The 137098-nt window shown below is 43.8% G+C and overlaps 1 protein-coding gene and 1 long non-coding RNA gene across 4 annotated transcripts; one reads left to right on the top strand and one right to left on the bottom strand.

Moving 5' to 3' along the window:
* The first annotated feature begins 9472 nt into the window (after positions 1 to 9472).
* LOC141139459 (uncharacterized) lies at positions 9473 to 26291 on the top strand. The gene is made up of 3 exons (XR_012243762.1): positions 9473 to 9713; positions 25341 to 25505; positions 25585 to 26291. It is a non-coding gene; the product is annotated as an uncharacterized lncRNA (long non-coding RNA).
* Positions 26292 to 30165: 3874 nt separating this feature from the next.
* LOC141139457 (apolipoprotein L3-like) lies at positions 30166 to 81568 on the bottom strand. Of its 3 annotated transcripts, XM_073625554.1 has the most exons (4): positions 61564 to 61629; positions 59625 to 59811; positions 35481 to 35574; positions 30166 to 32621 (listed from the first exon to the last, which is right to left on the bottom strand). In XM_073625554.1, the coding sequence occupies exons 3-4, from the start codon at positions 35562 to 35564 to the stop codon at positions 31836 to 31838; spliced, it is 870 nt and encodes a 289-aa protein (XP_073481655.1). In that variant the 5' UTR covers positions 35565 to 35574; positions 59625 to 59811; positions 61564 to 61629; the 3' UTR covers positions 30166 to 31835. The 3 variants fall into 3 exon arrangements, with proteins under 3 accessions (XP_073481655.1, XP_073481653.1, XP_073481654.1); XM_073625552.1 differs by lacking the exons at positions 59625 to 59811; positions 61564 to 61629 and adding an exon at positions 81486 to 81568; XM_073625553.1 differs by lacking the exon at positions 59625 to 59811 and having other exon boundaries at positions 61564 to 61677.
* Positions 81569 to 137098: the final 55530 nt, after the last annotated feature.

Genomic DNA, 137098 nt, shown 5'->3' with positions numbered 1-137098 from the left:
TCCAATTCAGGGACCAAAAAGGTCAAAAGAAACCAGTTGAGGGTGAAGTCATGGAGGAAAAAAGAAAAAGGCTCCACATGGCGTAGGTCAAAAAAAATTAAGGATTTTAATGAATAAAAAGCCTTTACAGAATAAGAAGTGATCACTAGTAAATAAAATGGTGGCAACGTGGGAAGCTGGAACGCCCAAAAAATAAAAATAACCATAAATTTCCTTTAATTTAATTTTATACTTTTTGTAATCATTAGAATCTCAAAATGAGTGTCATTATTATTAATGTTATTGAAGCTTTTCTAGTAGTGTTTTTTCCCAGCATCACTTGTCTTGAAGATTTATTTCTCTTGAATTCATACACAGAAATATTGTGAAAATGAATATTGTACTGAAAATTGTGTAATAATAGTTAGATATTAATACCTATTGGTTCGAAGCGTTCCACAGATCAACAATCAATAAATAAACATGTCCCTCTTTTAATTATTTCTGACTCTTTTGCAGTTTGTTTTCGGCATATTGTTAGCCAATCTACCCAAAAGAGATTTCGCATTTTTGAATGGAGTGAGGTTGTTTGGGATCCAGCAAAGATATGTTCACACACATGTTTCGAGAGTGATGCAATAGTTTCTTTCACTGACTACTTCTGAAAATGTTAGTTGCTTAGCTGTCTTGGTAATGTATTAGTTTCAATACTTCGCTGATCTGAACCAAGCATGCAGATCCAAAGTTCTGATTTCATGTAGTGCATACGTGTTCCTCGGTTAACTACTCACAAATCCTAAAGCCATACACAGCCAGACAACTAGCATTTTCTGAAGGAGGTCAGTAATGAGGGAATATTTCTCTCTTGACATGTTAGTAACAGAGTTCAGAAATACATGGGCTGTTTATATTTGTGATGGGCACACTGGGGTGATTTACTGATGGAGTTGGGAATGGTTATTTAGCTTAGTGGTAAAGCTAGTTTGATTTACATCATCCAATTATGTGCAAGCAAACAATCTTGTTTTTTTTGTATTCCCTTGCACTTGAATGGGCATAAAAAGTGAACACAGCTCTACCTTATTCACTATAATAAGCAAACAACTTTGGTATTCACTCATGTTTCCGGTCCATGAGTGATTAGGTCAGAAGCTCCAGCATGTTTTATTATTACAACTTCATCAGTAGTTTCATAGGGTCTGACAGTCTCTACTCATAAGTTGTCCCTCAAGCCATTGTCGGAACTAATGGCTCCTGTTTAGGAAAAAGATGAATCCAATCTAACTGTTTCTCCTTCTGAAACGATCAATAGTACCCAGCTCCAGTGTTGCAAATAAGCAGTAGGAGAACATTGGAAAACAGCGCCCAGTCTCTTGACTATAAAATTTGATACTCATTGGAGTTGAATTAATAAAGGAGTATAGGCTGTTTTCTTAGCAAACTGAATGTTTACTTTGCAAGAGGATTTTCAATTAGCTCAGTGAATGAAGCTCTGCAAATGTCAATCTTCAAATCATGTGCAAAGAAAAATTCACTTTTTTTTCTTGCACACAGTGACAATTCCCTTGCTAAGTAATGATTCAATTCGAAAAAGAAACATGCTACTTGTTTCTCCTTTAACAATTCAACCCCAGCGTGTCCATTTAGTATGCTCAGCTTTTAATTAAGGTGCATTGGGGTAATACTGGCATTTGGTCAGTGACATTACAAGGGATTCCTGGCAAATTTAAATTTAAATTGGGAATCTGTCATTCAGTAGCGGGAGTCCTGCTTCTACAAATTGGCGGCCGATAGGCCATTGTGACTTGGATTTCCTGGCTGGATGACTTGATTGATGGATACATTACTAGACACCATGACTCCCACTGGATTTATTCTTGGAACTTTAAAAACTTCATTTTAAAAGCTGGTAGGTATGTGTTTGTCCACAATGATACAAAAAGCCCCAGGTTGCACTCTGTTTATAACAGCCATGTCTCTAAGTAAAAGTACAGGCTTCAGCTACAGTACCAACAAATGGCCACTGTCCCCACCTATAACTGGCCTTCCCAGCAAGGAGCACATGGAAGGGTGATACATGTCAAATAAAACCAAATAAAAATCCCATCTCAACTCACCAACAAGCCTGCAACCAACCAAATTATCTTGTCCTGTGTTAGACAAATTTGGTTGGTTGCAGGCGGGTTGGTGAGTTGAGATGGGAGTTTTCTTTGGTTTGTGTGACAGGCTTCGGACACAGTCTCTCTTTTTTTTTTTTTTTTTTTGGTAGAGCACGTGGAGTTGTAGAAAACACCTTTGTCCCTCTATGTTGGGGCAAGGGTATTTTGCAAGTGGTTCAGATCTACCAGTACTTGTAGTATTCTATGGAGGTGGCTGGAAAGCCTAGATTTTATTTATACTCTAGAGATAGGGGATGAATGTGTGGTGCTGTATTGCAAACTAGTTACCATACAGCAAGGCACCTTGCTTTACACAAAAGGAAAACTTCAACAACTGTTCAGCAACAAGTATATGCTGTGCAACCTCAAAAGGCCCTTGCAACATAGAATAAAAACATATTTATTCATCTACAGTATATTTGTAATATTTTTTTAACCCTAGAAAAAAAAAGGACCCCAATAAATTACAAAAGAAACAAAAAATGGCTGCAAAAGGGGAGTGGGCAAATACACTTGTTGCTTATACGGAAAAAATTGCTGTCCTACAAAAGGTGTTTTGGGGGGAGGGAGTACCAAAAAATATGTAGCCCATCACTGCAATCTGCATATAATATGGTATCTCACCCTATGCAGAACTTTAGGCTCTCCCCTACAGCTCCTACACATTCTGGCAACTAGGGATAGGCGAACGGTTCCGAACGGTTCCGCCCGAATCAGGACACAGAGCACTGTCAGAGTCATGATTGGACATTGTCATCATGACTTTATCCAATCATGGCTCATTCCCACCCCACAGTATAAAAGTATTCTTTCAATGGAAGCCATTTTCAGTGTGATTTTGGTGTGGAGAGAGATAGAACAGGGCTCTGTTCAGTGCTATTAGTGTGCTATACTGTGCTATTTTGCTTCAATTGTCAGTGTAGAATATTAGTTTAGTGTCAGTCTAGGGATAGTGTGAGTGTAGTGAGGAGGACCATCATTCAGCTTTTCATAGTGTGCAGCTAGAGTAAGGACAGCTCAGATAGTTCCAGTGTAGTGTAGTGAGACCGTGTCAGTAATCTTAACATTAGTATATAGCTAGAGTAGGGACAGCTTCAGTGTAGTGACGGTTGAACACCATCTATTTGATTGCCTTACTGCCAGTTTAACGCCATATTGTATTGCGTGCGTTACTGCCAGTTTAACACCATATCATTTTGCGTGCGTTAATGCCGGTTTAACGCCTTATCAATTTGCGTGCGTTACTGCCAGTACAGTTTTGTGTGTGTTACTGCCTGTTTAACGCCATATAGTTTTACGTGCGTTACTGCCTGTTTAAGGCCATATAGTTTTGCGTGCGTTACTGCCGGTTTAACGCCATATAGTTTTGCATTCGTTACTGCCAGTTTAACGCCATATAGTTCTGTGTGCATTACAAGTTTAACGCCATATAGTTTTGTACGTTACTGCCAGTTAAACGCCATATCGTTTTGCGTGCGTTACTGCCAGTTTAATGCCATATAGTTTTGCGTGTGTTACTGCCAGTTTAACGCCATATAGTTCTGTGTGCGTTACTACAAGTTTAATGCCATATAGTTTTGTGCATTACTGCCAGTTTAACGCCATATCGTTTTTCGTGCGTTACTGCCAGTTTAACGCCATATAGTTTTGCGTGCGCTAATGCCTGTTTAACGCCATATCATTTTGCGTGGGTTACTGCCAGTTTAACGCCATATCGTTTTGCGTGCGTTACTGCCAGTTTAACGCCATATTGTTTTGCGTGCGTTACTGCCAGTTTAATGCCATATGGTTCTGTGTGCATTACTACAAGTTTAACGCCATATAGTTTTGTGCGTGACTGCCAGTTTAACGCCATTTACTTCTGTGTGCGTTACTGCCAGGTTAACGCCATATATTTCTGTGCATCACTGTATGTTTTGCGCATTATATTGAATTATAATGAATTATAAAATGCACACTACACAATACACATTCATGGATTGTGTATTGTGTAGTGTGCATTTTATAATTCAGATGATGTATGTGTATTTTCTGGTTTTCAGCAATCTATCATGTATATTGCCTTTTATGGATGTATAGATTAAGTCTAATGAATTGCAGTTGTTTTTTACTCATGCTTTAAACTAGGCCACTATGCCGGGTAACGCACATTTATTGCTGTTCCCATTTGTTTATATAGCATTCTGTGATCAATAAAACAATTTTATTGCATTTATTGTGGAAGTGTGCCAAATCTCTCCCACCTCATTTAAAGTCCCAGGGCTACCTTCCCTCTTTTTTGCAAAGCTTGCGAAAGGATCCAAGAATACATGGCATAAAGGAGAAGGATGATTACTGGTTGGCAACCCTCCTTGACAACCATTATAAGGGGAAGGTCTGTGAACTCATCCCGTCCACACAGAGAGTGCAGAGGATAAAATCTCCTATGGACACATTAAAGGGGATTTTATTAAACGTTTTTCCTGACTCTAGTAGGTTACAGTGTGGTGGAAAACGTCGTTTTAAATCTTCTGTTGGTCAAGAAAGGAGCGTTGGAGAAGGCATCCGCCTAAGTGAGGCATTTCCGATTTTTTTTAGTCCTCGCCGCCCAGGGCTGTCAGCTTCCACATCCCATCGGCAGCGTCTGCATCACATTGTGGACGATTACCTCAGGGCCAAAACAGAGACCGAGGGCTTTCTAGCTGACGATCCACTGGCTTACTGGGTCATGAGAATAGACCACGGGCCAGAACTTGCCCAGTATGCTATTGAGTTGTTGGGCTGCCCTGCATCCAGTGTGCTTTCAGAATGGGCATTCAGTCCTGCAGGAGGTTTCGTTACTGATCATAGAACGTGTCTGTCCACAGACTCTGTGGACCATTTGGCTTTTATAAAAATGAATCAGTCCTGGATTACCAGCTATGATGCCCCTGATGCAGATGTCACTGATTAAGTCTTTTTGGAATGTGGAATCTCTTCAGGACTTCGAGGCTGCCTAGCTTTGAGGGTCTTCAATCATTTCATCTGGAAGAATGTTTTTGGTATAGGTTTCATGGGCACAATTAACACCCAAAGACCAATTTTTCTGCACTTTTCTGACAGGTACATATCACTGGAATTTTTTACAGCAAGGCAAATTCTTACTTACATCAAGAGTACCTCTATAGGGTTACAGTGGGAAGGCACCACCGACACCCAAAGACCAATTTTTCTGCACCTGTTTGACAGGTGCATATCATTGCAATTTTATACAGCAAGGCAAATTCTTGCTTTCGTCAAGATTATCTCTGTAGGGTTACGGTGGGAAGGCGCCAAAGACTAACTTTAACGCAGCCGTTACTTCTATCCAAAGTCAAAGTGACACCAGAATGTATCCAAAAAATCTCTAATCTTGTTCCCAGTGCACTACATTGTGGCCTCGTCATACACACTGGCTCCCCAGCTGTTGCTGAGCAAAATAAAGGCAGCTTGCAGGAAAAATGTAATTTTTTTTGGCTTTATAAATTCAATTATTGCTGCAGCAGATTCTAGACATGGTACAAATCTGCTACTTTACAGTAAGACTAATGCCTTGTACACATGATCGGACATTCCGACAACAAAATCCATGGACTTTTTCCGATGGATGTTAGCTCTAACTTGTCTTGCATACACACAGTCGCACAAAGTTGTCGGAAAATCCGATCGTTCTGAACGCGGTGACGTAAAACACGTACATCGGGACTATAAACGGGGCAGTAGGATTTGTGTACACACGGTCGGAATTTAATCGATCAGATTTTGTTGTCGGAAAATTTTATATCCTGCTCTGAAACTTTGTGTCGGAAATTCCGGCGGAAAAAGTCAGATGGAGCCCACACACGATCGGAATTTCCGACAACACAATCCGACCGTGTGTACAGGGCATAAGGGGAGCCCCCTGGCACTATATTGGAAGGAATTTTTAATTTTTAGGCTTTCACTTTAAAAATCAAAAAATCACTGCTCATTTAAAAATGACGTTTTTCACAAACTTTTTTTTTTTATTGATCCATGTCCCCCAGGGCAGGTCCCGGATCCCTAATTACTTGCATTTAAGCCTTCAAAATGGGCACTTTTGATATTTAACGTTCGGGTCCCATTGAATGGGATCCTTCAATGGGGTTCGGTGTTCGGGTCCGAACGTTTGCAGTGTTCGGAAGTTCTGGTCCGAACCGGTCAGGGGTCCGGTCGGCCCATCCTTACTGGCAACATGGCTGCTGTGGGGCTCAGTTATCTATTTCTACAGATTATTGGCTAGGGCAAGGGATATGCATTGCATGACGGAAAAGCAGCAAACATTGGCATCAATATGGAGTTTGCAATCCTGTTGAAACCCAGGTACTTGCCTTGAACCCAAGATTGCAGTGCTCAAGCCTCTTGGTATGCTAAGCAACTTCTGTCTGTGGTGAGATGAGATAATTTTTTACAGTATTTTGACATAATATCATTTGTGATGCTCTGGACATTCATCTAACTGACCCTTTTATCAGCTGACCTGCTGACATCAGTATGTACGCACAACAGCGCTAATCAATGTGTGCTGCTGCCATCCAACCTGCTGCAACATTCTATACATCCACAACAGCAATTAAAGCGGTAGTAAATCTCTGTTTTTTTTTTTTTCTGACCTGAAAGGTAATGTCATAATGTGCTAGTATGCATCACATACTAGCACAATGTATGAAACTTACCTTAAAACGAAGCCATCCAGTGCCACACTGTCACCGCTGGAGACCGTTTCCATCTTCACCCGGTCTTCCTTCCGGGTCCGCAGACTCCGGCTGTGTGACTGGCCGTATCCGCAATTACGTCACTCCCGCGCATGCAAGGGGGAGCCACTGTTTATGGCACAGGGCTCTGAAGGAATGGCCCTGATGGGCTGGTGACATCATCAGCTGCAGCTGTACCTATAAGGCTTACTTATAGGTACAAGTCAGAGATGGGAATTTACTTCCACTTTAAGCAAGGCACAGGGAACCAAGTGCCCGATTTGACAATAACAAATGAGCTTCCTCGCTCTCCCAAAGCTGCCGAAGACACAGACAAACTTTTGTGAATACAGAAAATACAATTTACAGACAAAAAGAAACAATTGTAAAGAGTATTTAATATTTTTTAAACAAAATATTTTTGGAACTATAAAACATGCCGGGGCATTAATCTGCATCTTGATTTTCACTGACACATTTTTTTCAAACCAATAAAAATTAGAGAGAGGACATTTTTACCCATTCTCTTAGGAACCTGGTGAAGAAGTAAATGTTATCCCCTTTGGCGGACTCACCCTCATCTCATCAACAGCTATCCCTCTATTTCTCAGCAGCTGGTTCTGCACTCAGCACATTTTCTGCACTTTCCGATAACTGATCTGCATTTTCAGTTTGTGTATCTACCATTCGACTACAGGACATTAAAGAAAAAAAATGGTAGTACTCCATACAATCATTATATACTTCTATGTGCAAGTAATGAGACATGCATAATCATTGCATAATGATTTATTATTACAACATCATTACACTGTATTATAATCACATGTATTCTGCTGTATGGTGTTCCCAGCGAGAGGGTTTGGAGGGCCACAGGGGACAAGGTCGGTGCACTCCTTACTAACTGTTACATCTGGGCAGAACAATAAACAGGAATGTTGCAAGTTCTTTCAGATGAAAATCAATAAAAAAGGGGGCACTTAGGGGGGCATAGTAGTAGTCAGTACTGTAAATAGAGGCCAGAACCACATGAGGACATTGTAGGTTGAAACGATCCTTGTGAAAGTGAGGAATATTTTATATCAACTGACTTTCCAAGAGGGAGTGGGGGTAGAGTGGGGGATAGTATTGCCAAACATAGGCCTTGATCAATGTAGGAAACAGAGGGAAGATGTACATTTGGTTACAGTGACTTCAGAAAAGTGAGGAGGGTGGACTAAACAAGTTTTCCAATTGTAGCGTCTAGCTAAAGGGTACAGTTTGAGCATCCACACTAAGAGGAGGTAGTTTGCAAACAAGGCAATAGGGGGAGCAAACAATAACCTACTGGTAAAAGGCAGGCTATGTCTTTAAGCAGAATGTTTCTGGCTTCAAAATATATGGCTTGAGTGGGAAGCAGACACTGGTCACCTATGAGGTACTACTGCTGTGGTAGATAAAGAATGGAATACTTCTGATCCATCTACAGATCTAGTAGGTATGTAATATGTCATTGTAAAAGGTGTGGCTGAAGAGATGGCTTTCCTCAAAGAGTAGTAAATAATGCATTCTTTAAACATCCTTCACTTCCCTTCCATGTAGCTAAAGTGCTCTATGCCTTAGAACAGACAAATTCCGTAAGTGAGAGACAAGAGTAGATCCTTGTAAAAGACCATCACAACCAAATCGTTGGGCTCCAGATATGTGTCTTAACTTTCCTGAAGGAAGCAAGGCTCACAAGAAAACACATAGACTTTCTGTATCTCTCCTGTATCTGAGTTGCATTATTCTATTATTTGTTATATGAAATAGATGGCTGTAATTTATGGTTGAAGGCTTATTAAATTAGCAAGTCTGTTTTTTATATGTTGGATATGTGTATCAATTGTATCCATTTACACTATATTTATTAATAAAGTGTAGATTTTTCTACATTTGTATCTGGCTTATAATTTATGGTTGCAGGTAGTGACACTAGAGAACCCCCTTTTTACCTTGTTATCTCTTATGAGAGAGATGGGGTTACACTGAAAGGTTGTTCCATAGTTCCTGAACTAGATCACACTCTGTGGGTCCTAGGACAGTACAAAAATGTCCAGAATCCAGAGTCTCATATCCAGGGCTTTTTTTCTCCGAACATAGGTACAGGAACTCCATCATGACCCCCCCCCCCCCCTTACACACACCCTCCAAACCACCTCAAATAGTGGGTGTGGTCAAATTTCACTAACAGTGGGGGGGTCTGAACAGGGCCGTCAAATACTAGAACTGCATTATATATTGAGTGCAGAGTTCGGGGAGGGGGTTACACACAGACAGCAGAGTTTGGGGTGTGCTACATAAATAGTGCAGAGTTCAGGGGTGTGCTGCATACAAAGTGCAGGTTTCAGCCTTCTTCCATAGCTGCTTACCTCTGCATCCCCCATCCACATCTCACTTTCACCCCTCTTCAGTTCGGCACTGTGGGGAGACGTGTGGGAATCCCTCACGGTCCCCCCTCTTTATATGCTCTCATACATGGTAGGACTTTCAACATCTCGTCCACCAGAGGGAGCATCACCGTGCCGGCGGCATTCTTTGATCTCCACTGGACGTTCAACGACGCGGCGCGCACCGGAGGCTGCGGTCCCATGTGCGTGCGGTGCCGTGACGTCAGGTGATTACAACAGTGGAGACGGCAATGGCCGGAGCCTCGGCTCACAAGAACGCCGAGGGAGCCACACGATGACCGCCAGCGGCGGTGGGAACAGGGAGGGGGTGGAGTGTTTGGAACGACACCCGTCATCAATTAGCTTAGATACTACTTAAGCACCCTACTTCCTGGGGATCTCGATGGGATCCCAGGCTACCTCCCCACACATATACATTGGAAGGACTCAGACTAAATGTAAGTACAATATCCAGTATACTAGACTAACCTACGTATCAGTGCACACAATTCAAGTGCACTCTCGATAATTGTTAATTGAGCATTGAAGTTCTTTTAACCACTTGCCGACCGCCTCACGCCTATATACGTGAGCAGAATGGCACGGGCAGGCAAAATCACGTACCTGGTACGCGATTGCCTTCCTTCGCGATCGCTCCCAGCCAATGAGAAACATCCTCTGCCTCTGTATTGTACACAGAGGCAGAGGATGTGATGTCATCTCTCCTCGGCTCGGCAGTTTCCGTTCCGGCGCCGAGGAGAGAAGACATCTGAGTAAGTGTAAAACACTAACAAACACAGTAGAACATGCCAGGCACACTAAACACCCCCACCCCCCCCGATCGCCCCCCGATCCCCCCCCCCCAATCACCCCCCCCCCTGTCACAAACTGACACCAAGCAGCTTTTTTTCTTGTTTTGTTTTTTTTTCCTGATTACTGCATGGTGTCAGTTTGTGACAGTTAGAGTGTTAGGACAGTTACTGTTAGCCCCCTGTAGGTCTAGGGTACCCCCCTAACCCCCCCTAATAAAGTTTTAACCCCTTGATCACCCCCCGTCACCAGTGTCGCTAAGCGATCATTTTTCTGATCGCTGTATTAGTGTCGCTGGTGACGCTAGTTAGGGACGTAAATATTTAGGTTCGCCGTCAGCATTTTATAGCGACAGGGACCCCCATATACTATCTAATAAATGTTTTAACCCCTTGATTGCCCCCTAGTTAACCCTTTCACCACTGATCACCGTATAACCATTACGGGTGACGCTGGTTAGTTCGTTTACTTTTTATAGTGTCAGGGCACCCGCCGTTTATTACCGAATAAAGGTTTAGCCCCCTGATCGCCCGGCGGTGATATGCGTCGCCCCAGGCAGCGTCAGATTAGCGCCAGTACCGCTAACACCCACGCACGCAGCATACGCCTCCCTTAGTGGTATAGTATCTGAACGCATCAATATCTGATCCGATCAGATCTATACTAGCGTCCCCAGCAGTTTAGGGTTCCCAAAAACGCAGTGTTAGCGGGATCAGCCAAGATACCTGCTAGCACCTGCGTTTTGCCCCTCCGCCCGGCCCAGCCCAGCCCACCCAAGTGCAGTATCGATCGATCACTGTCACTTACAAAACACTAAACGCATAACTGCAGCGTTCGCAGAGTCAGGCCTGATCCCTGTGATCGCTAACAGTTTTTTTGATAGCGTTTTGGTGAACTGGCAAGCACCAGCCCCAGGCAGCATCAGGTTAGTGCCAGTAGCGCTAACACCCATGCACGCACCGTACACCTCCCTTAGTGGTATAGTATCTGATCGGATCAATATCTGATCCGATCAGATCTATATTAGCGTCCCCAGCAGTTTAGGGGTCCCAAAAACGCAGTGTTAGCGGGATCAGCCCAGATACCTGCTAGCACCTGCGTTTTGCCCCTCCGCCCGGCCCAGCCCAGCCCACCCAAGTGCAGTATCGTTCGATCACTGTCACTTACAAAGCACTAAACGCATAACTGCAGTGTTCGCAGAGTCAGGCCTGATCCCTGCGATCGCTAACAGTTTTTTTTGTAGCGTTTTGGTGAACTGGCAAGCACCAGCGGCCTAGTACACCTCGGTCGTAGTCAAACCAGCACTGCAGTAACACTTGGTGACATGGCGAGTCCCATAAGTGCAGTTCAAGCTGGTGAGGTGGCAAGCACAAGTAGTGTCCCGCTGCTACCAAAAAGACAAACACAGGCCCGTCGTGCCCATAGTGCCCTTCCTGCTGCATTCGCCAATCCTAATTGGGAACCCACCACTTCTGCAGCACCCGTACTTCCCCCATTCACATCCCCAACCAAATGCAGTCGGCTGCATGAGAGGCATTTTTAAGTCCTCCCGAGTACCCCTACCCAACGAACCCCCCCAAAAAAGATGTTGTGTCTACAGCAAGCGCGGATAAAAGCGTGACACCCGCTGTTATTGTCCCTCCTGTCCTGACAATCCTGGTCTTTGCATTGGTGAATGTTTTGAACGCTGCCATTCACTAGTTGAGTATTAGCGTAGGGTACAGCATTGCACAGACTAGGCACACTTTCACAGGGTCTCCCAAGATGCCATCGCATTTTGAGAGACCCGAACCTGGAACCGGTTACCGTTATAAAAGTTACAGTTACAAAAAAAAGTGTAAAAAAAAAAAAAACACCAAAAAAATATAAAATAAAAAAAAATAGTTGTCGTTTTATTGTTCTCTCTCTCTCTATTCTCTCTCTATTGTTCTGCTCTTTTTTACTGTATTCTATTCTGCAATGTTTTATTGTTATTATGTTTTATCATGTTTGCTTTTCAGGTATGCAATTTTTTATACTTTACTGTTTACTGTGCTTTATTGTTAACCATTTTTTTGTCTTCAGGTACGACATTCACGACTTTGAGTGGTTATACCAGAATGATGCCTGCAGGTTTAGGTATCATCTTGGTATCATTCTTTTCAGCCAGCGGTCGGCTTTCATGTAAAAGCAATCCTAGCGGCTAATTAGCCTCTAGACTGCTTCTACAAGCAGTGGGAGGGAATGCCCCCCCCCCACCGTCTTCCGTGTTTTTCTCTGGCTCTCCTGTCTCAACAGGGAACCTGAGAATGCAGCCGGTGATTCAGCCAGCTGACCATAGAGCTGATCAGAGACCAGAGTGGCTCCAAACATCTCTATGGCCTAAGAAACCGGAAGCTACGAGCATTTTATGATTTAGATTTCGCCGGATGTAAATAGCGCCATTGGGAAATTGGGGAAGCATTTTATCACACCGATCTTAGTGTGGTCAGATGCTTTGAGGACAGAGGAGAGATCTAGGGTCTAATAGACCCCAATTTTTTCAAAAAAGAGTACCTGTCACTACCTATTGCTATCATAGGGGATATTTACATTCCCTGAGATAACAATAAAAATGATTTTAAAAAAAATGAAAGGAACAGTTTAAAAATAAGATGAAAAAGCAAAAAAATAATAAAGAAAAAAAAAAAAAAAAGCACTCCTGTCCCCCCTGCTCTCGCGCTAAGGCGAACGCAAGCATCAGTCTGGCGTCAAATGTAAACAGCAATTGCACCATGCATGTGAGGTATCACCACGAAGGTCAGATCAAGGGCAGTAATTTTAGCAGTAGACCTCCTCTGTAAAGCTAAAGTGGTAACCTGTAAAGGCTTTTAAAAATGTATCAATTTTGTTGCCACTGCACGTTTGTGCGCAATTTTAAAGCATGTCATGTTTGGTATCCATGTACTCGGCCTAAGATCATCTTTTTTATTTCATCAAACATTTGGGCAATATAGTGTGTTTTAGTGCATTAAAATTTTAAAAAGTGTGTTTTTTCCACAAAAAATGCGTTTGAAAAATCGCTGCGCAAATACTGTGTGAAAAAAAAAAATGAAACACCCACCATTTTAATCTGTAGGGCATTTGCTTTAAAAAAATATATAATGTTTGGGGGTTCAAAGTAATTTTCTTGCAAAAAAAAATAATTATTTAATGTAATCAAAAAGTGTCAGAAAGGGCTTTGTCTTCAAATGGTTAGAAGAGTGGGTGATGTGTGACATAAGCTTCTAAATGTTGTGCATAAAATGCCAAGACAGTTCAAAACCCCCCTAAATGACCCAATTTTGGAAAGTAGACACCCCAAGCTATTTGCTGAGAGGCATGTCGAGTCCATGGAATATTTTATATTGTGACACAAGTTGCGGGAAAGAGACAAATTTTTTTTTTTTTTTTTTGCACAAAGTTGTTACTAAATGATATATTGCTCAAACATGCCATGGGAATATGTGAAATTACACCCCAAAATAAATTCTGTTGCTTCTCCTGAGTATGGGGATACCACATGTGTGGGACTTTTTGGGAGCCTAGCCGCGCACGGGACCGTGAAAACCAAGCACCGCCTTCAGGCTTTCTAAGGGCGTAAATTTTTGATTTCACTCTTCACTGCCTATCACAGTTTCGGAGGCCATGGAATGCCCAGGTGGCACAAAACCCCCCCAAATGACCCCATTTTGGAAAGTAGACACCCCAAGCTATTTGCTGAGAGGTATAGTGAGTATTTTGCAGACCTCACTTTTTGTCACAAAGTTTTGAAAATTGAAAAAAGAAAAAAAAAATTTTTTTTACTGGTCCTTCTTCATTTTCAAAAACGAATGAGAGCTGCAAAATACTCACCATGCCTCTCAGCAAATAGCTTAGGGTGTCTACTTTCCAAAATGGGGTCATTTGGGGGGTTTTTGTGCCATCTTGGCATTTTATGGCCTTCAAAACTGTGATAGGTAGTGAGGAGTGAAATCAAAAATTTATGCCCTTAGAAATCCTGAAGGCGGTGCTTGGTTTTCAGGGCCCCGTACGCGGCTAGGCTCCCAAAAAGTCCCACACATGTGGTATCCCCGTACTCAGGAGAAGCGGCTGAATGTATTTTGTGGTGCAATTCCACATATGCCCATGGCCTGTGTGAGCAATATATCATTTAGTGACAACTTTTTGTAAATTTTTTTTTTTTGTCATTATTCAATCACTTGGGACAAAAAAATAAATATTCAATGGGCTCAACATGCCTCTCAGCAATTTCCTTGGGGTGTCTACTTTCCAAAATGGGGTCATTTGGGGGGGTTTTGTACTGCCCTGCCATTTTAGCACCTCAAGAAATGACATAGGCAGTCATAAACTAAAAGCTGTGTAAATTCCAGAAAATGTACCCTAGTTTGTAGACGCTATAACTTTTGCGCAAACCAATAAATATACGCTTATTGACATTTTTTTTTACCAAAGACATGTGGCCGAATACATTTTGGCCTAAATGTATGACTAAAATTGAGTTTATTGGATTTTTTTTATAACAAAAAGAAGAAAATATCATTTTTTTTCAAAATTTTCGGTCTTTTTCCGTTTATAGCGCAAAAAATAAAAATGGCAGAGGTGATCAAATACCATCAAAAGAAAGCTCTATTTGTGGGAAGAAAAGGACGCAAATTTTGTTTGGGTACAGCATTGCATGACCGCGCAATTAGCAGTTAAAGCGACGCAGTGCCGAATTGTAAAAAGTACTCTGGTCAGGAAGGGGGTAAAACCTTCCAGGGCTGAAGTGGTTAATCACTCCTTTACTTTATTATATACCCATTAAGAGGTTATCCTAGTTGGACCACACATTAGGCAACATCACACTGATTCAAAAATTATTTAAAAATGATTCATTAACTTTAATTCACTCACAGGACACATCATAATTTGCTCACATAGTCTTATTCATTTTTTCACAGTTCATGTTTTTTTGCCTTTCTTGTTTTTTTGTTTTTGTTTTTGTTTTGTCTTTTGGCCTGGTTTGTGTTGTTTATTTGTTTTTCACACACACATCCTCACACATTCACATATCACTTTTCCACACACAGGCTTTTCATACCCATACACACACATTCACTGTTTACTTCTATACAGATGCACCTACCCATCTCACTTTCATGGTTTATGATTTATGAACCATCACACCCTAACACGTTATTTGTTAAGACTACGCTATTTATTTCACTCATGATATTTTTGTTGGCATGAGATTGCCACAATAATTAGGATACATTAGCAACAACACATTGCATCTCAATAGAACTGTATTCTTTTAATATAATATATATTTAATTAAGAACCAACACATTTGGATATATAGGTGGAGATGAACCTATTGGGGATTATGATTACCGTATATACTCGAGTATAAGTTGTTCCAAGTATAAGTCGAGGCCCTAATTTACCACAAAAAAATGGGAAAAACTTAGTGACCCGAGTATAAGACGAGGTTGAGAAATGCACAGCTACTGTAAGTGGAAAAGAGGGTCAACAATGCCCATTTGCAGGCTCACTGTGCCCATTTGCATGCCTCACTGTGCCCATTTGCAGCCATAGGTCCCCCAAACTTCAAACTCGGTAGTTAAGGGTTCCTAGATGCCCCCTAGCTGCAGCCAAAATTTGGGGTCTCTGAACCCAAATGGTCCAGAAATGACATTGCTGCAGATGGACACAGTTGACCGACTTTGGGGCCCCATATATCGGGGCCACTTAGTGCTAGGAACCCCAAATTTGGTGTGCAAACTCCTAGCACCTAGTGGCCCTGAGATACGTGGCCCCAAAGTTGGTTCAGAAAATGTCAAGCACTTTTCTGCAGCAGAGAATTACATTTTCCGAACCGATTTTGGGGCCCCGTATCTCGGGGCCACTTAGTGCTAGGAACCCCAGTTCCACTGGGTTTGCACACCAAATTTGGGGTTCCTAGCACAAAGTGGCCCTGAGATATGGGGCCCAAAGTCGGTTCAGAAAATGAAATTTTTTGCTGCAGAAAAGTGCTTGACTGGAGTATAAGTCGAGGGGGGCACTTTCAGCACAAAAAAATGTGCTGAAAAACTCGACTTATACTCGAGTATATACGGTACTATTGAATAAATATAAATACTCAACCATTTATTGGAAAATATTCCAGGTGCCTTCCATCCCCTCCCCCTCCATTGTTTCAATTACGTGTGACTCCTTGCAAGCCTCCTGGTGTTGGCACCCGTCGGGAGGGGTGGGAATTGACCAATGAGGACCACTGAATTAGTGTTTCTACTTAGGAATCTCTGGATATGTGGCACTTTTTTGGAATCCAGTTTTTAAGTGGTAACTATACTAACAGACCATTTTTATACATAGATGCCAGTGCGCTATAAAGTGTTGGAATAATAAAATCTTTTCTTTGATGTGTTTCACTAGAATACAAATCCCTGAAGAAGATCGCATCATTGGTCGAAACGTGTCGGGGTATTCATGTGGATATCAATTCATTTGTAATATCTGAAATGTACTTGTAGGGCTGGTAGATTTGCAATCTACCGCACGTTAGGTAAATTTAGTAATTTGTTCGTTAGGAAGGTTAAGTTTGCCTCTGTTCCAGCTTGGCTGACATTGTGTGTGTTTCCATGCTGACCGGTGGGTGTCGCTGTTGTCACTGGTTAGTGTTGGAAAGGCAACGTGTTGAAGCGTATGGATGCTCTTCTGTCCCAGAGACAACTCGGTGAAGTTGCATTCTACAATATCTGAATTCTACCCGAACATTTGTTTAAAGAACCCTAAAGGAAGATGTTTGAGTTTCTTCTGCAGTTTCCCTTTCGTCTCTTTCCTGCTATTTCCTAAGTCAAGTGTTTAATAAAGCATTGAAAACGTACTCCAGTTTTGGTGCGTGTATCGTCCAGAGGTAAACCCAACGGAACCCTAGACCCGTTGCCGGTGAAACAGAGGGAAGCAGAGTGAAGGTAACAGACCCGCTTAAACCAGCAGCTCCACCCTGAGTTATTGCTACATGTGGAGGCGTCGTCCGGGATTTGTTGACCATCAATACTCGCAACCCAGTGGAGTGTTTTACCGGGAGTTTACGGAGATAGCTGGACTTAAAAAAAGAAAAGAAGATAATCTTTCAGGAAAAGGAAAGGTAAAACTGCAGGACTTTATTTCTGAGTGCGTAGAGGGCGGGCGCCAGTAAAGGCCCGAGAGCTATGTGACTAGAAGAACAAGTGGGAGGAGTTACCCTACTTGCTACCGCGCGGGACGCGGGTATGTGTTTGGCGCCAGAGGAAAAGAGAAGCCTCGTGATCGTGCTAAGAAGATTAGAGTGTGGCCATGTCTTTTCCGGCGATGCAGCCAGTTGTGGGACCGAGAGTGTTCCCTACAAGCACCGTGATGAATACTGTGCTATCTGGAACTCTGCTTACGGATACTGGAGTTCGGTTGAAACCACAGGGGAGGTTTGTCCTGTACACCTGTACTTGTTTGTGGTGGAGCAGCTTACCATGTCGCCCCGTGCTTATTGGATGAATTGGGCAAAGGTATCGCCACAGTAGAAGCTGCTATTGCTACAGAGAGAGAGCGACAGGCCGCTACTTTGCCTGTTTTCACTGACAATGTTCCAGAAGGAGACACTGCTGCTGTTGTCTCATCAGGGGACATTACTTTGGTTTCTGCGTCCACTACGCCTACTCCTGTTGTGCCTACTCAAAGGAAGGTGGGCTATGTAAAGGTTTCCCGCGGCCGTGGTCGAGGCCTACCCCAGAGGTTACCTGAACCGGAGCTACCAGAGTCCACGTCAGAAACGGGTAAGCCACTGTTGGGGAATGTGTCCGGGACTGTAAATAAATATTTGCCAGCGGAAGAGTTGGGAGATTCAGAAATAGAATCCGTGTCGGATCTTTCCGGTGATGATGACCTATTTGAGACTATGTCACAAGAGTTATTGTGGTCACAAAGTGAGGATGTTGCTTCCACTATGACTTTCCCTGAATGGACAGCCCTGAGTTCTGGGAAGACATCACCCTGTGTGGAGCCACACAGTACTATTGATGGGACTTTGCCAAAACTTGTTAGTTCACTACAGACACCGGCTGGGTCTATGGTGAGCAAATCATTGGATTCCTATATACCGCCTGGTATGGGGAGAGACAGATCTTTGCCAAAACTTTCCCGCTTACAGAAGAAATTGAACAAGCGTGTGGCGGCGGAGTATGGTTTGGAGTTCCCCTATGTGCCCCGGGATATCATGCAGGAGATTGAAGCTAATCGGGAACTTTGGTACAGTGAAGCTGTTTGGGACCATTTGTCTGTACCTAAGCCCTTCAGAAAGATTGGATGTTCTGTTAAGATGAATGAAAGTTTTAACGGATGCTTTGAACATTGGAATTTCGGTCGGCACATCTATGCTGACAAAGTGGTAATTTGCAGGACGGGAAAGGACAATGTTGTGTATTTTATTACCACAGTGGATAAAGAGGGAAAGACACTGACTTTGCCAGATCCCCGGTTTTACTGGTAACTATGGACAAAAGGACTTTGAAGTTATTTAGCTAGTTAGCGTCAGGGTAAAGAGATCTGCGTGGTCAAGATCTACATATTCTGTTCAGTGTTTAAATCCAAGGACTTCCGTTTGCTAGCTGGATTTTGTTTCATAAAAAAAAAAAAGGGAGAAGAAGAATTTTATATAGGGATTGACTCCTAAAGAATATTTTTTTTTTATATAGGTTATAGGAAGAGAGTTTCATTTTTAAATGAGGCTTTGCTCCTAATGTTGTGTAGGATGTATATATGTGTGTTTAACTATGTTTTCTTTTCAGGGATCATCGGATCATATATTAAGCTGGGAGGCTTTTCAGCTAGTTAGATAGTGAGGTTGTGTACAATCATACTGTGGTTTTGTTTGCGGATGTAAACATAATGTTTTATAGATATAAGTCTTATAGTGTCTTTCACTGTCCTTTTCTCTCTCTCTGTCTATCCAAAGTTATAAGAAACTCAAATGCTACTCTCAGGCTTGGGAGTTATTGTCACTGTTTTTTTGGACAGACGTTGGGGACAACGTCTATTGTAGTGGGGGGAGTATGTAGCTCTGGTAGATTTGCAATCTACCGCACGTTAGGAAAATTTAGTAACTTGTTCGTTAGGAAGGTTAGGTTTGCCTCTGTTCCAGCTTGGCTGACGTTGTGTGTGTTTCCATGCTGACCGGTGGGTGTCGCTGTTATCACTGCTTAGTGTTGGAAAGGCAACGTGTTGAAGCGTATGGATGCTCTTCTGTCCCGGAGACAACTTGGTGGAGGTGGTCCTCCAAGTTGCATTCTGGGCGAGGTTATTTATGGGACAGACGCCATATTTTGGGGTTTGTTTTTCAGCCACCTGCTGGCCCTCCTGGCCGACAGGTATGCGTTAAGGAGCTACCTCGTGGTCCTCCATTCTGGAGGCCCACGATACTACGGCGCAGACATGGGTCCAGAGGCTTGTCTGGGGCCTACCACCACGGCCGAGGAATGGTCCTGAGCTGTTGGTCCTGTGTGACGAAGCTGGACAACCGAGGAGATCCCAGGGGAGGACCTATCTTGGAGGGATCGCGCAGCGTGCTGGTCTATAGAGGGGCCTGGTGACTCGGTTGGAGGACGCATCCGAAATTAACTATACAGCATAGTGTTGCCGGGTTGGCTTAAAGGTTCAGGCACTGTGACTGACATTCATTACAGAAAATCTGATACATCCTGTGGCAGAGGATCGTACGGATTTTGTTCCCAAGCAAATCTGTGGCAGAGACTTTGATTCGTGCTGCGTGCTGGCTGCTAGGCTGGTGAGAGAGGCCTATCCAGACGAGCAAGGAGTGTGTCCCATGAGGGGAGCGCATTCCATACAATATCTGAATTCTACCCGAACATTTGTTTAAAGAACCCTAAAGGAAGATGTTTGAGTTTCTTCTGCAGTTTCCCTTTCGTCTCTTTCCTGCTATTTCCTAAGTCAAGTGTTTAATAAAGCATTGAAAACGTACTCCAGTTTTGGTGCGTGTATCGTCCAGAGGTAAACCCAACGGAACCCTAGACCCGGTGCCGGTGAAACAGAGGGAAGCAGAGTGAAGGTAACAGACCCGCTTAAACCAGCAGCTCCACCCTGAGTTATTGCTACATGTGGAGGCGTCGTCCGGGATTTGTTGACCATCAATACTCGCAACCCAGTGGAGTGTTTTACCGGGAGTTTACGGAGATAGCTGGACTTAAAAAAAGAAAAGAAGATAATCTTTCAGGAAAAGGAAAGGTAAAACTGCAGGACTTTATTTCTGAGTGCGTAGAGGGCGGGCGCCAGTAAAGGCCCGAGAGCTATGTGACTAGAAGAACAAGTGGGAGGAGTTACCCTACTTGCTACCGCGCGGGACGCGGGTATGTGTTTGGCGCCAGAGGAAAAGAGAAGCCTCGTGATCGTGCTAAGAAGATTAGAGTGTGGCCATGTCTTTTCCGGCGATGCAGCCAGTTGTGGGACCGAGAGTGTTCCCTACAAGCACCGTGATGAATACTGTGCTATGTGGAACTCTGCTTACGGATACTGGAGTTCGGTTGAAACCACAGGGGAGGTTTGTCCTGTATACCTCAGGGGATGCTGAGGGATTGGGCATGATCTGCCATCGATGCGAGGGATTGGCCGTGCATCTTCGTCCATTTGGCCAATGTCCGCAATGTGAAGAGTACTTGTTTGTGGTGGAGCAGCTTACCATGTCGCCCCGTGCTTATTGGATGAATTGGGCAACAGGTATCGCCACAGTAGAAGCTGCTATTGCTACAGAGAGAGAGCGACAGGCCGCTACTTTGCCTGTTTTCACTGACAATGTTCCAGAAGGAGACACTGCTGCTTTTGTCTCATCAGGGGACATTACTTTGGTTTCTGCGTCCACTACGCCTACTCCTGTTGTGCCTACTCAAAGGAAGGTGGGCTATGTAAAGGTTTTCCGCGGCCGTGGTCGAGGCCTACCCCAGAGGTTACCTGAACCGGAGCTACCAGAGTCCACGCCAGAAACGGGTAAGCCACTGTTGGGGAATGTGTCCGGGACTGTAAATAAATATTTGCCAGCGGAAGAGTTGGGAGATTCGGAAATAGAATCCGTGTCGGATCTTTCCGGTGATGATGACCTATTTGAGACTATGTCACAAGAGTTATTGTGGTCACAAAGTGAGGATGTTGCTTCCACTATGACTTTCCCTGAATGGACAGCCCTGAGTTCTGGGAAGACATCACCCTGTGTGGAGCCACACAGTACTATTGATGGGACTTTGCCAAAACTTGTTAGTTCACTACAGACACCGGCTGGGTCTATGGTGAGCAAATCATTGAATTCCTATATACCGCCTGGTATGGGGAGAGACAGATCTTTGCCAAAACTTTCGCGCTTACAGAGGAAATTGAACAAGCGTGTGGCGGCGGAGTATGGTTTGGAGTTCCCCTATGTGCCCCGGGATATCATGCAGGAGATTGAAGCTAATCGGGAACTTTGGTACAGTGAAGCTGTTTGGGACCATTTGTCTGTACCTAAGCCCTTCAGAAAGATTGGATGTTCTGTTAAGATGAATGAAAGTTTTAACGGATGCTTTGAACATTGGAATTTCGGTCGGCACATCTATGCTGACAAAGTGGTAATTTGCAGGACGGGAAAGGACAATGTTGTGTATTTTATTACCACAGTGGATAAAGAGGGAAAGACACTGACTTTGCCAGATCCCGGGTTTTACTGGTAACTATGGACAAAAGGACTTTGAAGTTATTTAGCTAGTTAGCGTCAGGGTAAAGAGATCTGCGTGGTCAAGATCTACATATTCTGTTCAGTGTTTAAATCCAAGGACTTCCGTTTGCTAGCTGGATTTTGTTTCATAAAAAAAAAAAGGGAGAAGAAGAATTTTATATAGGGATTGACTCCTAAAGAATATTTTTTTTTGATATAGGTTATAGGAAGAGAGTTTCATTTTTAAATGAGGCTTTGCTCCTAATGTTGTGTAGGATGTATATATGTGTGTTTAACTATGTTTTCTTTTCAGGGATCATCGGATCATATATTAAGCTGGGAGGCTTTTCAGCTAGTTAGATTATGAGGTTGTGTACAATCATACTGTGGTTTTGTTTGCGGATGTAAACATAATGTTTTTTAGATATAAGTCTTATAGTGTCTTTCACTGTCCTTTTCTCTCTCTCTGTCTATCCAAAGTTATAAGAAACTCAAATGCTACTCTCAGGCTTGGGAGTTATTGTCACTGTTTTTTTGGACAGACGTTGGGGACAACGTCTATTGTAGTGGGGGGAGTATGTAGCTCTGGTAGATTTGCAATCTACCGCACGTTAGGAAAATTTAGTAACTTGTTCGTTAGGAAGGTTAGGTTTGCCTCTGTTCCAGCTTGGCTGACGTTGTGTGTGTTTCCATGCTGACCGGTGGGTGTCGCTGTTATCACTGCTTAGTCTTGGAAAGGCAACGTGTTGAAGCGTATAGATGCTCTTCTGTCCCGGAGACAACTCGGTGGAGGTGGTCCTCCGAGTTGCATTCTGGGCGAGGGTATTTATGGGACAGACGCCATATTTTGGGGTTCGTTTTTCAGCCACCTGCTGGCCCTCCTGGCCGACAGGTATGCGTTAAGGAGCTACCTCGTGGTCCTCCATTCTGGAGGCCCACGATACTACGGCGCAGACATGGGTCCAGAGGCTTGTCTGGGGCCTACCACCACGGCCGAGGAATGGTCCTGAGCTGTTGGTCCTGTGTGACGAAGCTGGACAACCGAGGAGATCCCAGTGGAGGACCTATCTTGGAGGGATCACGCAGCGTGCTGGTCTATAGAGGGGCCTGGTGACTCGGTTGGAGGACGCATCCGAAATTAACTATACAGCATAGTGTTGCCGGGTTGGCTTAAAGGTTCAGGCACTGTGACTGACATTCATTACAGAAAATCTGATACATCCTGTGGCAGAGGATCGTACGGATTTTGTTCCCAAGCAAATCTGTGGCAGAGACTTTGATTCGTGCTGCGTGCTGGCTGCTAGGCTGGTGAGAGAGGCCTATCCAGACGAGCAAGGAGTGTGTCCCATGAGGGGAGCGCATTCCATACAATATCTGAATTCTACCCGAACATTTGTTAAAAGAACCCTAAAGGAAGATGTTTGAGTTTCTTCTGCAGTTTCCCTTTCGTCTCTTTCCTGCTATTTCCTAAGTCAAGTGTTTAATAAAGCATTGAAAACGTACTCCAGTGTTGGTGCGTGTATCGTCCAGAGGTAAACTCAACGGAACCCTAGACCCGGTGCCGGTGAAACAGAGGGAAGCAGAGTGAAGGTAACAGACCCGCTTAAACCAGCAGCTCCACCCTGAGTTATTGCTACATACTGTATTTTCTATACCTAGATATAACACTCTTTGAGACATGCCTGTAACCAGAGTACATATTCTTCTGCATAATTGATGATTAGTCTGTATGTTACTGTTTGTATTAATAAATGATTTTAATATACTCTTATTATATGATCCATACACTATTATGCCACTTAAAAGCCCCCCTGGGGAACTTTCCAATCCTCTCTTCAGTTCTTACCTCTGCATGCAACCCCCCTTGACTGCCCCCATCTTCTCCCCATCTCCACCATCTTCTACGTGTCTTATTTATGTTGCTGTATTAAGCTGAAGCACCCAGTCGGCTCTAGTACCTCCCCACATACTGTAGTTGGCTCCTCCTCTCTCACTTGTGGGGAGATCATCCAGTGGTGATATTAGTATTTGTACTGCACCCCAGGCACCTGCATCTCCCTTGTCCCCATCCCACTTAGTGGGAGGCACTCAGGAGATCTGATCTGTGGGAGCTGTTGGGGAACAAGCTATCACTTGTAAGCATAGAAGCTGGACTTTTGTGTTTTCAGGTAATAGTGGTGAGCAGAGGGCCTGAGTCAGAGGTGGTGGAACTGAGTTCCACCAAGTTCCAGCTGAAAAAAAGCCCTGCCAAAAAGCTTAAAAATAGATTTTTTGGCTGGAGCTACACTTAAAAAATGTACCTGTTCCAAATTACAAACAGATTCAACTTAAGAGCAAACCTACAGTCCCTATCTTGTTTGTAACCCGGGGACCACCTGTATACTTCTGTTTAGAGTATATAGGGCCTGGGGGCCCCACGCCTTTTCTTTTTTTTTATTTGGGTGCGGGGTTCCCCTTAATATCCATACAACACCCAAAGGGCCTGGTAATGGACTGGGGGGTTACCCATGCCATTTTTCTCAATTATTTTCATCCATATTGCCGGGACCCGACATTACATTACAGCCGCAAGCAGTTTTAAATTACTTTTATTCCTTTAGAAATGCCATTTTGTGCAGGGACTGTTCTAAACACGGGAAACACGCGCCACTTTACAGGCATACTATAGACACCCCCAGGTACGATATTTAAAGGAATATTTCACTTTTATTTTCTCACTTTAAGCATTATTAAAATCACTGCTCCCGGAAAAACGGCCATTTTTAAAACTTTCTTTTGAATTGATACATGTCCCCTGGGGCAGGACCCGGGTCCCCAAATGCTTTTTAGGACAATAACTTGCATATTAGCCTTTAAAATTCACACTTTTGATTTCTCATGTTCGAGTTCCATAGATTTTAACGGTCTTCGCATGTTCTGAATGCGAACCGAACTGGGGGGTGTTCGGCTCATCCCTATTGATTAGCACCTGGAACCCACCTGAAGCTGGCCCCACCAGTTATTAAAGAATGAGAAGCACTGAATTCATCTTACTTCATCTTTATCTAGAGAGTGAGCTTTTGTAAGGCTGGATGATTGTTTAAAGGTGTTGTCCTAAAGAAAGGAACGACACATACAGGAGAGGTACAGCAGCTGCACACCCCGAAAAATCTCACTTCGTACTCTGTAGGTTCCAGCACCCTTCACCTCTCACACCACCACTCACGCCTCACATATTTTTGTCCCCTTGTTTATTTCACTTTGCACTCACTCCATTCCTCTTCCCCATCTATCCTCACATAACACATCCACTCATCTCATACCCTTCACATCACATTTTTTTTCCCCTTTCACACAACACCATACTATTGTGAGAACAACACATCTACACTTTATCCAATTAATACAAACTAATTACTATAACAATATATGACCATCTTAATACCCAACAAACATATGGAATCTGTTTGGCATTTGGTGTTCCAGATATTAATGAACAATTGGAATCCATCTGACATTTTGTAATAAGTTAGGACTTTTTGGAATCCCCTCTTGATGCACTGATTTAATTGGGAATTTGCTGCAGGTGTTGGCCTCCCTTACCCTCTGAGGGTTTCCTCAGCGTGACTGCTTGCAAGTCGCATCGGTTGATCCTACCCGCCTTTGGGACACGAATGGGGTATGGACCCTCGGGACTCATCCAACGGTTTCAAATTTCTGGTCAGGAGTTCTCTCTTTTCACCTTTCAGTGGTAACTATACCTTGAAAATATATAAATGAATACATGTTGGATTATCTCCTTTTGAGATACTAAATATATTTCTTTATAGCAAACCTACCCCCTGTAGAAGACCACATGGGTCAAAAACGCTTCGGGGCATCGCCACAACAGACCAATGATATGTGATGCTGTAACTTTGTGTTTGCTTTCTGTAAATGTGAAATGTGTTTGTTATCCCCTAACCAGATAACATATACTGTATGTCACGGCAACTTACTATTGACCCTATGTGTTTCCAATAAAATACTTTTATATAATCCATTTCTGAATTGTCTGCATTGCTGTTTTAAAGCCCCCTGGGGAAACCTTCCTATGCTACACTAAAGGTGTTGTCCTATTCCTTTCCATTCCTGGTTGGGGACATGTCTCCGATCTCTACGTAAACCTACCTGTCTATAGGTTTGGGTGAAGACAGGGAAGAACACTAGGAAGGACACTGTCTTTTAAAAGGTAGGCTAGTAACTCCATGATGGGAATCTATTACTTCAGTGTTGGAGTGTCGCCAAAACAGCAATATAATGGTAAAAAAAAAATGAAAGTAACAAACAAAAATAAATACCATGGAAGAAAAAATAATAAAGGAAGGATTGGTAAGTAATCTCAGTTGGTTGGGGAACAGAAAAGGCATTAAGAAATGGTAACTGAAGAAAAAGCCAAGCTCATCCTCATGAATCCTCCAGCTTTCTTGTTCTATATGGAATTCCTAAGGTCCATAAAGGCTTCTCAGCGTTAAAATATCAGCCTATAGTATCCGGTTCACGCAGTTTAGTTTTTCTTCCCAAATCATATGATATGGAATTTCCGTATGACTTTGCCATAAACAGAATGGGCATTAGTTCCCTGTACTCTGTCCTAACCAGTATTGCTGCTGTTAAACATTTCTTAACTAAACAGTTCTCTTTGATTCTCATGGAAATCATCTTACAGGGTTTAGAGCTCATTGTTGAAAACAACTACGGTATTTTAGATTTGAAGATTCCATCTACAAGAAACTCTGCAGCACTGCGAAGGAAATCTCTGTGGCACCTTCTTTTGCCAATTTTTTTGTGAGATTCGTTGAGGAGAAGCAAACTTTTCTTTCACCTATGTACCAATGCCATGTATGGTACTTACCTGGCATCACTGCAAAGATAACATTTTTATTGTATGGAAAGGTACTTCCACTGATTGTGATATGTACAGTGTATAATGATTTTATGAAATCCATTCACTCTAGCATTGAATTTAATCCTAGTTAGCCCTAATTAACCACTTAAGGACCAGTTAAGGACCTCCCTATAGCAGATTTACTGCACAGAATCAGGTATATATACCTGATTCTGCACTTTACCGCCTAGGAGGTGCACGTGTGGGCCGCTTCTGCTGTGATTACTCACAACAAAAGCCGATCTGCGGGTGCCGGGCACTGGATGTCCCCCGGCACCCTCCAATCATCGGGCAGAGACACAGAATGGAGCTATGCCTATATAAACAAGGCAGATCTCCGTTCTGACAGGGGGGAAGGGATGGATTTTGTGTACCTGCACAGCAGGGAATAATATCCATCACTTCCCTGAGTAAAAGCAGCACACATAGTAGAGTAAAATTCTGGCTGGGCACACAGGTAACCCTTTGATTGCCCTAGATGTTTAACCCCTTCCCAGCCAGTGTCATTAGTACAGTGACAATTCATATTTTCAGCACTGATCACTGTATTAGTGTCACTGGTTCCCACAAGGTGCCAAAAGTGTCAATTGGTGTCCGACCTCCTGCCGCAATATCGCAGTCCTGCTATAAGTTGCTGATTGCCGCCATTACTAAATGGCAAAAAATGAAAAAACATAGTGGTGATATCAAATACACCAAAAGAAAGCTCTATTTGTGGTAAAAAGATTTCACAAATGTTACTTGGGTACAGTGTTTCATGACCCCGTAATTGTCAGTTAACATAAAGCAATACCGTAAAAAAAAAAAAATGGCCTGGTCATGAAGGGGGGTAAATCTTCAAGAGTTCAAGTGGTTAACACCCCTTCTCACCTTAGCTATTATTTTTCTATTTTTTTTTAAATCTCTTTTTTTCCAACATATTTTTCTTTATTTGTACTAATTTTGCTTGTTCTTTTTTTAAGGGCACTTTAACAAAATGTGCAAAATAAAAAAAAACTTTATTTAATTTGCAAATAACTTTGTGGTACTTTATACTGGAGGACTAATTTTAATATTATGAATGGGTTAAATTATAGACTAAAATGGCTACTTTTTACATATATATATATATATATATATATATATATATATATATATATATATATATATATATATATATTTTTTTTTTTTAAATAGATCCCCTCTTTGGTACTTCCAAAGAATAAGGAGGTTAAACAAGCTCACAGCTGCAGTAGTTTGTTTTTAATCAGTGGGCTTAGCTCCTTACTGTAAAAGTGATCCGGGGGGCTATTGAGCCACCAGATCACTTTTACGTGGATTGCAGCTGCCAGCACCCTCCCCAGTGGTCCTTAGGCTTGTCTGCTCCTCCCAGGAACCCTAAACCACAACAAATGACAATATAATGTACAATGGGAAGGGATCATGAAACATCTCTGATCTCCTCTGCAGAAGTTTGAAATGGAAGCACTTAGCTCTTAGCACTTCCAGTTCAGAAGTATCAGAATCCCTGGTAGAAATCTGGGTAAAGAGCAAACCAAGTACAGTGCTGTGCTTGGTCAGCTGTATCAGAGGGAAGGGAAGACATTAGGTGTTCTAAGAGACCCCAAATGTCTTCATAAAGTATAAAAGTAGTAAAGTGTTTGCATCCACTAAAATTTATTTTGGTATATTTTGTATTGAAAATATAGGTTTGATCAACGGTTGCCTAAATATTGTGCAACATAAAACTACCATCTTTTTATTCTACAGGGCCTCTGCTTTCAGGAAATATATACGTTTTCTGTTTTTTTTTTTTTAAACACTTTTCGAATTAAAAAAATACAGATTTAACACTTGTACAAAAAAAAAAAAAATAGCTTCAGAGAGGAAGTTGTTAAACTAACAATGTTCAACATAGAAAAACGCGTGTTTCCTACTTTGTTTTTATATTTCTGTCTAGAGATTGCATGGAAGTAATAACTTGCAAGACAATTTCACCAAAAGAAAGCATTGTTTTTCCGTATTAAAAAAAACAACTGTTTATATATTACTCTGTAACTTTAGAAAATGTTATCACCAAATAAACAGGTCCATAGCAAAAATGCGAAAAAGGCTCCCAACCATATGGAATGTAGAGGCGCAAGAACAGGTGTGGTTAACATAATTTGATTTTTTTTTCTATGTCTGAGGCAAAATTGGCCACTTGTTTCCCAGGGAGCTTCTTTTTTTCTTTTCTGAGCCAAAACTGCTTGAGTTGTAGAAAGCTGAACCCATGTCTTATGTATTGCCTAGTTGTAACTAAAATTAGACTTTAAAGGGTAACTCCACTTTTGTGGGAAAAAAAACATTAGCCAATAAAAAAAGTATATATAGCATATACAATTGCGACACAAGTCATATTGTGATTGAATGTAATTAAAAAAATTACCTTTCCTTTTCAATCTGCAGATCTGTCATTTTCTGTAAAATACAATGCAATATGGCTACCTGGAGGTGTTCTGTGCACAGATGGTGTACAGAATGCCCCCAGAAATGTAATTTACTGCTTGTGTGGCTCACTGATTTTCCAAGTCTGCACTAAGATACAAATCAGATTTTCAAAAATCTGCAAAAAATATGTCATTTTTGGTGAGATACTCTCAAAGGGAAATCATGTCTAAAGGGATGCAGACCCTGCAGCTTCCCTCATTAGAACCCTGCAGGTGCAGCAGCTGATTGATACTTATAAAACCACCCCCATACAAATTCACTAAGCACACTGACACAAACAAAAAAACAGCAATTTCTTCAGAATAACAAAAGGTAGAAATCTGTAAAAATATTTGTTAAAATCCTTGTAATGTACATAGATCACCCAGAGGGGGACATTTTTTTCTCAACAAAAGTGGAGTTACTCTTTAAAGTGGAGTTCCGCCCAAAAGTGGAACTTCCACTCATTAGATTCCTCCCCCCCTCCGGTGACACAGTTGGCACCTTTCAGGGGGGAGGGGGGTACAGATACCTGTATATTACAGGTATCTGTACCCACTTCCGGCATAGATAGCCGCAGAATCTGCGGTTATTTACGCCACTTCCTGCTCCCTCCCCGCTGCATGCTGGGAAACACACAGGTCCCAGAGGCAGCAGGGACCATCCGTATTGCGCTGCGCGACTCGCGCATGCGCAGTAGGGAACCGGGAAGTGAAGCCGCACGGCTTCACTTCCTGATTCCCTTACCGAAGATGGAGGCGGCAGCACCCGAGGACGGAGAGACGCTTCGGCCTCGGGTGCCGACATCGCGGGCGCCCTGGACAGGTAAGTGTCCATGTTTTAAAAGTCAGCAGCTGCAGTATTTGTAGCTGCTGACTTTTAAAAAAATTTTTTTCGGCGGCGCTCTGCTTTAAGAAGAATATAGCTGAAGTATAGCAGATTTTATATAAGGACTTAAAACTTCTATATGCTTTCATACATGTACTATGGCGCAGAGTATATCTGTTAAGCAAGATGTAAAGTGAATCTGAGGAAATTATTTGGAATAAATGTTTAATTCAATTATTGTCACATTACAGGAATACATATAATTGATATAATGCTTTAAAATATTTACTATGCCTTTTTAACAGAAATGAATCAATATTTAATAGTAAAATAAAAATGACAGTCTTTAGATAAACATGTGTATACCATCAATTGAAAATTGCAGCATTTACTATATGTAAATGAAAATCGTGTTCCGTTCAAGCAGCTGGGAAGTAACATGTCAAACACTTACAATTCATTACACCATTGTCTGAGACATTTATTCAATGTTTTCTGTGTCAAAAGCTTTATGTTAAGGCAAGGAGCATATCGGCAATATTTAATACCTAAACCATGGTAATAATAACACTAATGTCCCGTACACACGATCGGACTTTCCGACAACAAAACCGTGGATTTTTGTTCGAAGGATGTTGGCTCCAACTTGTCCTGTATACACACGATCACACAAATGTTGGCCAACAATTACGAACGTAGTGACGTACAAGACGTATGTGATATCTCCATTATGAACGCTAGTTATATCTCCGGCTTGTACTTGATTCCGAGCATGCGTGGACTTTTGTCCGGACTTGTGTGCGCATACGATCAGAAAGTCTGATAACAAACATTTGTTGGCGGAAAATTTGAGAACCTGCTAGCCAACATTTGTTGGCGGAAAGTCCGACAACAAATGTTCGATGGAGCATACACACGGTTGGACTTTCCGCCAACAAGCTCACATCCAACATTTATTGTCGGAAAATCCGATCGTGTGTACGGGGCATAAGGCTATGTACACACGATAGGATTTTCTGACAACAAAACCGTGGATTTTTTTCCTGAAGGATGTTGGCTCAATTTTGTCTTGCATACACACGGTCACACAAATGTGGTCGGAAATTCCGAACACCAAGAACGTGGTGACAGACAACACGTACGACGAGCCGAAAAAAATGAAGTTCAATAGCCAATGCGGCTCTTCTGCTTGATTCCGAGCATGCGTGGACTTTTGAGCGTCGGGATTGTGTGCACACGCTCGGAATTTCCGACAACAAGTCTTGTTGTGGGAAAATTTGAGAACCTGCTCTCTAACATTTGTTGGTGGAAATTCCGACAACAAATGTTCTATGGAGCATACACACGGTCGTCCTTTCCGACAACAAGCTCATATCCAACATTTGTTGTCGGAAAATCCTATTGTGTGTACAGGGCATAGTAGTAGTGATCAATCGCTACACATATGGAACGAATGGCTATGGCTTGGGGTACACGAGTAGCATGTAGATGTAATTGAATAGTTGCACAATGCTCCAAATGTGTGCGATTAACCACTACTATGATTTATTACACGCTGCTTGTGACCTGTACCTCACTCCATAGAAAGGTATTTGTAACTTTTGTGTCGTGACTGATTGCTATTACCAGCAATTAATCAGTAGTGATTTTGGTAGTGCTTCCGGACTAAATTTACTGAGTTGCCTAATACTTTATTACATTAAAGTCATTATTTATGCACCAAACATATGGCCTAATATCCCTCGGGCATTGGGGAGACAGACATGTAGTCCGGCTGCCATGATGTTCCCAGTCTGCATGTCCATTAGCATTGTGAGGGGGCTTTGAGAAGAAGATGCACCCCTAACAAAGCATGGGACCCAAGGCTGATGAGACTAATTATGTGATGATAATTTGTGTGAGCAGGCTTGAATTCTCTTCAAGTTCCTTTGTCATCTCCTCTTTATTAGATTGTAGCTTACTTTGGAGTTTTATAAGTTCTTCAGCCAGGTCCCTAATCTCTGCAGCTTCCTTGGTTTTACAACCATTTTTTAGATCCTGTGCTCCCTTTACAATAAAAAATGTATCCATAATTAAAAACAATCCAGCAAGAACCCCAGAAAGAGCCGTAATTAGACGGGCCCCTTGGGCTGCTGCTTCGGCCCCTCGAGCTGCAGTTGCAATTATTCTGCCCAGTCGAACCAACCTGCCTACCTGAACTGCTGCATTTGCGAGTATGCCCCCAACTGTGGCAGCATTATTGATGTCATTGATACCCAGTTTTTTAAAAACACTGTGCATTCTTTTAGAAATCTCTTGTATCTGCTCAATATGTTTCTGTATTTCTCCAACAATTTCTTCTACTCTTTTGAGTTTCTTTTTGATGTTCTCATTGTCAAATACAGAGGCAACAGCACCCGTGAGTCCTCCTGCTGTAGCCACACCCATGCCAACTGCACTAACGATCAAAGAGGCGCCAAATGTAAAAGGTGTCAGGGCCAGGCCTACTAGAGTAGTGATCCCTCCTGCTATGCCCACAGAACTTCCAGTTACACTAGCAATGGTGGCTTTTCTATGAAACTCATCCATGCAGTTTGCAATGTCACGCATTTCCTCGATACACTTGCTAAGATGCTCTTGCAGCATATTTTGGGTTTCTCTGAACTCTTTCATGTACTGTCCAATCTGCACAAAAGTATAAAAAAAGTATATAAAATACATGCCAAGAGAAAAAGATATAATCTTTGCAGCAATCAATTGAATAGGATATGTAGAGTATGAAAATATCTATGTATACTAGAGGAGGGGGGATACAACACCAAACAGACTAGTTATTTGTTATGGTGTGTATTCCATATCTTGCAGGAAAATGCTTTTAGTAACAATCCTCTCTTCATGCCGCCTTCATGGTCATTAGATATTGCCCTGATATCGCCTTCATGGCCATTAGATATTGCCCTGATATCGCCTTCATGGTCATTAGATATTGCCCTGATATCGCCTTCATGGTCATTAGACATTGCCCTGATATTGCCTTCATGGTCATTAGATATTGCCCTGATATCGCCTTCATGGTCATTAGATGCACTGTTTTAACCCTTCCAGTGCTGTATGGGTTAAAACAAGGGTGTTTTCTGAAATCAGGGGTTTGTGTGCAAGATGGGTCCCCTGGCCCGCAACAAGGGAGAGCCATGCTACTCTCTAGTCACCTACATAAACTTTTTTTAACATCCCTTACACAAACTATATGTGTAGCAATAAAGTGTTGCACATAGTGTGCCACAACGAATGATGGCAGTAGCCAGACTGCATTAACAGTGAAGGGTCCTAAAAGGTCATGATAAAATAAAGCCTGAGTCTAACAGACATGTACAACACATAGCACTTATTATTATTTAACTCTTTCGTTAAATTTGCTTTTCAACCTACCTTAAAGCGGAACTTTACCTATAACAATGATAAAATAATAATGTTCTTTTGCAAAGAACATACATTCCACATTAATAATTATGCTACCAAAATTAGTCCGTGCTGTAAATTACTTCCAGCATTGCTCCTATTTCTTCTTGGTGGAGGCTGCCATTTTGTTGAAGCTCGGAGCCCCTGAACAGCAGTAAATCAAAAAGCAGTACTAAACCCATTGATTTAACACTTTTAAAGCAGTTACATTCCTGGAATGCTGGGATTGCTAACTGTCACATTTGTTTGTTTTCTCAACCAAACTGTCAAACCGTCAAATGGCTGGTGTCATATTTGATCATATATGCAGCACCATGGCAGTTGCAGATCACACAGAAGCAGCTTCCTTGGCTGTAAAGGATAGGAGGGTTTAATTCCACTTTAAGGCTGTCAGGAGATCGGCCTCTACAAACTCGGCAGTGTCTAAAAATGCCTAAAAATGGAGAACAACTGAGCATGTGAGACATTCGCAGAACAGGATGCATTGTGGGAGAATAACAGTATGAGATCTCAAGGTCTCTGTATTACAGAGAAGACAGAGAGGGGTGGGGTGAACATCACAACTTTTTACATTAGCAGAGACATCTGTTAACACTTATGCCCCGTACACACGGTCGGACATTGATCGAACATTCCGACAACAAAATCCATGGATTTTTCCCGACGGATGTTGGCTCAAACTTATCTTGCATACACACGGTCACGCAAAGTTGTCGAAAAATCCGATCGTTCTGAACGCGGTGACGTAAAACACGTACGTCGGGACTATAAACGGGGCAGTAGCCAATAGCTTTCGTCTCTTAATTTATTCTGAGCATGCGTGGCACTTTGTGTACACATGATCGGAATTTCCAACAACGGATTTTGTTTAGGTACACTGAAGTGGGTGGGTGTACTATCAGGCATGAGCGAGCATTTTCTCAGTAGTAATATCATGGCAGAGCCCCCCTTTCACCTCCTCTAATTATATGCTTTTTCAAGAAATTCATCTTTAAAGTTCACATCAGAGACACTGGAATAACATCTCTTTTCCCTTTTACTTTCTATGGTAGCTTGGCAGCCTGACAGCCCTCTGATGTAACACATACTGCAAGTTTTTCTAGGCTGTTAAACTGAATAAAAATAACTTTAGAAATTTTGTTGTGATCTTTGAGGATTTTTGAGAATCAATTACTTCACAGTACATGCAGCTAGAGAGGTCAGTGACAGCTTGTTCTAAAGCTCTTTAACTGCTTGTTATGAATATGTAAATATTGTTCATTTTAGTACAGGAACAAATCTGGCTTTGCAGTATCTACTTTTTATTATTCATATAGTCTAAGAGCCCATTGGGTGCTTGGCAGTTGGTACCCGGTACCCGCTGAGATGACATGACAGGTGCTTGATTTGGTTCTAAAGGCAGAAGGTTTTTTACCTTAATGTGTTTTATGCATCAAGGTAAAAAACCTTCTCAGTGCAGCTACCCCATCCCCCCTTACACTTAAGGAACCCTGAGCCTCATCTCAATCCAGCTATGTGCATGAGAGCAGCGTCTCTTCCTGGTGTCTCTTTCCTCATTGGCTCGCACAGCAGCGGGAGCCATTGGCAATCACAGCCAGTGAGCCAATGAGGAGAGAGCGGGGGCAGGGCCGAGCCACACTGTGTGTGAATGAACAATGTCCATTCACAGGAGCGCAGTTCTTGAGGGAGCCTGCTTGAGAAGAGGATTGGGGCTGCTCTGTGCAAAACTATTGCACAGAGCAAGTAGGCACCCCCATGCATTTGAGAACTCAGTGCGTTTTTGGGTGCGATAAATCGCATGGCTCAAAAGCTCCATGCAATTTCTCTGCAGTTGTGTTTTTAAAAAAGGTGCAGGAACCTTTTACCTGCATTTCCCACAGTTACAGCAGACCAATAAAATGAATGATCTGCTGTGCCCACGCAAACATGAACTGCAGCAAATGTATAGTTGTGAACCTAGGGTTATAATGCTTAGATATCTTATTTGATATTATTGTTTTTACAGGAACATAAACACATTTCTATTATACTATAGTAAAAGCAAATACGTCTACCTGAGAATGTAACAAAATAGTGAGCTAATACCTTTTCCTCTAGTTCTGACATCTCGAAATCGTACTCTGTGATTTGAGAATTGTTCCACTCAGAACTTTTGTCCATGGTGTCCATTGCAGTTCTTCTGTTTTAAACCAATAAACAATTTTTTTTATCAATGTGTATTAATCAGTTTAAATCTTATAAGTAAATACATCAAAACAAAAAAGCATTGCTTCTTGTTCTACCACAAAAGCCCCCATCACACGAAGTGCAGTATTACTACATTTATGCATATCCTTACAGTAATTTATATCCTTACTGTTACTTTAGAATTTGTCCTTCCAGCTGTAACTGCAGTCTTTGAAGAATAAAATGGATGTAATGAAAAAAATAGTTTAGCGTTTTTTTGAGGAATATACAGTAGGGATGCACCAATATCATTTTTTTTACAGCAAGTATGAGTACTGATACTTTTTATTTAGTACTCATCGATACCAATTAGGAAAAATGGATGAGTGGCCGCACACACTCCGGAAGGATGCCAAAATCTTTATTGTAGTAATCAACAAATAAAAGCATAGACAGCACAACGAGCACCATGAGATGTAAATGTTAATGCGTTTCACGCAGATAACATCTCTTAAAGCGGTTGTATACCCGCAAATTTTTTAAATTTTTTTTTAACCCTGTAAAGCAAAAGGCATAATGAGCTAGTATGCACCGCATACTAGCTCATTATGAAATACTTACCTTAGAACGAGGCGTCAGTATCTTACCTGGTCCATGCCGAGGGAGCTGTCATGTTGCCTTGGCGTGTCTTCCGGGTATCGCGGTTCCAGCGCTGTGAGTGGCTGGAGCCGCGATGTCTGCTGGGCTTCAGCCGAGAATCCCCTGTGCGCATGAGCCGCTGCAGTCAGCGGCGCATAGCAAGGGGAATATCTCCTAAACCGTAAAGGTTTAGGAGATTTTTTTTTACCTACAGGTAAGCCTTATTATAGGCTTACCTGTAGGTAAAAGTAAAAAAAAGACTATACAACCGCTTTAATCATAAAAGCACTGTTAAGCGCATTAACATGTTTATTTCCCTTTTGATCTCAGAGGAGAGCACTTCTGATTTGGAAGTAACACTAGACTTGCAGCACTCACACCTTGAGCGGTGTTTCCTCATCATTGGTCTCGCTGAGACCAATTACCGATACCTACCGGCAACTGTTCTGTTTACACTTTAGCTGTCAGCAATAATTCAAAGCACTGAAAAGTTAGTTACAAATTAAATAAATATTTTTTTTTTTTAATTTTGAGTTATTTTTAACGTAAACCGTGTAAATATATGTTAAAGGTGTAAAAATATTAACGAACAAAGCAAACAAAACCCAAAAAAATGTTTTTATAATAGTTTGTAAAATAGAAGTGAGCAAGAAAAAAAAATAAGGATTAATAAGGGGTTAACCACTTAAGCCCCGGACCATTTGGCTGGCCAAAGACCAGAGCACTTTTTTTTGCGATTCGGCACTGCGTCACTTTAACTGACAATTGCGCGATTGTGCGTCGTGGCTCCCAAACAAAATTGATGTCCTTTTTTTCCCACAAATAGAGCTTTCTTTTGGTGGTATTTGATCACCTCTGCTGTTTTTATTTTTTTGCGCTATAAACAAAAAAAGAGCGACAATTTTGAAAAAAAAAGCAATATTTTTTTACTTTTTGCTATAATAAATATCCCCAAAAAATATATAAAAAAACTTTTTTTCCAAGTTTAGGTCAATACGTACTCTTCTACATATTTTTAGTAAAAAAAACCCAAAAAATCGCAATAAGCGTTTATTGATTGGTTTTCGCAATTATAGCGTCTACAAAATAGGGGATAGTTTTTTTTTTTTACTAGTAATGGCGGCGATCAGTGATTTTTACCGTGACTGCGACATTATGGCGGACAGATCGGACACTTTTGGCGCTATTTTGGGACCATTAACATATATACAGCGATCAGTGCGATTAAAAATGCACCGATTACTGTGTAAATGTGACTGGCAGTGAAGGGGTTAACCAGGAGGGGCGCTGCAGGGGTTAAGTGTGTCCTAGAGAGTGATTCTAACTGTAGGGGGGGGCTATGTGTGACACGACACTGATCACCGCTCCCGATTACAGGAAGCTGTGATCAGTGTCCTGTCACTAGGCAGAATGGGGAAATGCTTGTTTACATTAGCATTTACCCGTTCTTCAGCTCTGTGAGATGATCGCAGGTATCCCCATGGACATCGAGTCTGCGGGACCCGCGATCACACTAACGGAGCTTGCGGCAGGGTCGCACGCGACCACATGGCGGCAAATTCAAAGGGTCGTACAGATACGCCCATTTGTGCAGCCGTGCCATTCTGCCGACGTATTTGTACATGCAACAGTCGGCAAGTGGTTAAACAGAACAACATTTAATAAAAAAAAAAAAAAAAAAAGGACAAAACTTTTTTTTACTTGACAGGTTGCTTTAAACTGACTTCATCTGTAGATTGAAGTTCATCCCTTTGATCTGTATATGAATAAACAGAAAGATAAAAAATAAAACAATGTTTCTGTTTATCTTTCTGTTTTAGCCCTGAGCAATGTTGTTGATAAACATTGTCAGTTTGCTTTTTTTGACAGCTCCAATTGCTGGGACTTTGTTTACACTTCAGCTGTCAACAAGGGAACCCCAAGGATGTGGTGGACCCACTCCTTAACCACTTGTCGACTGGCTCACGCAGATACATGTCAGCAAAGTGGCACGGGTGCACAAAACAACGTACCCATACGTCGCTGTGTCAGCAGCGGCTAGCAGGCGCGCCCACGCACTCGCCATGCACCGCAGGAGCGTGCCCGCGGACTCCATGTTTGCTGATGGCCCGTGATCATGGCACGGAGAGGCAGAACGGGGAGATGCCTATGTAAACAAGGCATTTCCCTGTTCTGCCTAGCAACATGACACAGATCTACTGCACCCATTAATCGGGAGCAGTGATCTCTGTCATGTTCTAGAGAGCCCATCCCCCCTATAGTTAGAACACGCTGAGGGAACACAGTTAACCCCTTGATCGCCCCCTAGTGTTTAACCCCTTCCCTGCCAGTGACATTTACACAGTAATCAGTGCAATTATTTAGCACTGATCGCTGCATAAATGCCAATGGTCCCAAAATAGTGTCAAAAGTGTCAGATCTGTCTGCCGCAATGTCGCAGTCATGATAAAAATCGCAGATCGCCGCCATTGCTAATAAAAAACAAAATTATTAATAAAAATGCCATAAATCTATCCCCTATTTTGTAGACGCAATAACTTTTGCACAAACCAATCAATATACGCTTATTACGATTTTTTTACCAAAAAAATGTAGAAGAATACACATTGGCCTAAACTGTGAAAGAAATTAGTTATTTTATATTTTTTGAGGGGGATAATTATTATAGCAAAAAGTAAAATAATATTGCTTTTTTTCATAATTCCCGCTCCTTTTTTCTTTGTAGGGCAAAAAATAAAAAGCACAGAGGTGATCAAATACCACCAAAAGAAAGCTCTATTTCTGGGAAAAAAATGTACAAAGTCGCACGACTGCGCAATTGTCAGTTAAAGCGGCGTTGTGCCGTAACGCAAAAAAGGGCTTGGTCAGGAAGGCAGTAAATCCTTCCGGGGCTGAAGTGGTTAACAACCAATAATTGCCACATTTTTTATTTTACATTTCAGCTGTCAGTGAGGGAATCCTGCTGACAGCTGAAAGAACCAAGCCTGAACGTATTGGTTCCAGGTAATGGAGCATTTGCACGAGTACCTATACTTGTGCAAATGCTTAGTATCGACACAGATACCGGTATCAGTGCAACCCTAATATACAGAGTTATTATAAAGCATATGTATACAGTTAATGTATATATTTTATATGCTATAACAAATGTGTAAACTGTTTGTACAAAATCTTTAAAGCTGACCTTCACCCTTCTCAACCATTAATAAAATACAGACACCATTATAAGGCCTCTTGCACCCCTGCCTAAAAACTCAGCATTTTTAGGCATACAGGCATTTTTTTTTTCACTGATTTAAATGCAGCCTATTGGTTTCAATGTGCCTGTACACACAGGTGCGTAAACATGTGCTGTGTATAGATGAGTGAAAAAAACCCTTATAAACTATTTTACTTGCACCCCTGACGACATTCCTATTGGACAAAACGCTGCGTAGGGTGGAGCTCTGACGTCACGACAGTGTAACACGCCGACTGCGGCTATTTTTGTGGTTGGAAACATCTGCTATCCATGACGAATTGCAACTTTTGATATGCCTGTTTTTATTTCTAAAAATGTGAGTACCCTGGCTTTTTATAAGAAATAAATTTACCTTGGTTTTAAATACTACATCATGAGGAGTTGCTTTCTTGTATCCTATGCATGTACCTATGAATTACCATTGAGTGGGACTACAAGATCCAGCCTTCTATGATCCAATTGAAGTGCTTTCATGACGCTGTGGATATATCATGCTTGTTTGACCACCTGTAAATCAGTGGTCCATTTTATTTGTTAAGAGGCTCGGTGAGTTGATGTTCGGTGGAGGATAATCTCGTGTTCACCTTATTGTATCTCTGTCTGCACCGTAGGTGGTTCCAGTATTTCCCCTGAACAAAGACTCTGTTTTAACACTATGGATTTGTATTTTATAATTTGATGCTTCTAGCGCTGCATATACTTAACCTTTATGCTTTTTATTGTCACCATACAATTTATGTCAGCTGCTTTATTATTGTTAGCGCAGTGATTAATCTTGAATTTATTGTATGAACAATTAACAAAAACACAAACACACCCCATGGGCGTCAATACGCCCTCCCTGCCTTTCTCAAACGCCATCCAGAAATAACAAAAACAAGGAGGGGTAAAGAAGGCCTTATCCCAAAATATACCAAAAATAGGCAAATAGGCAAAAAAAAAAGAAAAACGCCCAAAAAAATAAATATAAAAATTCTGTTGGTTTGGTCCTCTCAGCCTTTTCAGGTAGACCCAGGATGCGAATATTGTTCTAAGACGATTTTCTGTATCAATAATCAATAGCAAAGTCTTCAGCTCCTTAGAATCTGATTGAGTTGAGTCTTCCAGCATAAAGACCCTGCTTTCCACCTCTGAGACCCTGGCTTTGAACCCATCCATCTGATGCTATAAGATCCATTTGCCCCTTAAGAATCTTTTTACAGTCCATAATGGCTGCTAAAATGGCTGCGGCTGAAGATGAATCCTCCACAGAGGTGGCCGGTGCATCATTGGACAGTTTTAAGATAGCAGTCATCCCTGTTTTTACTATTTTTGCTTTCCTCGTAGGGAAAATAACTGTCACAGAGATTGACTTACTTGATGTCACTGAACGAGTTTAAGGTTGAGACATTTATCCCCAGCCAAAAAAAGAAAAACTGCTATTTCTCCCAGGAGATAGAGACAGTGTTTAAAGTCCTATAAATGTAAAAGTGAGCTAAAATTATGCGTAGAGGAAAAATCTGGATCAAAACGCTCACAACTCACATAAAAAAAAATAAAAAAACCCCCCCAGAAAATTCCTATCAAATACATACCGTAATTTTCCTTTTCTGATGGACTCCATGGCAGCATACGTGTGGGTTTAGCCAAACACAAGCACCCCCTATCGGAGTGCAATACCTCTAACGGGACTTTATGGCGGGGTCACCTCTGGTAAAGTAGAAAATAGTAGGAAATTTTTAAATTTTGTATAAAAGTATTAAAGTTTATTCATTAAACATTTCTTAAAAAACATTACCATGACCTAACCGTATATACAGTAAAAATGGATGCGTATAATGGGAAGATACAATTGTAAAGGAAAATTGACCAATTGCAATGATACAGGTAAATAACCAATAATCATAGAAACCCAACGTTTCGAGGTATGTAAAAAAGTTGACCTCTTCTTCAGGGGTAACGATAATTGGTCAGAGTGGGTGTTTCATCTAAAAAGTTAACAAAAAAGCAGAACAGAAATAAGTGAAAGAAATTCTCAGATATTCATAACAGGAGGCAGTAGAAAGCATTTTGATTTGCATTACAAGGTTCAGTTCACATTTCAACAGTTGTTAACATCATTGGTAAATTCTAGGCATCTATAAGCAAGAAATTCATACTGACCCCTTGAAAATTATGTAAAACTTTTTTAAGAAATGTTTAATGAATAAACTTTAATACTTTTATACAAAATTTAAAAATTTCCTACTATTTTCTACTTTACCAGAGGTGACCCCGCCATAAAGTCCCGTTAGAGGTATTGCACTCCGATAGGGGGTGCTTGTGTTTGGCTAGAAATTGGGATGGGGGCCCACCTTTAGAAACTTACAGTGCCTACTGGGATGACACCTCCCTTTCTTTCTATATAATTAGGGTAGAAAATACCCATCTCCTCGCCTGGTAGTCTCCCTTAGACGCTGTTCCACTTCACTAACTATTTTATTCTTACCTGATAATTTTCACCATGACCAACTATGCTGGGAAAAATTGGGACAACACCATGTCTGGGCTATACAAAAATTTCTCTGAAAAGGAACAGAAAGAGTCGGAGCTATCTCAGATTTTCACAAATCTCAGAAGACTCCAGGAAAAAAAAAAAAAAGAAAAAAAAAAAAAAAATCGAAAAAAAAAAAAGAAAAAAAAAAAAAAAATCGACAAATCATTGGCACATACATTTTTTTCAACTGTACATAAGGAACAATATTAATCCGTTTGGTTTGCGGATCCAGATCTTCCCCACAATGGAACATGTGGACCCGTCCTTCAAACAAGCCTGGGAAAGCAAATTATCAGCTTGCTCACAGGAAATGATGGTACTCCTTATAGAGGAATATAGAGGGATTATTAAACAAACGGACAAGGAGCTGGAATCCCTCTATGCTCTTCTGACACCTTTCAAAACTCATACCTCCTTCATCCAACTTGACAATGACCTAAACGCACATCTAGAACAGTTTAACAGAAATATACTGATAAAAAAGGAAAACAAATTCCTACGAGACCGCACAGCTTTCTCCGAACACAAAGCTTACAATTGGAAAACTAATCAAACAAGACCCAAGTCTAACTTTAAAACCAAACCACGCTTTAACGAGTCTGATTTATCAGATGCCTCCTCAATATCCTCACACTCTGTGGGAGGACAAAATAGACCTTATAGATCACAAAAATCTAAACGCGGCTCAAATGGAAGTGGGTCCAACGGGAAATATCCTAAAAGACGCATTACGGAAACCCATGATACCCCCTCCCAACATCAGGGCACTGCGGGAACCCAAAAAAAAAAAAAAAAATTCAATAACGAGACACACAGTACCCTCAACCTCCCAACAAGAGATCACCTCCCTCTTCCCTAAATTGACGACCACAGGCACCACTGCAACACAGCCAAGCACAACATATGAGCGCGGTGGAGCAACGGGCGGTAACAATACCGGCCCACTATGACATGGGAATGGAGATGATAGGGCCTCAAAGATGTCTGACCAAGGTTTAAATGTCCTAAATGTGGTAAATTTATCCACATATGAACTTTCTTATGTTGAACTGCAAGTCCTCTCACGGGGACTGAGTTTTTGTCCCAATCATAACATCAACAAATTTGAAGCCATAAAAGATCTCCAATTGTTTGCACGCAAATTGATCCTTAAACAGATGTACTCTAAGTCAATCCCGGCTCAACCTAACTTTGAGTCACAGGAATTGAAGGCCCTAGACACTTTGGTCAGTCTACTGGAGGAGAACGAATCTCCTGATTTGATCGACCAGATCGACCTAGAACACCTGTTAGGTCGTTTCGACCATACGGAACCTCCCCCCATACCAAAATTTAAGAAGAAATCCGATAAATTTCCCTCCTTGAATACCAATTCCAACGTCCTAGCGTTTGTTAAATTGGTAGGAAAGGAAATTTGTAGGATTAGAACCAATACCAAGGAAAGCGACAATCTATCTAACGATGAAAGGGCTGCCCTCAAAAAACTACATGATCATCCACACATAACAATAAAGCCCTCCGACAAGGGGGGCAATATTGTAATCATGGATAATACACAATATGTGGAGATGTGCATGAAAATTCTTGAAAACAAAAAATGGTATTGTAAGATCGCAGCCAATAAGATTACCAAGTTCAAACAGGAATTTTATTCCCTAGTAGATCTAGCCTTTGAACAACAGGTGATTAGCAAATCAGAATGGGAATTTATTAGAACTAAACAACCCAAGATCCCTACCTTTTATGCCCTACCGAAACTGCATAAATGTGTTAAAAGACCTACAGGAAGACCCATAGTGTCGGGGAATGGCTCAATAACAGAGAACCTCAGTTCCTTCATCGATGGGCATCTCCGCCCTTTTGTGACCAACCTTCCCAGCTATCTTCGTGATACCCCCCACTTACTCCAGATCTTGGACGGAATGGCCATCCCCCCCACGTCGACCTTGGTGGCAATCGACGTGGAGGCCTTATACAGCTCAATTCCCCATACTAAGGGTCTAAGCTGTATCAGACAGGCTATCTTACAAGACAATAGATTCAATCCTAAAATGGGCGATTTTTTGTTGGACTCATTGGATTATATCCTACGGCACAATCACTTCACTTTCAATGGCTCCCACTTCCTCCAGGTGCAGGGGGTAGCGATGGGGACTTCCTGTGCCCCATCGTATGCCAACCTGTACCTGGGGGAGTGGGAGCGCATGATCAACCAATCCGATGATATGGCCCCCTTCATGAAGAATGTGAGCCTATGGCTCAGATTCATCGATGATGTCCTTCTTGTCTGGGATGGCCCACAGGATCTACTCAAACCTTTCCTAGAATGCCTAAACAAAAACAATTTTAACTTGAGCTTTACAATGACTTTTGACAACTCTTCCATAACCTTCTTAGATGTAATTATCTACAAAGACGACAGGGGGCGTATTAGCAGCAGTTTATATAGGAAGCCAACAGCGGGCAATACTATATTACATGCCAGCAGCTTTCATCCATCACCCTTAATCGCATCCATCCCTTTCAGTCAGTATTTGAGGACACGGAGAAATTGCACAGACGACACAATTTTCAAAAGAGAGGCAGATCTCCTGAGAGAGAGACTATTACTTCGGGGCTATTCCAAATCTTGCCTTAAAAAGGCCTACAATCGGGCAATTCTGAGACCTAGGAAAGAACTGCTTTACAACCCATCCTCTAAAAACACCAATAAAAAAAATCCAATCTCGATTATAACAAAATATTGTAACCAACATGAAATTTTTAAAAAAATTGCCAACAAATATTGGCATCTTCTCTCAATGGACCCCACTGTAGGCCCCTATGTGAGTAAACACCCTGTTTTCACATTCAAAAGAGCGAGATCTCTCAAGGATTACCTGGTGTCCAGTGAATATCATGATTCCGGACACCAGGATCCATGCAAATATCCTGGTACATTCACCTGTGGTGGGTGTAACTACTGCCGGTTTATGAACACCACGCGCAACATAACACTCCCAAATGGCGAACGCTACCGCCCTAAACACTATGCGAATTGCCAAACAGCTAATGTAGTGTACCTACTTCTATGTAACTGCTTCTGTTTTTACGTGGGCAAAACTATTCAGCCCTTCTGGCAACGTGCCTATCGACATATCTTATCCATGCAGGCTTGTAACCCAAGCCTCCCTTTGGGTAGACATGCGAGAGATCTACATGAAGGAATCACTCCAAAGATTTCCTTCCTGATCCTAGACAGAATACATCCTGGCATAAGAGGGGGTGACACTAATAAAACATTAATGCAGGCCGAACAAAGGTGGATTTTTCGCTTAAATGCGACCATGCCACCTGGCCTTAATGCTACTACTTCCTTCAGACCCTTCCTGGAGGGATTCTCCTCAGGAGGATCCGAATGGGAGTCCTTATAATAAAATCACCCCCTCAATCAAACTGATGCAGCCCTCTGTCCCACTTGGACCTTTGGTACCCCTCATTCAGAATATAGCAATCGGGTATCTATACGGGACTATCAATATACCCCAGGTTCTTGGGGATAGTCCTTAAAACCAACAGGACACATGAACCACTAGGACTGTATCTTTAATTTGAATATGCTTGTTCCTGTCTGGCCCTTGATGTAACATATTGTTCAATGTATGACACAATAACCTTGTTTTATGATTTTAGGACCTTTTTCCAATTCAGTGGGACTGCCCCTCTCGACTACACAGATAAACTCACCAAGTGTTGGTAATCCTCACAGCATGCACTCTCATTCTTTTCTCTCCTTTCCCCTCCCTCTTCGGTTCTTTTCTTCCTCTTTTTTCTTTTCCTCCTCTGCACACACCCTCCCTTTTCCCTTTTCTTTTCTCCTGCACTTACACCAGCTTTTCTCCCTTCTTTTCCTCTGAGTCCCAACTTGTTTCCTTCCTTTTTTTCCCCTTTTCCTTTCCTTTGTTCTTTTCACTTACTGTCATCTCCATCTCTCCCTTCATTCCTTCCTTCATGCCTGCACTCTCTAACTGTCGGTCGTTTGCTCCTCCCCCTTCCTACTTTACAATCCATCACCCTCACTCTCCCCTTCAATTCTCCCAGGCTTGGGCTGTGTGTCAGCTCACTCAGCGCACCCGGGGGAGACTGAGATGCGCTCTCTTCTGAGCGCACCCGGCCTCCCCTCTCTCTGGCAGTCTGTGGCATGGGTTTCCATGGCAGCGGGCACGCCAGCTTTGCGCTGCGGGACCTTTAGACGTATGGGGGATCTCTCCACGTCGCGCTGGCTCCGCCCCCCGCCGAGCGCTGCGCCTCGGCATTGGTCCATCTCCGCCCTGTTGTGGATGGTTCCACTCCAGGGAGTGCATCGTGGAGATGACGCTGTACGTCGCTCCGCCCGGGGGATGTCCTTTACAGACACGTCCTGGCCTCCCTTCTCTAGACCGCCCCCCACCCCTGGCTCAGCCAATCAGGCTACTGATTGGGCACCAACTCCCACTCCAGCACACACAGATTTAAACCTTGCTGACGCTGCACTCATCAGCTGTTTCCTATACCACACAGACGTGCCTGGAGGAAGCTAAGACAAGCAGGTAAACCTGAGGACTATTTTTGACTGGGATTCTTGCTAACCATGCAGAGGTCTGATTATTGATTTACTTACAACATTTCCCTGTTGTGCCTTTCAATCTGCAGACTTATGCGGGCCTATACCTAACCAGGGAACCTGCAGACCCCTCTGGACCTCGGCCCACTTTAATTTGAGGTTTATCAAAATATCTCCTTTTGGCTCAATACTGGAATCCGCGACCTGATTCCACTCACCTTTATATCGTTTTAGGTATGTGTCTGATATGTACAATTCTGGGTGGTCTGTATCTGCTTACCCCAATATTACCTCTACTTTGGAGATGAATATTGTACTTATACTAGTTTCTTCTCTGAGATCCTCATTGAAGTATTTTTATTACAGCGGGCTATTACCCCCCACCTTCCATACTCCATCAAGCAGGCTGTTTTTCCAGCCCTCATAGGGGAAAAGGGGAGGACTGTGTCTGTTCCGCCTTTTGGGGGACATCCTTTGTGAAGCAACCTCAGCCCACCCTGGCTTTCACTCCTGCGGTTTACTTGGTCTTTTCTCTATCTGCTTCAACCTTGGTCTTGCGATTCCTGTGTGGCCGTGACGGACGGCAATTTGTTTAAGTCGCACTGGATGCTGGAAATGTCCTTAGGAAGTTTTACATAATTTTCAAGGGGTCAGTATGAATTTCTTGCTTATAGATGCCTAGAATTTACCAATGATGTTAACAACTGTTGAAATGTGAACTGAACCTTGTAATGCAAATCAAAATGCTTTCTACTGCCTCCTGTTATGAATATCTGAGAATTTCTTTCACTTATTTCTGTTCTGCTTTTTTGTTAACTTTTTAGATGAAACACCCACTCTGACCAATTATCGTTACCCCTGAAGAAGAGGTCAACTTTTTTACATACCTCGAAACGTTGGGTTTCTATGATTATTGGTTATTTACCTGTATCATTGCAATTGGTCAATTTTCCTTTACAATTGTATCTTCCCATTATACGCATCCATTTTTACTGTATATACGGTTAGGTCATGGTAATGTTTTTTAAGAAATGTTTAATGAATAAACTTTAATACTTTTATACAAAATTTAAAAATTTCCTACTATTTTCTACTTTACCAGAGGTGACCCCGCCATAAAGTCCCGTTAGAGGTATTGCACTCCGATAGGGGGTGCTTGTGTTTGGCTAGAAATTGGGATGGGGGCCCACCTTTAGAAACTTACAGTGCCTACTGGGATGACACCTCCCTTTCTTACGTGTGGGTTTAGTCCTGCCTTTACTATTACCTTATAGGACTCCACTCCCATAAATCTTTGCCGAAGTTATGGCTACCAAAAAGGCAGTTTTGAGGGCAAGCTCTCTGATCAAAAGTGGTTTGTTGAGTTGTGAGAAAAACTCAAGGACTAGTGAGAGATCCCATTTGGGGAACCTGGGCTTCCTTCGAGGCCTGAGCCTAACTGCTCCTTTGAAAAATTGCTGAATAAGGGTGTGTCTGGCCCACAACGCACCAGTGAAGGCTGAGATCGCTGATACCTGTACACAGAGAGAACTGACAGATAAGGCCACATCAAGGCCCAACTGTAGGAAGCTTAAGATGTCTTGAACTGCCAGTGCACTACATGAATTGGCTCTAGAAGACATCTGGATTGTGAATTTAGCCCATATTCGTTCATGCACCCGATTGGTGCTTCTTCTTCTTCTTGCAATCAGGAGAGTGGAAAGGACCTCTTTGGGGCACCCTAGTGCCTCCAGCCTTCCCCTCCCAAGAACCAGGCCTTTAATTGCAGGTGAGCTGGGCACGGGTGAAGTATCATGCCCTGAGACAGCAGATCTGCTCTGAGTGGAAGAGGAACTGGTTCCTGAAAACTGAGAAGCATTAGGAGGGGAAACCAAGGCCTGTTGGGCCAGTAAGGAATTATGGCTATTACCTCTGCTTTTTTCATCCTGAGTCTCTGCAGGAACCGAAAGATAATGGGTTCGGAGGGAAGGCATGGGCTCTGGGGAACCACCATCGCTCCGTCAGTGCGCCTATCCCGTAGGCCTGAGGGTCCCGGAACCTTGAATAGTACCTCGCCAGCTTTCTGTTGCACGGGGAGGCAAAGAGATCAACTTCTGGGGAGATCCCCAAATTTAGGATCCGATCCTGAACACTTGCTCGTGGAGAGACCACTTGCTGTTGTCTAAGCGGACTTGAGAGAGGAAGTCTGCCTGGACATTCTGGATCCCAGGTACATATGTTGCCGTTATGTTGACCAGGTTCTTCTGTGCCCAGGTCATAATTGGTTCCACTTCTTGTAGCAGGGACAGGCTTCGGGTACCCCTTTGTTTCTTTATGTAGGCCACTGCCGTTATGTTGTCTAATCTGAGTAATACAGATGCCCCTGTTGTCAGATGGCAAAATGCCAGCAGAGCCTGGAACGCTGCCCGTAGCTCTAGGATGTTCGACACTGTTCTTTGAGAAGGAAAATCCCAGGAGCCCTGAGCCACCTCCACTAGACAATGAGCACCCCAACCTCTGTTGCTTGCATCTGTTGTTATTGTGACCCACGTGATGGGAAGGATGGAGTGACAGTTGCATAGGTTTTCCCCCTGAAGTTACCAGTGGAGGGAACCCCTCATGGCCGGAGTAATATGAATACGTTGGACTTTGTTGCCCAACCACTGATGAAGAAAACCCTTCTGGAAGGGCCGCATCCTCCACTGTGCCCACTTCACCTTGGAATGGGAAAGACAGGAACTCAGCGGGCGGAGTCAGCGGCGGAGTCAGCGGGCGGAGCAGAGAGCTGGTCGGAGAGCGAGTCCTCAAGCAGGTAGTGGTAGTGCAGAGTGCAGGGCTCGGCGACCGGAGCCGTCACATTCGGTAATGGAAGTGACGCTCCGTGTTGCCGTTACACCGTCGTCAGTCAGTGCTTAAAAATCCCAATGCTCATCTTGGTACACCCTGTCAGCAGCAGACATCCTGTTATACCCAGCCAATATAGTTCAGGCTGGGTGTAAGAAGATGTCCGCTGCTGCTTTATTGAGGCCGAGTGCAAGGTGTACCAAGATGGGCGTCGCAGAGGCAGCATAGAAAAGTAAATGCTCTCATGCCCATAGGTGCCAGCCATCAATCAGTGCTCATCAGTGCCCATCCAGCCAGTGCCACTGCCAGCCATCAGTCAGTACCAGCCATCAGTGTGTGCCACCTATCAGTGCCTGCCACATATCAGTGCCCATCAGTGCGTGTCACCTATCAGTGCTCATCAGTGCCACCTATTAGTGCTCATCAGTCAGCGCCATCTATCAGTGCCAGCCATCAGTGCGTGCCACCTATCAGTGCCCATTAGTGTGTGCCACATATTAGTGCCCATTAGTGCATGCCACCTATCAGTGCCCATTAGTGCATGCCACTTTTCAGTGCGTACCACCTATCAGTGCATGCCACCCATTAGTGTGTGCCACATATCAGTGCCCATCAGTCAGTGCCACCTTTCAGTGCCACTGCCCAGCCAACAGTGTGTGCCACCTATTAGTGCTCATCGGTGCTGCATAATCAGTGCCACCTATCAGTGCACTGCTCATCAGTGCCATCTATCAGTGCACCTCAGTCAGTGCCAGCCATCAGTGCATGCCACATATCAGTGACCATTAGTGCATGCCATCTATCAGCAGTGCCACCTATCAGTGCCCAGCCATCAGTGTGTGCCACCTATCAGTGCTGCATAATCAGTGCCACCTATTAGTGCTCATCACTCAGTGGTATCTATCAGTGCCAGACAGTCAGTGCCATCCATCAGTGCATGCCACCTATCAGTGCCCAGCCATCAGTGTGTGCCACCTATCAGTGCACTGCTCATCAGTGCTGTATAATCAGTGCCACCTATCAGTACTCACGGCTCATCACTCAGTGCCATCTATCAGTGCCACCCAGTTAGTGCCACCCATCAGTGCCTATTCATCAGTGCGTGCTACCTATCAGTGCCCATAAGTAAGTGCCACCTATTAGTGCTGCTTAATCAGTGCCAGCTATCAGTGCTCGTCAGTGCTGCATATCAGTGCCACCTAATCCTATCAGTGCCCAACAGTGCTGCATATTAGGGCCTCCTCATCAGTGCTGCCTCATCAGTGCCACCCAATCCTATCAGTGCTGCATATTAGTGCCTCTTCATCAGTGCAGCCTATCAGTGCCACCTCAGTGCCCCATCAGTGCAGCCTCATTAACAGTAGCACACATCAGTGAAGGAGAAAAAGTACTTATTTACAAAATTTTGTGACGGAAACTAAGAAAGGCTTCTTTTTTTTTTAAACAAAAAATAAAACCCAGCAGTGATTAACCACTTGACCACTGGGCACTTAAACCCCCTTAATAACCAGACCAATTTTCAGCTTTTGGTGCTCTCACATTTTGAATGACAATTACTCAGTCATGCAACACTGTATCTATATGAAATTTTTGTCCTTTTTTTTCACACAAATAGAGCTTTTTGGTGGTATTTAATCACCGCTGGGTTCTTTATTTTTTGCGCTATAAAAGAAAAAAGACTGAAAAATCTGTAAAAAAATGCATTTTTCTTCATTTCTGTTATAAAATTTTGCAAATTAGTAATTTTTCTTCATATATTTTGGCCAAAATTTATACTGCTACATATCTTTGGTAAAAACCCAAATTGGTGGATATTATTTGGTCTTTGTGAAAGTTATAGAGTCCAAAAGCTATGGTGCGAATATCTGAAAATTGATCACACCTGAAGTACTAACGGCCTATCTAATTTCTTGAGACCCTAACATGCCAGAAAATTACAAATACCCCCCAAATGACCCCTTTTTGGAAAGAATACATTCCAAGGTATTTAGAAAGATGCATGGTGAGTTTTTTGAAGTTGTCATTTTTTCCCCACAATTCTTTGCAAAATCAAGTTTTTTTTTTACTTTTTTTTTTTATTCACAAAATTGTCATATTAGCAGGTTATTTCTCACACACCGCATATGCATACCACAAATTACACCCCAAAACACATTCTGCTATTACTCCCGAGAATGGCGATACCACATTTGTGAGACTTTTACACAGCGTGGCCACATACAGAGGCCCAACATGCGCAGAGCACCTTCAGGCGTTCTGGAGTGCCCAGGCCAATTCTGACATTTCTCTCCTACATGTAAAAATTATCATTTATTATCTAGAAAATTACATAGAACCCCAAAACATTATATATGTTTTTTTAGCAAAGACCCTAGAGAATACAATGGTGGTCATTGCAACTTTTTATCTCGTACTGTATTTGCGCAGCAATTTTTTTAACGCGTTTTTAAAAAAAAACAAAACAGTTTTGTGCTTAAAAAAAAAACAGAACAGTTGAGTTAGCCCAATGTTTTTGCATAATGTGAAAGATGAAGTTACGCCGAGTAAATAGATACCCAACATGTCACCTTTCAAAATTGCACTCACTTGTGGAATGGCGCCAAACTTTGCTACTCAAAAATCCCCATAGGCGACGCTTTAAAATTTTTTACTAGTAACATGTTTTGAGTTACAGAGGAGGTCTAGGGCCAAAATTATTGCTCTTGCTCTACCGATCACAGCGATACCTCACATGTGTGGTTTGAACACCGTTTTCATATGTGGACGGGACTTACGTATGCGTTCGCTTCTGCATGCGAGCACACAGGGACAGGGGTGCTTTAAATTTTTTTTTTTTTATTTTTATTGTTCATTTTACTTTATTTATTTTAGTTTGATGCTTTTTTCCAAAAAAAAAAATTTTTGACCACTTTTATTCCTATTAATTCCTTGTAATAGGAATATGACATGACAGGTCCTCTTTACAGTGAGATATGGGGTCAGTAAGACCCCACATCTCACCTCTAGGCTGGGAAGCCTGAAATAAAAAGTTGGTAGAAGCACCAGAGGGCGGTGGGAGGGGGGGACATCCCCTCTCGCCTCCCGTAAGAATGATCAAGCAGTGGAACAGCCGCTATGATCATGCTTATGGTGTAGGGAATCACTGGCTGAAAAAGCTGATATCTGAATGATGCCTGTAGCTGCAGGCATCATTCAGATATCCCCGCACAAAGTCAAGGACGTCGTATGACGGCCAGCGTGCGGGAAGTGGTTAAAACGCATTTTTTTTTTAACACAAAGTTGTCCATTTATACAATATTTCTAACACATAGCATGTACATACCAAAAATGACACCCCAAAATAGATTCTCCTACTCCTCCTGAGTACGGCGATACCATATGTGTGAGACTTCCACAGCCTGGCCACCTACAGAGGCCGAGTACAGCCAAGTCTGGCTGAGCATGGCTGGGTATGGCTGAGTATGGCTCAGCATGGCAGGGTATGGCTGGGTATGGCTGGGTATTGCAGAGTATGGCGGGGTATTGCAGAGTATGGGGAGTATTGCAGAGTATGGCAGGGTATTGCAGGGTATCGCCGAGTATGATTGGGTATGGCTGGGTATCACCGAGTATTGCAGAGTATGGCTGGGTATGGCAGAGTATTGCAGAGTACTGCGGGGTATTGCAGAGTACTGCGGGGTATTGCAGGGTCCTGCGGGGTATTGCAGGGTATTGCGGGGTATTGCAGGGTATTGCGGGGTATTGCAGAGTATTGTGGGGTATTGCAGAGTACTGCGGGGTATTGCAGAGTACTGCAGGGTATTGCAGAGTATTGCGGGGTATTGCAGAGTATTGCAGGGTATTGCAGAGTACTGCAGGGTATTGCGGAGTATTGTGGGGTATTGCAGAGTATTGTGGGGTATTGCAGAGTATTGCGGGGTATTGCAGTGTACTGTGGGGGTATTGCAGAGTATTGTGGGGGTATTGCAGAGTATTGCAGGGCATTGCAGAGTAGTGCAGGGCATTGCAGAGCATTAGGGATGGCTGAGCATGGATGGATGGATGGCCGGATGTCACTGTGCAGCGCTGTGGGCACAACACATCCAGCCCACAGCGCTGCAGCAATCCATCCATCCCGATCTCCACTCACAGTGTACCGATCGGTACACAGGAGGGGAGGAGAGGAACCGACGCCGGTTTGTTTACATGTGATCGCTCCGTCATTTGACGGAGCGATGGTAAACGGCCGCGATCAGCACATATTTGAGTACAAATAACAAGTAGCATAACTGCGCATTGCGCAATTGTCATTTAAAGTGTGACAACGCTGATAGCTGAAAATTGGCCTGGGCAGGAAGGAGGTGAGAGTGCCTGATATAGAAGTAGTTAAACAATAGACACTTTGCGCTTAATTGTTTATTTCATTTTTTTTCACCCAGGGTCGAGCAAATTATCAGAGCCGTTTGATGCACACTGCACAGAGACACCAGCAGAATGTCAGCTGTGTGGAAGTATTTTAAAATTAACGAGGACAACCCACGGATTGCAGACTGCAAACTTTGTTCTGCAAAATTATCTAGAGGTGGTAGAAAATCAGTTCTTACAATACCAGTAATCTGATCTGAAAAGCATTTTAAATGAAAACATAAAAGTGAGCATGGAGAATTTACCGCTATCGCTAGCAGCAGTGGCACTCAGCAGCCAACTCTGCAGCAAACTTTTTTCAGAAGAGAAAAGCTGTCAAGAGACAACCCCAAAGCTGTAAAAATAACAGAGGCGCTCATCCAATTTATTATTCTGGATGATCAACCTCTTTCAATTGTTGAGAACATGGGTTTTCATCGATTTCTTAATGTGTTGGAGCTGAAGTATGACATTCCCAGTCGCCATTACATAACAGACATCATCTTACCAAAGATCCACGGCACGGTTAAAAAGCACATTACCATCATGTTGCAGAAGGACATAAAGGCAATTAGCTTCACCACTGACATCTGGAGCAGTAGTGTGAGTCCACTGTCTCTCATCAGCTTAACGGCGCAGTGGATAGATGGCGAATTCTCTTTGCATCAGGCCATGCTCCACTCTACGAAAATTGAAGGCTCCCACACCGGTCAAACAATAGCAAACATACTTGAGGAAATGCTTCAGACTTGGGCGATTCCCAAAAGTTCTGTTTATGTTGTGGTCCGGGACAATGCCAAAAACATGATAAAAGGTATGGAAGATGCTGGACTTCCCAGTATTTCATGTGTGGCACATACACTGCAGCTTGCTGTCTCAGAGGGACTGTTATCACAGCGCAGCATTGCAGATGCTGTGGGAGTTGGGCGCAGAATAATTGGCCACTTCAAACATTCTGACCCAGCATACTCTCGGCTGCAGGACATCCAGATACAGCTTGGTCAGCCAGTAAGAAGACTCCAGCAAGGAGACTCCAGCAAGACATGCAGACTCCTTTGAACAGCACATTTTACATGCTGAAGTCTCTGATTGAGCAGAAACGGGCCCTTGGAGTGTATGTGTCTGAATATGAGCTCTCTGCCACCAATACTGCAAACCAGTGGAATCTGATGGAGAAGATGGTCAATATCTTGGCTCCCTTTGAAGAGATGACTCGCCAAGTGAGTTGTTCAGATGCATTTGCCTCTGATGTAATTCCTGCAGTAACAGTGCTTTTTATCAAAAGTGGATGAGGACCAAGGTATCAAAACAATGAAGAGCACTTTGCTTGCTGCTTTGCAGAAGCGCTTCTCTGATACTGAGCGAAACCCACTTTACTGTATCGCAACTTTACTCGATCCAAGGTAATGTAAATTTTTCTGCTATTAAATGTAATTGTTTTCCTAATTCACAGAAAGAATATGCTGCATTCATTCATTGTTGTTTATTTTTTTCTTCTAGGTATAAAGATCGATTTTTCTGTAATTCAGACACTTCCAGGGAGGCAAAAGAAATGTTAATACTGGAACTGCAAAACATTTTTGAAGAGACAATTGTATCTGAGGTGCATGAAGAACAAGCTTCAAAAAGGCCTCACCGTGACCAGCCAGGTACCAGTCTGGACAGTGTATTGGTAGAAATTGCTGGTGAAGGTTCACCTACGTCTGAGAGCAGTGCTCCAAAAGCTGCTACTATACAGCTGGAAGCTTACCTGGGAGAGATCACTGTACCTCGTTCAGAGAAACCCCTAAAGTACTGGGCAGTTCATAAAGTGAGATTTCCAACTCTGGCTAAAATGGCCCAAAAATATCTTTCTGCTCCATGCAGTAGTGTGGAAAGTGAAAGACTGTTCAGCTTAGCGTCTAATGTCCTTACTGATAGCAGAAACAGGCTTATGGCTGAACATGAGATGCTTTTATTCCTTAAAAAGAATTTGCCACTAACATTTGAGAAATAATAATTCTATTAGCTATATTGCCTGTAACCTTTGGTTGGTTGTGTGATTTTTTTACATTTGTTATTGTTATTAATATATTTTGATGTTGTAAAATATATTTTTTGTATTTATCAACATGTTCTTTGATAATTCTTTGAGTTTACTGTGTGACACAAGCAAATAAAACAGTTTTATTCTTCTGTGTCTTGAGTTATAGTTCTTCATAATTCTAAAGAAGATATATCATTAGTCTCTATTGTGGTTTGAAAACTGTCACGTGACATTAAAAAAAAGTATCAGTAATCGGTATCAGCGAGTACTCGAAAAAAAGTATCGGTACTTGTACTCGGTCTTAAAAAAGTGGTATCGAGACAACCCTAGTGCCGATGATCCTCAGACATTGGAGGGCATGAAGATGAGAAGAGGAGAGAGCCAGACGAATCCTATCTCGAACTATTGTAATCTTCTCCTCGGGTAGGGAGATGGTGCCTCTCACCGCATCGAAGTGAGCTCGGAGGAACACAAGAGACTGCAAAGGTTCCAACTAACTCTTCTCTAGGTTCAGGAGCCACCTGAATTCCCAGAGAGTGGAGATGACTTGACCTCTGTGTTCTAGGAGACGATCTCTGTCTTAAACCAGCAGGAGGAGATCATCTAAGTAATGATGGACGGTTATTAAGGGTTTACCGTGTATCCTCACAGGGTGATGCTGTGGATACACCAGTAAAAATGCGCCAACGTCCCAATAGTATTGGAAAGAGATTTGGATTTTTACAAAAATGGACTTTGTAGGCACATAGGTTTGATATAAAAATACAAAAGTTTTTTATTTTAATCGAAAAAAAATAAAAACAGATTGTGTAACACATAAAAGGAAAACCCCTCATGACAATGACATAAAATAGTCTGACCCTAGGGACTCAAATACCGCTACAGTTATAGTTGTAAGAAAAGCAAATAATAGTTATAATAAATAACCAGTAGCACTGATCAAGGTAGGTGGAGTGCGTAGAGTGGTTGAGTCCAAATAGTGTCGCTTGACTAATCGCTCGACATGTTGCGCGCCTGGCAGCGCTTCTTCATGAGCTAAGAATCTAACAGATACATAAAAAACATACAATAAAGATACTGATAGATACATGTAGATTATGTGATTCAACATAAAAAACAAAAGTATATAATTGAAAAAACACGATTATACAAAGTGGTATCCATCTGGAGGAGTGAAGAACTGTGATCGGTGACCACCGGGGGCAGAGAGGCAAAAACCAATCAAGGGGGGCACAGCAATACACAGCAGTAGATAGAAATAAAATAAAAAGGAAAGTAAATATGAAAAATAAAATGGAAAATAATAATGAGTACTCACATAATATAAAGGTCTGTATCATATAATGGGCAGGCAAAGTATAGAATACTTCAAGAGAGTAATCCTTGCTGATAAGCTATTAGTGCAGATCTACAAGAAAATATGCAAGCGGTGGTAGTAAACCTCTGCACATTTGCAAAATATATATATATAGTCTTTATCTAATGGATATGGAAAAGTAACTATATATAGATAAAATTTTTGGGAATTTATTATGGGAGTGCTAAATTAATAGGCAAAAATGTACACTACATTAACATAATATATTGAAAGGCTTACCGGCAATACAGAGAAGCCTACATAGAAAAATATAGTAATGATCGGTAGCAAGCAAAAGGGGTTGAAGCAGGGAGTGGTCTACCAGCACGATCGACAGTGAAGATTTAGGCTGCAGCATTGGCCAGTGAGGCTCACTATCCAGAGTTAGAGAGGACCTCAGAGTAGTTGCTATCTAGTAGGTAAAACGATAGAATGTAATAGGAACAGAGAACGAACATGTAAGAATACCAACATTCCAGAAATGGGATAGATGGTAATCGGCAGCAATAAATCTGGTTTTACCTTGTATTAGCAGCTATCAGCTGGTGAGCCATGCAAACCCCCCCACAACAAAGTGAACAGGCCTAAATGACTGAGCCGGCAGCAGCTGTATATAGCTGTGTCCCAACCGGACATCTCCAGGGCGGAAACGGCGTATCCGGCTTGCCCACAGGCTTCCGGGCATGCGCAACGGCCCACCGCTTGAAGCAGTGAGGGGTAGCCATGGCCGCGGGAGCAAAGGCGGGGTGAAGCGGGGAGGGCAGCGCACACTCATGGTGACGTGGGAGCCACGCCATCACTTTCGAGGATGACACGCCCCGCCCGATAAACATGCATCGAACTGACGCAGTGGGCAGGCGAGGGGCAGAACGTAAAGAGGCTGGTGCCAAACCCAGAAGCCCCGCCAATCACCACCCACCCGGTCAGAGAAGCAAACGGGTGGGCAGTGCTAGGCGGGCACAGTGAAGGAAGAATTCCCCAGTGTAACCCCGGGGTCACCAAAACAGGTCCAGCCAGATGGATAACACATAACAATCGACCAAATTGTACAACCAATATAGCTAAATTAGAGGTGTTATAGAAACCAACCATCTAAAGCTAAATAATTACAAACATAAAGTATGGTTGGTGATCCATAACCTTAAGTAGTCATAGAAGACTAGTTGTATTTAGACTAAACAGACACAAATACTATATCAATTGAAAGGGACATAAGGCATGGTTACAGGACTAGAAATTGAATGAAAAATACAATAATAGAATCCTAAGCACTAGGATGGTAAACAGAATACAGGAATATAATATAATATAAATACTCTTTGCAATATTATATTCTATTCCTGTATTCTATAAGACCATCCTAGGATTCTATTATTGTGTTTTATTGGATACCACTTTGTATAATCCTGTTTTTTCAATTCTATATTTTTATTTTTTATGTTGAATGACATAATCTACATGTATCTATCAGTATCTTTATTGTATGTGTTTTATGTATCTGTTAGATTCTTAGCTCCTGAAGAAGCGCTGCCAGGCGTGCAACAAGTCGAGCAATTAGTCAAGCGACCCTATTTGGACTCAACCACTCTACGCACTCCACCTACCTTGATTAGTGCTACCGGTTATTTATTATAACTATTATTTGCTTTTCCTACAACTATAACTGTAGCGATATTTGAGTCCCTACTGTCAGACTATTTTATGTCATTGTCATGACGTGTTTTCTTTTTATGTGTTACACAATCTGTTTTTAACTTTATTCGATTAAAATAAAAAACTTTCGTATTTTTATATCAAACCTATGTGCCTACAAAGTCCATTTTTGTAAAAATCCAATTCGCTTTCTAAGTAATGATGGAGACGGATCCCTCTGGTTCTTAATATAGCCACAACAGCCAACAAGACCTTTGAGAAGACATGTGGAGATGTCGACAGCCCAAAGGGAAGGCAGGTGAATTGTAACTGAAGTTGACCTATGGAAAACTGGAGAAACTGTTGAAAATCTGCTGCCACTGGAACATGGAAATAAGTGTCCTTGAGGTCTATAGAGACCAGCCAGTCTCCTGGTTGGACTGACTGCTGGATTGTGGACAGCATCTCCATTTTGAATCGTTCTTTCCTGATGGAACGGTTCAGATGGGTCAGATCTATGACAGGCCTCCTTGCACCGTTTTTTTTGCACCAAAAAGAGTGGAGAGTACATCCCCATGCCTCACTGGTTGTCTGGGACAGGAATAGCAGCACCTTGTTCCAATAAAGATTTTACGTAGGCTGATAGGATCTGCCTTTTTTGTTCTGAGGCCAGAAGAGACGTAGGAACACACCTGAGCCTGGGAGTGCTGTTGAAGGTCCAGGCATGACCTGAAGAGACCATTCTGATCGTCCAGAAATCTTGGATCGAGGCCGCCCAGACATGCTGAAAGCAGAGAAGGCGAGCCCCCACCTGGCCTGTCTGAGCGGGCCCAATCTCAAAAGGACTTGGTCGGTTTCCTCTCACCTGTCGAACCGCTCTTGCCGGTTTTCTTGAAAGACGACTGTCTTGCCTTCCAAGATCTGGAAAACTCACGGCCTGGCCTGTAACTACGTGCTTCCCTGGCACGCTCCTGGTTCTGTTTCCTTGGAAATTATCTTCTCTGGCCTAGCAAACACCGGTCCTGAGGCAGGAACTCTGACTTACACAAATACTATATCAATTGAAAGGGACATAAGGCATGGTTACAGGACTAGAAATTGAATGAAAAACACAATAATAGAATCCTAAGCACATCACCAGATAGACACAGATCAGTAGGGTGTGCGGATCATGCGATGCCACTGCCCACAGGTGTCGCCCCTCTTGATTGGCCCCTAGTGTTAACCCCTTCCCTCAGTGGTGTCACTAGGGTTGGTGTCACCCAGTGCAGAAAAAATTGGTGTCACCCCCCCTCCACCAACTATAGTCCCCTTTCAGTACACACCCCCCTCCCTCAGTACTGACCCCCCTCCACTAACTACAGACCCCCCCTCCAATAAGTACAGACCCCCCCACTAAGTACAGACCCCCCTCCCGCAGTACTACCCCCTTACTCAGTACAGACCCCCTTTCCTTAGTATAACCCCCTCATTAAGTACAGATCCCCTCCCGCAGAATAGACCCCTCACCCTCAGTACAGACCCCCTCCATCAGTATAAACCTCCCCCTCAGTACAGACCCCCCTCTTCCTCAGTATAGACACCCCCCTCAATCAGTATAGACCCCCCAGTGCAGACCCCCCTCCCTTAGCATATACACCCTCCTCCATCAGCATAGACACCCCTCAGTGCAGACCCCCCTCCATCAGCATAGACCCCCCCAGTGCAGACCCCCCTCCATCAGCATAGACCCTCCTCAGTGCAGACCCCACCTCCATCAGCATAGGCCCCCCTCAATGCAGACCCCCTCCATCAGCATAGGCCCCCTCAGTGCAGACCCCTCCTCCATCAGCATAGACCCCCCCTCAGTGCAGCCCCCCCTCCATTAGCATAGACCTCCTCAGTGCAGACCCCCTCCTCCATCAGCATAGACCCCCCTCCATCAGCATAGACCCTCCTCAGTGCAGACCACCCTCTCCACCTGTGCTAGAAGTCCCCCCCTCCCATCGTGCGATGCCGCTGACCCCCTGCCTCCCCCTAGCAACACCACTACCTTCCCTACCAGTGACATTTACACAGTAATAAGTGCATTTTTATAGCACTGTCGCTGTATAAATGTCAATGGCCCCAAAAATGTGTCAAAAGTGTCCGATCTGTCCGCCGCAATGTCGCAGTCCTGCTAAAAATCACAGATAGCCGCCATTACTAGTAAAAAGATAATAATAATAAAAATGCCATAAATCTTTTCCCTATTTTGTAGAAGCTATAACTTTTGTGCAAACCAATCAATAAGTGCTTATTGTGATTTTTTGTTACCGAAAATATGTAGAAGAATATATATTGGCCTAAACTGATGAAGAAATTAATTTTTTTACATTTTTTTTGGATATTTATTATAGCAAAAAGTATAAAATATTTTTTTTTTTCAAAATTGCTGCTTTTTTTTGTTTATAGCACAAAAAATAAAAATCGCAGAGGTGATCAAATATCACCAAAAGAAAGCTCTATTTACGTGAAAAAAACAACATCAATTTTGTTTGGGCACAATGTCGTACGACTTCGTAATTGTCAGTTAAAGCGATGTAGTGCTGTATCGCAAAAGATGGCCTAAGGGGGAAATCTCCTGGGGCTGAAGTGGTTAATGCACAAGGTTTGGAGTTTATAAGGGGTATTGTTTCAATTTCAAACTTTCTACATGTGCTCAATTCACAAAACCAACACATCAGGATAAAATTATCTCTTTTCAAAAGAATGACTTTTATTTTCAGCCATTGAGTTAATTGAGATTTAAAAAACTACAGTCAAATAGATAAAATAGAACTTACCTATCCTTGTGTTAAAGTTTTGCAAATTCAGCTAAACTCTGTAGTTTTACATGGATACTAATGCAGCTGTATTATTTTTAGGGACTCAACTTCAGGAAGGAAAAGGTGTTTCCCATTTTCACATATTTCCTCCCTGGCTGCAATGTCATGCATGTGAAAAACATAGCATAGATTTCGGCAACAAGCACTGTAGACCCAATCATCCAAACCAGATTGCACGATTGTGCTATTAACTGCAAGGATATGCATGTACAGCGCTGAATTTACTAGCAAGCGTGGTTAATTACAGAATGTAGATACCAACAGTGGAATGTAAACTGGCTAAGTGCCCTAATGTACATGCACACTTTTGTGGTCAAGGCAGTACACATAAATGATTTCATAAACTGGTGTCTTTAATCTAGTTTTGGTGGTAATAATGTTTTGCTCTAACAGTGCCCCCCTTTGAAATTTGCATGTATGTTTCATTGCTTAGCAAAGTTTAAATAATTTTTTGTCAGGTAAAATGTTGACCTGTACATTCTTTAGTGCACCCTGTCAGAGAAGAAAGCATAAAAGCAGCATTGCTGAATGTGTATTGCACATAGCAATCTAGGAATGCACTGTAGACATTGACTATTCGCATATGATTTGTTAGTTATACAGATTATACAGAGATTGCATTCACAGGTGACTGCACTTTCTTCATCAGACAAGACACTTGTGGCACCACCAGCTCCTTCCTGCATTCTTCCCAGCCACCACACGAATGACCTAGCATAATAAAGAAATGTAACATCTCTGCCCATACTTACAAGACCAGGTGTCTGTGGTCATATGTGCCCTGCCACTAACAGCATGTACACAGGTAATAGTTAATGCTGCCCCAGTCAGGAAGTTGAGAGTTAATGGTATTCCCGGGTTTTTCTTTTGGTGGGCTTCACTGGGTCCAACCCACTGGTTCCGTGTGTTATAAAAGGAATGGGGGGGCTCAAGTTCAGGGGGGAAAACCTAGGAAATACCTGGGGGTTTTGGTGTTCTGTTCTGCCGGAGTCCAGTCTGGAAAGCTAGTGATGTGCAGAAGTCAGAGTTCCCACTACCCAGGAAGATCACTGAGAAGTGCAGTCCCTCTTAAATAGGGATGAGCCAAAAAAAAACCCGATTCGGTTTGCACAAGAACATGCGAACAGACAAAAAATTTGTGCGAACATCTGAACACCGTTAAAGTCTATGGGACATGAACGTGAAAAATCAAAAGTACTCATTTTAAAGGCTTATATGCAAGTTATAGCCATAAAAAGCATTTGGAGACCCGGGTCCTGTCCCAGGGGACATGTATCAATGCAAAAAAAAGTTTTTAAAATGGCAGTTTTTGTCAGGAGCAGTGATTTTAAGAATGCTTGAAATAATAAAAATGAAATATTCCATTAAATACCATGCTTGGGGTCCCCTTAGTCTGCCTGTAAAGTAGCGCATTTTCCCCATGTTTATAACAGTACCGCAGCAAAATGACATTTTTAAAGGAAAAAACATAATTTAAAATTGCTTGAGGCTGTAATGTATTGCCGGATCCCAGCAATATACATAAAAAAATAATTGAAAAAAATGGCGTGGGTTCCCCCCAGTCCATTACCAGGCTTTTGGGTCTGGTATGGATATTAAGGGGAACTCCATGCCAAAATGTTAAAAAAAATGGCGTGGGGGTCCCCCCAAAATCCATACCATGTACCCCATACCCATTCACATAGGTGGGGGCGGGATCTGGGGGCCCCCTTGTTAAAGGGGGTTTCCAGATTCCAATAAGCCCCCGCCTGCAGACCCCCCCAACCACCAGGCAAGGGTTGTGGGAATGAGGCCCTTGCTCCCATCAACATGGGGACAAGGTGCTTTGGGGGGGACCCCAAAGCACCCTCCCCATGTTGAGGGCATGTGGCCTGTTATCAGGATGGGGGGCACTTTCTTCCCCTCCCCTTTTTCTGTGGCCTGCCAGGTTGCATGCTCGGATAAGGGTCTGGTATGGATTTTGGGGGGATTTTTTTTTGGCGCAGAGTTCCCCTTAAATCCATACCAGACCAGAAGGGCCTGGTATGGATTTTGGGGAGGGCCCCACGCCATTTTGATTTACATTTTGGCATGGATTTCCTCTTAAAATCCATACCAGATCCAAAGGGCCTGGTATGGAGGGGGGACCCATGCTGTTTTTTTTCTTATTTCTGTCATAGGGCTCCCCTTAACCATTTCAATACACTATATTATATATTGTACACTGCACTATATACCCTGCACTGTATTATATATACTACACTGACTGCACTATATAATCTGAACTGCATTATATATACTATACAGACTGCACTATATACTCTGAACTGCAGTATATATATATACACTATACGGACTGCACTATATACTCTGCAGAAGAATTGGGCCTTAGGTGTTGGTGGTGCCAGAACACTGTAACCCTTCACAGTTGCTCTTGTTGGGCGCAGGAACGGGCCCTGCTGTTAAATATGATTTCAAAAATTTAATTACATGCCCCTGTTTTTCTGCCCTGTTAGGGGCAGAAAAATTGGACCTTGGGTGGTGGTGGAGCCCTAAACCAAAAGCATGCTGGATGCAGGACAGGCCAGTAGCTCGATTGTATATTAAGCAAGTTCTGGCCAGTGGTCTATCCTCAAGACCCAGTAACCCATTGGATGTTCTGTTGGAAAGGTCTCAAGTCTGCTCTTGCCCCTAGATATTCCTGCGCCATATCATGCAGATGCTGGCGATGGTTGCTGGAACCTATCAGACCCTGGCGCTGAGGACTGAAAAATAGTTTAAAGGCATCGGTCAGTCAGCCACCTTCTCCACCGCTCTTTCTCTGACCAAACAGAGCCTCAGAAACATGTTGTCCAGCACCGAAATGGTAACCTCCCAGGGTCTGGAAATGCGTTACACAAACTTTTCTTCAAGGCCTCCTGAAGATGTTTCATCCTCTGCGAAGGCAGGATGAGTTCTGCAACCTTACCCTTGTAACGTGGATCATGAAGGGTTGCCAGCCAGTAATGATCCCTCTCCTTGATACCATAAATCCTAGGGTCCTTTCGCAGGCTTTGCAGAATCAGGGAGGCCATGCAGCGTAAGTTTGCAGCGGCATTCGATTCTGAGCCCTCTGGGTCACTAGGGATCACATTATCCGTAACTACCTCCTCCCAACCATGTACAACTGCTTGGGTTTCTGGGGACTGAAAACAATCCCTTGAAGACTGCTGTGTGTTATCCTCCACATCCATGCTGACACAATCCTCCTCCTCTTCTTCCTGTGTGTTTAGTGGACCAGCAGGAATGCTATCTGCAAAAAGGGGGCCTTGAGAGGAAAGGAAGTCCTTCTCTTGCTTCTGCCTCAAGTGCCCTGTTCATGATACCATAAAGCCTGTGCACCAGCAGGAAGACTAGAGGGACAATGTAACTGATGCATGTATTGTCGCTGCTCACCATCCCTGTGGCCTCCTCAAATGGTGACAGGACAGTGCACGCATCCTTGATCTGTAGCCACTGGCATGGCGAAAAGAAGCCAAGCTCCCCTGACCCTGTCCTGGTGCCATACTTGCACAGGTATTCATTGATGGCCCTCTGCTGTGTGTGAAGCCACTGCAGTATTGCCAGTTTTGAGTTCCACGTGGTGGGCATGTCACAAATGAGGCGGTTGGTGGGCAGGTTGCATTCCCTTAGAATGTCGGCCAGCCGAGCACTGGCATTGTATGACCGGCGGAAATTACTACAGACTTTTCTGGCCTGCCTCAGGAGATCTTGTAAGCCTGGGTACCAGGTCAAGAAATGCTGCACCCCCAAATTCAGGACGTGTGCCAAACATGTAACATGGGTCAAGTGTCCCTGTCAGAGGGCGGAGAGAAGGTTGGTGCCATTGTCGCATACAACCATTCCTGGCTGAAGCTGGCGTGGCGTCAACCACCTCTGAGCCTGCCCCTGCAGAGCTGACAGAATCTCTGCCCCAGTATGGCTCCTGTCTCCTAGGCAGACCAACTCAAGCACTGCATGAAATCTTTTTGCCTGACTGCTTGTGTAGCCCCTTGAGCGCTTAGGGAGCACTGCTGGTTCAGAGGACAACCCTGCAGAAGAGACCATAGAGGAAGAAGAGGAGGGAGGGGAGCATACAGACGTTGTGGCAGAACCACCATTAGCTTTTTGGAGGCGTGTTGGCAGAACAAGCTCCAACACTGAACCCTGTCCTGCATCCTTTCCAGCTGACAGCAGAGTTACCCAGTGCACCATGAAGGAAAGGTAACATTCCTGCCTATGCCTGCTAGACCATGAGTCAGTGGTAATATGAACATTACTGCTGACCGCCCTGTCCAACGAGGCCAAAACATTGCCTTCCACATGGCGGTAGAGAGCCGGAATGTCCTTACGTGAAAAGAAATGGCATTTTGGAACCTGCCACTGTGGTACAGCACATTCCACAAATTCATGAAAGGGTGCTGAGTCTACCTGCTGAAAAGACAGCAGTTGCAGTGCTAGCAATTTGGCCAAGCTAGCATTTAGATGCTGAACATATGGATTACTGGGACCGAATTTCTTTTTACGTTTAAGCAACTGGGGTAGGGAAATTCAACTGATGGTGTACTGCTAGCAGATTGGCTGCAAATACTTGTGACACCTATTGCTATACCTTCATTCCACTCAGTGCAGGTTTTGGGGTATAGTAGGGTTTGGGATCCCAGATGAGGAGCAAGGAGAAGTCCACCTTTTTCTATCATGTGAGTCTTTCAGGTGCTGCTGCCAACGGACTGCATGGCAGGTCATCATATGTCTGGTCAAGCATGTGATGCCCAAGTGGCTGCTGTTCTGGCCACGCTTGATCCACTTCAGACATAGGTTTGCAAACAGCAATGAGGCGATCTGCTGCAGACGTGTCGAAAAAGTCCCACACCAAGGAACTTTTAAAAATCAACGGTGAGTCAGCAGCGCCCTACACCTGCGGAGCTCTGTGGTGTGATGCAATAGGGTGGCTGCCCTTAAGCTGCCCTCTGGAGGACATAGTGCCTTGTTGAAGCTGTGCCTCCTCCTCACTTTCCTCCTCTCTTCTCTCAGGCATCCAAGTATGGTGAGTGATCTCATCCTCCCCTTCCCTCCTCGTCACTGGAGCAAACTTGGCAGTATGCTGCAGCTTGAGGAACACAACTGCCAGTTTCTTCTCCTTCTGTGGCACCCCCTCTCTCTAGGCTCACGTTACTTCCTTCCTTAACCTGGGAACCAACATCGGAGCCTTCAAATTGCTGCGCATCCTCCAGCTGCATGTAATCGACACTGGTCGAATAATTCTGGGGACTCCTCCGTTCCAGATGGTGGGGCTATGGAAGGAGTAACTGTGGACAAGGAGCTGGTGGAATAGGCTGCTTTGGCAGCTGCGTTGGAAGGCAAACTACTATGAGCCTGGGTGACAGAGAGTGAGGAGGATGAGGACGGCTTTGTTATCCACTCCACCAACTCTTCTGCATGTTGTGGCTCAATAACACGGCCAGCTACAGAAAAAAAGGACAAGCATGCCCCCACAGCCACCTGCAGAGGATGCACCATGTCCAGGACCACCACTGTTGACTGTAGACACAGAGGCTGCTTGCCCTCTTTTAGTGGCCTGTGAGCGTCTGCCTCTCCTTGGTGGCCTTCCGGACATGATGGAGATTTTTTCTTTTCACAGCACACTACACTGTATTATATACTGTGTACACTGCCTGCACTGTATTAGAAACTGTTCACCGGCTGCACTGTATTATATACTGTGTACACAGCCTGAAGTGTATTGGAAACTGTACACCACTGAATGCACTGTATATATAGGCTACACTGAATGCAGAGTGCATATATATATCTATAGATAGATAGATATATCTATCTATCTATAGATATATATACATCTATATATATAGATATATATATATATATATATATATATATATATATATATATATATATATACATACATATATCTATATACAGTGGGGACGGAAAGTATTCAGACCCCCTTAAATTTTCCACTCTTTGTTATATTGCAGCCATTTGCTAAAATAATTATTTAAGTTCATTTTTTTTCCCTCATTAATGTACACACAGAACCCCATATTGACAGAAAAACACAGAATTGTTGACATTTTTGCAGATTTATTAAAAAAGAAAAACTGAAATATCACATGGTCCTAAGTATTCAGACCCTTTGCTCAGTATTTAGTAGAAGCACCCTTTTGATCTAATACAGCCATGAGTCTTTTTGGGAAAGATGCAACACGTTTTTTACACCTGGATTTGGGGATCCTCTGCCATTTCTCCTTGCAGATCCTCTCCAGTTCTGTCAGGTTGGATGGTAAACGTTGGTGGACAGCCATTTTTAGGTCTCTCCAGAGATGCTCAATTGAGTTTAAGTCAGGGCTCTGGCTGGGCCATTCAAGAACAGTCACGGAGTTGTGAAGCCACTCCTTTGTTATTTTAGCTGTGTGCTTAGGGTCATTGTCTTGTTGGAAGGTAAACCTTCGGTCCAGTCTGAGGTCCTGAGCACTCTGGAGAATGTTTTCGTCCAGGATAACCCTATACTTAGCTGCATTCATCTTTCCCTCGATTGCAACCAGTCGTCCTATCCCTGCAGCTTAAAAACACCCCCACAGCATGATGCTGCCACCACCATGCTTCACTGTTGGGACTGTATTAGACAGGTGATGAGCAGTGCCTGGTTTTCTCCACACATACCGCTTAGAATTAAGGCCAAAAAATTCTAACTTGGTCTCATCAGACCAGAGAATATTATTTCTCACCATCTTGGAGTCCTTCAGATGTTTTTTAGCAAAGTCCATGCGGGCTTTCATGTGTCTTGCACTGAGGAGAGGCTTCCGTCGGGCCACTCTGCCAAAAAGCCCCAACTGGTGGAGGGCTGCAGTGATGGTTGACTTTCTACAACTTTCTCCCATCTCCTGACTGCATTTCTGGAGCTCAGCCACAGTGATCTTTGGTTTCTTCTTTACCTCTCTCACCAAGGCTCTTCTCCCCCGACAGCTCAGTTTGGCCGTACGGCCAGCTCTAGGAAGGGTTCTGGTCGTCCCAAACGTCTTCCATTTAAGGATTATGGAGGTCACTGTGCTCTTAGAGACATTAAGTGCAGCAGACATTTTTTTGTAACCTTGGCCAGATCTGTGCCTTTCCACAATTCTGTCTCTGAGCTCTTCAGGCAGTTCCTTTGACCTCATGATTCTCATTTGCTCTGACATGCACTGTGAGCTGTAGGGTTTATATAGACAGGTGTGTGGCTTTCCTAATCAAGTCAATCAGTATAATCAAACACAGCTGGACTCAAATGAAGGTGTAGAACCATCTCAAGGATGATCAGAAGAAATAGACAGCACCTGAGTTGAATATATGAGTGACACAGAAAAGGGTCTGAATAATTAGGAACATGTGATATTTCAGTTTTTCTTTAACCACTTGAGGTCCGGGCCATAGCCGAATGACGGCTACAGCGCGGACCTCAATCTCCGGGAGGACGTCATATGACGTCCTCCCCTATGCACGCGCACCGCGCGCACCCTGCAGGGCGCGCGGTGTGCGCGCTGTGATCACCGAGTCACGGAGACTCGGATGATCACAGATCTGAGTAAGGGGCCGTTCCCGGCCCCTTACCATGTGATCAGCTGTCAGCCAATGACAGCTGGTCACATGATGTAAACAAAAGCTTGGTGATCGGTTTCGTTTTCTCCTCACGCTGACAGCATGAGGAGGAAAAAAAAGCCGATCACCGGCTTATGTCAAAGGGACATCGGTCCCGAAGAGGAAGGAGGCACAGATGCCTCATCTGTGCCTCCAAGTGCCATCTGCCAGTGCCCACAGTGCCCACAAGTGCCACCTATTAAAGCCCACAAGTGCCACCTACCAATGCCCACAAGTGCCACCTATCAATGCCCACAAGTGCCACCTATTAGTGCCACCTAGCAGTGCTGCCATCAATCAGTGCCCAATCAGTGCCCAACACTGCCACCCATCAGTGCCCATAACTGCCACCCATCAGTGCCCATAACCGCCACCCATCAGTGCCCATCACTGCCACCTATCCTAGCCCATCAGTGCTGCCTCATCAGCGTACATCAACGAAGGAGAAAAATTAACTGTTTGCAAAAATTGATAACAAAATATAAAAAAAATATAATTTTTTTTTTTAATTCTGTCGTTTTCAATTTTTTTAACAAAAAATAAAAACCGTAGAGGTGATCAAATACCATCAAAAGAAAGCTCTATTTGTGGGAAAAAAATGATACAAATTTCATTTGGGTACCGTATTGTATGACCGCGCAATTGTCATTCAAAGTGCGACAGCGCTGAAAGCTGAAAATTGGTCTGGACAGGAGGGGGGTTTAAGTGCCCAGTAAGCAAGTGGTTAATAAATCTGCAAAAATGTCAACAATTCTGTGTTTTTCTGTCAATATGGGGTGCTGTGTGTAAAAAAATTGAACTTAAATGATTTTAGCAAATGGCTGCAATATAACAAAGAGTGAAAAATGTAAGGGGGTTTGAATACTTTCCGCCCCAACTGTATATATATTTATATACACATACATACATATACACACCGCCTGAAGTGTACACCACCGAATGAACTGTAAATATAGGCTACACTGAAAGCAAAAATATATATATCTATATAGATATATCTATATATATATATCTATATAGATATATATATAGATATATCTATATAGATATATATACTGCCTGAAGTGTATTATATAATGTACACCACCGAATGAACTGTACATATATGCTATACCGAATGCAGAGTGTATATATATACACACACACACACACACACACACACATACATATATATATATATATATATATATGTGTGTGGGGCGTGGACTTAGTCCCCCTGAACCATGATATGGCTCTCTCAGCAGAGCGCGCTATGGTTGGCCAAAGCATGCAGGTCAGGTGCATGCTTTGGACAATCATCAGACGCTAATGCACTCGAATTTCCCGCGAATGCCCCATAATGTTCGCTGTTCTCGACTCGAACATCAAGCTCATCCCTACTCTTAAATATGACAACTATGGACTTTGTCAAGGATGGACTCTTTTCTCTACAGGTATGCTGGGGCAGCCACAAGCCTAAGTTAGGAAGTAGGGATCTTAGGAAAATTACTGCACTTTCTTTTGGACTGTTATCTGGAAATATTAAACTTTGCCTCTGCCTGGTCTAAAGTTACTAAAGGGGTGTCATGCAAGTAACCGGCACATATACTCTACAGCTCGGGTCACTAAACACATTGGGGTATGATGACATCAGTACAAGAGTTAACGCAGTGTGAGGATACAAGTGGTTACCAAGGGTAACTGAGGTTTCTCTAGCAACCTGTCATTAAGCGTGTACATGTGGCAGGTGATATAGCCTCTTGCAGCTGGGGAGATGTTGTCTGCACTCCTTCGGCTGCGATCCATAACAATGGGAGCAGATCTGCACCACCAGAGCCCTCATCCTGTACACAGGTACGGAAAGGAAAGAGTTAGGTGAAGTGCATGCATGGAGTCCGCGCTAGGTGCACAGTGGGACCCCATACCGTTACTGGGAGTGAGTTAATGGTGATACCAGGGCATTGGATCTGAATGCTCTTAAATGCACAAGTAGTCATAGCGATGAAGAGTACATCAAGAGAGTTTACTAGAGTTCGTTCATGTTTAGTCATCTGTCCAGGTCGCGAGCTTGGCTCAAGTAAAAGTTATCCCATGCACAGTAGTGACCTTGTACAAAATGCCTAGCGTAGCCCAGAAGAACCCAACCTGTGGTAGGCCTTTCATGTAACCCTTGCTTGGTGCCCAACTAGAAGGGAGGCATGTGACAGTCATCACATGACACCTACCCCTTACAAGCAAGGCCCACTGACACAGACACACCACATTCCACATGCTGGATACCTGCCACTGTGGGGTAGCACAGGACATGAACACAGAAAAGGGTTGATTCCATGTACTGGAGCAGCTGTAAAAGAAAGCAATTTGCCAAACTGACATTAACATTCTAGGCATGGGCATGGGTCTTCTCCTGACCCTCCTCAACATGGCCTCATGGCCTTTTTCCCTGCTTGAGCTGCCTTACCCTAAGCCTCTGCAACCCCTTGTGAGACTTCCCTCATTAAAAAGCTGTCATTAAAAGCTGCAAATTTGGCAGGAGAATTGTGAAGGGGACGCAAAAAGTGAGGCAGAAAAATGCCAGTAAGCAGCTCCTTACAAAATCCTCCCTCGCTTCTCATCTGCCTCTCCCTCAGAACTCCTTCTCCAACAGGGCGGCACCCACAAATGGTTTGGCACCTCATCCTCCACTCCCTCCTCATTGCTGGAGCCCACTTTGCAGTAAGTTCCAACTGCTGGAACATCACTGCTTCTAGCTGCTTCTGTCTGATTCCCCCTGCCTCTCTGGTCATGGGCCTATTACTCATCTTCAAATATCCGAAACAAGAAATACTTCTACTCAGAGTCTCTTGAAGATAATCAAGGAAATGTAATGGAGGAACGTGGGAAAGTGACCTGGGGTGTGCCGTGGTCACGTGGTCAGTATGCCTAAAAGGGGACATACCCAAGAAGTAATTGGAAATAAAGAAAAAGTTAAATAAAGGGAATGGGTGGGTGGGATAAAGGGAAGAGAAACGCAGACGGAAAGGGGAGGAATAGGGGCAGATATTTATAGGGCGAGCCTCCTCCTACTTGTCATACATCACCCTCCTGCAGCCCATCAGGGATCATGTGATCAAATACATCTGACTCCTTGCTGCCACTTGGCGGGCTATTACGAGGCTAATAGAAGAGGGGAAAGAAGAGGGTGCATCAACAGCAGTTGTAGACAACTGGCTGTTCTGTACCAGTGAGGAAGAATAGGAGGAACGCTTTGTTAGCCACACAAATACCTCTTGTGACTGAATAGAATGGCTGCTCTAAGATAGAAAATGCAGACATTCCCTGACTCTAAATGGTATCGCCCGAACACAAATTTGTCTTCAGAACCTGCTTGCCTTCTGCTACCTCTGTGCTCAGAACCCCTGCATTCTACTCTGCATCCCCCCTCCCCCCCAAAAAAAGGGCAGAGCAACATAAAATATATCACCAAAAAAAGTTAGGCTCAGTTCACACCTATGCAGCTTGCTTTTGATCCGTTTCTGCAGTGCTTTTTCTGGTGCATTTTGTGTCATTGCACATGCATTTTTGATGCATTGCATTTAACTGTTTTGCATTTAAAAAAGCCCCTGACCCTTTCCAAAAAAGAACCAGCTGAAAAAAGCATAGATTGGAAATTGGAAACCATGGTAAATGGACTGTAGTGCGTTTCTGTAAAAAGCACTAAAAAAATGCATACAGTGCCTTGAAAAAGTATTCAAACCCCTTGAAATTTTCCACATTTTGTCATGTTACAACCAAAAACTTAAATGAAATTTATTGGGATTTTATGTGATAGACCAACACAAAGTGGCACATAATTGTGAAATGAAAGGAAAATATTAAATGGTTTTCAATTTTTTTTACAAATAAATATGTGAAAAGTGTGGCGTGCATTTGTATTCAGCCCCCTTTACTCTAATACCACTAACTAAAATCTAGTAGAACCAAATGACTCCAGAAGTCACCTAATTAGTAAATAGAGTCCACTTGTGTGTAATTTAATCACAGTATAAATACAGCTGTTCTGTGAAGCCCCTCAGAGGTTTGTTAGAGAACCTTAGTGAACAAACAGCATCATGAAGGCCAAGGAACACACCAGACAGGTCAGGGATAATGTTGTGGAGAAGTTTAAAGCAGGGTTGGGTTATAAAGAAATATCCCAAGTTTTGAACATCTCACAGAGCACTGTTCAATCCATCATCCGAAAATGGAAAGGCACTGTAGGTGTGAACCAGGCCTTAAACCTATTTCACACTTACTAAAATCAGTTATGAATAACTTGCAAATTATAGAGGACCGACACTTCCATAGGGGCATAGGGCCACACAACATAAGCACAATATCATCAGTTGAAGTACAATGCATCAAATTAGGAAGCCCACTGAAAATGAACGTGCTGTGACACACTTCAGCATCCAAAACTTCAGTGCTATTTTGTTTTTTATGCCCACTAAAAAGAACAGGGGAGTAAAATAGGGCACTAATATTAACTCCCAGCTTTGGCGTCAGTGGCTGCAATAATATCCCCAACATTGATGTTGGTGACTATAATATGAGGAGTCTGGGAGTCTTTATTGATCTCTAAAACACAAGCAAACAAAAATAGCTTTCTTCAGCAAAAGTAAAAGGTAAATAGTCCAAAACTCTGTTATAATTAATCCAACATAACGGCTCACTGCCAGTATACCAGTCCCACACTTCTGTTCAGGTTTTGCGTCTGCTTCGGGGGTAGCAAAAAGACAGCAGGAGCTCAGCAAACAAGTATCTAAGTTGCCACAGTCCACACAACTACTCCACCCCACCAACAAGTGCTGCCTCCTTCCTGCTCCTTTTTAGGCCTCGTCTGTCGGTGGGCTAACCCTTTCAGGACCAAAATTCCTGTAATCAGGGTTTGGAGGCTCTTTTCCAACGGAGGTCTCACTGAGCCTCGAAACTTGAAACGGGTCTGAAATGAGGACTTACCAATCATGAGATCACTGTAAGCCAGTCCTCTCCTCTTTAACTGGACTACTCCAGAATCCTTCACCCTGCATGGGTGAGAACCCCTGAGCATGCAAAAATGTATTCACATCACCCCACCTTAAAAGGACCACAACCCAATAGTGGGGACAGTTATCCCCTGTCCAGAACCCACCCCTGGCCTCTTGTACATGACCACAACAATAACCCCCAGAGTGGTGTCTGCAGTAATATCTCCTACATTGATGGTCAGTGGCAGTGTTATTTCAAGCCCCCTTCATTGGTGGTTAGTGGCAATGTGATAACACCTTTAACCCTCTCCCTTTATTGATGGTCAGAGGAAGTGCTATTAATACCCTGTCAGGGCTGGGCTCTCAGCCCTTCCTTCTCTGTGCTCAGGTTCCTCAGCTGTCAGTTAATTGCCAGTACTCATCGTTCCACAGTGGCTCACCTGTTGATCATCTCCTGCTCATCAGTCAAGCCAGCAGCCAGCCCCTTCTGGCTATTTAAACTGCCTGGTTCATTTCATCAATTGCCTTCACCTTGGTCAACATATCTAGGGACTCTCTGCTGTGTTCCTGTTGAAGACTTGCCTGGCTGATGTCCCTTCTGGTTCCTGGTCCTGTCTGCTGCCTCTGACTGCGCTGATCTCTGGCTTCCTGATTTCCTGGCTTGTTCTGACTACCTGATTTGGCTACCGAACCCTGGCTATGTTTTGGCTATGTTTACCAGCTGTACCATTTTTACCATTGTATTAAAAGGTGTGCTTTTTACTGCATTTTCTATCTCTGTTTGTTTCATGGTTCCTGACACACCCTCACCACCACCACCACCTTCATTGGTGGGGAGTGGCAATGCTGTTAACCCCTCCTTAAAGCCTTGTTACATTGATTGTCAGTGGCAGTTCTTTTAATTCTAACCTCTTGCATTGATGGCCATAGTCAGTGCTGTTATCCCCCACCTCACCCCACCACACATTGGTCAGCGGCAGGGTTATCTAACAGTTTTCACTTCCCAGATCACCCACGCCTCTGCTTTTCTTTCCCTGATGATGTCAGGCCTGGAGTATTTTTCTAATGTCAAGCGGAGATATCTTTGCCCGACAGTACTGTGTTCATTTCAGTGTGCAGGAATGCAGAGTGCCTCCCCCTACATTTCCTGCCTTTACTTTGTTTTCATATATAAACTGGAAAGTTTTAAGAGACTGAAACCATTATTCGCTACTTGATTTGTCAAAAAAAACATTATGGTAACATAACATGTTATTTTAAGCTTATACTCTAGTTTCAAGAAATCAGATGATATACTGTACTGTGTTGTCCATTGTTTTGTGTTCATTTGAAGCTAACTTCCAGATAATACTTTATAATCAGTAACAGCAAACAGTTTCTTCCTTTTGGGATAAAGGTTTTACATAAATAAATAAAAACTTTTAAGCACCCCTGCCAGTGTTAAATGGTTTATCTCATCCTTGTAACTGCAAAAGAGCTTTTCTGTTGAAAAACAAAAGGCTTATTGGCCAGATCACCAGATAAATCATACTTGCCAATAGTCCCGAATTTCCCGGGACATGCACGAATTCGGTAGCCTTGTCCCGAATTTTTTATTTCACGGGATTTGTCCCGAATTTGCTTGCTTGTCCCGAGATCATAAAATTTTTTGGGCATTATTGAGTTAATTATTACCATTGCCACAGCCTCGGTATCCTCCCCCCTGGCTCATTTTGTCCTCCTTGTCCTCTATTGGACAAGGAGGACACCTGCTCCTTCTGCCTGTGTTGATTTGCCAAGTAGTATGGCAAGCGGGGGCGTGGCTACTGAAATTACCACGCCAGCCCGCCCAAAGACCCGCGCAGTTGGAGCACATGGACTGATGGGGGAGGACGTGCTGCGCTTTGCTGCTCTGGACTGACTGCGGCTGTGCTGGATGCCTGCCTGTGGCTGTGTCAGCAGCCTGCCAGGATTCACTCGGAGGAGGTTCGCCTCCTCCTGTTAGCTCCTGACGCTCAGACAGCCTAGGAGGAGGAATTAAAAGGTCCGGGGAGCCCAAGGCCGCAACCACCACTTCATTTGGCGCCACGTCGGGGGGAGCGAACTGACAGAACGGTAAGGTAAGTGTTCCCAGCTTCTGAGGGGGTTAAAAAAATTTTTTTTGGGGGGGGGGGTTGTTACAGTAATTGTGTGTTATTTTTTTTTTTTTTGTTTTGTTTTTTTTTGGGGGGGGGGGGTGGGGGTTTGTTACAGCAATTGTGTGACGGTTTTCCTTTTTTTTTGGGGGGGGGGGGGGTTGTTACAGCAATTGTGACGGTTTTTCTTTTTTTTTTCTTTTTTTTTTTTTTTTTTTTGGGGGGGGTTGTTAAAGCAATTGTGTGGGTTTTTTTTTTTTTGGTGGGGGGGGTTGTTACAGCAATTGTGTGACGGTTTTTATTTTTTTGGGGGGGTTAAAGCAATCGTGTGGTGTTTGTTTTTGGGGGGGGGTTACAGTAATTGTGTGTTTTTTTTTGGGGGGGTGTTACAGCAATTGTGTGGTGTTTTTTTTTTTTTTTGGGTGTGGGGTGGGGGGTTGTTACAGCAATTGTGTGATGGTTTTCCTTTTTTTGGGGGGGGGGGGGGTTGTTACAGCAATTGTGTGATGGTTTTCCTTTTTTTGGGGGGGGGGGTTGTTACAGCAATTGTGTGATGGTTTTCCTTTTTTTGGGGGGGGGGGGGTTGTTACAGCAATTGTGTGATGGTTTTCCTTTTTTTGGGGGGGGGGGTTGTTACAGCAATTGTGTGATGGTTTTCCTTTTTTTGGGGGGGGGGGTTGTTACAGCAATTGTGTGATGGTTTTCCTTTTTTTGGGGGGGGGGGGTTGTTACAGCAATTGTGTGATGGTTTTCCTTTTTTTGGGGGGGGGGTTGTTACAGCAATTGTGTGACGGTTTTCCTTTTTTTTGGGGGGTTGGGGGTTGTTGCAGCAATTGTTTGACGGTTTTCCTTTTTTTTTTGGGGGGGGGGGGGTTGTTACAGCAATTGTGATGGTTTTTCTTTTTTTTTTCTTTTTTTTTTTTTTTTTTTGGGGGGGGGTTGTTAAAGCAATTGTGGTGGGTTTTTTTTGGGGGGGGGGTTGTTGCAGCAATTGTGTGGGTTTTTTTTTTTGGTGGGGGGGGTTGTTACAGCAATTGTGTGACGGTTTTTATTTTTTTTGGGGGGGGGTTAAAGCAATCGTGTGGTGTTTGTTTTTTGGGGGGGGTTACAGTAATTGTGTGTTTTTTTTGGGGGGGGGTGTTACAGCAATTGTGTGGTGTTTTTTTTTTTGGGTGTGGGGTGGGGGGGTTGTTACAGCAATTGTGTGATGGTTTTCCTTTATTTTGGGGGGGGGGGGTTGTTACAGCAATTGTGTGATGGTTTTCCTTTTTTTTGGGGGGGGGGGTTGTTACAGCAATTGTGTGATGGTTTTCCTTTTTTTGGGGGGGGGGGGTTGTTACAGCAATTGTGTGATGGTTTTCCTTTTTTTGGGGGGGGGGGTTGTTACAGCAATTGTGTGATGGTTTTCCTTTTTTTGGGGGGGGGGGTTGTTACAGCAATTGTGTGATGGTTTTCCTTTTTTTGGGGGGGGGGGGGTTGTTACAGCAATTGTGTGATGGTTTTCCTTTTTTTGGGGGGGGGGTTGTTACAGCAATTGTGTGACGGTTTTCCTTTTTTTTGGGGGGTTGGGGGTTGTTGCAGCAATTGTGTGACGGTTTTCCTTTTTTTTTTGGGGGGGGGGGTTGTTACAGCAATTGTGATGGTTTTTCTTTTTTTTTTCTTTTTTTTTTTTTTTTTTGGGGGGGGTTGTTAAAGCAATTGTGGTGGGTTTTTTTTGGGGGGGGGTTGTTGCAGCAATTGTGTGGGTTTTTTTTTTTGGTGGGGGGGGGGTTGTTACAGCAATTGTGTGACGGTTTTTATTTTTTTGGGGGGGGGGTTAAAGCAATCGTGTGGTGTTTGTTTTTTGGGGGGGGTTACAGTAATTGTGTGTTTTTTTTTGGGGGGGGTGTTACAGCAATTGTGTGGTGTTTTTTTTTTTGGGTGTGGGGTGGGGGGGTTGTTACAGCAATTGTGTGATGGTTTTCCTTTATTTTGGGGGGGGGGGTTGTTACAGCAATTGTGTGATGGTTTTCCTTTTTTTTGGGGGGGGGTTGTTACAGCAATTGTGTGATGGTTTTCCTTTTTTGGGGGGGGTTGTTACAGCAATTGTGTGATGGTTTTCCTTTTTTTGGGGGGGGGGGTTGTTACAGCAATTGTGTGATGGTTTTCCTTTTTTTGGGGGGGGGTTGTTACAGCAATTGTGACGGTTTTTCTTTTTTTCTTTTTTTGTGGGGGGGTTGTTGCAGCAATTGTGTGACGGTTTTCCTTTTTTTGGGGGGGTTGGGGGTTGTTGCAGCAATTGTGTGACGGTTTTTCTTTCTTTTGGGGGGGGGGGATTGTTAAAGCAATTGTGGTGGTTTTTCGGGGGGGGGTGTTGTTGCAGCAATTGTGTGTTTTTTTTTTTTTTTTTTGGTGGGGGAGTTGTTTCATCAATTGTTTTTTTTTTTTTTTTTTTTTTTTTGGGGGGTGGGGGGGTTGTTGCAGCAATTGTGTGTTTTTTGGGTTTTTTTTGTTTTTTTTTTTTTTTTTGGGGGGGGGGGTTGTTAAAGCAATTGTGTGGTGTTTTTTTTTTTTTTTGGTGGGGGGGTTGTTTCATCAATTGTTTTTTTTTTTTTTTTTTTTTTTTGGGGGGTGGGGGGGTTGTTGCAGCAATTGTGTGTTTTTTGGGTTTTTTTTGTTTTTTTTTTTTTTTGGGGGGGGTTGTTAAAGCAATTGTGTGGTGTTTATTTTTTTTTTTGGTGGGGGGGGGGGGGTTGTTGCAGCAATTGTGTGACGGTTTTCCTTTTTTTGGGGGGTTGGGGGTTGTTGCAGCAATTGTGTGACGGTTTTTCTTTCTTTTGGTCTTTTGGGGGGGGGGGGATTGTTAAAGCAATTGTGGTGTTTTTTTTGGTGGGGGGGTTGTTTCATCAATTGTTTTTTTTTTTTTGGGGGGGGGTGGGGGGGTTGTTGCAGCAATTGTGTTTTTTTGGGGTTTTTTTTGTTTTTTGGGGGGGGGGGGGTTGTTAAAGCAATTGTGTGGTGTTTTTTTTTTTTTTTTGGTGGTGGGGGGGGGGGGTTGTTGCAGCTAGGGTTGTCCCGATACCACTTTTTTAGGACCGAGTACAAGTACCAATACTTTTTTTCAAGTACTCGCCGATACCGATTACCGATACTTTTTTTTAATGTCACGTGACAGTGTTTTTTTTTGTTTTGTTTTTTTTTTTTTTTTTTTTTTTAGGGGGGGGGGGGAGTGAACGGTGCCTGTGTGTGTGTGGTTTTTTTTTTATTTATTTTTTTTCATTTACATTTATTAAAATTTTTTTTTATTCTTTATTGCACTAGGTGTGTGTGTTTTTTTTTTTTTGGCTATTTAAACTGCCTGGTTCATTTCATCAATTGCCTTCACCTTGGTCAACATATCTAGGGACTCTCTGCTGTGTTCCTGTTGAAGACTTGCCTGGCTGATGTCCCTTCTGGTTCCTGGTCCTGTCTGCTGCCTCTGACTGCGCTGATCTCTGGCTTCCTGATTTCCTGGCTTGTTCTGACTACCTGATTTGGCTACCGAACCCTGGCTATGTTTTGGCTATGTTTACCAGCTGTACCATTTTTACCATTGTATTAAAAGGTGTGCTTTTTACTGCATTTTCTATCTCTGTTTGTTTCATGGTTCCTGACACACCCTCACCACCACCACCACCTTCATTGGTGGGGAGTGGCAATGCTGTTAACCCCTCCTTAAACCCTTGTTACATTGATTGTCAGTGGCAGTTCTTTTAATTCTAACCTCTTGCATTGATGGCCATAGTCAGTGCTGTTATCCCCCACCTCACCCCACCACACATTGGTCAGCGGCAGGGTTATCTAACAGTTTTCACTTCCCAGATCACCCACGCCTCTGCTTTTCTTTCCCTGATGATGTCAGGCCTGGAGTATTTTTCTAATGTCAAGCGGAGATATCTTTGCCCGACAGTACTGTGTTCATTTCAGTGTGCAGGAATGCAGAGTGCCTCCCCCTACATTTCCTGCCTTTACTTTGTTTTCATATATAAACTGGAAAGTTTTAAGAGACTGAAACCATTATTCGCTACTTGATTTGTCAAAAAAAACATTATGGTAACATAACATGTTATTTTAAGCTTATACTCTAGTTTCAAGAAATCAGATGATATACTGTACTGTGTTGTCCATTGTTTTGTGTTCATTTGAAGCTAACTTCCAGATAATACTTTATAATCAGTAACAGCAAACAGTTTCTTCCTTTTGGGATAAAGGTTTTACATAAATAAATAAAAACTTTTAAGCACCCCTGCCAGTGTTAAATGGTTTATCTCATCCTTGTAACTGCAAAAGAGCTTTTCTGTTGAAAAACAAAAGGCTTATTGGCCAGATCACCAGATAAATATAAAAGAAAAAAAGCCTAAAAAAGTAAATGAACACAGCCATCACATCTAAAAATTGGTAAGTTGCAGTATAATAAATGTTTTCTTTTTGGTTTAATACCGCTTTAATATCAACATTTTGTTGATGACTGTCATATTATCTAATATGATTTGAGGACTTTATAACAAAATCTTTTATTTCATTTACCATTACATACTTGTACCTAAAAAGTCCTATTCTTTGTCGTAGGGTAAAGAAATAGTATGAAAATAATTTTGGAATGCAAAGTATTTGAAAAGTTATTGTTGAATAAACTGATGCATACCAGGATTTGCATGCATATCTGCTTGAAAGCAAATTGGAAATGAAATATACAAGAACACTTTAAATATATCTCTGGGATCTTTAGAGCAAAGCAGAGTCCATCCAACAGAAGCGCCCGTGTGAAAGGGCCCTTACTGGTTGTTTTTTTCTTTTTTTATATTTAGTGCACAAAGTGGTACTTCATTCATATTTCCGCACAGCAGTGTGTTGCTGTGACATGTGGTGCTATCCAGTGTGCTAATGCATTTTTACGCACTGCATGCACAGCAGTGTTGTGGTGTAAATGGGGTACATAGAAAATGTTTGTTTTCTTTGTGCTCTTGTGGTGACTGGCATTTATCCAGTGCAGAAAGATTCCAGTCACTGCACATAGTTAAAGCATTTCAATTGTAATCAAACAAAAACAATTCCAAGCATGCCTTAATCAATATTGAACAGACTTCAAGTGCATTCTGCTATTGTATAAAATGTAAAAAAAAATGTGATTAGCAACTGGTGAAGAAATACATACAGTTCTCTGGATAGTGAGAGATGTTAGCTGCGTAGTGGTCTGTCTTCATCTGCAAAGTGAAAGCAAAACTATGATATCGATGTAAAAAAAACTCCACCTTCATCCTTAAATTAGGACTTTTTTTTAACCAAGATTAGACTTTGTATAACAGTTTTTTAAGGTTGCTAAAAAAAATTGATAAGGTATGGGTACCATGGGTGGCAATGCATCAAACCATTTTCCTAGAAAACAATACTACATGCACATACAATTTTATTTTCGTATTGTTTTGCTTTCTTTTTTGTAAATGCAGGAAAAAAGGACAGACACTCTAGGACGTTTGCATTGTTTATTGCGGTTCTTCATACAGATGTAAATCAAGCAGGTTTGGGAGAATGCAGCACATGCATAGACAATATTCTATCTACTGTGCAAAGGATGCTCCAACCATACCTCCCAACATTTTGAAACCGGAATGAGGGACACCTACTAGCAAATGTATGTAGGCATAGGACACGCCCCCTGCGACACCCCCTTAAAAGAGAATTAACCCCCCCAAAAAATAATAAATCCACAAGGGCTTTTTTTTTACCACTACTATTTCTTTATATTGGCTTTTAAAATTTACAAATGCAGCAATTTAGAATTTAGATGAAAGGTTTAGCACTGGGAAACACTTTTTGAAAGATAAAAAGTGCATTTTATATACAACTATATGGATCAGACCATAATGAGGGACAAATGAGGGGGAAAGAGGGACAGAGGGACTTTGCTCCAAATCAGGGACAGTCCCTCGAAATCAGGGAGAGTAGGGAGCTATGGCTACAACATTTGTTAAAGTGGTATTAAACCCAAAACCAAAATTGTCAAAAAAATTACATCACGAGCCAGCTGCCTTTAGTGCCTTCAGATTTTAGCCTTAAAGTGATAGTAAAATATCATGTTTTTTCTATTAAAATAGCAAACATATTATACTTACCTGCCCTGTGCAGTGATTTTGTACAGAGCATCCCCAAACCTCCTCTTCTCAGGTCCATGGCTGGAGCTCCTGCCCCCCCCCCTCCCCCACAGTAAGCAGCTTGCTTTAGGTGCACCCGTGCCAAGCTGCAGCTTCATGTATCCATCCGTGTATCCATTCAGACACGGAGCTGTGGTTTGGCCCCACTTTGTCTCAGCCAATCAGGTGGGAGAGTCCCGGATGGCTGAAGCACTTGTGGTCTTCGCTGAATAGAGATATGTGCTCTGGTAAGTATTAGTTGGGCTGCTGCACACAGAAGTTTTTTTTATTCTAGCCACTTAAGGACCGCCCACCACTTATACAGTATCTTACAAAAGTGAGTACACCCCTCACATTTTTGTAAATATTTTATTCTATCTTTTCATGTGACAACACTGAAGAAATTACACTTTGCTACAATGTAAAGTAGTGAGTGTACAGCTTGTATAACAGTGTAAATTTGCTGTCCCCTCAAAATAACTCAACACACAGCCATTAATGTCTAAACCACTGGCAACAAAAGTGAGTACACCCCTAAGTGAAAATGTCCAAATTGGGCCCAAAGTTTCAATATTTTGTGTGGCCACCATTATTTTCCAGCACTGCATGGGTTTCCTCCCACACTCCAAAGACATGCTGGTAGGTTAAATGGCTTCTGTCCAAAATTGGCCCTAGTATATGAATGTGAGTTGGGGACCTTGGATTGTGGGCTCCTTGAGGGTAGGGACCGATGTGAGTGTGCGATGTGTGTGTGAAGCACTGCATAAATTGACAGTGCTATATGGGTACCTTAAATAAATAATATATAATAGAAGCGTATCTTAATGAGACACAAGGGGTAGGGACAATTGTAGACACGCACCCACACTCACACAGGTTGAACTGGATGGACTGGTGTCTTTATTCAACCTTCCTAACTATGTAACTATATGCCTTAACCCTCTTGGGCATGGAGTTCACTAGAGCTTCACAGATTGCCACTGGAGTCCTCTTCCACTCCTCCATGACGACATCATGGAGCTGGTGGATGTTAGAGACCTTGCGCTCCTCCACCTTTCGTTTGAGGATACCCCACAGATGCTCAGTAGGGTTTAGGTCTGGAGACATGCTTGGCCAGTCCATCACCTTTACCCTCAGCTTCTTTAGCAAGGCAGTGGTTGTCTTGGAGGTATGTTTGGGGTCGTTATCATGTTCGAATACTGCCCTACGGCCCAGTCTCTGTGTGTACATCCCTTGTAATAGGAATGAAAGTGACACAATTTTTTTTTTTTAAACAGTGTAAAAATAAATAAAATCATGTAAAATAAATAAGAAAAAAAAAAAAAAAAAATTTTTTAAATGCCCTGTCCCGACGAGCTCACGCGCAGAAGCGAACGCATATGTAAGTAGCGCCCGCATATGAAACGGTGGTCAAACCACACATGTGAGGTATCGCTGCGATCATTAGAGCGAGAGCAATAATTCTAGCCCTTGACCTCCTCTGTAATACAAAACATACAACCTGTAGAATTTTTTTAACATCGCCTATGGAGATTTTTGAGGGTAAAAGTTTGATGCCATTCCACGAGCGGGCGCAATTTTGAAGTGTGACATGTTGGGTATCAATTTACTCAGGGTAACATTATCTTTCACAATATAAAAAAAATTGGGCTAACTTTACTGTTGTCTTATTTTTTTTATTCAAAAGTGAATTTTTTCCAAAAAAAGCGCGCTTGTAAGATCCCTGCGCAAATACTGTGTGAAAAAATTATTGCAATGACCGCCATTTTATTCTCTAGGGTGTTAGAAAAAAAACAAAATATAATGTTTGGGGGTTCCAAGTATCATATTTATCGGCGTATAACACGCACTTTTTTCCCCTTAAAATCATGGGAAAATCGCGGGTGCGTGTTATACGCCGATCCCCTGCGATCCTGAGATGACAGATCTAGAAAAATCGCCGACCGCGATTTGAAAATGGCGCCGCCGGCGCCGAAATACACAGAGCCGGTCCTCGGCTCTTCTCGGCCACTTTCGGCTTCACTCGACGCCGCCCGAACCTAGCCGAGTGTACTCGGCTAGGTTCGGATAGCTCCGCTCACAGTCACGCCCATCCCGGGCGGGACTACGAGTGGAGCCGAAAGTGAACGAGAGCCGCCGAGAAGAGCCGAGGACCGGCTCTGTGTATTTCGGCGCCGGCGGCGCCATTTTCAAATCGCGGTCGGCGATTTTGAAGCTCAGGATCGCAGGGGATCAAACTGCGAGCTGCAAGGCTGCACTGGGCCAAGGCTGCACTGGGATAAGGCTGCAATGGACACTGGGGAAGGCTGCACTGACAAGGCTGCACTGACAAGGCTGCACTGACATGTCTGCACTGACATGGCTGCACTGGGGCAAGGCTGCACTGACAAGGCTGCACTGACAAGGCTGCACTGACATGGCTGCACTGGGGTAAGGCTGCACTGAGAAGGCTGCAATGATGGGCATTTAAATGTAAGTTTTTTTCCCTTCAACTTCCCTCCTAAAAGTTTTTTTTTCCTTAAAATTCCCTCCTAAATTGGGGTGCGTGTTATACGCCGATAAATACGGTAATTTTCTAGCAAAAAAAAAACTGTTTTAAACATGTAAACACCTAAATTCCAAAACGAGGCTGGTCCTTAAGTGGTTATACCCAAAAATGTAATGTATTGAAACGTACCAATCTTTAGATGATGTTTTCTTTTTTTAGGCTTTTTTCCCTGTGTTTTTACCTGATTATCTGGTCAGTAACACATCTCCTATATTAGAGTGCCCCCACTCTAGATGAATGAGCACAGGGAGCACCTTTGGACAGCAGCATTGTTAATCTGGGGGTGTTAGATGTACTAGCAAATTTAAATACACTAACAAATTAAAACCAAATACCAACTAACACTTTACAGGCAGTTATAGCAACAGTTTTCTTTTCTTTTTTGAATAAAGGTTAGACAGGAATAAATTAATAAAAGCTGTAAGCACCTGTCAGTGGTAAATGGCTTGTCACTACCCTCTATTTGCTACATTTGCAAGATAGCCTGTGCCGTTAAAAAATAACAGACCTACTGGCGCGATCACCAGGTTAAAATATTGGAAAACAAATAAAATGAGTGCAGCCATCACATCTAAGAATTGGTAAACTGCATTATAATAATTGTTTGCTTTTAGGTTTAGTACCACTTTCATTGAATTATCATTTTATGCCTTCGTTATTTACCTTACAACTCTGGTTACAAAACATACTGTATATATTTACAATGGATCTTAAATAAGCATGGCTGTACCTTGCCCATTTTTATTTTCTTCTGTTAGGTGCAATGTAAAAAAATTACAATTTACCTTAAAAATGCTTTTTCTTAAAACCATTAGCAGAGCATTAGGCCCCTTTCACACTGGGGCGGTAGGGGGCGCCGGCGGTAAAACAGCGCTATATTTAGCGCTGTTTTACCGCGGTATTCGGCCGCTAGCGGTGCGGTTTTAACCCCCCGCTGGCGGCTGAAAAAGGGTTAAAACACCTCGTATAGCGCGGCTATAGCCGCGGTATAGCCGTGCTGTACCATTGATTTCAATGGGCAGGAGCAGTTTAGGAGTGGTGAATACACCGCTCCTTCACCGCTCCAAAGAAGCAGCTGACAGGAGATTTTTTCTTCTCCTGCCAGCGCACCGCTTCAGTGTGAAAGCCCTCTGGCTTTCACACTGAACAAACAGCGGAGGCTGTTTAGGGGCGGTTTGCAGGCAATAACGCCTGCAAACCGCCCAAGTGTGAAAGGGGTCTTATGCCGATGGCATTATGTCAGCTACAAAAGTCCGACAGCCCGTCCGACAGACTTTCGACGGACTTTTGGCGGACTTGCGGCGGACTTTCTAAAGAACGGACTTAACTACATACGATCACTTAAAAGTCTGACAGATTCGTACGTGATGATGTACACCGGACTAAAATAAGGAAGTTGATAGCCAGTAGCCAATAGCTGCCCTAGGGTCGGTTTTTGTCCGTTGGACTAGCATACAGACGAGCGGATTTCTGGGTCTGGCTGAGTTACGACGTAAAGATTTGAAGCAAGTTCCAAATCTAAAGTCCGTCAGATTTGCGACTGGAAAAGTCCGCTAAAGGTCTGGTGGAGCCCACACACGATCGGATTGTCCGCCAGATTTGGCCCATCGGCGTCCGTTGGACCAGTCCGGTCGAAAAGTCCGACCGTGTGTACGTGGCATTAGATTTACATATTACAGATTTAAAAAGCAAACCTGTATTTCAGTATAAAACAACAATTTTCTTAATTAATTAATTCCCCCAATCCCTTACTTACCTGCAGCTCCACCCAGCACTAGGAGTTGAAGGGAATACCTAATACATCCAGGTATGGCTAAACCATGTGACTGACTTCATGGGACAGCACTGGGCCAATCAGTACTGTCACAGAAGGAGTCCATAGTACAGTGCGAGCTATTTGAAGGAGCAGGAAAGCAAAATGAAGCAGTGGTAGACAAAAGGGGCTCCTGTGCCTAAATGATGTCTGTTCCCCTCTTTCCTAACTAAGCTATAATTAATCGTATTTGGCCCTAACAACAAAACAAGTTAAAAGGCTGGCCATTGGCTAGCCTGAGTTTGTAGGAGGAGTCTGGGGCATATAACCCCCCCTCCTACTCACTCGTCGGCTAGCGTTTTCCTAGTGAGGAAAGCAGTCGACACGTCACTTTTGGGTCAAGCACAGTGTGGAGTTCCTGTGTCGCTCAGCCCCCCATCCAGCTTTTCCATCGGGTCGGAGTGTCTCAGCTGTTAGGCGCTTTGCAGCGCACATCTCAGGAAGCTCTTGTCACTGCATTCCGGATCAGGCACGGGCTGTATCGGTGACAAAGAAGATAAGCAAGTTATTGTGATGTGATAAACTAATAGATTGATTTGACAAATAGATAAAAAAAGATTATGAAAACCCTACAGTAATGAACTGATAAGAGAACAAAAATAAAAATGAAGTGGCATACAATAAACAAATACAATAAACAAATGATTCCTGTGCGGTGATAGAGACAAGTGGCTTATTGAGTGAACAAAGGCAACCGATTCAACAAATATGTGAATATTATAAATTAGAAAAAATAATGAATAGGTCAGGAAATAAGCGTACAAACTTAAATAAAAAATAAAAAAATGTGAATAAATATAAAAATAAAAGTCTCTTCCATAATGTTTCCCAACGGGAAATAAATGATGAAAACAACCTGTGAAGAATCTTCTATATTCAAAGGACTCCACCACCACATAAATTGAAGGCTTACCAGCTAAACAAGCTGTCAAAGCTTGTGGCTAATACCTAGCCAGGGCCTTTAGATCCTCCGGAAACCTCCAGGGGCTAACAAGCCGAGTGTTCCTGCAGAAGAAATATCAAGTGAAAAAGGAAAATTGTTATCAATACTCACCGTAATTTTCCTTTCCTGGTCCATCCTCACGTCAGCACACTATGGGTTAACTGTTCCCCATTAACCCTCAGGACCACCTTCTTCCAGTGTTATAAATCCCTGTCCTCCCCTCCCCCTCATGTTCTTTTGTAGCGGTGACAGGCCACTTAGGGAGGGAAGCAAAGGGGTGCTGACGTGAGGACGGACCAGGAAAGGAAAATTACGGTGAGTATTGATAACAATTTTCAGTTTTCCTGGTCATCCTCCCGTCAGCACACTATGAGATATACCAAAGCCAATATAGGGTGGGAAAGAAATGACAAAGACTCTTCTAATTCCATGCTTCACCACACTTTTAATTAATTAAGTGATCAAAGGAGTCGAAACTACTGCCACTCCAAACGTCAAAGAGCTAGCGGCCACTACATCTTGTAGTGCCAAGCAAAAGTCTCACAGGAGCTCCAGCAGCAGTCCTGCATATGTCTTCCACCGGGATCTTTGCTACGGACACCCAAGAAGCTGCCATCTCTCTTGTAGAATGAGCCAGTATAGTCTGCGGAGGAGCAAGGCCCTGTTGCTTGTATGTCAAGGAGATAGTCCTTGTGATCCAGGTGAATAAGACCCTTGATTTTGCTGCCTCCCCCTTCTTGGGTCCCGAAGGGATGATGAACAAAATATTCAATTTGCGTATCTGTTGTGCCCTTTGAAGATATGTTGATAACAAGCTGACCATATCCAGAGGTCTCAAATCCAACTGGTTCGCCTGCTCTGGAGGTTGTGTAAAGCAAGGTAACACTGAGTCTCAGTTTACATGAAAACTTGAGTCTACCTTAGAGGCTAGAGCTGAAGAGGGTCTCAGGATCACTCCCGGATAAATAATGCATAACGTTTCTTCACAGGATAAGGCTGCTAATTCTGATACCCTTCTGTCCATTGTAATGGCCGTCAAGAAGACCAGCTTGATTGTCAGAGACCCCAGTGTGCATAAGTCCGCTGGACTGAATGAGGGCTGCAACAGCGCTTTTAGGACCGTGCCCAAGTCTCAAGTTGGGAAGAGGTTCTTCCTTGGTGGCCGTACTCTTATTGCGGCTCGGAGGAATTGTTTTATCAAAGGTTCCTTAGCCCATCTATGTCCGGTGAAGCAGGACAGGGCTGACCCTTGGACTTGGAATACCCGGAGTTAATGGGGAGAAATTATGCTGTATTGCAAAGTCCACAAATCTCCTCCAGATCCTGGAATATGTGGTATTTGTTGTAGACTTCCTTGCCCCTAGTAAGGTAGCAATTACTTCCTCTGAGAGGCTCTGTGGCTGCAGCCAGGCTGTCAGCCGTAATCTTTGCGGGATGGGGTGCATCCATTGCTCCTGCTGTAACAGATCTCTCCTGGGGGGTGTACTGGTGGGGCTGATGCCATCTGCAGGAGCAGCGGAAACCATGGCCTCCTGGGCCAGAAGGGTACAATTAAGATGGCATGCACCTCTTCCTTCTCAATCTTCAGTAAGGTCCTCATGATTAATGGGATTGGAGGAAACCGGTACACTAGGGGAAACCGCCACAAGATCGAAAAGGCGTCTTGGGCTATTGCCCCGTTTTACCTGAACCTTGTGACAAATTCCGGTACTTGAGCATTCTCTGGTGTGGCCATAAGGTCTACACTGGGTGTCCCCTGTCTGGCAAAAATTGGTTGAGTATAGCGACTGCCGATTGCCCATTCTCCCTGGCTGGGAAATCTCCCGGTTCAAGCGGTCCGCTATCTGGTTTTGACTGCCTGGAATGTACACTGCTGTTAAATCTTCCACATGAGTCTCGGCCCAGTGGAGAATTTTGGCTGCCACCTGGAGTAATGCCAGAATCCTGGTTCCCCCCTGTCGGGTGATATATGCTACCGCCATCTGGTTGTGAAACCGAAGCTTGACTCGAGCTCCCTGAATCATACCCTTGAATGCCATCAGGGCCATGTATGCTGATTGAAGCTCCAGTACATTGGAGTGTCTAGTTTTCGTCATACTCCACCTGCCTTGAACCTGCTTGCCCAGGCAGTGAGCCCCCCAGCCCTGGAGACTGGCATCCAAAGTAATTACAATCCAGTCTCCCATGCTGAGAGGCATGCCCCGGGACAGGGTTTCTGGCAAGGTCCACCAGTTCAGACTCTGTCAGATTCGTCCCAGTACCCAGATCTTCTGGTCCAGTGACCGCCCATCCCATTGTCCCAGGAAGGACGCCTGGAAAGCTCTCATATGGAATCTTGCCCAAGGTAATGCTGGGATAGCTGCGGTGAACATTCCCAACATTGTCAAGCAGTCTCTTGCCTGACAGTGTCGGAGCCTCCATTACCCTGTAGACACAGGCTTTTAGTTCGGCTACTTTCCGATGTGGTAGGAGAATCCGACCTGATTGCGTGTCAAACACCATGCCTAAATACTCCATCCGTTGAGAAGGAATGAGATTGCTATTGTGACTGTTTATTAGCCATCAAAGTTGGACAGAATCACTATCACCTTGTCGCGTTGTAGTGCCAGCTGTTTGCTTGAACGTGCCACGACAAGAATGTCGTCTAAATAATGGAAAATCTTTATTCCCTGCAATCGGATAAATGCTATAGTTTCCAAAAGGATCTTGGAAAAACCAAAAAAAAGGTTGCTGTCTTTTCTTAGAGGTCTGATGTAACAGGCCTGACTTTCCACCTGTGACCCACTTGATTGCCTCCTCCAGGGTCTTTCTGAACAACATTTTACCATTATATGGAAGATTGCATAACGCCTGTTTAGATGCCGCATCTGCGGTCCAATGTCTGAGCCATAATGCCCTCTTTGTGGCCACTGCGTGTGGCATCAATCTTGCCATTAATCTTACCAGATCAATCGAAGACTCAGCCAAAAAAGCTGCTGTCAGGTTGAGTTCCTCCAGTGCATCAATAACTTTAGCTGCTTCCACTCCAGCCCACAGTGCCGTTTCCACATTCGAAACCCAGACTTTTAGGGCTCTTGAGATTGATGTTAGGGTTATGGATCGGCGACAGGCTGCTCCTGCAACAGCATAAATTCTTTTAGGATCAGCGTCTGTCTTTCTCTCCATCGGATCTCTAAATGTTGTGGAATCCTCCATCGGGAGGGTGACATGCCTTGCAAGGCATTGTAGGGCTGCATCTATCCCTGATGCCGATTCCCAAAAAGAGGCATCTGATGGGTTAAAGAGATAGAGTTTATTAAAGCGGTTTAGGATTCTCGCTTTTCTCTCTGGCTTCTCCCATTCATCCTCCATCACTTCCCGGATTTCTTCCATAAATGGGAAAGATGGCCCTTGCTTCCTTAAATTAGGAAAAAAATCTCTTAACCTTCTCTGGAGGTTTTGAGTCCTGATCCCATTCTATGCCCTCCCTTATGGCCGTAACATATGGCTCAATCAGATGATAGTCGAACAAATGCTGGGGCATGTCCTCTGTCTCTGATGAGGAACCTGATAAGATCTCACAGATCCTTGCCGATCCTTGCCTTTGATCTGTGGAGGTGCCTTGTTTAGGCTCCTCTTTAGAGTAGGATGCGCTGGAGGCTAGCTGCATACTTTCGGTCACTGCTTCCTGTATATAATCCTTAAGCCTCCGGGCTTCTGCTTCCTTATATGTGGCCACATCTTTTATGCATTCGGCACATAAAAGTTTCCCAGGAATAGCTGGTGCCGCACAAGCCTAGCATAAGCCCTCTGCCGGTCTCCCGGACTGCCGTGGTTCCACTGCTAAGGATCTACTGCAGCTTGGACCACTAGGAGATCGATCCCTCCATTTGGAGTGGGGCCTAGAACAGTGGTGGGATTTTTCATTCCGGGAATGTCTTTTTTTAGGGCTCTTGCTCCTAAAAAAAATGTAAGCAACACATTACTTGCGTGTGTAGCACTCTTTTACAGTATCTTGTCCCCCGTAGACCCCTCCTACCTTTCCACAGACATTTCAAAAAAGTTTGGGGAGAAGGACCGTAAAATCACCTACCGGAATCCTCTGCAACACACTGCTGTGGTGTCCGGCTTTATGGTGTGCTGGTTACCCTGGCAACGCACGGCTGCTTCTTTTTTGCTTCTTACTTGTTTGGTGTGTATTTCACTTTTAAGTTGCAGCTTTTTTAGTTGTTTTACGCAGTTTTTCCCCTAACATTTGGGGTCAGCATAGGTTCGTCACACTTGCAGGGCACCAAGCTAGTCACAGGGGGCGGTCACTGACCCTGTGGTGAGGGGTCCGTCACGGCAGGTTAATCTGTCAGGGCTGGCTGCATTTTTCCTCCGAGGGTTGCATTCAGTCACCTGACTCCCACGTGCAGGGTATCACTGGGTCTGCCACAGTGTTGGTTTGGCCAGCATCAGCCTTTCCAGCACCAGGGGCTATAGCACTGGGCACATCACTAGTACCATTCTTGCTAGCTGCTGGGCCCGATTGTTCCACTAATGGTGGCCAAGTTCAGCCCCTCATGGGGTGCCGCATCACGCATGGCAGCACGATCAGGGCAGGCAGGGCTTGGCTCCAGGGCCCACAGTCCTGTACACGTCACTGGTGTGACTCGGGCAGTTTACTGTGTCGCATAGTCACATGGTTTGGTGGCCACTCTAGCCCCTCATTGGGCTGACACTGTCTCGAGCATTTGCACTATGTCAGCTCAGGGGGGGGGCGGGGGGTCGGATCACGCACTGCCTGTTCCCCCAGCCCCTCACATTTTTCTATAGAGGGGGTTTCATGATGTTCTTTCACCATTCATTTTCCCACCACAGAGCTCATGCTTCACTCTGTTTAGGTGGACTCTTGTTTTTTATGTTGCTGTTAAGTTTTTGATTTTCTGTTTGTTCATCCCATCATTCTATTTAGTGCATACCTCGTGATGTTGTTTCAGGTGGATTCAAAATTTTACGTTCAGCAACAACAAGGTGTGTTCTGTGTGTCTTTCGGTCAGGGGTCATAGCTAGTGGCATTACATACCAGGATCTGTCATGTCTACAGATCCGTGCAGGCTGAGGTTTTGTTTTTAATGATTGTAATACTTGCAGTCGTCTCGCCTGTACTTCATACGTCATATGTTGCACGTCACTTACATTCCTATTTCTACCTTCCACAGTCTGTAGGTTACAAGCTCTGAGTGTTCGTTTTTAATTACCTGTCTTTGCGCTGCAGGTTACTCAATCTTGCTTACTACATACACACAGGGGGGTTTGATCCCTAGATTCACCATAACACGCTGTTCCCGTGTATTTGCTTGGTTTCACCTTCATTTTATTCAGCGTTAAGCATGGTAGGGTGTTTTTGTTTGTTCAGCATTTGAGTTTCCGGGGGTTTGAAGGTCTAAAGTTGTTTTTTTTCCACAGATTCGGACATATCGCATGTTTCAGAGAGCGACAAATTCGCCTTTATCCCTCCTACTCCTGTTAGGGGTTCAGAGCATGGCAGCGCCCCATCTCTGAGAAACTGGACTATACCGAAGCTCATTGCAGAGCTCCAATGCAGGGGCATTCCATTCTCGGCTATGGCGAGGAAAGCGGAGCTGTTCAGGCTGTTGTTTTCTAGCCCGTCCCAGCCATAGCCTTCCACTAGTCCACTAGTGCAGAGAATGTGTCATTGCTTACGTCACTAACTAAGATTCACACAGTCCTCAACACACTTTCCACTTCTGTTCAACTGCTGCAAGACAGGATGTATGTGATGGAGGCCCGCCCAGCCACGGTGGAGGTGGCTACTGCCCCCCACGGCCGCTGTACTGGTTGGCACCTCTACAGGTAATACCAGCGTACCATTACCTGTAGCCATTCCTTCTCCACTAGCAGTGCTGCCACCCATGTCCCCTGCGCACTTCATCCCTGCCAACCTCAAAAGATATCTTAGAGGGGAAGGACATGAATCTGGCATCCCTGCTCATTGCATCACAAGATGCAGTTGAAAACAAGTCTTATGCTTGCGGGGAAGTCTCTGTGGTTCTCAAAACTAGAGACCCGAGGCTTAATTGTAAGCTTAGCATAGCGGAGTTTGTTCTGTCCTTTGGTATTTACAGAGATGTCATTTGTGCTGTTAGTCCTGGTAGGAGAGAGCAGTTGGACCTATATTTACATAAGGTGGTGGATCTGGCTCACAAGTACGGTGGCTCAACCTTCTACGACTATCACCGGTCTTTTTCAGCGAAGGTCGCAGCTACATTATTCACAAACTTGTCAGGTCTCCTGTTTGTCTCTAGGAAGGAATTGCAGTCTCTGTTAGGCATGCTTAACTTTGTCATGAGGATTATTCTTCAGGGCAGGTAATTTGTGTCTAGGTTGTTGGCTCTCCTACCTCTGTGCCAGGACACAGACTCAGCTGTGAGGTTACAAGCCGACGTCGCTGCTGATCTGCTCATGTGGGACAAATTTTTGAATAATTGGAACATTATCTCCATGTTTATCCATCTTCCTACGTCCATGTCCCCAAGGGTTTTTTCGGATGCTGCAGGCTCAGAGGGTTTTGCAGCTATTTGGGGATGTCAATGGCTGGCTGGTCCTTGGCCCCCCCCAAGGTTTTCAACATTGCCGGGTTTTCCCAGACTTCGGAGCTGTTTGAGATTTATCCAATAGTCACAGCAGCGGTCACTTGGGGTCCCACTTGGTCTGGACACACAGTCCTTTTCTTTACAGATAATTCAGCCACAGCCGAAATCATCAATAAAGGTAGATCCGGGTCGCTCATCATAATGTCCTTCATGCGCAGGCTGACATGGTTGGGTCTCATGCACAATTTTCATTTTCAAGGCGAGTTCATCAGTGGTGTCTGTAATGTGGCTGCTGATGCCTTATCTCGTTCTGATTTTCTGCGTTTTTTCCTACAGCATCCGAAAGCAGATCGGGTGGGCAAGCCGGTACCTCATTTTTCCGCGTTGACAATGGACTAGCCACTCTCAGGGTGCAGGCCACCAACCTGGTGAATTCTTCATTGTCCGTGAGTACACTCAAGACTTACAAGACGGCTTGGAGGTGTTTTTCCAGGTTCATGTCCCTTTATCCTTGTGATTGTGATGTTAGCGTTTGTTGCCTATTGTCATGGCGAGTCGTCACTTTCATTCAATAGCATAAAGTTGTACTTCTCCTGATAGACCATTATTTTTTGCGGCTCATCCCATTAAAGCCATTCTGAAAAGTATACAGAGAAATCAGGGTCAGTCACGTTTGACACGTTCTGTGGGCTGTCTGATTTGTTGTCCCTGTCACGGTTTGGCTCAGGCCCCAGCCTTGTCCTCAAGGCTGCTGTCTTTCTGAGTTACTTCGGTTTCCTTAGACCCGGGGAGGTATCCCAAGCCAGGCATAACCAGGGCCGGACTGGCCTACCGGCCTACCGGGAAATTTCCCGGTAGGCCGGCTGCCCTGGGGCTGCTTTGAGTGGCGGCTGCAGTGCTCCCCTCCCTCCCTCTGTCCTCCGGCTCCTCCTCTTGTATGGCACGGAGCTGGGTCTGTGTGTGTAAGGCGGCGCTGTAACAAGGTTCTGCCCCCCTAGACCAGCTCGTTTGATAGTCTTCTAGATGGAACACTGATTGAATCAGTGTTCCTACTATCACACGAGCCGGTCTAGGGGGTCGGGACCTTGTTACAGCGCCACCTTACACACACAGACACAGCTCCGTGCCATACATCGGCTGCTGTGTGTGATCCAGGAAATGGTGAGGCTGCAATTGGTAGGCATAGAGGCTGCAATGGTGGGCACACAGAGGCTGCAATGGCTGGCACACAGAGGCTGCAATGGCTGGCACACAGAAGCTGTGATGGTGGGCACACAGAAGCTGTGATGGTGGGCACACAGAGTCTGCAATGGCTGGCACACAAAGGCTGCAATCGGTGGGCACAAAGGCTGCAATGGTGGGCACAAAGGCTGCAATGGTGGGCACAGAGAGGCTGCAATTGGGTGGCGCAGAGAGAGGCTGCAGTGGTGGGCACAGAGAGGCTGCAATTGGTGGGCACAGAGAGGCTGCACTTGGTCTGCACAGATAGGCTGCAGTGGTGGGCAAAGAGATGCTGTAATTGGTGGGCACAGAGAGGCTGCAGTGGTGGGCACAGAGAGGCTGCAATTGATGGGCACAGTGAGGCTGCATTCACGGGCAATGTAAAGCTGCATTTGATGGGCACTGATGAGGCTGCATTGATCTCTTGTACCATGTCTGCAGTCTCTGGCCATCTCTTGTACCATGTCTGCAGTCTCTAGCCATTCAGTATGATGTCCTCAGTCTCTAACCATCTCCTGTACCATGCCCGCAGCCTCTGACACCTTCTGTATCATGTCTGCAGCCTCTGACATCTATGGTATCATGCTTGCAGCCTCTGACCATCTCTTGTATCATGTCTGCAACCTCTGACCATCTCTTGTATCCTGTTCTCAGCCTCTAGTCATCTCTTGTATCATGTCCTTAGTCTCTAGCCATCTCTTGTGTCATGTGCTCAGTCTCTAGCCATCTCTTGTATCATGTGCTCAGTCTCTAGCCATCTCTTGTATCATGTGCTCAGTCTCTAGCCATCTCTTGTATCATGTCCTCAGTCTCTAGCCATCTCTTGTACCATGTTCGCAACCGCTGACCATCTCTCGTCTTATATCATGTCTGCAGTCTCTGAGGGGGAGTCTGGAGAGGAGTCAAGAGTGGGATTCCTGCCAGGATGGGGGTCATGGGAGAAGTAAAACGTGTGTGGACTGTGGAGAGAAGACTATGGGATAAAACCAGAGTCACTAACCTGGAGCTGTCTAACTGAGCCCTGCACGGTGTACCTGAGAGGAGGTCAGTGACAGCACGGCCAGGCAAGTCTGAGGGGGGAGTGAATACAATAATAAAAGGGGGCACTGATATAGAGGTTTCCCCCTTATATCAGTAACCCCCCCATTCTTTCTGTGGAAGGTGGTCTCTGGAAACCAGAGCACCCCCCCCCCCACATTCCTGGGGTACCCCTTGACGATGGACCAATTTTACCACTTTTAACTGGAATTTTCTTTTTTACACACACATTATATATATTTATATAGCCCTATGTGCTTTTATATCTGCCTACTATACAGTGGGGCAAAAAAGTATTTAGTCAGCCACCAATTGTGCAAGTTCTCCCACTTAAAAAGATGAGAGAGGCCCGTAATTGTCATCATAGGTATATATAGTTGAGAGACAAAATGTGGAAACAAATCCAGACAATCACATTGTCTGATTTTTGAAAGAATTTATTTGCAAATTATGGTGGAAAATAAGTATTTGGTCATCTACAAACAAGCAAGATTTCTGGCTCTCACAGACCTGTATCTTCTTCTTTAAGAGGCTCCTCTGTCCTCCACTCATTACCTGTATTAATGGCACCTGTTTAAACTTGTTATCAGTATAAAAGACACTTGTCCACAACCTCAAACAGTCACACTCCAAACTCCACTATGGTGAAGACCAAAGAACTGTCGAAGGACACCAGAAACAAAATTGTAGACCTGCACCAGGGTGGGAAGACTGAATCTGCAAAAGGCAAGCAGCTTGGTGTGAAGAAATTAACTGTGGGAGCAATAATTAGAAAATGGAAGACATACAAGACCACCGATAATCTCCCTCGATCTGGGGCTCCACGCAAGATCTCACCCCGTGGGGTCAAAATGATCACAAGAACGGTGAGCAAAAATCCCTGAACCACATGGGGGGACCTAGTGAATGACCTGCAGAGAGCTGGGACCAACGTAACAAAGGCTACCATCAGTAACACACTACTCCGCCAGCGACTCAGACCCTGCAGTGCCAGACGTGTCCCCCTGCTTAAGCCAGTACATGTCCGGGCCCGTCTGAGGTTTGCTAGAGAGCATTTGGATGATCCAGAAGAGGACTGGGAGAATGTCATATGGTCAGATGAAACCAAAGTAGAACTGTTTGGTAGAAACACAACTTGTCATGTTTGGAGGAGAGAGAATGCTGAGTTGCAACCAAAGAACACCATACCTACTGTGAAGCATGGGGTGGCAACATCATGCTTGGGGGCTGTTTCTCTGCAAAGGGAACAGGATGACTGATCCGTGTACATGAAAGAATGAATGGGGCCATGTATCGTGAGATTTTGAGTGCAAACCTCCTCCCATCAGCAAGGGCATTGAAGATGAAACGTGGCTGCGTCTTTAAGCATGACAATGATCCCAAACACACCGCCCGGACAACGAAGGAGTGGCTTCATAAGAAGCATTTCAAGGTCCTGGAGTGGCCTAGCCAGTCTCCAGATCTCAACCCCAAAAAAACTTTTGGAGGGAGTTGAAAGTCTGTGTTGCCCAGTGACAGCCCCAAAACATCACTGCTCTAGAGGAGATCTGCATGGAGGAATGGGTCAACATACCAGCAACAGTGTGTGACAACCTTGCGAAGACTTACAGAAAACGTTTGACCTCTGTCATTGCCAACAAAGGATATATAACAAAGTATTGAGATGAACTTTTGATATTGACCAAATACTTATTTTCCACCATAATTTGCAAATAAATTCTTTCAAAAATCAGACAATGTGATTGTGTGGATTTGTTTCCACATTTTGTCTCTCATAGTTGAGGTATACCTATGATGACAATTACAGGCCTCTCTCATCTTTTTAAGTGGGAGAACTTGCACAATTGGTGGTTGACTAAATACTTTTTTGCCCCACTGTGTGTGTATATATATCTATATATATATCTCTATCTATATATATATAGATATCTCTATCTATATATATATAGATATATATATATCTATATAGATATATAGATATAGATATATATCTATATCTATATCTATATCTATATCTATAGATATAGATATATATCTATATATATATATACACACATATACATACACACACACACACACACACACACACACACACACATATATACATACATACATACATACACACACACAGTGGGGACGGAAAATATTCAGACCCCCTTAAATTTTTCACTCTTTGTTATAATGCAGCCATTTGCTAAAAACATTTAAGTTCATTTTTTCCTCATTAATGTACACACAGCACCCCATATTGACAGAATTGTTGACATTTTTGCAGATTTATTAAAAAAGAAAAACTGAAATATCACATGGTCCTAAGTATTCAGACCCTTTGCTGTGACACTCATATTTAACTTAGGTGCTGTCAATTTCTTCTGATCATCCTTGATATGGTTCTACACCTTCATTTGAATCCAGCTGTGTTTGATTATACTGATTGGACTTGATTAGGAAAGCCACACACCTGTCTATATAAGACCTTACAGCTCACAGTGCATGTCAGAGCAAATGAGAATCATGAGTCAAAGGAACTGCCTGAAGAGCTCAGAGAAAGAATTGTGGCAAGGCACAGATCTGGCCAAGGTTACAAAAAATTTTCTGCTGCACTTAAGGTTCCTAAGAGCACAGTGGCCTCCATAATCCTTAAATGGAAGATGTTTGGGACGACCAGAACCCTTCCTAGAGCTGGCCGACCGGCCAAACTGAGCTATCGGGGGGAGAAGAGCCTTGGTGAGAAAGGTAAAGAAGAACCCAAAGATCACTGTGGCTGAGCTCCAGAGATGCAGTCAGGAGATGGGAGAAAGTTGTAGAAAGTCAACCATCACTGCAGCCCTCCACCAGTCGTGGCTTTATAGCAGAGTGACCCGACGGAAGCCTCTTCTCAGTGCAAGACACATGAAAGCCTGCATGGAGTTTGCTAAAAAAACACCTAAAGGACTCCAAGATGGTGAGAAATAAGATTCTCTGGTCTGATGAGACCAAGATAGAACTTTTTGGCCTTAATTCTAAGCGGTATGTGTGGAGAAAACCAGGCACTGCTCATCACCTGTCCAATACAGTCCCAACAGTGAAGCATGGCGGTGGCAGCATCATGCTGTGGGGGTGTTTTTAAGCTGCAGGGACAGGACGACTGGTTGCAATCGAGGGAAAGATGAATGCGGCCAATACAGGGTTATCCTGGACAAAAACCTTCTCTAGAGTGCTCAGGACCTCAGACTGGGACGAAGGTTTACCTTCCAACAAGACAATGACCCTAAGCACACAGATAAAATAACGAAGGAGTGGCTTCACAACAACTCTGACTGTTCTTGAATGGCCCAGCCAGAGCCCTGACTTAAACCCAATTGAGCATCTCTGGAGAGACCTAAAAATGGCTGTACACCAACGTTTACCATCCAACCTGACAGAACTGGAGAGAATCTGCAAGGAGGAATGGCAGAGGATCCCCAAATCCAGGTGTGAAAAACTTGTTGCATCTTTCCCAAAAAGACTCATGGCTGTATTAGGTCAAAAGGGTGCTTCTACTAAATACTGAGCAAAGGGTCTGAATACTTAGGACCATGTGATATTTCAGTTTTTCTTTTTTTTCATAAATCTGCAAAAATGTCAACAATTCTGTGTTTTTCTGTCAATATGGGGTGCTGTGTGTACATTAATGAGGAAAAAAATGAACTTAAATGATTTTGGCAAATGACTGCAACATAACAAAGAGTGAAACATTTAAGGGGTCTAAATACTTTCCGTCCCCACTGTATATATATATATATATATATATATATATATATATATATATATATATATATATATATATAAATAAAATACACTCTTCAAATGTGCTTTAAAATGCATGGTTTTCCCTTTCATGACCAAGGAAATAATGACGTTATGATGTTGGGCTGATATAATAATGCTATGGGGCTGGTATGACTTTTTTCCAGGGCTGGTTTTTATTCCCAGTCGGGCCTTGGGCATAACACACCAGTGCTCCTCAAGGGTAGTCTCACCAGATATCCTGATCACTTTTCACTCCAACTACCCAATAACAAAAACCGGCAGACTGGTCAGGGTTTCATTATCAACTATTAAAGACCAACACCATCTGGTGTCCAGTGGACGTCTTGGACCAGCTATCCTCTATGTTTGCAGCAGCTCCTCTTGATAGCCCACTACTTCCTTTCCCTATACAACCTCTGGCGTCCAGACAGTTCATCTCTCATGTTAGAATTTTGCTCGTTAGTTTGGGATTTAATCCAAAACAGTTTACGAGTCATTCCTTTAGGATCGGGGCGGCTTCCTCGGCATCCAAGCAAGGGGTCCCGTCCCATGTCTTCAAATACATGGGTCGTTGGTCAACATCCCGTTGCACTCAATATATTCCCGATGCTCACGAGAAAGTTAAATGAGCTTTTGCTACTCTGCTTGTCTGACTGTGCACATGTTTTACATTAAACTTCACCATGCTTACCTAGTTCTGGTATTTTTGCCCTCTTTTAAGCATACTGTTTCTTTGCGACCATGGCACACCTCAGGTCGCCGTAGTTGGGATAAGTCATATTCCAGTATCCAAACGCTGACTACAAGCTATAAGGCTGGCCATTGGCTAGCCTGAGTTTGTAGGAGGAGTCTGGGGCTTATAATCCCCCCTCCTTCCTACTCACTCGTCGGCTAGCATTTTTCCTAGTCCCTCCCACCCATACCCCTTATACTGCTTATTTCATACTCAGGGTATGCCCTCTTTTAAGCATACTGTTCCTCGCGACCATGGCACACCTCAGGTAGCCATAGTTGGGGTAAGTCGTATTCCAGTATCCAGATGCTGACTACAACTGTTATTTACAGCAATGTAGGCAAATGAGAGTGGAAACATGGCTAAACATAAGCCCACCTGGCTGCTTCTTTGCCGGCCCACCCGGCTTCTCTGAAAATCTCCCAGGGCAAGGGAATGGAAAGATTAAAGCACAACGCTGCCCTTCATAAAGGTTGACTACATGTGGCAGTCTCTTCCCTTGTAAGTCCCTGACAGTGCTGATGTACTCACACTGTCCTCCGCTCCTGGAGCTTCTCAGGTAATGTTCCTTTCAAACCGCTATGTTGTCAGGATCCTCCCAAGCCAGTGAGGTCAAGCCCGAGGCGAAAGCCCACCCCCCCAAACCAGGTGTTTGCCTCAAGGGCCACCGACAGTCTCCTCAGCACTCCATCTTCCATCCGACTCCCATCCTGGCATGACTCATCCATATTTAGGGGCTACAAGGCCACCATGCCAGGCCCACTTCCTAGGGGTTGGCAAAACTCCCCTAAGTATACAGATCAACCCTCCCCCTCCAATTTCCAGAAGTTTCTCCAAACTTCCAGAACCAGGGGGAGGCACCAGAGACCTGCATGTATGAGTCATTCAGCTGACCTGCAATAAACTTTTGACCCAGATTCAAGACTCATTAACCATGAGCCCACATATAAATTTACCTAGACTTACACTAGAAGCACACTAGACGGTGCTACATGTAATCAATAAATAGTGAATCTACATTCTCCACACTTCTCCGGTTCCCACTGTATTTACCTGTGATCAACTGTCACTTCCCACACAGCCGGTTTAGCAGCCCAGGGATTAGAAATCCCCGATCTTCTGATTGGCCAAAGCAGTTACAAGCTGGCGCTGACCAATCAAAATCACTGTAATCCATCTCAGAAGCCCTACAGAAAGAAGGAAGAAAATCAGGAATTTAAAATCCCTGGACTGCTACGGACACTGTGTGGGCAGTGACTGCTCATCACTAGGGATGAGCCGAACACCCCCCGGTTCGGTTCGCACCAGAACCTGCGAACGGACCGAAAATTCGAACGAACGTTAGAACCCCATTGACGTCTATGGGACTCGAACGTTCGAAATCAAAAGTGCTCATTTTAAAGGCTAATTTGCATGGTATTGTCCTAAAAAGGGTTTGGGGACCCGGGTCCTGCCCCAGGGGACATGTATCAATGCAAAAAGAACTTTTAAAAACGGCAGTTTTTTCGGGAGCAGTGATTTTAATGATGCTTAAAATTGTAGTTTTAGCTGAACACTGTGAGCAGGACGCACCGCACTAACTTGTAGTTTTAGCTGAACACTGTGAACAGGACGCACCCCACTAACTTGTAGTTTTAGCTGAACACTGTGAGCAGGACGCACTGCACTAACTTGTAGTTTTAGCTGAACACTGTGAGCAGGACGCACTGCACTAACTGTAAATAGTCTAGCTGCCTGACTGTGGTACTAATAGGATCAAAAGAACACCAGCAATTTTCTTCAGGTAGCTGTAAATACTGTAACAAGACAAGCCTGCCTGTCAGTAAGAAGATAACAGGAACGGATCTAGCTAAACTGAATACAGTGTATATATATATATGCAACACCTGGGATGCATATATATACACAATATACTGTAAGTGCAGCTAACTCACTGATTGTCCTGCCTAATCTAGCTAACTCAAATGAAATGACACTGTCTCTCTGTCTATCTATGTATCTCAACGCCGGAACACACACTACACAGGGCCGCCGTGCAGGCGGCCTTATATAGTGTGGGGCGTGTTCTAAACCCCCTGAGCCATAATTGGCCAAAGCCACCCTGGCTTTGGCCAATTACAGCTCTCTCTACTGACGGCGCTGTGATTGGCCAAGCCTGCGGGTCATAGTGCATGCTTGGCCAATCATCAGCCAGCAATGCACTGCGATGCCGCAGTGAATTATGGGCTGTGACGCACCACACGAATTTGGCGCGAATGGCCCATATCGTTCGCAATTCGGCGAACGGGCGAACAGACGATGTTCGAGTCGAACATGGGTTCGACTCGAACACGAAGCTCATCCCTACTCATCACCAACAGAGCTAAGTGGAGATCAGAAGGGTGGAGAGGGTGTAGGGAGAAGGTCCACACTTACCATAGATGATGTTCATGTTCTTTAAAATTGTCTCTTTCGATCTCCTTGAACCAGTGCCTAAGCTGCCTCCCCCCTCCTTCCCCATTGCCACACAGATTTCTCCTTTAGCTTTCCAGATGCTAAAGAGACACCCACATGTTCACACTTCCATCCATGCCCTTTCCAAGCTGTGTGCATCCATAGACACACAGTGCCTGACAAGCCATGTCTCTGCTCCTCCTCCCAATTTAACTGACAGCAACAGGAGCCCTGTACTTCACTGCACCACAGTACCCTCACTTACAACCTAGAAAATCAGGAAAGCAAGGCAGATGGTCCAGGAACCAGAGACATGGAACGCAGATAAGTGCTTGGGGATGGGGGACACAAAGGTACTAAGTTATTTGTTACCTTAAAGCGGAGCTCCAGTCGTTATTGTGTTTATTAAAAGTCAGCAGGTACAAAAAGTGTAGCTGCTGACTTTTAATAAACACATACTCACCTGTCCCAGGATCCAGCGATGTGGCCGCCCGAACCCTTGATTCTCTCCCTCTCCTATCGCCAGCACCAGCATTACAATTGTGGGCACCCGGCTGTGACAGCCTGCAGCTTCACAAACGGGTGCGTACTGCGCATGCGCAAGTCGCTCTGCATCTCCCAAATGGTTGGGCAATCTTCTGGGACGTGTCCCAGAAGATTGTAGGGGGGTAGGGGTAGTGGGTACCTGTCAAAACTAGGTACCTGCTCCCCTCCAAAAAAAATTACATGGCAGATGTAGCATTTGAGGGGGGGAGGAGTGCTTAAAGTGGAACTTCCCCTTTTGGGTGGAGCTCCGCTTTAATAAAAAATGCATTAGGGTACAAAATGCTTAGCATTTAGTAACATTTTAATATGCCTGTTGTGTAAGCATTCCAAACCATCCAGCATCATCCACCAACAGCACAATATACTGTATGTCTCCATTACAGGAAATGAGGAAAAAGGACTGCAAGAACATATCACAACATAATAGCAAATTATATCAACCAGCAACAGCAAATGATTTTAGGCTACAACAGCATATTGTGTGTAGAAGCTGTAGGGGGTTAGCTTAGTGGGGATCACCTTCCCTGGGAAAAAGGATAGTCCAAACGGCGGGTTTTTCTTAAAATCTGACTTGTAGCCAGTTTTATTTTAAAAGGTTGCATGAAAATTAAACAAACAAAACAGAAACTAAATCCTTGACATCCAGGCACTAACTAAACATTTCAGGTTGCTAACTCACAGGTGAAGGGCTTCTCCCAGTAACCCACAAATCATCTGCCCGGTTTTCAGACTCTCCGAAACCCGGACAGACCATTCTGGCAGGGGGAGCTCCATTAGCATATTTGTCACTGTGGAAACAGCAGCAGTGTCACTGCTTCTTTATAAATACAATGTGCTGGTGTGTTTGTTAGAATCTAAAGCTCATTACTGTCTACCCCCCCTCCAGGCTCCTGCAGGGACTTTCTTATCGGTGACTTAACTCTCCCCCCCTCCCTCCGATCAATAGTGCGGTGTGCTTAGAGAACCCGGGAGGTGGAGCTGAGGAGGAGATCATGTCGGGAGGAGTAGATAATGTCGGGCTGGCGCTGCTCACACTACATGCATGGAAGAGGTGAGCTGAGAATTTTTTTCTGAGTCTCCTAGGGTGGAAAGCTGACAGGATTTGTTTTGTAGGAGTTGCTGTGAAGGGTTAAGGTGACAGGAGGATTGGTCTGAAGTGTGTCTGAAGATATCTTCCAAGCCTCACACCTCCTTCTATACAAACATCCCCCATCCTCAGTCCAGATAATGTGCAATGTGCAGTCATTTATGACCATTCATTAACCCTGTATGTATGTGGAGAGTGTAAACTTTTGATTTTACAGAGCTTGGATAACACAGGGATATATGAATTGTCAGGGCTTTTTTTCTCAAACAATAGGTGCTGGAACTCAACCATGACCCCCCAAAACCCCTCCCCCCACACACACCCTCCAAATCACATCAAATAGTGGGTGTGGTCATATTTTACAAACAGTAGAAGGGTCTTAAAGGGGCATTAAATATCAGGATTGCATTACATACAGAGTGCAGAGCTGTCACTTGTAAACACAGAAACCAGACTTCTGTGTTTACAAGTGATTGTGGTGAGCAGGCACCAAAGGGTCTGAGCCAGAGGTGGTGGAACTAAGTTCCACCAAGTTCCCCCTGAAAAAAAGCCCTGCGAATTGTTATACTTTCACATACAGGAGCTGGCAGTTTTCACTGTTGAACTGTTGTAAATATTAGTGGATGAGTACAATAGCTTTTGTTTTTATATACATCACTATTTCTCAGCCCCCAACTCCCCCCAGGTGTATCACCCCCAGACTACTTCATACATCCAGCTGGCATCATCCCCTCCCCACTCCTCTCCTATACATACTACCCCCACCATCCCCTCCGCACTCCTCTCCTATACATACTACCCCCACCATCCCCTCCGCACTCATCTCCTATCAGGGGTGGACTGACAACTCATGGGGCCCCCGGGCAATAGAAGATTATGGGGCCCCTGGGCAATAGGAGATTATGGGGCCCCCAGGCAATAGATTATGGGGCCACACAGTATACACACACATACAGTATACACACACAGACACACAATATACACACACAGTATACACACACAGAATACACATACACACACACTGAAAAGGTAATGGAAAGGCGGGGCAGCTATAATCTTGGGATTTAAAAAAAAAAAAAACACAGACTTTTACATACTGTCCCTGCTTTTATTGAGGCTGGCAACCCTGATGGGGCCCCTTAGTGGCATGGGGCCCTCGGGCAGTGCTCGACTGCCCCAATGGTCAGTCCGTCCCTATTTATACCACCTGTTGGTGGACACAAGTGGACTTCAAAATCTGGTCCGGAACCAACCCTGACAAGGTGGCTGGTAAAACCCAGATCGGATTCCATCTTAGTTCTCTGCAAATGAACGCATGCCAGGTGAAACATAACCTCCACCAATCAACCCGCCTTTCATAAGGTCACAAAGTATATAATGTGAAAATGCATATTATCCTACTAAATAAATTTATACTAACTAACAAATTCTATCAAACCTCAAAAGCATGACAGAGCATCTTATTCCCAGCCTCTTCCTGTGTACCTTCTAATCATTTTGGGTAAATGCCCCCGTCACATGGTGGTCACTGTAAAAACCTCTGTTACATTGGTAGTCAGTGCAAGTGTCTCATTACAGTGTAGAATCCTTCAATACCGTGGGCTTGATTTACACAGACCACCATATTATAAGGGCATTTACACTGTCAATGGAACAGAAGCATTTACACTGGACACCAATATATTTTAGGCCTTCATTGACCCCTTATGGCTTAAATCTCACTCTGGTAAATTCTACAGTGAAAACAATTTTATTGAACATCATAACATCACTTTGTCAGGCACTGGACAGAATGAAACTGTCTACTTCAATAAACTACATTTCAGCAAAAGGCTTCCCATGTGACATTTTTCAGTGTGGAGATATGGGAAGTCATAATAAAACTTTTGCAGTATCAGATATATTTTGTTCCTGTTTTCTTATACCACAAAAATTCTATGGTCATTGGAGAGACATGGACACACATTTGCCCTGTACACACGGTCGGACTTTCCGACGGAAAATGTGCGATCGGAGCTTGTTGTCGTAAATTCCGACCGTGTGTGGGCTCCATCGGACATTTTCCAATTGGATTTTCCGACACACAAAGTTTGAGAGCAGGCTATAAAATTTTCCGACAACAAAATCCGATCGCGTCAATTCCGACCGTGTGTGGCCAATTCCGACGCACAAAGTGCCACGCATGCTCTGAAGAAATTCCGAGACGGAACAGCTCGGTCTGGTAAAATTAGCGTTCGGAATGGATAGAGCACTTTCGTCGGGCTGCAATGTTTAAAATAGTTTAATGCAGCGCACTCTCTTGCCTGGGGTATTGCCCAATTATCAGCTGTATGCCATAACCCAATCCCAATTACCACCTTACCATATTACAATAATTAAACCATACATATTACGCCAGCTCTGGGACAAATTTAGGCAAATTCACCAGCCGATACAGCCAACTATTACTCCCGCCCTTATTAGGGCAGGTACACCCCTACCAGAGATGGCCCAACCCATCTTTTTCCAAAGAAATTAACTATCCCCGCCTTCAAAAACCTACGAACTCTGCCAACTGCTATGACACTGTGCAATCGCAGCAAAAATACCACACACACACAAATAAACATAACAGTCATCCCCAATAACATATGAAAAATTAGGGAGGGAGGGTGGGAGAATCTGCTCAGTTGCTTTCCAAATTCCAAGTGATGCTGAAGACCAACACCCACCTAGCAACCCATTAGGACCACCCAGCCACACCCTGCCCCACCCTACTATCCTCCAATGGGGTACCTTTTATCATATTCCTCCTATTATTTATCCCTCCTACCAACTGTATCAATTTATTAACCACCCCCACCTTGCTATAGCCTTATAGGGAAAACCCCATCATGTCGGCCCTATTCTTATGCTGCGCTTCAGCTCCAGGCCTATACTTGCCTGGGGTATTGCCCAATTATCGGCTGTATGCCATAACCCAATCCCAATTACCACCTTACCATATTACAATAAATAAACCATACAACTTGTTTTGGGTTTAAAATGGCCATAGCAGCCTATTTTATTACACAAAAAACAAACCATAACAAAAAAAACTTTAATAACAGAAATAACTGAACTGAAAAACTGCATAGGATTTTTGAAGGCACCCTTGACTGCTCAAATCTCTGTATCTGGTACTACCTCGCCTATTACGGCCCCCAGCCGTGCTTTATGCCAGCTCTGGGACAAATTTAGGCAAATTCATCAGCCGATACAGCCAACTATTACTCCCGCCCTTATTAAGGCAGGTACACCCCTACCAGAGATGGGCCCAACCCATCTTTTTCCAAAGAAATTAACTATCCCCGCCTTCAAAAACCCTACGACTTCTGCCAAGACGCCTGGCGTGAAACCTTACGCCTGGGCGGCCCACCACACCCACAGAGCTCTTTGAATACCGTCTTGTAAGCCCAGGAACCAAAGATCAATCCCCACCGCATTCAAATGAACCCCGTCCCCTCTCAAGTACAACCACGGATCCTGTTCCAATTCCTTGTGACGGATCGCCAAACTGCCGTTGCGGACAAAGAACTTTGCTACTGCCTTATTGATCTTGATCCTGGCTTTATTAATCCGCTCCACAGATACCGCTAAATGCCAGGAGGCCCTAGCCACCATGTCCGACCATACTACAATTGTGTCCGGGAACAGGGTACGCAATCTTAATAAATCATATTTAATGTCCCTGCATAATTCCCTGGAGGCCCGGAGCCCCAAATAATTTCCCCCTACATGAAGCAGAAGCACATCGGGGGGCCTGTCAAGCCTGGCGTAATGGTGCACTTCTGGAAGAACCCTAGACCACAACATGCCCCTGACCCCGATCCACCTGATCCTGACCTGTTCTCTGGAAAAGCCCAACTGTTGACCATCATGCCTAACCTCAGCCCTCTTAGCCCCCCAGAAAACGTAAGAATGGCCCAGGATCCACACCACGCATTCCGGACCTGTAAGGCAACACAAAACATAAAAAATACAAATCCCCAGCACCAAAACACCACAACATGAACCCAACAAATGAACACCCACAAACATGAACGAAAACCGCAAGAAACATAAACACATGTAAAACATGATCACCCTTCTCCTCCACATTCCCAGTGCCTTCCTAAAGCCTACCCAATCTCACAATAGGTGAGGCCGCACATACAGCTGGAAATGTTGTGACTCCCATCGACCAATTTGTCGCACCAGCTTGTCTTCCAGGCCCCATCGGGCCGCTTCAGTGACCGCTCCAATTCTGAACGAATGGGAGGAGTAATTCTGCGTCGAGAAACCCGCAGCCAGGAGACACTTCTTAAAAACTGTCCCAAACTGAAACCTAGACAACGCGGACCCATTTTGATGTTGAAGAAAAGGACCGTGTTCCGTGCCCCTGATATCTAACCCCTTCCCGAACTGCCAGAACAGGGCACACTGGCGAGCTCCGTACCGCTCCTAAAGTAACCCATGCACCTTTTCCACCTTGGTCAGTTTTGGACCTGCGAATAAAAAGGGACACCACATCACCCCTGACCACCACATCAGCCCAGTCCAAACCACCACCTCCCCGTTTTGACCTGGACACTAATTCTCCAACTCTGAATGCCCCAAAAAATGCCAATATAAATGCCGTTCTAAAAAGGGCAGCCTCATAAGGCGATGAACAAAGCTCACCCATGATACCTGTGATAGCACCTAGCATGCTGAAGGAAACCGGCGGCGAGGATCCCATGTGGTCTTTCCCCGTCTGTAGCCCCGTAAAACCCTTTTTATCAACGCATGCTTGGTGACATCCCCAACCCCTGACAATTGAAACCAAAAAGCTAAGCCCAACAGTTTGACCTAATTTGGAGGCGGAAACTCCGAATTCCACGTTCCTGCCAATGAATTCTAGCACCAAGCACAAATGGTCACCTTCGCTAGAACACCCTCCTACCTCCTGTTCGAGTGCAAGCCACTCCCCCCATACCTTCTCATATGCGGTCCACGTGGCAGTGCACACTGAATCCCTAATTAGCCCCGTTCTCGTTCGAATGCGATGTCCCATAAGTGGTCCGGGCAAGGCCTGCCATGCTGCTCTGCTCCCGGCGCCAACACTCTGAATCTGTCCCACTGTAAGCGAGACAAAGCATCAGCCACATTATTGGTCACACCCGGCACAAGAACAGCACAAACGTAACAATTCAGACACAAACATAAAAGCACTAAATGCCTAAGAAAACGCACTACCGGGGGGGGGGGGGGAGACGCAGAAATTTTGTTAATAGCCTGTACGACCCCCAGATTGTCACAGTGAAACAGAACCCATTTGTTCCTGAATTCCTGCTGCCAAATTTCCACCGCCATCACTATGGGAAATAGCTACAACAGCACCAGATTGCCCAGCAAGTCCGCCTCGCGCCATGACTCCGGCCATGTACCAGCACTCCACTGACTCCCAAAGATTGCTCCTTAACCTACTGCCCTGGCCGCATCTGTATACAACTCCAAGTCGCCCGCAGAAACCATCTACTCCATCCACAAGGACCTACCATTGATCTGTGCCAGGAACAACTGCCATACCCGTAAGTCGTCTTTGTGTGCCTTAGACAAACGCACAAAATGGTGCGATGCCTTGACCCCCGATGTGGCTGCAGCCAAACGCCTGCAGAAAATCCTGCCCATGGGCATAATGCGGCATGCAAAATTTACTTGCCCAACAGAGACTGCAATGAACGCAAGCAAATCTTGTTGCTGCCGAGGGCAAAGGACACTGCTGCCCGCATGTCCTCCGCTTTGTCAACGGGGAGCCGGCATTCCATAGGCACCGTGTCAATCACAATCCCCAGAAATTTTAGCATGGTGACCGGCCCTTCAGTTTTTTCTTGCGCCAAAGGGACGCCAAATAAATCAAAAACGTATTGCAAAGTGGTCAGCAGAATATGGCACCCCCTGCCCGTCGAAGGGCCAATCACCAAGAAATCGTCCAGGTAGTGAATTATTAAATGCAAACCGGACACGTCCTTCACCACCCATTTCAAAAATGAGCTGAATGTTTTGAAAAGTGAACAAGAAACGGCACAACCCATGGGCAAGCAGAGATCAACAAAATAATGACCCTCCCACAGGCATCCCAACAAACGGAAGCTGTCAGGATGCACCGGAAGAAGGCGGAAAGCCGACTCAATATCTGTCTTCGCCAAAAGAGCCCCCCTGCCAAACTTGCGAACCCATCTAACCGCCTTGTCAAAAGATGCGTAAGAGACCGAACAAAACTCGCGGTCAATGGCATCATTAACCGACAAACCTTGCGGATATGAAAGATGGTGGATCAACCGAAATGAATTAGGTTCCTTCTTGGGAACCACCCCCAACGGAGAGACAACCAGCTCCGCTAAAGGGGGTGCATCGAAAGGGCCCGCCATCCTACCCAAGGCCACTTCCTTAGCCAATTTCGCCGACACCACCGATTGGTGTTGTTGTGCAGACAATAAATTAGCAGGGACCGGAGGAACACAGGATAAAGTGCAAGGGATCACAAAACCTACAGAAAAACCGTGTAAAAGAAGCCGTGCCGCTATTTGGTCAGGATACTTACTTAGGAATGGAGCCAGTTTTTCCACCTTCACTGGCGTCCTCCCTCTTGCCAGCTTCACCAGACTTACCTTTGTTTTGCTTGAAGCATTTCGCGAGCGGATGAGATCCCCCGCAGCCCGAGCATTCATGTCGGAACCGACATGATCCCCCGAATCTGCAGTTCCCTTCATTAAACTGCCAACAGGAAACCTTTCCGCTTTACGGCCGATGGTGACGCGGTTCCTGCTCCCCCACCAGCCCCCACTTGAAAGGGAGTGTTGGTCGCCCTTGCCTGGGTCATCAACTTCATCCACAAGCTGACATCCTTGTGGTCCCACCTAATCAATGGCCTGAGCGCCTTGCGTTGCCGAAATTGTTCATCGTAACGCAACCAGGACACTCCCCCATACACCCTCTGCGCCTCCCCAATAGCATCCGCATAGCAAAACAGCGCAGAGCACTGGTCTGGAGACTTCTCGCCTATCACGCTGGCAAGAATATTGACCGCCTGTAGCCAATTCCCAAACATCCTGGGAATAAGCCGGTAGTGCCTCTTCTCCTCTTCCTCCTTCTTACTCTCATCCGGCTTGACCTTGTCCAGGTTGAACTTTTCCAGGGGTAACAGGGAGAATATCACCACGTATTCACCTTTCCAAATCCGGTCTCGCACTTCCTGTTTTAAATGAGATCCCAGCGGTCCCTCGAAGCACACATAGACTTCGCATTTTGCCGCGTCTGCTAAACGCACACCCTCGGTGTCCCCCGTTGACTTCTTTCCCTCCTCAGCCGCTTTGACAGGAGTCTGCGACGATGCCACTTCGGAGGTCGTAGCCAGTACCGCTTGCCCCGCCCCCACCTGAGGGGACGTCACAGACACCCCTCCCGCTAGCCCCCCAGGCGATCCCTGGCTGGCCACATCCCCTGATGAAGCTACTGGAGACAGCGCAGCCGTCCATGCTGACGCCGGGGAAACAACCCCAGCCGTACTTGTCCCCGTGTCGCACCTAGCTAGCACCTCACTGAAACCGGCCATAAACGCTTGTAGCAAGCCTGCCATACTATTCACCCCAGCTGCCATCTCCGGCACCACCTGAGGCACCCCTGTCAAGGATCTCCCCCTCACAGCGGTGCCCTGGAAGGCTCCCTCCCTCACTGCAGTGTCCTGCCTTAGCCCTGTCACAGCACCCCCCCATAGATTGCTGTCCACCTTCTGCCACCGAGCCCCCCTTTTCCTGCACCTGCTCCTGTAACAACATACCTGTACCGACATCAGACAAAGAGGACACAACATCAGACAGGGGAGACACAAAGGGATAGTACTCACCAGGCTGCCCAGACCGCGCAGCCGTCGCTCTGGATCCCTGCAGCTGATCCTCCAGTCCTCTCCCCGAGCCGGCATCCGCCCCCACCTCTCCATCTTCTGATGACGTCAGTTCACCTTCCGACCGCTCGGCCTCGTCCTGCCACCCGCCCGCACTTCTCCCTGGTGATAGGCGCCGGCCGATGATGTCACTGGAGGCCACCGCTCCGTTCTCCTTCGCGTTTCTCCTCCCCCGCTGTGCTCTCTGCCTTGTTGTGGTGGCAGAAGTGGCGCGCTGGTCCCGCTGAGCAGTGTACTCGGCGCCGGCTCCCCTCTTGGTACCTCCGCTTCTCCTGTTGTCAGTCCCGGCCGTCCCAGGCATCAGTCCGGCACTGGGCGATCTTCCTCTCCCACGCAGGGCTGCTCTAACGGCGGGCATAGCACCCCCAGAGCCAGCCGCACGGTCCCGCAGGTCTGTAGAAGGGGGGTGGGATCGGGTGGCTAACCTATTTCTTCCCCCAGGGGGACGCCTGTGAAGGGGATTCCTCCCAGCCCCGCTAGCCTGCTGAGAAGGCGCTCTCTTGGCCGCGGAAGCTGAAGGGCCCTAGGGCTCCCAGCATGGCGACACCCCCTCTGAGTCAATTCAGGGCTCAAATGCTCAGGAGGCCGTGACCTCCTAGCGCGTGTAAGAGAAGGGGCAGGTGTAGCAATTACCTGCCCCGACCCCGGCAAAAGTCCAGAAAATTGAGCATGCAGCCATTGCGGTCCATTGGCAACCGCTGCCGCGCGAAAAGTGGCCAGCATTTTGTCAAGATCCTCCATCCTAAATCTGTTAACTGCAGGGCACAGAAAATCTTCTCAGAGAATCTGCTCAGTTGCTGTCCAAATTCCAAGTGATGCTGAAAGACCAACACCCACCTAGCAACCCATTAGGACCACCCAGCCACACCCTGCCCCACCCTACTATCCTCCAATGGGGTACCTTTTATCATATCCCTCCTAATATTTATCCCTCCTACCAACTGTATCAATTAATCACCCCCACCTTGCTATAGCCTTAGAGGGAAAACCCCATCATGTCGGCCCTACTCTTATGCTGCGCTTCAGCTCCAGGCCTATACTTATTCTTTATAATGCTAGAAGAATGAAGTAGTTTTGCTGCTCCTATTCACACAGACTTCTCACAAACTTCTTTCTTTATTATTTCTCGTGATTTCATTAATATATTTTGATTAGTCACATCTGACAAAAAATATATATATATATTATTATTATTTTGGTTTGTATTTTTTTCAAGGCTGATTTTTTTGTTTTTATTTTTTTTTTACTCCAGAATATTTTTGTGTGTGTTTTGTGTGTCAAGTTACCACAACACCATTGTTATCTTGTATTATTTAATCTCAAGGAGATTGCTTGGTGTTGGTGTCCCTTGTTAATTTCGCATTGTATTTTTGAAATGTACCTGAATCCTCACAAATAAACTGTCCTTTTTGAATGAAAACACACATATGAGAGTATAATTGAAACACAAATTCCTTTATTAAGGGCTCAGAACCAAACAAAGAGGGAGGCAACGCTGGATAAACATCATAAATTGGCTAAGCCTTTGACCCCCAGGGCAGTCATCAATTATTTTACAGCAAAATTGGTGCCCTGAGGAGTCCATATGTAAGGGAATGCAGTCTGGTCCAGAAGTCCCAGAGATCATGAAAGCAGCAGATGACATGTATGTTCCCAGGCTGTGGTACTGCAAGAGGCTGCATATTTTGCCAGACCAGACTGAACCCAGGGTCATCACTCTCTAGTCTTCCTTCCCAGCTGTGGCTCTGGTGTTGGAGGTGTGGCAGGAGGAGGAGTAGGACCTGGAGGAGGAGGACTATGGGTGAGGCGACAAATGTGGGTTGCACATGTGATTTGGCTCCTCTACCCCTTATTTAGAGCTTCCAAAATTAAAAACTCACATAGGAGTCATTGGCCCTCCTCCATCTGCATCATTTTGCATGCAGTTATGGCAGAAAAGTCCTCCTCCACACTGTGGGGTGTTCTGGGGGCCTCAGTAGCCTTCCAAGATAGGCCTATGGCAGCCTCCTCCAGGTTACTCCTCTTCCTGCCACTTTGTCTTTGAAGGCGGAGGGTAGGGACCTGGGTATGGGGTAGCCTACTTGGCCTGGCCACCTCCTGGCTGAGACTTCCCTGTGTATGAAAAAGGGACATGGTTTTAGTTTTTGCTTCATCAATCACAATCATAAATTAGTACTCCAAACTAACATCTATTTTACATCATTGATTGGACAAACAGAAATATTTAGAAGAATGCTATACCTGGCTCAAGCTGGGCTCCTCCACAAGTTGCTGCCTGGAAGTCAGAAGCCTCAGCTGGGGTGGAAGGAAGCGTGGAAGGAAGAGTGGAGAGTGCTGGCCTGGGTTCAGTCTGACCTGCCAGAAAATGCAGTCTGTTATAGTACCACAGCCTGGGGACATAAATGTCATCTGCAGCTCCTGATCTCTGGGAATCCTGGACCTTCTTGTGCTCCCTTAGATAAGTGCTCCTCAGACCACCAATTAGTATCTTCAAATAGGTGATGTCTGCCGTGGGGATCACAAACTTCACAAATTGCAGCAAATTATCCAGCGCTGCCTTCCTCTTTGTTTGGTTCTTATAATCAGGGTGGTTTATCTGCCACAGACAGGGCAGCTCCCTGAACATATCTATGAAGATGGCATAAAGTCATGATCCTTCAAGATATCCATTTTAACTGCAAGACACAACACAAGACAAACCCTAATGTCAGCCTAAAGTCTTCTAAACTTTGTGCAAATACAGGCCTCAATCTAGAAGCAGTATCGGCCCAATGTTAAATCTTACCTTCGTTATCACCTTCGTTACTCCTTCCTCCGCTCACAGATCGTACGTACTATGCATGCGTGCTACGCTTTATAGACACTGCGCATTCGTGAAACTCCGCCCCTTCTCGTTTGTCGCAGTGGGGAAGAGCACATGGCGGAGACAGAGCAGGTGTCTGATAATTACACCAACGAGGAGGAGGAGGAAAGCCCGGAGCCTGAAACGTCCCGATCCAGAAGGAGACGATTTAAGGCATCAAATATGTCCTTTGTGGAGATGGTGGAGATGGTCGACATCCTGAAGAAGGCCGACTATGACGGGAAGTATGGATCTTACCCCAACCCAAATGTCAGAAAGGCCAAGATCATGGCGAAAGTGGTCAAGAGTCTGCACCGGAATTTTGGGGTACGACGATCCAAGGATCAGCTCAGGAAGCAGTGGTTGGATCTCAAAATCAGGGAGCATGAGCAGTAGAGAAGGATCAGGAGAGTGCTGCAAAAAAGTAAGTAGTTGTGCTGTGTTCCTATTCTTTATTTTTATAACGTTCGTGCTGCTCCATGCGCTTTTCTTAACTGCTGTACAGTTTAAAATGGCAACTTTCATGTTCATGGGCACATTGTTCATTCGTATGAAACATTGTTCTTCCGGCCTAGAAAACACCATTGTTTTGTCCATATGCATTTGACTAAATTTATGGCCTACTTCTCTTAAAAAAATGTTGTTGTGTAGATGGGTTTGTAACTAGAATGTAATGCAAACTAGATTCTGTGTAAGGAGAGTACACTCAGCAGCAGTTTTCACATCTGGACGCTGGAGCACTAGTGTGGGACACAAGAACACCCTTTTTATTAGGGGGTCCCACACAGGTGCTCCAGTGTATACTATAGGGGTGACTCCATCTGTGAAGCTTGCACAAAACAGGTAAGCTTGACAAAAGACAAAAATTTTTCTTCATCTTGGAACTCTGCCAAAAGAGACAATTGTACCCCACTTCCAAGCAATGTTTCATATTCCTATTTCTGCCATCAAATATCTGTGTGCTAAGTATACCTATTTTTTTTTTTACATAGGGGAGAAAAGACTCGTAGGACATCCCTCACCTCAGGAAGAAGTGGAGACCCACCAAAGACAACATGAGGAGGAGGAGGGAGATGTGGTGGAAATTGTCACCATAACAGGTGAGTGTCTGCGACCACAGGCTCAGGTTTTGTTTCTATCTTTTTAGGTGATCGTGATGTTGTGGATCCAGGGCAATTCACCAGTGAACGTGCACAGATCTTGATCGGGGAGATCATGGGGTGTAATAGGGACTTGGAAAACATCCAGAAAAACATCAATGATGTTCAAAAAAAAAAAAAAATGAAGAACATCATTGATCTCAAAATTTCTCTTCTTTTTTGACAGATTTGAGAAAAGCCAAATTTTGAAGATTCTCACTGTGTCAACATGTGCTATCTGCCATCACGGGAGATCAATGTATGCATTTTGGGGGTGCAACCCCTTCCTCAATAATAAAGTAGATGGGAGGAAGAGGTTGCACCCCCAAAACACGTCCTTTGATCCCCTGTGATGGCAGGTAGCACATGTTGACATTCGGCAATTTGTGTGCATCTTCAAAATTTGGCTTTTCCAGGGGTGACTTCACCCCATCTGAACGCAATATCAAACACAGTTTAGAAATACTCATGTCTGATATTGCCTTCAATTTCTTTAAAAGTTGAACTTTGCAAGTTCAAGATTTGTGTCTTTCTTGTTGGTTTTAAACATGCCTGTTTTACCTTAAATGGACATTTCTACTTTTAGTAATGTGACCCAAAAAATTGTTATACAACATGTTGGTTTGTTTTAAAAAACCTTTTACAAATGCACATGTGATTGTGCTGGTATTAAAAAGATTGATAATCAAGAATGTGTGGATTATTGTTTCAACGCTCCAAAACTTTTGTTGTGCTCAAATTGGTGTTTTCTGTGCCAATGGGGGTTATTTCCTAAGGGAAAATCCACTTTGCACTACAAGTGCAGTTTCAACTGCACTTGTAGTGCTAAGTGTCTTTGCCTTTAGTAAATAACACCCAACAGTGCTTTGTATTGTTACACAATCATGCCATTTTCAGGACTCACCACATTTCTGTCAGGGTCAGTTAAAAGAAACACAAGCAGTAAATGTCACCAAAAGATTTTAGTAGTTAAAATGATTTTTTTATTTTAAAAATGTTTCAGACATTGTCTGGCATATTGATGGCCCCCCAACCCGCAAAGTAATCAAGGAATCCAAGACGGACCTCACGGGCACTCAGGGGGGGCAAGCCAGGACGGCCACTTTCAAGCGCCGTCAGGGTTGGTTCATTATGAATTCCGGCTTCAGGCCCAACTGAGCCAGCATAGTTGGCAGAATCTTGCCTTAAAAAGTTGTGTAGAACACCGCACGCCAGGATGATATGATTCAGTTTGTACACTGCCATGTGTATGGGTGTAAGAAATAGGTGGAACCGGCTGGCCATGATTCCAAATGTGTTCTCCACCACTCTTCTGGCTCTGGCCAGCCGGTAATTAAAAATCCTCTGGTCCAGGGTGAGGGTCCTCATCGGGAATGGCCGCATAAGATGGTCCCCCAGCGCAAACGCTTCATCAGCAACAAAGACTAATGGGAGTCCTTCCACATTGTCTTCTGGAGGTGGCAAGTCCAAGCTGCCATTCTGGAGATGCCTGTAGAACTCCGTCTGGGCGATGACTCCACCATCGGACATCCGGCCATTCTTCCCCACGTCCACATACAGGAACTCGTAAGTAGCCGACACCACTGCCAACATCACAATACTATTGAACCCCTTATAATTATAATAGTATGACCCCCGAGTTGGGTGGTGGGGCGATGTGGACGTGTTTCCCATCAATTACCCCTCCTCAGTTAGGAAAGTCCCACCGCTGGGCAAAGTGGGAGGCCACAGTCTGCAATTCCTGTGGGTTGGAAGAAAACTGTGGAGTCAAACAAGAAAAAAAAATTAATCATTTTGCACCTAAACAGGGAAAGCAGATTAGACACAAACATTCTTGGCCAACATCAGTATAACATTTATTTTAGGGAGTTTGGAAAGACCAAGGTATAAGGTCCACCTATCAGATTACCCCCCCCCCCCCCTCTCATGGGCCATTTCTAACATTTTAGGGGGGGGGATCTTTTGGACAGGTAACCCTCTCCACTTCATTGAGAGATGAATGCCTAAATAATGTGTATTACTTTGGCCAGCCCCTCCTTACTTACACTATTGACAGCCCACTGGACAGGTAAGAAGTGTCATAATACAAAGATATAAATACACATTGTACACATTTTAGCACATTTGGACATTCTGCTATTACCTATCAAGATAATAATAGTATACAAAAACTTTAAACAGTATCATTTGAAAGTATACAGGCAGGCCCTTGGACCAAATTCTTTGGGAAATTTATCCATACATCTGACCACAAAAGAGATGGGTATAGTGTGTATGGGTTTTGCAAAGTCAGCAGATAGATGACTCAGGATAGATAGAGAATTGGTATCAGCTGACAGTTGGGGGGAGGGAGGGTTCCAAATGATTTGGGGACCCCCCAAAAAAAGCCTCTGGCACTCTGCCTGAATTTAAAGCACAAATCACATTTTTACACATTTTAGGGGGTATTTAGGGTAAAGCACCACTATGGAGCTGACAAAATACACTGTTAAGTGACTACATGGAGGTGAATATAGGACCAGGAGAGCATGCTGGGGAGGTAAGTGAAGGCAAATATGCATGAAGGACAAAAAAAAAATTTACATAAAAATCCAGCATGCATGAGGACAAAGGGGACATTCACAGCATATTACAATCATGGTAATTAGGGAATGAGGAAAGAAATACAATAGATTAACAAATATTAAATACAATAAAATGTGATATTAAAGGATAAAAATCTTACCTTCATATACTCCTTCTGCAGGACCTGGATGATGGCATAACAGGTCTCTGGGATAATGATCCCCAGAGCCTGGGGGGAGATGCCTGTCGAGAACTTAAGGTCCTGCAGGCTTCTTCCTGTCGCCAAATACCGCAGGGTGGCGACTAATCTCTGCTCCGGAGTGATGGCTTGCCTCATGCAGGTATCCTGCCTGCTGATATAGGGGGTCAGCAAAGCCAACAAACGGTGAAATACGGGGTCCGTCATCTGGAGAAAGTTCTTGAAATCATCAGGATTATTCTCACGGATCTCACAGAGCAAAGGCATATGACAGAACTGGTCACGCTGAAGCAACCAATTCTTGGTCCATGAACTCCTTCCCACCCTGTTCATGGACTGGACTTGTGTCAAGGTAAGGACCCCAACACCAAGCTCCCGCACAGCAAGAACTCTACGAGGAGTACGTATATGCAACATGGCTAGAAACCGGTCGGCTGCTCAGAACGAAGTAACAGAACGCACTTAAGAATAGCAAGGCCTGTGAAGAGCGATCTGAAAAGCAGCAACGAGCGGACAAGATCGCACTGAATAATCCAATATGAACTGACTGCACGCACTGAAGAGCAGCTACAAACCCACAAGCACAAACTGAACAGCAGAAAACGATCTGAAAGCCACGAGTCTGAAAAAGCGCAAATCGTCTCTCACCAAACTTTTACTAACAGGAGATTACCAAAAGGAGCCCAAAGGGTGCCGCGTTTGGTTCAGAACTGCCCTTTTCTAGTCTTGTCGTACGTGGTGTACGTCACCGCGTTCTTGTTGATCGGAAATTCCGACAACTTTGTGCGACCGTGTGTATGCAAGACAAGTTTGAGCCAACATCCGTCGGAAAAAAATCCATGGACTTTGTTGTCGGAATGTCCGATCAATGTCCGATCGTGTGTACGGGGCAATTGAGTATTATACAAAGTTTGAAAGCAGTGGGATCTGTGCAGCCTTGGCATATCTTACTTAAAGGAGATCTATGGTCATAGCATACACTTTCATTTTATAACATCAGCATTATAATAATAAAAATAATAATTAAATTCAATATAAATGTATTCTTAAAAATCTTCTTTCATGCTGTGCGTGCTGCCTACCTGCTGACCACCTCTTTCCAAAACTTCCTGGATTCCCTGCATGCTTAGCAGCTTCTCCTCTGCTCTTTAACTTCAATTTCTAAGGACTTCATATCCCATGGTACCTTACTGCTTGTAAGCAGTGAGTCCTGTACTAACTCCACCTCCTGACATAGAAAGGCAGGCTCTGAAATGCGTGACACAGCAGGGTATAGAGAATATGTGTCACAGATTTCAAGTAAGTAAATATGTTTGGGATCAGTGGTGGCCTGTCCATACAGGGCGCAGGGGCGCCGTTCCCCTAATCTGCATGCAGGGCACCGGACGCATTGATTTCAATGATTTTTTTTGTGAAGCACCTAAAGCAGCTAAACACTAAAGGTACATATATAAAAACCCTTTAAAAGATACTGAATAAATAACAGTGCAGTGCTCATGATACAAAAAGCAGACCAACATAATGCATATAGCATAAAATTGTTGAAAGTCCCCTTTGATGTGAAGAGAAATGAAAAAGAAGAGTTGACAGAAAATGATCTCCTCTGCGGGGGTAAGGGTGCTCACAGACATTCATATGGTGTGACTTAATCCGTGTTTCCTCCACCAGCTAGCCAAACCGCTCACCTCAATCACTGGACCCCTGAGCTAACAGATGGGTCAAACAGGCATTCACCACTAAAAGTGGTCATAGATGGAGGCTTGAGTAGGCAGATAGATAGGATGCAAGGTCCTGCCACTTTAAACAACCGCACGTTGTTACTCTTAATTTCCAACGGTGAAATGTAATAAGAAATATATAGTGCACACTGTGTAGCTAAAATCAATTTCTTTATTCTAAAAAGACAGGTACTCACATAAAAAGCACTGTAATCCTAGTGCTGGGATGAATGGTATGCAGTCTATAACAGACATAGGGTGGATAAGGTGGCTGCAGTGACGTTCCAGGGTCCTCCTGCACGCATATCGTCCTAATGCAGGACTTCCTCAGTAGTAATGGAGGCCCGTGCATCTTCTCCATATATACTCTGCCACCTATACAATTCACCTGTGCAATTATCCTCCTCTGGCAAACGCCGCCCAATCGGCTTAGACATTAGTAAGGAGGATCATAGGATAAAGATGATGAATCAGCCCACTGATCGCAATGCGTTCATTCCTCTTGGAAGTTGTCACCACACTAAGTGGTTGTGCAACATACCGAGGGGACAATTTTTGCGCATCCAGCGAAATTGTACATATGAAAGTGATTATCTTTCACGATCTCAGGTTTTGTCTGACCGCTTTTTACAAAATCTAGTGTTGAAAGAGATATTGAGGATGTCTGGAGACTAGATAGAACTACATTAGTGTCCAATTGTCCTAAGGAGAAACAGGATACACCTGGGAATATGAGAATGATTTTGGATTTCAATTTCAAAACACAAAAAATTCGAAAAAAATCGTTCGCAAGCATTGGCCTATTCTTAAGCAGGATAGGGTACCTGGTCCAGTCCTCTCAGAATATCCACGGTTTACAAGAAGGCCCCCTCTTTGAGAGACAAATTGGCCCCTGGGGTTATCGACCCACCTGTCCTGTTTGAAAATAGGATATTCAATTTCCTGACAGGGTTTTATGCGTGTGGCCATTGCCCACCATGCAAACAAGCTAGAGGCAATATCAAGAAACGTAAAGAGTTTGTTGCTACAGCTAGGAACAAAGTGTATCAAATCAAGGATTTGATAACTTGCTCTACATCAGGGGTAGTGTATATTATGGAGTGTGAATGTGGCCTCCAATATGTAGAGAGAACATCCAGACCCCTATTGGAGAATATGTGAGTAATATTAAAAAGGGCCTAGTTACACGCAATGTCTCCAAACATTTTAAACTGTTCCATGGTTGTAACCCCGCCAAATTAAAATTTTGGGGGGTAGAGAAAGTGACTCAACATTGAAGGGGGGGTCATTTCATTCGGCAATTGAGTCGCCATGAGACCTTTTGGGTCTATGAGACCCAAGTGGGGGTACCCACAGGGCTCAATGTCGAATTTGACCTAAATTGTTTCATTTCAGATCATTAGATTTTTTTTTTTTTTGGTTTATTTTAGTTATTTTATATTATTTATTTTTATTTTCCATTTTATTTTTATTTTTATTTCTATTTATTAATTTACATTTTTCTTCTTTTTTTGCTGTTCTTACATAATTTTTCTGGAATATATTTGTGTGTACATTAGTTCTATTATATCTAGATTGGTATCATGATTAATGAGGATTTAATTCGAATGGTGATGTTAGAGTCTAAAACTGTAAAAAGGTGGCTGCGGTGATGTCAGGTCTTTTAAATAAATGAGGAATTTATTTTACTTTATTCTTTTATATATTTTTTATTTTCTCTGAATTAAGATTAGTAAATATGTTCGTTCTGATATTTTGTGTACACACATATAGATATCCCAGCTTGTGTGCCTACTGGGAATGTTTGAACACTGGTCATTTACGGCTGTGGGCGTCATTCCGACTCCTATGTTTATTCATGGAGCGGGTTGTATGCTGGCTGTGGATATGGCTGGGTTGGTTCGTTACCCAGGTAATGGTCTCACAAGGAGGGGTGGCTCAAAAGGACGGAGTCTTTCCTTCCTATGCGTTCCAGCTGGAAGCTGGAATCATGTGCTTATGATCACATGACCGGGCGTCATTCCATTGTTGACGTTGTGGTTGCTATGGCGATGGATACATGTAGACAGGAAGTGATTGTTTGACCTCCAGGCGTTCCAAGCCAATTGGGCGGCGTTCGCCAGAGGAGGATAAATGCACAGGTGAATTGTATAGGTGGCAGAGTATATATGGACGAGATGCACTGGCCTCCATTACTGCTGAGGAAGTCCTACATTAGGATGATACGCGTGCAGGAAGACCCTGGAACGTCAGTGCAGCCACCTTATCCACCTATGTCTGTTATAGACTGCATACCATTCATCCCAGCACTAGGGTTAAAGTGCTTTTTATGTGAGTACCTGTCTTTTTAGCATAAAGAAATTCTCAGGAATACTTATGCCGCGTACACACGACCGGACTTTCCGTCAGAACAGTCTCTGACGGTCTTTCCGACTGAGTTCTACTGAAACGGACTTGCCTACACACGATCACACCAAAGTCCGATCGTTTAGAACGCGATGACGTACGATGGGACTAGAAAAAGGAAGTTCAATAGCCAGTAGCCAATAGCTGCCCTGTTGTTTTTGGTCCATCGGAATAGCATACAGACGAACGGTTTTCCCGATACGAATTGAAACATGTTCTATTTCTAGGTCCGTCAGAATTTTCGAAAGAGAAAGTCCGATGAAGCCCACACGCGATCGGAATGTCTGATGGAATGATTCTGTCTGACCTTTTCTGCCGGAAAGTGCGATCGTGTGTACGCGGCATAACGTTACACCGAGCCACACCAGAAAGGCAGAGGGAGATTAGGGAAGTAAACAAGTGGCTGAGGAGCTGGTGTAGTAAGGAGGGGTTTGGGTTCCTGGACGACTGGACCGACTTCTCAGTCAATCACCAGTACTATAGAAGGGATGGACTGCACCTAAATGAGGAGGGTGCAGATCAGCAGGGAGTAAAGATGGCCAAAAAGTTAGAGGGGTTTTTAAACTAGGTGACAGGGGGGAGGGTTCAGAGGTAGAGATAGTCAGCATGGACCATATTCCAGAGGGTAGTATTGGGGGCATTAGTGGCTGGTTGACTACAGCACATAAACCCAAGGTAAGTATAGTAACAAGTCCTAGTTGCAATCATGGAACACCCAATAAGAGGATAGTATATGACCGGTGTAAACTACGTGACATGTTCACCAATGCCAGGAGCCTGGCGGACAAGATGGGTGAACTAGAGATACTGTTGTACGAGGAGGAATTGGATTTTGTGGGAATTTCAGAGACCTGGTTCAACAGCTCTCATGATTGGCTGGCAACCATTCAAGGGTATACCCTTTATTGCAGGGATAGAAAGGGTAAGAAAGGGAGGGGTATACCTATATATCAAGAATAATGTACAAGTGAATGTGAGAGATGACATCACTAAGGGAGCTAGGGAGGAGGTGGAATCCTTATGGGTAGAGCTCCAAAGGGATGAAGCTAAGGGGAAAATATTGGGAGTATCCTATAGGCCCCCTAACCTGAGGGAGGAGGGGGAAATGGATCTCCTATCACAATTTGGATTAGCAGCAAGGATGGGAAGTGTTATCATAATGGGGGATTTTAATTATCCAGACAGACTGGGCGGAGGGAACCACGCATTCGTCTAAGGCTTGCCAGTTCCGAAATGTCTTGCAGGACAATTTCATGGTTCAGATGGCAAACGCACCAACTAGAAATGAAGCGTTACTGGATCTACTGATTACCAACAATACAGACCTGATAACTGATGTGGAAATACGGGGCAATTTAGGAAATAGCGATCACAGGTCAATTGGCTTCAGTATAAATCACACAAATAGGAAACACAAGGGGAATACAAAGACACTGAATTTCAAAAGAGCCAACTTGCCTGAACTACGAACCTTGCTAGAAGGCATAAACTGGGATAAAATCTTAGGAACAAAGAACACGGAGGAGAGATGGGTTTGATTTAAGAGAATATATTAAATAAGGGCATTAACCAATGCGTCCCATTGGGTAATAAATTTAAAAGAGCGAACAAAAGTCCTGGATGGCTTAACCTCAATGTAAAAATGCATATAAAAAGCAAAGGAGAAGGCCTTCAAAAAATACAATGTTGAGGGATCATCATCAGCATTCAGTCTTTATAAGGAATGCAACAAGAAATGTAATGCCACGTATACACGAGCGGACTTTTCGACCAGACTGGTCCAACTGACCGAATCTTTCCGCTGGAACTCCGCCGGACCCAGTTCCTGACAGGAAGCCTGTTTCTCTGTATGCTGGTCTGATGGACCAAATACGACGCAAGGGTAGCTACAGCACCTGCCCGCGAGAATGTTTCCATCGCGATCCTATCGGGCTGGATCTCGGCGACGGGGTACTATACATCTCGCGCTCGCTGCAATAGGAAAAACACATTTTCCTATTGCAGCGAGTGCGAGAAAGAGGCGACAATGTCCCTTAGGTCTGGTATGGATTTTAAGGGGAACCCCCTAAGCCAAAAAAAAAGGCGTGGGGGTCCCCCCAAAATCCATACCAGACCCTTATCCGAGCACGCAGCCTGGCCAGTCAGGAAAGGGGGTGGGGACGAGCGAGCGCTCCCCCTTCTGAACTGTACCAGGCCGCATGCCCTCAAAATGGGAGGTGGGTACTTTGGGGAAGGGGGGCACCCTGCGGGCCCCCCGCCCCAAAGCACCTTGTCCCCTATTGATGAGGACGAGGACAAGTGCCTCTTCCCGACAGGTTGTCGGGGTCTGTGGTCGGGGGGCTTATCGGAATCTGGGAGCCCCCTTAAATAAGGGGGCCCCCAGATCCCTCCCCATGTGAATGAATATGGGGTACATCGTACCCCTATCAATTCACCTGGGAAAAAAAAAAAAAAAAAAAAAAACACACCACACAGGTTTTTAAAGTAATTTTTTTAAGCAGCTCTGGGGGTCTTCTTCCGACTTCGGGGGTCTCTTCCGACTTCTCCACTCTCTCTGGCCTCTACTCCCGGTGTCCGGTTCTTCTCCCACTCTCAGGCCTCTTCTCCGCTCTCTGGTTCTTCTGCCGGGCTCCTCCGCTATCTTCTGCTCTTTTGCTGCTCTCTTGCTAGCGGTGGCCCGGTCTTCTCCATCGTCTTCTTCCCTCTTCTCTTCTTCCGATGTTGACACGACGATCTCTCACGCTGTAATGCTGTGTTCACTTTGCGCAACGACTTATATAGGCATGGGCATCGGGTGGTGACCCCGCCCCTTATGATGGCACAGTCTCAGCATACCCTGGGACTGTGACATCATAAGGGGAGGGGTCACTGGGTGACATCACCCGGTGACCCCGCCCCATGCCTATATAAGTTGTTGCGCACCGTGAACACAGCATTACAGCAGGAGAGAGCGTCGTGTCAACATCGGAAGAAGAGAAGAGGGAAGAAGACGATGGAGAAGACCGGGCCACCTCTAGCACGAGAGCGGCAAAAGAGCAGAAGATAGCGGAGGAGCTCGGCAGAAGAACCGGAGAGTGGGAGAAGAACCGGAGAGTGGAGAAGAGGCTGGAGAGAGCGGAGAAGTCGGAAGAGACCCCCGAAGTCGGAAGAAGACCCCGGAGCTGCCTAATAAATTACTTTAAAAACCTGTCTAGTGTGTTTTTTTTTTTACACTTTTTTCCCCAGGTGAATGGGTAGGGGTACGATGTATCCCATACTCATTCACATAGGGTGGGGGGACGGGATCTGAGGGCCCTCTATTTAAAGGGGGCTCCCGGATTCCGATAAGCCACCCGCACGCAGACCCCGACAACCAACGGCCAGGGTTGTCGGTAAGAGGCCCTTGCCCTCATCAACATGGGGACAAGGTGGTTTGGGGTGGGGGGGTCCGCCCGAAGACCGTCAGACCTAGTCTGCTGGAAAGTCTGATCGTGTGTACAGGGCATAAAGGTGCAATTAGGGCGGCTAAGATAGAACACGAAAGACACATTACGGAGAAAATTCCAAGAAATTCTTTAAGTATGTAAACAGTAAAAAAGGGAGGACAGACCATATTGGCCCCATAAAGAATGAGGAAGGTCATCTGGTCACGAAGGATGGGGCGATGACGAAGGTATTGAATTCATTCTTCTCCTCAGACTTCACGAGGGAATTGGGGGGGCTTCAGTAATTAAACTGCAGTGTTTGTCCTCATGACACATCACAGGAAGCTCCTCCATGGTTAACAGAGGACAGAATTAAAATTAGGCTTGGGAAACTTAACATTAATAAATCACCAGGACCAGATGGCTTGCACCCGAGGGTACTTAGGGAACTAATTGCCAGATCATTGTTCCTAATTTTTACTGACAATCTACTGACTGGAAAGATACCAGCTGATTTTAGAAAAACCAAAGTAGCACCAATATTTAAAAAGGGCCCAAAATACATCCCTGGAAATTACAGACCAGTTAGCCTAACATCAATAGTATGCAAGCCCTTATGCCGCGTACACACGATTGGACATTCCGACAACAAAATCCATGTATTTTTTCTGACAGATGTTGGCTCAAACTTGTCTTGCATACACACGGTCACACAAATCTTGTTGGAAATTCTGAATGTCAAGAACGCGGTGACGTACAACACGTATAGTGGCAATAGAAAAGGGAAGTTTAATACTAGGTGCGCCACCCTTTGGGCTCCTTCTGCCAATCTCGTGTTAGTAGAAGCTTGGTGAGAGACTATTCGCGTCTTTCAGCCTCGTGCTTTTCCAATCGTTACTGCTCTTCAGTTTGTGCTTGTGGGTTCGTAACTGGTTTTCAGTGCGTGTAGTCAGTTCTATAAAACAAAGGTAAGTGCAGCACCTAAAAATAAGATAAAAGAAAGAAAAAGTCCAATCCAGATGGAAAACTCCAATCACCGGACAGAAGGAATAACAGGATCCCTCGTGGAGAAAGTGGGAAAGTCCTCCCAATGTTAAGTGACAATTCCTTCACCAAATTGTAGTGATATAATATATAATTAATATTTAGGTATTATTATAATGATGATGATGTAAGTACTCTTCCGCAGCAACCCAATTCTTCCAGAGAGATGCACTTTATTGACTTCCAACACAGAACAAAGTCCAAAGTCCACAGATGACAAAGAAATCCGACAGAGGAAATATAATTCAGAAACCCATCTCCTAGGCCTGTGCGTTCCCAGCCATGCACAGACAAGCCCCACTCATACACATACAAGCCTCACTTACAAACCTATAGACTGAATGCCGTGTTATATTCACCAGGCATTGAATGGCTGAGCAATTTGATTGGCCTTTCAATTCAGGACTTTAGTCTTTCAAACAGACAACAACCCCCAGCCGTGAACAGCTGTAGTCATAAACCACCCCAATTTGCACTCCCGCATATCAACATCAACAAGTCCTCTTTAGATATGTGTATACCACCTGAACACCCTTTGAAATGTTCAATTAGGTTAACAGCCCATACCTCACACCCCTAGGTAGACTTGCATGAGAGTTGCACATCAAAGGATCTTCAACTGTTCTCTTAAAATTGAGTTGGCTTGGACAATTTCTGCTCAACCCATACTCCAATACAATATTATACATTGGCCAATATATTACAACATATACCCCCACTTGGGTCGGTTCTAACTACTAGAACTGACCCATAAATCAAACAACAAAAAATATCATCATGATTTAAGGTACTGGATGCTTTACAATGGCTCATATAAAATATGAAGTTGAAACTGGTTACATCTCTCTTCGCCAGCCTCTAAAATATCCCCATGAAACAGTTATTAGATAATATAACTTTTAGACCATGACTAGAAAAGGATTTGGTAAACGTCAGTGGCCCATATAGCTGTTAGGCCTTATTATATCACATCAAGATCTTGAATATTGCGCAAAGATGAGCTGATGTCACAGTCCATTCTTCGGTCTGACTTCATCACATCTCTCACCATCTCACTGAAAGTAAACTTGGTATGCTCTGGGAACTCCAATCCACATAAGTCCAGGATTTTTTTCCATCTCCAGGCTCAAGCTTTCCATTTTTAAAGATACTTTTACGCAAACACTCTACTTTCATCTTTACAGTAAGAAGAACTATCAATGTACCAGCACTCACTTTCAAGGTCAAAAGGTTTGGATATGGCAGTAAAAACTGTGCTTCAAACTATTTTCTTGCACTTGACATTCATGAGTCCATCTTGCAAGCATTTTACAATTCACATCTGCTTCTTTCCATTTCCACAATTTGAACAAAGATGACCGGGTTGTGTACCTGTCAAGTACCAGAATTTGTTGATTGCCAGCCACAATTTGCTTTTGTAATTTGCTGTAGGCCGACCCCTCATTGCATCCAATAGAGCAGTTACTTGGATCATTCAGTCCATAATTACACTTGAATGGTACACCAACATATACATATACCCCCACACGATGGTTCAGATAGAGTCATCAGTGTTTATCAGATCTTCTATCCAGACAAAGCGGCAGTGGAAATTCTTGCCAGTATCTTCACCATGAAAGGTAGAAAGGTCTTTTCCATCCATATATGTCATAGCCTTTAGCATATTATAAACAACTGAATCAACAAAGTTTCAAATCATGACTAGAGTGATGAATTTCACTCACCCCTCTTATAAATTTATGAAAACCACCCAACATACTATAATTTATGCTATGCCAAGCCATTGTGCAGCATCTCACCTTAGATGTCAAATATATTGATCAATACGCATTATGTAATATGTACAGATGTTATGAAAATTATTTTAGGTTAAAATGCCTCTCTTTGGTTTTAAGATAAAGTTCAAGAAATAAAACAAACAAAAATAAAAAATGAAAAGCAAAATATATCAGGAAAAGGGAGAAAAATTAAAAAAATTAGGGCGTTGAAGAAAAAAGAAAAAAAGGTCCATTGCTTGATGAATTTCGAGAGAGTCCATGAATGCTTTATAATTCCATGTATAGTGATATATTGTCTATTCAGCATTTCTCCCATAATTCTCCACCACTATTCAATTTCAGACTTCTGCTATTCACATGCAAGCATCTTCAGACATCCCTGAAAAACAAAACTCTCCAACAAAACTAATTAGCAAGGTCCTTAAACATTGTTTGAAGTTAAAACAAAACACTATTTACACGTTTACAGTTTGGAGCTAATTCACCCCCACTGCTAGAGAAGTGTCATCTGCATTCAAAAACAGATCTGGAGAATATACATCTTGTACATTCATGACACCCTGTACCCCCTTCAACTGCTCTAATAATGTATCACGTTCCCCTCTCATCTTGTCATACTCAATTTTCAGCTGGTCATATTTATGTTTTAACTGAGAGAACGGTATCCAAGTCTTTGACCTTTTCTTATTATTATTTTGGTCAGCTCTGTTTTTCATATTAATATCACCTATGTTTGACCCGGAGTGTCCTCTCTGAGTGTTATCATAGGATAATATCTTCTGATCTTTATGTTCAGTATTTGTCCTAAACAATGTGGCTAAATCAATTTTGACAGCCTGCTCATTTGACTTTCTCCATAAATGGTCTGCTCTCAACAATATGTCTTTTAAATCATGAGGATTTGGGGTAACTAATAAAATATTTTGTTTGATATCTTCATGCAACGCATCTAGAAACATACTCATATGTATCAAGCCACCACGCTCAAATGCAAGATTATTACCGACCAATAATTCCATAATAGTTGCTATCCTGTGTGACAATTCATAGGGAGATTCATTTTGCATTTGTTGGATCTTTCCATGAATAGTAACATCAGAACGTACACCATACAAAACACATAATAATTCCAGTAATATGTCCCTTGTCCTCAGAGGCTGAATACAGATTTGTTTAATTCTCATCCAAAGACCACTTCCTACAGAATGTTGCAAAACTCTTTCTAAGTCAGATGGGTTGAGATTGTACATATCTCTGACTTGCTGCACGTCACAAAACCATTTTAAAAATCTGTTTAAATCATGGTATGGAACCATTCCTATTTCTTTAAGAATTGCGTCTAATTCTTTTGGTTTTAACGGCTTCATTACAAGCTGAACTTCACCTGTATTATTATTATTGTTATAAACTGTGGTAGTCACAGTGGGGGCAGCTGGTAATGAATTATCAGATTTAATATGAGGTTCTGTTTGCTGCAGATTGCTGAATCCAAGATTTGATGCATATCTGCATTCCTGAGATCTCTTCTCTAATTCCATAATTCTTAATTTTAATCTCTCATTTTCCTCTGATAATTCATCACAACGTTTAGATTTCTCAATTAAGGCTTCACCAATGGTAACCGCATGCAACTTTAAATTTACTGTCTCAGTGTCTGATTGGTTTTGTAACCTCTCACAAACATTGTTGCTATTATCAACTGCCTTCTGTAACTGGGTAATTTCCTCAACCTTATAATTCAAAGAACTTTCCATTGTTAGACAGCAAGATAACAAGCCCTGTATAATACAACCTTTTCTTTTACTTTCTGAAATTTTGCTATCAAAAACATTTTTCTCTAAAAATTCCTTCATCATCGTCCATGTCTGCTTACATTTTTCTGGAATTTCATAAGGACCACCATGGCGCTTAATACATTTTAATACCCATCTGTTAACTTTATCAGAACTGACACTAGCTTCACACTGAGTAAGCATTTTGACTATATTACTAATAATTAAAAAAAAGGAAATATTTTACTCACCGCATTAGTTACTCCTTCAGATTCCAGTTCAGGTCTTCTGGTACACGACACAGTCCTTTTTTTTTTGTTGTTGTTTCCAGTCTCCAGAGAATAATTCTGGGGTTCCCAACTTGTTTAAATTTGTAGATCAGACTCTCTTATGTCACAACCAGACATTCCAGACATTAGAGTCACAGCACAGCTCTTGGTTCTTCATCAGACTTCTGTCCACCTCACAGGATTGTTGTCACCACCGACTTCTGTTACTAAGTCCGAAAATGCTCTTCTGGTCACATGAACGGCACCAGTGTAGTGATATAATATATAATTAATATTTAGGTATTATTATAATGATGATGATGTAAGTACTCTTCCGCAGCAACCCAATTCTTCCAGAGAGATGCACTTTATTGACTTCCAACACAGAACAAAGTCCAAAGTCCACAGATGACAAAGAAATCCGACAGAGGAAATATAATTCAGAAACCCATCTCCTAGGCCTGTGCGTTCCCAGCCATGCACAGACAAGCCCCACTCATACACATACAAGCCTCACTTACAAACCTATAGACTGAATGCCGTGTTATATTCACCAGGCATTGAATGGCTGAGCAATTTGATTGGCCTTTCAATTCAGGACTTTAGTCTTTCAAACAGACAACAACCCCCAGCCGTGAACAGCTGTAGTCATAAACCACCCCAATTTGCACTCCCGCATATCAACATCAACAAGTCCTCTTTAGATATGTGTATACCACCTGAACACCCTTTGAAATGTTCAATTAGGTTAACAGCCCATACCTCACACCCCTAGGTAGACTTGCATGAGAGTTGCACATCAAAGGATCTTCAACTGTTCTCTTAAAATTGAGTTGGCTTGGACAATTTCTGCTCAACCCATACTCCAATACAATATTATACATTGGCCAATATATTACAACACAAATAAGCCCAGATACACTTACAAGAAATGGTGGACTTCCCTATCACAGAAGGTCAACAGTGCATGTATCCCCACAGGGATGTTGCAAACCTCCCATAAGGCTTGAGCGGTCCTCGATCCTGGTACGTGAAGCTCCTGTCCAGCAGTGAAATCCAGTAGCACAAAGGGGAGACCTCCAAAAGCCGGTATTGGTGAGGGTAAAAAGCGTTCCAAAAAGACAAAGGAAACACACTAAGTGTACTCCGTTTATTTAGCAAATATGAGATTAAAATTGCAGCGCTAGCCAGCGGAATGAATAAAACAATAAATGTAGTAAAAAGATGATTTACAGATCAACAGCATAGAGGTGGCAGCGGGTGACGTCCGCAGGACAAGCCCCGCCCCCCTAGATACCCTTTCTATCCCTGCAAGCAGGAGATCTGCTTGCATCGCTCTTTGCTTTATACATGCTTTTTCCTACTCTTCCAAATGTGAGTGTTTTATTCTATTTTAATAAATTGCCTTTTTTATATGGTATCACGCTATGTTAGCTCATTTTTTCATTGCATGATACATCCCTCCTGGCATTTACCTTCCACCCTCCTCACGATGATTGGAGCCTTCAAGTCACTATTCAATGACAGTCCAAGGTCGGTTGATTGATACAGATCTAGGACCAGTTGTTTCCAACAGATGTGTTCAACCTAATAAGCTCTGCAGACTTGGGTGGTGTAAGCCCCGCCAAGTCAATAAGATCTGGTAAACCTCCCCCTGGTACTTCTGCTTTTCCCTTCACAGTTTGGACTCACATTCATTATGTGTTAATCCTTATTTATTTGATGTGTTTCTGTTTAATATTAAACATCTTTGTTTATAGTGCAGTTATTATACTAGCACATTATTATACTAGCACATTTTTCAGAAATTACTCTAATTTTTTCTGAGTTTGGACTCACATTCATTATGTGTTAATCCTTGTTTATTTGATGTGTTTCTGTTTAACATTAACACCCTCATTTCTATCTCTCACTTTACTTATGGTATAGTCACCATACTAGCACATTTTTCACCATACTAGCATTTTTTCAGAAATTTCACTTTCTCCTTGTTTGATTCACAAGTCACCATGTATGAATCTCTGTTTATTTGATATATTTATGTTTAAGTCACATTTATACCATTTATTTATGCAAATTTGCTTTTTGCAACCTTAGCGTTGCACTCATTTATTCATAGGTTCTCCAATGGCCTTTTTTATGGCCATTTTCTTGCAAACGTCATTTATTTGATACATGAGGTGACAATCTCTTCTTCAGCAAGATATTATGTTGTGGGCCTGCTACACACACACACCTTGTTTTTGTTGTTAATGTACATAATGCATTAATGATAAAAAGATTCATCATTTTCAGCACCATGAATGAATTTTGGGGAGTCACGAAAATGGCCTGATTGTAGCAAATTATAAAGCAATGTGGAAGTTATTTACTAAAGGAAAATCCACTTTGCACTCCAAGTGCACTACAAAAAACTGCTATTGTGCATTGAAAGAAGAAGCCACACATTGTTGAGTCTTAAAATTTTTACTCTGTGCACATTCACATGTGCGTTAGAAAAGGGTTTTTGAACAAACCAACATATTTTAGGAATAACATTTTTGGTATAGACAGTACAAATAGCCTTTTTTGTGTGAAATAGCCATGTTTAAAACCATAAAACAATACCCAACCCAGGAAAAAAATGAAGGAAAGATCAGACATTAGTATGTCCAAACTGTGTTGATCTTGCCTTCATCAGATCAAAGCCAAATTTTGAAGATGCACACAAATTGAGAGTCAAAATGGGGATTTCCTTCCTGATCCCATGTCTAATGTCAACATGTGCTAGCTCCCATCATGGGGGATCAATGGAAGTGTTTCGGTGGTGCAACCCCTTCCTCTCAGCTACTGTAGTTGCGAGGAAGGGGTTGCACCCACCAAACGCGTACATTGATATCCCGTGATGGTAGATAGCACATGTTGACACACTGTGTGCATCTTCAAAATCTGGCTTTCAAGATACTTAAAAAATTGGTAAAAAAAAAAAAAACAACAAAAAAATGAAGACTTTAGGTGTTTTTTAGCTTTGGCCTAAAACATCAATGATGTTTTTTGAGTCTTTTTTCAATATCATTGATGTCTTCCTTGATCTTTTGTAAATCACGATTGCACACCATGATCTCCCCCGATGAGGATGTGTGCACTTGCACTTGTGAAATGCGAATCTTCTTCCACAACATCCACATCACCTAAAATCAGGCAGGCATCCATCTATTACCTGAAGCTGTGGTCTCAGACACTCACCTGTTGTGGTCACAATTTCCCCAACTTCCAAAACCTCCACATCCTCTGGTTGTGTTGGTGGTATTTCCCCTTCTTTAGGAGGTTGTGGGGCCCTGGTGTTCTCAGATGTCCCGAGTCTTTTCTCCCTTATGCAAATAAAAAAAAAGGTATACTTAGCACACAGATACTTGAGGCCAGAAATCGTAATATGAAGCATTGCTTGGAAGTGTCGTACAATTGTCTTTTTTGGCAGAGTTCCAAGCTGAAGACATTATTTTTTTTTCCTTTCTAAAGCTGGAATACTTACCTTTTTTGTACAATTTTCACACATGGAGACACCCCTAGTATCCACTGGAGCACCTGTGTGGGACACCCTAAAAAGTTTGTTCTGGTGTCCCACACTAGTGCTCCTGCGTCCAGATGTGTAAACAGCTGCTGAGTTTCCTCTCCTTACACTGAATCAAGTTTGCATTTCATTCTAGTACAAACCCATCTAGACAACAATGTCATAAACTTCATTCAATACAAATAGGCCTGAACAATGTAGTCAACCTGCATCTGCCAAAAACATTGTATTAGTGGGCGAACGAACGATGTTTACTACGAACTATTACTGTGCCCACAAACCTGAAAGTTGCCATTTTAAAATGTACAACAGTAAAGAAAAGCACATGGAGCAGTATGCAAGTAATAATAATAATAATAATAAGAAGAAGAAGAAGAAGAAGAAGAACACACGACAACTACTTACTTTTTTGCAGAACTCTGTTGATCCTTCTGTACTGATCGTGCTTCCTCAATTTCACATCTGACCAGCGTTTCCTCAGTTGATCCTTGGATCGCCGTACCCCAAAATTCCGGCGCAGACTCTTCACAACTTTAGCCATGATCATGGCCTTTCTAACATTTGGGTTTGGGTAAGGTCCATGATTCCCATCATAGTCGGCCATCTTCAAGATGTCCACTATCTCCACCATCTCTACAAAGGACATATTTGAGGCCTTAAATCTCTTCCGGGATCAGGACGTTCGTGGCTCCCGGCTTTCGTCGTTGCTGCTGCTGTCTGCATGCACTTGCTCTTTCTCCGCCATGTGCTCTCCCCACTGCGCAGAAAGAGAAGGGGCAGGGAATAGACTAGAAAGAAAGTCAGGGGCGGGCGGAGTTTCAAGCATGCGCAGTGTATATAAAGCGTAACACGCGTGCGTCATACGTACGATCTGTGAGCGGAGGAAGGAGTAGCGGAAGCGCTGATCGTTAGAATGAAGGTACAATTTGAACTTGGGGCATCAGTGGTCTATACTGCTTATAGATTGAGGCCTATATTGGGACAAGATTAGGAGAGTTTAGCCTGACATTAGGGTTTTTCTTGTGTTGTGTCTTGCAGAGAAAATGGATGGCTTCAATGACCACAACTTCCTCCCCATATTCATAGACAAGTACAGGGAGCTTCCCTGTCTGTGGCAGGTGAAACATCAGCATTATAATCATAAACAAAAGACGCATGCAGCGCTGAAGAAACTGCTGGAGTTGGTGAAGCCGCAGATCCCCACGGCAACCATCCCCTATTTGAAGGCAGAAATTGGTCGGCTGAGGAGCACTTATAATAGGGAGCGCAATAAGGTCCAGGATTCCATGAGATCAGGA

This window comes from Aquarana catesbeiana, linkage group LG04, assembly GCF_042186555.1.
Source record: "Aquarana catesbeiana isolate 2022-GZ linkage group LG04, ASM4218655v1, whole genome shotgun sequence".
In the NCBI taxonomy this organism is placed as follows: Eukaryota; Metazoa; Chordata; class Amphibia; order Anura; family Ranidae; genus Aquarana; species Aquarana catesbeiana.
Note: the sequence above shows the minus strand (reverse complement) of the source record. Positions and strands in the feature narration are given on the sequence as shown.

Excerpts from the sequence above, each read along its gene's own strand:
- LOC141139457 (XM_073625552.1), bottom strand. The coding sequence starts at position 35,564 with ATGGACACCATGGACAAAAGTTCTGAGTGGAACAATTCTCAAATCACA. Across the intron at positions 32,622-35,480 it reads TGTCAGAACTAGAGGAAAAG|ATTGGACAGTACATGAAAGA; the intron begins GTATTAGCTCAC and ends ACTTTTGTGCAG.